General features: G+C 38.7%; 1 pseudogene; it reads left to right on the top strand.

Annotated features, from left to right (window-relative positions):
- Window positions 1–124,854: 124,854 nt before the first annotated feature.
- On the top strand, window positions 124,855–125,776 carry LOC785693 (PRELI domain containing protein 3B-like; annotated as a pseudogene).
- Window positions 125,777–144,179: the final 18,403 nt, after the last annotated feature.

The following is a 144,179-nucleotide window of genomic DNA, read 5'->3' on the forward strand; positions in this document are numbered from 1 at the left end:
GGCTTCAGTAATACATGAACTATGAGCTTCAGGATGTTCAAGCTGGTTTTAGAAAAGGCAGAGGAACCAGAGATCAAAATGCCAACATCCGCTGGATCATGGAAAAAGCAAGAGAGTTCCAGAAAAACATCTATTTCTGCTTTATTGACTATGCCAAAGCCTTTGACTGTGTGGATCACAATAAACTGTGGAAAATTCTGAAAGAGATGAGAATACCAGACCACCTGACTTGCCTCTTGAGAAATCTGTATGCAGGTCAGGAAGCAACAGTTAGAACTGGACATGGAACAACAGACTGGTTCCAAATAGGAAAAGGAGTATGTCAAGGCTGTATATTGTCACCCTGCTTATTTAACTTATATGCAGAGTACATCATGAGAAATGCTGGGCTGGAGGAAGCACAAGCTGGAATCAAGATTGGCTGGAGAAATATCAATAACCTCAGATATGCAGATGACACCACCCTTATGGCAAAAATGAAGAAGAACTAAAGAGCCTCTTGATGAAAGTGAAAGAAAGAAAGTGAAGTCGCACAGTCCTGTCCAACTCTTTGCGACCCCATGGACTGAAGCCTACCAGGCATCTCCATCCGCAGAATTTTCCAGGCAAGAGTACTGGAGTGGATTGCCATTTCCTTCTCCAGAGGATCTTCCCAACCCAGGGATCGAAAGTGAAAGAGGAGAGTGAAAAAGTTGGCTTAAAGCTCAACATTCAGAAAACTAAGATCATGGCATCTGGTCCCATCACTTCATGGCAAATAGATGGGGAAACAGTGGCAGATTTAATTTTGGGGGGCTCCAAAATCACTGCAGATGATGACTGCAGCCATGAAATCAAAAGATGCTTACTCCTTGGAGGGAAAGTTATGACCAACCTAGACAGCATATTAAAAAGCAGAGACGGGTCAGTGCGGCGGGGTGCGCGAGTAGCGTGGGCGCAGGGCGGGCTGAGAAGAGAGAAGCCGAGGGGGCGACGGGGGCGACTCCCGCGCGTGTACTCCGCTCCTCACGCTGCAGCCGGGGCCGCCTTCTTCCTCCCTCCCTCCCTCGCTCCCTCCCTTCCGCCCCATATTTAAAAAAAAAAAAAGCAGAGACATTACTTTGCCAACATAGATCTGATTAGTCAAGGCTATGGTTTTTCCAGTAGTCATGTATGGATGTGAGAGTTGGACTATAAAGAAAGCTGAGCACTGAAGAATTGATGCTTCTGAACTGTGTTGGAGAAAACTCTTGAGAGTCCCCTGGACTGGGAGGAGATCCAATCAGTCCATCCTGAAAGAAATCAATCCTGAATATTCATTGGAAGGACTGATGCTGAAGCTGAAACTCTAATACTTTGGCCACCTGATGTGAAGAACTGACTCATTTGAAAAGAAACTGATGCTGGGAAAGATTGAAGGCAGGAGGAGAAGGGGACGACAGAGGATGAGATGGCTGGATGGCATCACTGACTGGATGGACATGAGTTTGAGTAAACTCCAGGAGTTGGTGATGGACAGGGAGGCCTGGTGTGTTGTAGTCCATGGGGTTGCAAAGAGTCAGACACAACTCAATGACTGAACTGAACTGAACTAAGCCACACAATAAAAATTTTATAATAGATATTGAATAAGCTTTTAGGAAATTTGGGATGAGACAACCTTATTAGTAAGACACAGAATTCACAAGCTATGATAAAAAAAAAACTTGAATAAATTTAGGTATATCACAATGAAACAACTTTTTGACAAAAGTGCATGATTAATAAAGCTAAAAAAATAAGACAAATAAGAGAAAATAAAAAGAAAGCAAGAAAAAACTACACACATTTTAACTCCCTAAAATCCTGGATAATGTAATTTTTTTAAAAATACTAATTCTTACTCATGTTTCTTTAAAAAAAAGAAGTTCGACTTTATAAGACTGAGTGTAGGTATGGGGAAAAGAGGATTCTCATGCATTGTTTTAAGGATAGATTAAAGTTTGAAATTCATGTACTACATGTCTTAAGTATTTTCAGTTTTTATTTGTCTTCCATACAGCTTCCTGAGAATGTTAATGAAGTCTGAATGCTTATTAATATTCACTTAATCATTTAAATAAACATTTACCTTACTTTCCATTACTAGTCAATGTTAGACATCACTTTCTTCCTTGAAACGTTTGTTGTTACCACTGTTAAAGATAATGTGTTTAGGTGAAATACTGAATTCAGTTATTTGATTATTATCCCATCTCACCTAGTAACTTTCTTTGATCCACTCACTGTCTCAAGTATATCCAGTACCTTAGCTTATTTTTTTGTTTGTTTATTTGCTTTTCATCTCACTGAGATCCACAGTCCACTGACTCCTTGATTTCTCTCTGTGTTCAGCCTCCTCTTATGTTCCCTATTCAGCTTAGAAGAAATGAGCGATTTTCATATTATCAGCCTAATCCTACCTAGCATCACTGTCCCTGATAGAAGGTCAAATGTTGAATGAATAATAGATCATAGCTGAAGAGAAGTCTGTAACTTGGTAGATCAAGGTCACTATAAATTTGGGATCTATAACCTCAAATTAGTTCTCAGTATTCCCCAAGTGCCACAAATTTCCCCAGGTTGCTTTCTGACTTTAAACATTATAGTAATTCCTGAGACTGGAAGCTTGCTAAGTTGCTTCAGTCATGTCTGACTCTTTGCAACTTTATGGACTATAGCCCACCAGGCTCCTCTGTCCATGAGATTCTCCAGGCAAGAATACTGAAGTGGGTTGCTATGCCCTCTTCCAGGGAATCCTTCCAACCCAGAGATGCAACCGGAGTCTCTTACTCTCCTGCATTGGCAGATGGGTTCTTTACCATTAGCACCACCCTAATTTCTGAAAACTCTGCTCAGATCTTTGAGCCCTTTCCCTAATCCTATACTATCCACTGACTATGTTCCAGCAAAACACTGTAAGTTCAAAGTAATAAATAGAAGCCGTTAGACTGCAATGCTGTTCCTTTCCCACCTGCCTAGTTCATAGACTTTCCCATGCCCCCCTTTCTCCTTCCCTCTGTCAGTGGTGCTCTGAGTCCACCTTTGTTTCAGGGGTTCCCAAGCCCACTCCAGGAATGATAACTAATGAGAATGATGCAAAGAAGTCAGAAATAAATCTATGGTGATCACTTACGGTTTATTACAGCAAAAGCATACCAATTAGGCTCAGCAAAGGAAAAAGTTGAAATCACAAGCAAACTTTCAGGTGTCCTATCCCAATGGACTAGTACAGACCGCACTTAATTTTCCAACAACGATGTGTGATAATATATGTGAACAATCAGGGAAGCCCATCTGAATTCAGTGTCCAGGGTTTTTATAGGGGGTCTACCACATAGGCATGTAGCACCCACAGGACTGACCTCAGCTACTCAGACTCCAGCCTCCCAGAAGACACCCTGATACAGTGTAACTCAAAGCATCCAGCATACACAACAGATGTTCACCACAAGTAACATGGTAGGCATAAAGTATCCAGTTTTGTCCAACCCTTCAGTTCAGTTCAGTTCAGTCGCTCAGTCCTGTCCAACTCTTTGCGACCCCATGAATCGCAGCACTCCAGGCCTCCCTGTCCATCACCAACTCCCGGAGTTCACTCAGACTCATGTCCATCGAGTCAGCGATGCCATCCAGCCATCTCATCCTCTGTCATCCCCTTCTCCTCCTGCCCCCAATCCCTCCCAGCATCAGAGTCTTTTCCAATGAGTCAATTCTTCGCATGAGGTGGCCAAAGTACTGGAGTTTCAGCTTTAGCATCATTCCTTCCAAAGAAATCCCAGGGCTGATCTCCAGACCTTGGGTATACACAAACACTCTAATCAGGAAGGATACTCCAAGGGTTCATAGGTGATTTCCCAGGAAGTGAATTAAGGGTTCATTCCAGAGACCCCAGAACAAGCAGAATGTGAGAAGCCCAGGTCCACTCAGTTAACCTTTTCTGCACAGCCCCTTCCCACTGTTTTGGACATTTGATCCAATTAAATTATCCCTATTATCTCTCCTCTATTTTCAGTCTCTCCTGACCAAGCACTCAATTTTCAGGTCTGCCCTCATATCTGAGGACTTTTCCCTTCTTCCCTACACCTATAATTACCTTGTCCCCTTTCTATGTGAGTCCATATCTTAACTTACTCTAATCTAATTGCTTCTTTGCCTGTATTTCCTAATAAGGGTACAAGATCCTCAAGGGAAGAAATCTTGCTCTATTTTATTTTCTAATTAGTCATGCTTGGCTCAAAGTACAAAGTTAAATATATTTATTTTAAAAAGTCATTGAATAAAAATATGCATAATGATGAATTGGGTTGGACGGACAATTGCTCTGATTCAAATATATTTCTGTTGTGAACTTTCCCTGTGCTCCAGTTTCCATTAAAAACCACTGTTCTTTGTGCCCAACAGTTCTGCCTCCACTCTGTGTGGAGCTGAAGAAACCACTAATTACTACATTGAAAGAACTTCTTAGGATCCATGCTGTTAGATCATTGCTGCTAAGTCGTTTCAGTCGTGTCCGACTCTGTGCGACCCCATAGACGGAAGCCCACCAGGCTCCCCGGTCCCTGGATTCTCTAGGCAAGAACACTGGAGTGGGCCACCATTTCCTTCTCCAATGCGTGAAAGGGAAAAGTGAAAGTGAAGTCACTTAGTCGTGTCCGATTCTTAGCGACCCCATGGACTGCAGCCTACCAGGCTCCGCCGTCCATAGGATTTTCCAAGCAAGAGTACTGGAGTGGGGTGCCATTGCCTTCTCCAAATTAGATCATTAACACTGAGCATATTTCTACCCCACAGGAATCCATCTGGAACATGTAAATTCCCTTCTTCAGTAAGACTTTCCCAGTTATCTGATATTTTCATTGAAGATGAAAAAATATATGTAGTGAAAATCATGGAAACAATTATCTTTCTTACTTGTAAATAAATGTTTGTATTTCTGATTTACACTTTACTTCTTTTTTAAATAATTACCTATTAACTGGCTCCTGCCATTTCTTCTCTTTAACTATCTCTATTTTTTTATTCTTTTTCCCTCACCCACAGTCTCCTGACAGCATTTATCAAATTTGCTCTCCATTTTCAAATTCCAACCTGAAAATAAGTAACACTGCATGAGAGAAGATCCAAAATAACTTGCCTAGAGTTAAGATTTTATTAAAGTGGTTTTTTTTTCTTTAAAAGTGTTAGTTGTGACTCAATACTGTTTCTTTATTGGATTTTAGCACAGTCATCATAAACAGTGCACTTTAGAAGGAACTTTTAGAATTAAAAACTTTTTCTTCAAAGATGAGTTCTATGTAAATATATGATCCAGAGGTCCATGAGGCCTTTACCTTTAAAGGATGATCATTTACATGCCATCATATGGGTGAATCTCAAGTACAGTATGCTAAGTAAAAGTGGAATAAAAAAAATGAAAACTCCATTCTATATGTTTTCATGTATATAACATTCTTTTAGAAGTAAAACAATAAGGGAGAGAAAGAAACAGTGGCTGTCAAGTGCTGGAACTAGAGGTGGGCTACTGTGAAAATTTGGGGACGTGTTAGAACAAGTCTATATTTTAATTAAGAGGTGAATTCCTAACTGTCTATGTGTGTCAAGACTCAGAGAACTGTGCACTAAGAAAGGTGAATGTTCTGCATATGAATTATTCTTGATATTTAAAAAAATTGAAACAACATCAAGGATGAAAAGGTGGGAGCTCATGCATTTCTTGAGTGCCTTTCATATGCCAAAAATTATCCTCAGTTCTGGTAATACAGCATTTAGAAAATAGACAAGAAATACTGCTCTTTCTAGTAGATTGATGGAGAGATCATGTGATAGCAACCAATCACATTCATCAGGACTTAAGTGAGAGCCTACACAGTGAAAAATGTCCCAAGAGGCCACAGAAAAGCAAAGTCAAGCTCTACTGGTCATAGAGATTCAGGTCATTCATCAGTCCAACTCTGCCCAGACAACATTACTACTTACTGAAGAAAGAAACATTCAAAGAGGACCCACCACCAGCAAAACTGGTGTAAAATTTTCTTACTCACCTGACATATAGTTATTATATAGAAAAACATTAACTTTAAAGAAGGACTTTCTGCCCAAATATTAACACCAATAAAATGACAATGTATCCATTTATTTTTCAAAGTTTTCCAACTGTTAAGAAACACAGTCACTGTTTTAAATCCTGTGATCTAGAAATCTAGGTTATAATGTCAGCAGTTTTGTGAAGAAAATTATAATATCCACTGCAAAGATAGAGGTTACTTTTTAGGTGAACAAGATAAAAATATGGTAATAGAATCTCATATTTACAAGCCTCGGACTTCATAAAATAAACTGAAACCTACAAGGGATAATAAAAACAGAAACATGAGAAATATAAATATGGTGAAAAGAACATTATCCTCTTAGAACTGAGTCCTTCTGCCTCTGATAATGTTTCTGAGCAATTTGTTTTTTGCTTTATGGAAAAACACATACTTTATATATCTGAAAAGCTCTTGCCTTTCAATATGCTCCAGTTATTTTCTGTTGTAGCTAGCTATCACGGAAAGATTTTTGTTGCTAATATAAAAAAAAATCACCAATTTGTCCTACTGTTGGAGCAGATTTACATTAGATTTATCTTTCCTGCTCGATATTCAAGTGTTTGATTTATTTTAAACAACAAAAATTATCCTCACATTGCATTTCAAAGGCCTATCCAAAGAGACTACAGGGAGTCACATGGGGGAACAAAATTGGCATTTCCAACACAGAGAACAAAGGATTTATATATTGAAAATGTACTATAATCAGGGAGACATACAATAATTATTGCATATCTTTGATTGACATAAATTAAAATTTCTGTTTTGCATTAGTCTTTAATAATTTCTATTGAACTAATGTGTCAAGTAGGCATAGGTAATGTTTGATATTTATTGGGAAATTACCAGGATTGGTATTATATATATGGCAAAGATAAATCTGTCTCATGGACTCCAGTTCAGAGACAAATGTGATAATAACTCATAAAACTGAAGTTGTAGATACTTGTTCTAGTACTGGTTTTATCACTATTTTGTTTTGTGTCTTCAAGTTACTTAGGTTTTCTTGCTTTTTGTTTTTACCACTGCAGATTGGAAGAATTGCATTAGATGATTCCTAAGGTTGCTCTCTTTCTTAATGTGGATTCCCTTAAATACTTTTAAGGCTTGAAACAGGCTTAAGTGCCCATCATTTCTTTGTCATTCAAAGAAGCAGGAATAGGGAGCAGGAAGAGTAAGACCAGAAGAAGAAAGGCTAACCAAAAGTATATAATCAACCCCAGAGGAACTTCTGAATAGTTCATAAGTACTTCTAAGACATAACCGTGCCGGAAGACAATCATTCTATTGCCCCCTGTTGGGTGAGATTATCCCTGAAGGAGAGCACCCTCCCTACTCTGGGCTGCTCTTGGGCTTAGATTGGAGCGGGGTTCCACAGTTTCAGAGAAAACAGACAGGAAAGCAGAAGTATGCACGGTGGGTAGTTTCTATGGAGCTTCAGTGAGTGAAGAACAAAACTGTTAGCAACAGCACTGGCCAAAATTACAAGTCAGTGTCCCTCAGGAACTTATTCCAGAACCTGCTGTGGATACCAAAATTAACTGATGCTCAAGTTCCATAGTAGACCCTCTGTATTTGTGGGTCTGCCTCCACGGATTCAACCAATCACAGACCATGTAGTACTTATTTTTAAAATCCACATATAAGTAGGCCTCTTGAGAAATCTGTATGCAGGTCAGGAAGCAACAGTTAGAACTGGACATGGAACAACAGACTGGTTCCAAATAGGAAAAGGAGTGCATCAAGGCTGTATATTGTCACCCTGCTTATTTAACTTATATGCAGAGTACATCATGAGAAACGCTGGGCTGGAAGAAGCACAAGCTGGAATCAAGATTGCCAGAAGAAATATCAATAACCTCAGATATGCAGATGACACCACCCTTATGGCAGAAAGTGAAGAGGAACTCAAAAGCCTGTTGATGAAAGTGAAAGAGGAGAGTGAAAAAGTTGGCTTAAAGCTCAACATTCAGAAAACGAAGATCATGGCATCCAGTCCCATCACTTTGTGGGAAATAGATGGGGGGGCTCCAAAATCACTGCAGATGGTGACTGCAGCCATGAAATTAAAAGACGCTTACTCCTTGGAAGGAAAGTTATGACCAACCTAGATAGCATATTCAAAAGCAGAGACATTACTTTGCCAACAAAGGTCCGTCTAGTCAAGGCTATGGTTTTTCCTGTGGTCATGTATGGATGTGAGAGTTGGACTGTGAAGAAGGCTGAGTGCCAAAGAATTGATGCTTTTGAACTGCGGTGTTGGAGAAGACTCTTGAGAGTCCCTTGGACTGCAAGGAGATCCAACCAGTCCGTTCTGAAGGAGATCAGCCCTGGGATTTCTTTGGAAGGAATGATGCTAAAGCTGAAACTCCAATACTTTGGCCACCTGATTCGAAGAGTTGACTCATTAGAAAAGACTCTGATGCTGGGAGGGATTGGGGGCGAGAAGAGAAGGGGACGACAGAGGATGAGATGGCTGGATGGCATCACTGACTCGATGGACGTGAGTCTGAGTGAACTCTGGGAGTTGGTGATGGATAGGGAGGCCTGGTGTGCTGCAATTCATGGGGTCGCAAAGAGTCGGACATGACTGAGTGACTGAACTGAACTGAACTGATAAGTAGACCTGCCAGTTCAAACTCATGTTGTTCAAGGGTAAACTATTTTCTGAAAGACTGGGATGATGGCACCATGAGTATTCAATAATCTTTTGGATCTAAAGACCATGGTTCTAAATCTGTGTTTTCTGAATTGCATTGAATATGATGGTCATTGAGAAACAATTAAGAATGGGTAACAAGAACAAATAAAAATGATGGTGATCCTCATGATACTTATATACAGAGAATGGTGCAGTGTCAAGTAATTTGCCCACATACCTCAATGATTTCTGAAAAGAAGGAGACCCTAGCATTTGCACTTTCAACAACATGGTAGGTTGAGTTCTGTGGTAGGAGAAGGTGACTCACCAGACAAAAACAGTTTGATGAAAGATTCTTTAAGGACATCTGGCAACTAAGCAAAAAGTCCTTGCTCAGCTAGCAACTTTCCACTTAGTGATAAAGCTTTCCAAGTGCCAAGATACTGGAAAATGGATATCTTTGCAAGGATTTAGATTTATCTCCCATTGTGAATAATGAGTGGATTTGCTGATACATAAATCATTCTTTTTAGTTTGGTCATTGTAAAACCAACACATAAAAGGAGATAACATTTGAATGCAGGAGTTTTTAAACATGCAATCCTCAGAATTAAACCCGGCTTCATGATGCCCTAAAATCTAGAATACCTACAGGGTTTAGTGTTTATGTAAAGAGAGAGTGCGGGTGGGGGATGATGATATACACAGAGGTACACGTCAAACCAAGCATCACACAATTACCTTCCACAGTATGTTGGTCTGAGCCTACAGTATGTGTGTAAATGCTTTGTATCTGAGACAGGATACATGGGTGGGGCTTCCAACAGATTTCAAAGTGTTCTAGACATTTCTAGAGGGCTAAGAAGAAAAATCAATCTAACTTTCCCCACACCCCCAAAAAATATTGGCATGATTATGTGCTCAGTTGTTCAGTTGTGTCCTACTCTTTGAGGCCTCATGGACTGTGGCCTGCCCAGCTTCTCTGCCCATGGAATTTTCCAGACAAGAATATACTGGTGGGGGGTGCCATTTCCTACTCCAGGGGATCTTCCCAACCCAGGGCTAGAATCCCATTTCTTGTGTTTCCTGCATTGGAAAGTGGATTCTTTATCACTAGCACCACTAGGGAGCCCTGGCATGATTATAGATGTTTAAATTTACACTGACAGTTCTCTGAAGTTTTCTGAAATAAAGTTAAAAATTATGTGGGGCATCGTTGCAATAAGTTTATATACACAGTCAGTGAATATGAAAAATTAAATATTATCTATATTCCCATTACATTAATAAGTTAGGAGGGAAAGACTTAACATACTGTGCAGAGCACTGAAAGATTCCTGGAGAGAATTCTGAAAGCCATATGTCAACAATGCCAGCATAGAAATGCTAGAGTGACTTGGCAAGTTGAACTCTCTGAACTCTAAGTATGACACAAATGATTGTAACTACAACCAATCTACCTGAGATTACTACATGCGAAAATGATAGAAATATTGCTAGTAGTAGTAATTCAGAAGGTACCCACATTCTACCCATATGGTTTTCTTTGCCCAAGAAAATGAAAACTATTAGCTTTTGCACTTCAAATCTTATACAAGATATTTTTAGATATCTAATGTCAGTTTGTAATGGCCTTTTTCTTTTTTCTAGCTTTATTTACAGCACTCTATAACTTTAAAGTGATTAGCATAATGATTTGGTTTAATCATAATGAAGCAATTACCACAAGTTCACTGAATAGCCATCCTCTCATATAGATACAAAATAAAAGAAAAATTTTTTTAATATTTTTCCTTGAAAGGGAAGTTCAGGATGAAGGGGACATATGTATACCTATGACCGATTCATATTGATGTACGGTAAAAACTATCATAATATTGTAAAGTAATTATCCTCCAATTAAAATAAATTAATTTAAAAAATATTCTTCCTTGTGATGAGAACTCAGGATTTACTCTCTTAGCAATCTTCATGTATCAAGTACAGTAATATTAATTACATTAATGATGTAATCCCTAGTACTTATTTATCTTATAATTGTAAGTTTGTACATTTTGATCACCTTTCTCCAATTTCCCCCTCCTCCTGTCCTCTTCTCCAGTAACCATAAGTCTGATATCTTTTTCTGGAGTTTGTTTCTTTGTTTTTGAAGATAATTGCTCTACAACTCTATGTTAGTTCCTGGTGTACAGCACAGTGTTCCATATTGCTATACATTACAAAATGATCATGAAAAGTTTAGTTACCATCTGTCACCACAGAACTACATTACATTATTATTGATTATACTCCCACACTGTACATTTAATACAGTGACTCATTTTATAATCAGAAGTGTGTACATCTTAACTTCTCCTTTTTCTCTCATGCCCCAACCACCCGCCTCTCTGGTAACCATCCATGTGTTCCCTTATTTTCCACGCAATCAGAAGTCTCTTAAAATGAGAAAAAAAGTAAGGATCTTAGTCTTTTCGTTTGGGTATATAAAAAAAGGATTGCCGGTTATATGGTAGTTCTTTTTTAACTTTTTGAGAAACCTCCATACTTTTTTCCATAGTGGCTGTACCAATTTAAATTCCCACTAACAGCATACAAAGATTTGCTTTTCTCTACATCTGCATCAACAATTATTTACCTTTTTATGATAGCCATCAGAATAGGTGTGATACCACACTGTTATTTTGATTTGCATTTCCCTGATAATTGATGATGTGAAGCACCCTTTCATATACCTGTTGGTCATTTACATTCCTACTTTGGAAAACAACCTCTATTTGGGTTCCTTGCCCATTTTTAAACCAGGTTGTTTTTATATTCTTGAGTTATATGAGTCTTATATTTTGGATACTAATTTCTTATTAGATTTATGGTTTGAAGACATTTTCTCCCATTCCATAGAGTGCTTTTCTCATTCTGTTGATTATTTCCTTTGCTGGGCAGAATATTTTCAGTTTGACGTATCCCTGCTTGTTTATTTTTCCTTTCATTGCCTGAGCTTTTTATGTCATAAGGAAATATTATTGCCAAGGTCAAATCAATATGTCAAAGAGATATCTGCACTCCCATGTTCACTGCAGTATTTATTCATGATATTGAGATATGGAAACAACATAAATGTCCACTGACAGATGGACAGATGAAGATGTATCACACACACAGACACACACATACACACAGACACACACACACACACAGACACACACACACAGACACACACACACAGACACATACACACAGACACACACAGACACACACACACACACACAGACACATACACACAGACACACACATACACACAGACACACACACACATACTCAGACACACACACACAAACACACACAGACACACACGAATATTATTGGGTTGGCCAAAATGTTCATTTGGGTTTTCTATAACACAGAAAAACTGGAATGAACTTTTTGGACAACTCAATATGTTATTCATATTGCTACAGTATTTGCAACAGCATTAAGAAACCTGCGAAATATTATGTTAAGTGATATAAGCCATACCCAGAAAGAAAAAAAAAAACATGATCTCATTTATATGTGGAATCTAAAAAATTCAAATACACAGAAGCAGAGCATAGAGCAGTGGTTAGCAGGGGTAGAGAAGTAAAAGAAATGAGGAGATATTGTCAATGGGTAGAAAGTTAGTTACATAAGATAAATAAGTCTAGAGATGTAGCATACAGTATGATGACTATAGTTAGCAATATCATATGGAATACTGGAAATTTGCCAAGAAAGTAGATTTCTAGGTGTCCTTATCAAACACACACAGAATGTAACTATGTGAAAAGAAGATATATTAATTGGCTTGACTGTAATCATTTTGGGCTTCCCAAGTGGCGCAGTAGTAAAGAATTCGCCTGCCAGTGCAGAAGATGTAGGAGACGCAGGTTTGATCTCTGGGTCAGGAAAATCCCCTAGAGTAGGAAATGACACTCCACTCCCCTCCACTTGTATAGAAAACTCCAGGGACAGAGAAGCCTGGCAGGCTATAGTCCCTATGGTCACAAAGAGTCAGACACAACTGAGCATGCACACATGCAGTCATCATTTTACTATGTGTATGTATGTCCAGTCATGTTGTACACCTTAAATATACACAACTCTTATCAAAAAATAAATTAATGTAAGTAATCAACATAATAAAAATAGTAGAGGTCTTAGGTTTTATGTCTGAAACATGAATAAGTAACATCAGTGTCATATATGAAAAGAACTAAATTCAAGCACAGGAGTGTGGGTTCATTTTTATCTTAATCTCACATCTGTGTGTTCCTGAGAGAAGATATGAAATGGCTACATGTGAAAATAATATATGACTATACTCAATGGGAATGTTCCCTTAATATTCAGTTCAGTTCAGTTCAGTTGCTCAGTCGTGTCTGACTCTTTGAGACCCCATGAATCCCAGCACACCAGGCCTCCCTGTCCATCACCAACTCCTGGAGTTCAACCAAACTCATGTGCATCGAGTCGGTGATGCCATCCAGCCATCTCATCCTCTGTTGTCCCCTTCTCCTCCTGCCCCCAATCCCTCCCAGCATCAGGGTCTTTTCCAATGAGTCAACTCTTCGCATCAGGTGGACAAAGTATTAGAGTTTCAGCCTCAGCATCGGTCCTTCCAATGAACACCCAGGACTGGTCTCCTTTAGGATGGACTGGTTGGATCTCCTTGCAGTCCAAGGGACTCTCAAGAGTCTTCTCCAGCACCATAGTTCAAAAGCATCAGTTTTTCGGCACTCAGCTTTCTTCACAGTCCAACTCTCACATCCATACATGAGCACTGGAAAAACCATAGCCTTGACTAGACAGACCTTTGTTGGCAAAGTAGTGTCTCTGCTTTTGAATATGCTATCTAGGTTGGTCATAACTTTCCTTCCAAGGGTAAGCATCTTTTAATTTCATGGCTGCAGCCACCATCTGCAGTGATTTTGGAGCCCCCAAAAATAGTCTGAGACTGTTTCCACTGTTTCCCCATCTATTTCCCATGAAGTGATGGGACCAGATGCCATGATCTTCATTTTCTGAATGTTGAGCTTTAAGCCAACTTTTTCACTCTCCTCTTTCACTTTCATCAAGAGCCTTACTGGAAATACCAAGGTCTTTGTGATAATAAAAAGTGGAACCACAGTTAAAGACATAGAAGTTAAAAGAGGTTAAATAATTGTCTATAGTTGCACTTCAAAGGTAAAACTGACAGTTTTAAAGCCCTTATTTTCTTTTTTAATGTCTGGGGTTTTTGTTATGTGACAATTTTTTGTTACATAATTATATAAAAGAAAAATGCTTTCTCTTCTCTTATCAGGCTGCTCTTCTCAGGGTGTCTGCCACATCCAGCTTCCCACACCCCTACCCAGACATTGTGCATTCAACTATTACATTTCTTCCAGCGGGTTGCCCCCTCCCCTTTTTGACCTCATCTATCACCCATAATCGGAGAAGGCGATGGCACCCACTCCAGTACTCTTGCCTAGAAAATCCCATGGATGGAGGAGCCTGGTAGGCTGCAGTCCATGGGGTTGCTATGAGTTGGACACGACTGAGCGTCTTCACTTTCACTTTTCACTTTCATGCATTGGAGATGGAAATGGCACCCCACTCCAGTGTTCTTGCCTGGAGAATCCCAGGGACGGGGGAGCCTGGTGGGCTCCTGTCTATGGGGTCACACAGAGTCGGACACGACTGAATCGACTTAGCAGCAGCAGTAGCGGCAGCATCACCCATAATTCAAGGTCTAATTAAAGTTCTACTTTGTTTGTGTAACTTTGGCCACTCCAGTCTATAGTAATCATTACATTTATTATACTACTAATGAACATTTAAGCTATAACAGAATGATTTAATATATAGTTACTGTGATATTAAGCCATTTGATGGTTTGGTATCTCTAAACAGATGGAAAACTCCACCAGCAAGACTGGGACACATATATGCTATAGTAGCACACAGCAAAGAACAAAGTATAATACATATTGGAAACATAGTAAATAAAACCTTCTTATTGACTCAGTGATTCATTCATTTGTTCATGATAATTGCAAATGCATATTCTTTGTATGTTAAAAGTTGCAGAGGACTTCTGATTCTGGTACTGAATAAAAAAATGGGGCCAGACTTTCAACCTACTTTGCAAAAGTGTTGGTCGCTCAGTTGTGTCTGACTCTTTGCAACCCCATGGACTGTAGCCCACCAGGCTCCTCTGTTCATGGAATTCTCCAGGCAAGAATACCAGAGTGGGTAGCCATTCCCTTCTCCAGGGGATCTCCTCCTACTTTAAACAACTAGAAAACCAGGTAAAACGCATATAAAACGACATTTTCAGATATTGGACCAGAAGCAGTGTGAGATGATGACTTTCGAGAAAACAGGACTGAGGTACCTGAGTCCTATAATTATTTTGCTTTCTGGAGGCACTTTCCAGACCACAGTGAAGAGAAGGGAAGCAAAGAGAGTCAGGCAGTCTTGCTGAATCAAAAAGAGATTAGAGTTCAGGGATGTTAAGTTGCCTAAAACCGACGGGGCTGAATCTCTGAGGGTATAAAATTACAGAGAAAGAGAGCTACTCAGAGATGTTTAGAAGCCTGCCCTTGAGTCTCAGACTAAGCACTGCTTTATCCATGAATGCCACTGGCGAGCAGTAAGCTGAATGATTCCCTGAGTTTCTACATGGGTGGGAAGTTTATGTTTGTATCAGTCAAAAGGCCTCTTGACATATGGAGCTTCAAGCAGAGTTCCAAAAATCAAGTATATGTCAAAAAAAAAAAGAAAGAAATTATAAAATTGGCCAAACCAATCTATAATTTCAGAAAGACCAGACATTACTTGGGGTTGGTACAGAATTGGGCTGACTGCAGAGGAAGAGAGGAGATATTTTCAAGGAGATAAAAAAGTATTTAATTCATAAGTTGATAACAAAGGTATATTTGGCTGTCCAAGTTTATAAAATTCTACATTTAAATGGATATATTTAATTTTATGAAAAGGATACTCTTAAAATTAAATTTATCAGTAAAAAATAATTATGACAGAGCTCCTAGCAAGCAGCCACCATTTAAATTTACATTTTGACATTTTTGCTTCAAAGTTTAAACTTAAAGATGTTATAGGCATGCTTCCAGCACCTGAACCCATACAAAGTCACTTATGTACAGATGGTAATTGAAGTCATTGTTTGGATACAACCAGATGGAAAGAGTATATAGGATTATGTGACAATTTCCTTACCCATTTGGTTTGGTTCTTATCTTAAATTACCCTGAAATACAGTTTGCACTTAAAACTTTCCTATACAGATGAATGCAGAAAAGTTGGAACATTTATGGGATAATTTGAATAAAAAGAGAGAGAGAGCTTCAATAAAAAAGAGAGAGAAAACCTCAGTAGCATTGGAATAAATGAAAATTTTGAAACCCAAATAGATTTGCATTATTTAGAAGTTATCGGATTTCAAACTGAAAGCTTTAAAACTGGTTTTGGGAATGCAAAGAGGAACCTGCCCCTACAACCTGCACCACCCCCTCTGTTTCTGAAGGCTAAATTGGAAATGACAGCAGGAATTAAACTGTGGAGTTTCAGAGTAGTACATCAATGACAAATAACTATTTTTCTTCCTGTTATGCACTTTGTCAGAAATATTCTTGGGATTGGGTTTTTCCAAAGACTATAAAAACAAATCTAAAACACAAGAAAACACACAATAGCTTTCGGTTCACAAATGAGAGGATACCCTCCAAATACAAGTATCTCATCTTGTCAGACTGTTGCTTAGGATATTCCTGATAGCGCTAAGAAGTTGAAAGCTAGCCGTCAATAAGCATATTCACATGGCAAACGCACGTCAGTGGCTCTATTTTTGCACAGCACACTATTTTGTCAAACTTAATACAAACCAGATAGAAGACAGATAGTATTTTTATACAAAATGGAAACTAAGGTCTCCAAATAAAGGACTGTACTTGCAACTTCCTGATCAGACTCTCCCAGATTGTACACATGTATTATTTTAAAGGAAAGAACATTCACATATGATACAATAAAAATTAAAATTTATCTAACATTTTAAAAATAAAAACTGTTTAAACCACTTTAAAAAAAGGAGATAATCAATATGGAGAGACTAGCTACTTTTTGAAATCCATTTTTCAGGAAATGCTCTGATATTTCAGAGACTCCTGGGAAAAATAAGATGGAATGATAAAGAAGTTGATGAAATTTGCCTTTGTCATCCTTTTTCTTAATTTTTAGCATTATTTTCCAATTTCATTTACTGCCCACTCTAGTTTGCTATACCTGTCTATGAACACTTAGTCTTGTTTCTCTGCCCTTGCGACAGTTCAGTTGAGTTAAGAGACTGTCATTCTTTTTCTTCCAATAAGAATAAAACTAAGAAAATTTAGCCTTGGTTTAATATTCTCTTAAATGCAGACTTTCATTCATAAACTGGGAGAGAACATTTTCAAAGGATTTCTCAGTTTTCTTCCTGACTTGCTCTCTCTGCTCCTTTCTCTCCTTCCTTACCTCCTTCATTTTTATCTACAAATGAAAACAAACACATATTCTTGCCCATATTTCAAATAAGACTCAGGAAATATTTATGATTTCCTCCCCTGCCCAAGGTCACATAGGTCTGACTGGGAGGTTATAATCAAGAGCACTCACGCTCTGTTTATCCATTCATGATGTAAATACCAAATTTCCATAGGTACCTGGAACTCTTCAAAGCAATGGAAAGAGGTATTGAATGAGAAAGATCCAAGCTTTCCCTTCCAGTGGTCCATCCAGCAAGATAGATGGGCAATGAGCAAGTATCTGTGAAGGCAAAAAGGCGTGTGAAGGAAATTTAAAAGATGCATTGTAAGTGAATGGCAATGGGACACAACAGACTTTTGGGATCAAGGAAGTAATCTTCTGAGAAAATGGTGTTTCAATTGAGACCTGAAGAAAAAGTCAAAGTTAGATTAAAAAGTAAGTATGGAGAAGGGAGTGTTAAATTTAAGGGAGCAGAAGGCAATCCAAGTGCATGGAAAATCTGGAAAGTGAAGATGATCAGTATAAAGATAACTTACTTGGACGAGAGGTCCCTGAATTTTACACTTGTTTTCCTCTGTCTAAATGCTCTATCCCCAGATGGACTTATGGCTCATTGCTTCTCCTCATTCCAGTCTTGGCTCAAAGGCTAAAGTCTTCTTTGATTATGTAATTTAAAATTCAGTACTCCCAGCATTCATTATTTACCTCTATTCTGCATTATCTTTGGATATAAAGTATGCTTCTGTCTCGCTCCCTCATCTAGGATGTAAGTCCTGTAAGAGCAGGAGATCTGAACTGCCTTGTTCTCACTACCAAGAAGAACTAGGGCTTCCTACATGGAGAGTAAATATGTGTCAGATAAAAGATAAAGAGACAAGTAGAGAGAAATGAGCACACAGCCAGGAGCAGACATTTTAGGATGCCATATCCTATGAAAATAATTTTCTTCTTTAAAGACAATGAAAAAGATTGAGGAATAGATTTAAATAAGGAAATAACATGATTTTTGTTTTCAGAAAAAAATAAGAATACTTTTGTTTTTAATGTGGAGATCAGCTCCAAAGGGGAAGAGATGTATGTGGGGAGGATAGCAAGGAATTCATTGTGGTATCTGAAGTCACAGATGTTACAAAGAGGTTAAAAAGTTACAGAGCCACCAGGACTGGAAAACTGAAATGCAAGACCCTCATTGAAAAGGACTTTGTGTACCTAACTAAGAATTCAAACTTAGCTTTGCAAACAGCATGATGCTATTCTAGGCTACTCTAGGAAGGAGAAAGATATTTATTGTTTTGGAAGAATGACCCTGATAGCAGCATCTAGAAAGCTGAATCAGGGCTTGATATGAATGAATGTGCCAACTGGAGATAAATGACTTGCTTAAGATTATGCAATCAATAAATAGCAGAGTTGAAATTCTGACTTTAAACTTTATGTTACTACCACTAAGTTACCTATTTGTTATGATAATATTACATAACAGCAATAGCGGTGACATCACTTCTAGTTAGATAATTAATTACATCTGTACATGATGGCATGTATTCTTCACAGTAGTCTTGTAAGGTAACTACGATTATTACTTCATATGTGTGTGTGTCTGTGTCTCTGTGTGTGTGTGTGTATACACACATCCTCACGCAACCACACAAGTTGAGTGAGGCTGGAGGCATGGGTCTCCCAGGCTCCAAGTCTGGAAGACCCACACATTTCCAGTGGCCTTCTTCTATTTGTCCCAGGCTTTGTCTGTAGCTTGTGTAGAATCAGCAACACAAGAGACAACTCTACACACATTTCAGGCAAAGACTGGGACAAATAGGAGAAGTCAACAACACAAGAGACGACTCTCCTTGGACTTCAAGGAGATCCAATCAGTCAATCGAAAAAGAAATCAGTCCTGAGTATTCATTGGAAGGACTGATGGTGAAGCTGAAGCTTCAATTCTTTGGCCACCTGATGTGAAGAACTGACTCACTGGAAAAGACCCTGATGCTGGGAAAGATTGAAGGCAGGAGGAGAAGGGGATGACACAGGATGAGATGATTGGATGGCCTCACTGACTTGATGGACATGTGTTTCAGCAAGCTCTGGGAGTTGGTGATGGATAGGAAAGCCTGGCATGCTTCAGTCCAAGGGGATTGCAAAGAATTGGACACGACTGAGCAACTGAACTGAACTGAGCTTGCCTGAAGCTGGCAATGAAGTTGGTGCTTTCATTTCTTCCCTCTGTAATTAATGTCCTCTCATCTCTCTTGTTCAAGGAGACAATTCTTTTGGGCTTTCCCTTGTTCAAACAGTCTGAGTAAAGTACCCATTCCCTTGCAATTTGAGTCCTGGAGAATGCGTGGAGCTGATTAAACACACAGAGTTTGGTGATATTAATACTCTTACACAGGAGCAGAGATCACAAGAAATAGTGTGTGAGTCACACAAAGCCATTTCATGGAGGAGAAAATGGAAACTCAGAGAAAGAAAATAATTTAAGACAAACAAAACAGTCACCCTACCACCAAAACCAAACCAAAACAAAACAAAAACAAGTTCTTTTTGAGGACACAACCTATAATCTTTCTATTATATTATCTACTTTCATAATATCCTCTTATAAATTAGGTTCAAGTATAAATCTTCCCAACCCAAGGATCAAACCCACAGCTTCTGCCTCTCCTGTACTGGAGGGCAGATCGTTTACCATTGTGCCATCTGAGAAGCCATAACATACCGTAGAAAGGTTTTAAATTTCAGTTTTAAAATGAGAAGTTTCATTTATAAGGAAAATTCATTTATGCTCAATTCTTTATTCCCATTGGTGCTGGATTATTATAGAATAGGAAATGCTTATACCAACTACTCTTCTGTGAAATTAAATCTGTATCCACTTGTGTCAAAAGAAAGAAACCATACAAAACAACTCAATGAAAATGAAATGAGTATTAATCCTTGCTTACATAACTTGGCTCCTATGGGAAGGCCAGATTTTGATTGTTAGGCAAATCACATTTGCCCAGAAGCTATTTTAGAAAATATTTCTCTAACCAACGGGTGATGTACTTCTCTAATTCACACGCATTGGTGTTTTACAACGAGCGATTCTTACTTTTTACCGAGACACTTACTATGAAATTAGTTTTGGCTCCACAGAGTCATCATCGTTATTTAAGAAACACTGACTTCTGTTAGAGGTCAAAGCACAAAAACCATTTGGCTTCTGTGCTTGTGCCAAAATAATTAGTTATATATAGATTTCACCTTCTCTTTGTGAAGAGCAAACATAGCAGGGGTCTCCAAGCCTACGGCAGCCAAGTAACGTTGAACAGAGTTTGTTGTGTGCAAAGATGTCAGGTCTATAAAGAGTTTGGGGGCTGAAATGCAGCCAACATTCAACCTGTTAGCTTCAAGAAAGAGTAACTTCTTTTCCAATTTGTCCAGAGTCTTGCAGAGTTTGGCAGAGGCTGATGAATTATATGGCCGTGGGTGAACACTTTTAAGCACTTATAAGTCGGACAAGACTTAGTGACTGAACCTCAATTTCTTCAACTATTAAAATAATAATGATAATACTTAGACCATAAAATGCATATTATGCAATTACATTGTAAATGCTATACTCAGGCACATGTGTCATCATTCACAATTTTCATTTAATTGGTCCTTTTCCTAGATATATCCTCTCTCTCTTTCCTAGAGAAAATAGTATTTCCTGATAATTATTTCTGGTAAAATTTGTTACCTGATAATTATTCTCTAGCAAAACAAGTTCTACTCCCAATTTGTTAAAATTGGCTCCATCTTTAAAAATTTATTCTGGCAAATGCTGGTGTTATGAATAATTTATGGACAAGTTAGCATAAGAGCTAGAATACTTAGAAGAGAATCTGAAGTGGTTTCTAGCATATATATTTGATGTAGTTAGAAGCAAAAAAAATGTGATCAAAAAATCTGTGCAAATGCATATTGTAATAAAAGATGCAATGTAAATTTCTATCAACTCACTTCCGATGTAAAAATATACCTCTAAGCAGACACTCCTTTTCCCATTTCCCTCTAGTTTAACAGAGAATTCAGTACACATTTCATATTATCCAGAAATAATCCACTCAAATGAAAAGCTCAGGGAGCTATGCAAATTTCATTGAAAAGATTGTAGTAACTTTGTAAGATGTTTACATTACCCACACTACAGCAAATTTCTCAAAACAGGCATATCTAGCTTTAAAAATCTTCTAATCCCCAGAAGCCTGCTCACAGGATTAATCTTCTTCATTTTTATCCCATACAGCTCCTTTCTCCCCACCCTGCACCATTTTTCAGGCTTCTTCTCTCTCCCACTTCTGTAAACTGCAATTGGCTCCTTACATTAATACTCAAAACAATTCAGCAAATTGCACACCTACAGTTACACCACCACTATCCAAGCAAGGACCCTCCATTTATTGGGACCTATTTCACCTTAAAATAGCACAGGGGAGAAGGAGGAGGAGGAAGAGGATAAAATCTTGACACTTAGATACATGCATGAGCTTATTTTATTCATTGAACAAGATTTTATTGTGTTTCTTTCTACTTTTCTGAACTCTATCTGGCAACCCATAGAGGGGCATGTCCATTGCATTTTAAATGTATTTCTGCCTCTGAGACAGAATTCTTTCTTCAGCACACAATGGCTTTGTCCAGGTACTTCAAAGAGTCAGGCAATGTGACCTACTTTGTCTGCTTAGTCACTCAGTCATGACTTAGTCATTCAGCGACCCCATGGACTGTAGTCTGCCAGACTCCTCTGTCCATGGGATTCTCCAGGCAAGAAAACTGGAGTGGGTTGCCATTACATTCTCCAAGGGATCTCCCCGACCCAGGGATCGAACCTGTGTCTCCTGTGTCTCCTGCATTGCATGTGATTCTTTACCTACTTAGTCATGGAGAGGAACAGTCTGCTTGCAGTAATCTACAATTGTAGAAGGTGGGGTTGGGGGAGATTCTTCCCAAAGGCTCTTTGGAGGCTTTGGATTCATCCAAGAGACTCTTTGGAGCAGATGATTCCTAGCTGCCAGTCCCAATAATTCTCCTACAGTTGAGAGGTCAGGAGATGTGTGTGGATACAGAGGTGCTATAGGGCACACAAAGGCTCCAAAATCACTGTGGATGGTGACTGCAGCCACGAAGTTAAAAGACTCTTGCTAATTGGAAGTAAAACTATGACAAACCTAGACAGCGTATTAAAAAACAGAGACATCATTTTGCTGACAAAGGTCCATATGGTCAAAGCTATGGTTTCTTCAGTAGTCACGTGCAGATGTAAGAGTTGGACCTTAAAGGAGGCTGGAATGCTGAAGAACTGATGCTTTCAAACTGTGGTGCTGAAGAAGACTCTTGAGAGTCCCTTGGACAGCAAGGAGATGAAACCAGTCAATCCTAAAGGAAATCAACCCTGAATGTTCATTGGAAGGACTGATGCTAAAGTTGAAACTCCAGTACTGTGGCCACTTGACGTGAGAGTTGACCATTGGAAAAGACCCTGATGCTGGGAAAGATTGAGAGCAGGAACAGAAAGGGACGACAGAGGATGAAATGGTTGGATGGACTCAGCAGATGTGAGTTTGAACAAACCCTGGGAGATAGTGAAGAACAGGGCAGTCTGGCGTGCTGCAGTCCTTGGGGTCATAGAGTTGGACATGACTTACTGAACAACAACAACAGTAGGGCACGAAAGACCTTAAAATTTTGACACTATTCATTTGCTACATGCTTTTCCCCAAAACAGTGAAAAAAAATCACTTATGACACTTTGCAGGCATGAATGTTAAGCAGTAAATTTTTAGACTGGTTGAACTAGGGCACAGATGGCACTGGTGTAAAAGCTTTCTGCAAGTTAAATATACACAAAAGATGTGTTTGTATCCATATCTATGCACAGATATATTTGTTTTCAGAAAGGGAGAAAAGACAAGTTTTTTCTTATCCCAGTGATTCAAAAGAAAATTAAGGAGTAGGATATATTATTTGCATGTGGTTGGGTATGGGTATGAAATGTTTCCTTGGTATCTCTAATTTTCTTGAAGAGATGTCTAGATTTTCCCATTCATTGTTTTCCTCTATTTCTTTGCACTGATCACTGAGAATGGCTTTCTTATTTCTCCTTGCTATTCTTTGGAACTCTGCCTTCAAATGGATATATCTTTCCTTTTCTCCTTTGCCTTTTGTTTCTCTTCTATTCACAGCTACGTGTAAGGCCTCCTCAGACAACCATTTTGCCTTTTTGCATTTCTTTTCCTTAGGGATGGTCTTGATCACTGCCTCCTGTACAACGTCACAGACCTCTGTCCATAGTTCTTCAGGCACTCTGTCTATCAGATCTAATCCCTTGAATCCAACACTCTTGAGAGTCCCTTCGACTGCAAGGAGATCCAACCAGTCCATCGTAAAGGAAATCAGTCCTGAATATTCATTGGAAGGACTGATGCTGAAGCTGAAGCTCCAACACTTTGGCCACCTGATGCAAAGAACTGATTCATTTGAAAAGACCCTAATGTTGGGAAAGATTGAAGACACAAGGAGAAGGGGGTGACAGAAGATGAAATGGCTGGATGGCATCACTGATTCAATGGACATGAGTTTGAGTAAACTCTGGGAGTTGGCTATGGACAGGGAGGCCTGGCGTGCTGCAGTCCATGGGGTCACAAAGAGTCAGACACGACTGAGAGACTGAACTGAACTGAACTGATTGGGTATGGGCAAGTTATACAAACTTAGGAAAATTTGGATACAAAGAGAACTGCTATCTGGCCTATGAAAGAGTGTGGCAAAGACCTGGGGAGTGGACAGTTTTCACCTCTTGCATGCAATCCAGAACCCCCTTAACATGGTGAAGATGTGAGTCAAGAATATCAAAAGAAAGTACATGTAACATAAACAGAAGTGACTGTGACATGGATTCTTCAAAGAACTCTTTATTTAATGAAAAAAGAGAGTAATGGTTAATAATACTTCTCGACCTAAAGCCACAAGTGACTATTAAAGATATCAATACTCAGAATGTTTGTAGAGAATGTCAATGCCCCCAGGATTGGAAGTAGAAGACAATGGCAGAATGGGAGGAGGAGACTTGGTTTATGTTAATTTCCCTGGTAAGGACTTCAAGCCCCAAACTGCTCTCAGGTCAGTTCAGGTCAGTTCAGTCACTCAGCTGTGTCCAAATACTTGTGACCCCATGGACTGCAGCAAGTCAGGCTTCCTTGTCCATCATCAAGTCCTGGAGCTTGCTCAAACTCATATCCACTGAGTCAGTGATGCCATCCAACCATCTCATCCTCTGTCGTCCCCTTCTCCTCCTGCCTTTAATCTTGTCCAGCATCAGGGTCTTTTCCATCAAGTCAGGTATTGGAGCTTCAGCTTCAGCATCAGTCCTTCCAATGAATATTCAGGACTGATTTTCTTTAGGATTGACCAGTTGGAACTCTTTTCAATCCAAGGGACTCTCAAGAGTCTTCTTCAACACCACAGTTCAAAAGCAACAATTCTTCTGCGTTCAGCTTTCTTTATAGTCCAACTCTCACATCCATACATGACTACTGGAAAAAACCATAGCTTTGACTAGACAACCTTTGTTGTCAAAGTAATGTCTCTGCTTTTTAATATGCTGTCTAGGTTGGTCATAGCTTAACTACCAAGGAGCGAGTGTCTTTTAATTTCATGGCTGCAATGACCATCTGCAGTGATTTTGGAGTGCAAGAAAATAAAGTCTGTCACTGTTTCCATTGTTTCCCCATCTATTTGCCATGAAGTGATGGGACTGGATACAGTGATCTTAATTTTTTGAATATTGAGTTTTAAGCCAGTTTTTTCACTCTCCTCTTTCACTTTCACCAAAAGGCTCCTTAGTTCCTCTTCACTTTCTGCCATAAGGGTGGTGTCATCTGCATATCTGAAGTTATTGATATTTCTCCCAGCAATCTTGATCCAGCTTGTGCTTCATCTAACCCAGAATTTGCTTGATGTACTCTGCATATAAGTTAAATAAGCAGGGTGACAATATACAGCCTTGATGTACTCCTTTCCCAATTTGGAATAGGTCCATTGTTCCATGCCCAGGTCTAACTGTTGCTTTTTGACCTGCATACAGATTTCTCCGGAGGCAGGTCAAGTGGTCTGGTATCCCCATCTCTTTAAGAATTTTCCACAGTTTGTTGTGATCCACACAGTCAAAGGTTTTAGCATAGTCAATGAAGTAGAAATAGATATTTTCCTGGAATTCTCTTGCTTTTTCTATGATCCAACGGATGTTGGCAATTTGATCTCTGATTCCTCTGCCTTTTCTAAATTCAGCTTGAACATCTGGAAACTCACGGTTCACATACTGCTGAAGCCTAGCTTGGAGAATTTTGAGCATTACTTTGCTAGTGTGTATGATGAGTGCAATTGTGTGATAGTCTGATCATTGATTGGCACTACCTTTCTTTGGGATTGGAATAAAAACTGACTTTTTCCAGTCCTGTGGCCACTGCTGAGTTTTCCAAATTTGATGGCATGTTGAGTGCAGCACTTTCACAGCATCATCTTTTAGGATTTAAAATAGCTCATCTGGAATTCCATCATCTCCACTAGTTTTGTTTGTAGTGATGCTTCCTAAGGCCCACTTGACTTCACACTCCAGGATTCTGGCTCTAGGCAAGTGATCACACCATCGTGATTATCTGGGTCATGAAGATCTTTTTTGTATAGTTCTGTGTATTCTTGCCACTCTTCTTAATATCTTCTTCTTCTGTTAGGTCTATACCATTTCTGTCCTTTATTGAGCCCATCTTTGCATGAAATGTTCCCTTGGTATCTCTAATTCTCTTGAAGAGATCTCTAGTCTTTCCCATTCTGTTGTTTTCTTCTATTTCTTTGCATTGATCACTGAGGAAGGCTTTCTTATCTCTCCTTGCTCTTCTTTGGAACTCTGCATTCAGATGGGTATATCTTTCCTTTTCTTCTTTGCCTTTCACTTCTGTTCTTTTCTCAGCTATTTGTAAGGCCTCCTCAGACAAACATTTGGCCTTTTTGCATTTCTTTTTCTTGGGGATGGTTTTGATCATGGCTTCCTGTACAATATTACAAACCTCTGTCCACAGTTCTTCAGGCACTCTGTCTATCAGATCTAATCCCTTGAATCCATTTGTCACTTTCACTGTATGATCATAAGTGATTTGATTTAGGTCATACCTGAATGATCTAGTGGTTTTCCTTACTTTCAATTTAAGTCTGAATTTGGCAATAAGGAATTCATGATCTGAGCCACAGTCAGCCCCCAGTCTTGTTTTTGCTAATGGTAAAGAGCTTCTCCATCTTTGGCTGCAAAGAATATAATCTGTCTGATTTCAGTGTTGACCATCTGGTGATGTTCATGTGTAGAGTCGTCTCTTGTGTTGTTGGAAGAGGGTGTTTTCTGTGACTAGTGTGTTCTCTTGGCAAAACTCTATTAATTTGCCTTGCTTAATTTTGTACTCCAAGGCCAAACTTGCCTGTTACTCCAGGTATCTCTTGACTTTCTACTTTTGCATTCCAGTCCCCTATGACGAACAAGACATCTTTATTTGGTGTTAGTTCTAGAAGGTCTTGTAGGTCTTCATACAACCATTCAACTTCAGCTTCTTTGGCATTAGTGGTTGGGGCATAGACTTGGATTACTGTGGTATTGAATGGTTAGCATTGGAAATGAACAGAGATCATTCTGTCATTTACATCTAAAAATTATATTTCCTCAGGATGCAGTGGCCTGGAAAAAAATGTGTGCAACCTGGGTTTTAAATAAGAAATAAAACTAGAATTATGAACTGAAAGTTGGAAAATAATGATAGTCCATTAGGTAAATGCAACAAATATAATTCCTTTTCCTTGGAATCTCTGTTTCACCCACTGCTGATAATACACTTTGTGATTTCCAAATGAGAAATCACTTTAGAAGTAGAAATAATTTTGACTAAGATTGATGACTAAACTTTTGGTTGTTACAGCTGACAAACACTGAATTTGAACCCCAGGATTTCTCCAGGTTTTTCCTCTTTTTTCATAATAAAAGTTACCTTTCTTTGACATTTTTAGATTCATGTGAATATATTTATAGTTTGAGTTATAGTTGTTTCTCCAAAAAAATGGAAGGGAAACTTAGACATTTTAAAGGATACAGGTAAGAGACTAACTTATGAATTTAAATTTGTTAATGCACTAAAATGCTTTCTTCAAATGCCAATTTTAATTTCTCTCTTTCAGTTCAGTTCAGTTCAGTCACTCAGTCGTGTCCGACTCTTTGCAACCCCATGAATCACAGCACTCCAGGCCTCCCTGTCCATCACCAACTCCCGGAGTTCACTCAGACTCACGTCCACTGAGTCAGTGATGCCATCCAGCCATCTCATCCTCTGTCACCCCCTTTTCCTCCTGCCCCCAATCCCTCCCAGCATCAGAGTCTTTTCCAATGAGTCAACTCTTCGCATGAGGTGGCTAAAGTACTGGAGTTTCAGCTTCAGCATCATTCCTTCCAAAGAACACCCAGGACTGATCTCCTTCAGAATGGACTGGTTGGATCTCCTTGCAGTCCAAGGGACTCTCAAGAGTCTTCCCCAAAACCACAGTTCAAAAGCATCAATTCTTTGGTGCTCAGCTTTCTTCACAGTCCAACTCTCACATCCATACATGACTACTGGAAAAGCCATAGCCTTGACTAGACGGACCTTTGTTGGCAAAGTAATGTCTCTGCTTTTGAATATGCTGTCTAGGTTGGTCATAACTTTCTTTCCAAGGAGTAAGCATCTTTAATCATTGTTAAATAGAAAAGAATTTTTATCTGTGATATTCTGTATATGCAGGCATACATACACATATCTAAACCTCTCCCAACTTTCCAAGCTTACAAAAACCCTCAAAGTATTAATTTTTAAAGTGTCCAGAGTATTCTAGCCTGGAAAGTCTTATAAGCATGGTTAAAATTAATTTATAACCTGAAAATTGCATCTTATACAAGAGTGTCCCTTCAGGCCATCTTAGAGCACCTAATATTCTGTTCAAAGGTATTGGCTCAAATTTGGCTTATCAAGTTTGAAAACTTCCAAATTATTGTCCTAGGGGAATCACATAACTGAGATTAGTTACTTTGGAAAAAAAAAAAACAATTCTGGCTTAACTTACTTTGCTATTTTTAATGTACATTTTTGGCCCAATATCCAAACCATTGCTGGCATTTTGTAGGGAGGTGAAATATCCCTGGGCGCTAGCCAGTACAATACAATGAAAGAAATAGGCATTTTTAAAAAAACATTAAATTACTCCAAAATCTTTGTAACTGTTTTTCATAGTATAAGATGACTGCCAGGTACTGAAAAATGCTTGTTTTCTACCTTAATTATTGCTGATGCCCAAATTTCCACCATCAAAAATGTATAAATCTAGCTAGAAGCTTTGATCTGTATCTAATGCAAATTCCCCAGGGTTAGTTTTAATTCCTGTGGTTCATTTACTCTTCGTTCAAGCAACAGAAAGAAGACTGACAAGAAGCAGAGGGAGAGGTTGAGGTTACCAGCTCTGGAGCTGTCACTTCATGATTAAACTGGTGCACGACCCCAGTGTCCCAGAGGGTTCATTTTAAGTTCATTCTTAACAACATATATGGGGCGTCTTCTGTTTGAATGACATTATCTAAGCACCGGCAAGACATTTTATCACATCAGCCTTCAAGGAAATTGCCTTCTAGTTAGGAAGAACCCAGTTTAAAATATGAGAAAAAAATTCATGTACCAAATGAATCTTCATATTGAATTGACTTCACTTTCACTTAAATATTTAAAAATAGTCTGAACCAAAATATAATCATATCACACACCCAATTACTGGAAAAATTGCATTGTTTTCATTTGCATTTTAGACTTCAAAATAAAGCAGAGAGAATGTCTACAAAGGGAAGGTAAAAATTAAGTTCACGGAATACGTTGATTTACCTTAAATAGGAGGGAGGGGAACACTTTTAAAATATATGACTTGCTTCTGGATGTCAAATTATTTTCTACATCAAATGAGTCCTGTTTCCTGTTTCTACATCAAATATAGTCCAAACAGGGCTATATGACATCTATATGACATCTCCAGCTCAGGGGTTCTTCAAACCCCTCTAATTGAAGATGTAACATTCTTGGTCAGTCTGTACTTGTTAGGCAGTGACAGTGTCCTACACTGCCTTCAATGGCACCAAAGAACATCCTTTAAAAAGGCAGCATATTTTATTCTAGCTGTTGTGCTCTAGAAGAGATGAAGCCACTCTGGGAAATATTCAAAGATGTTAATAGTACAGGAAGTTAAACTTTCCTTTTTATAAGCATCTGTTTGGAGAACAGACATGTTTAACTTACAGAAAAAAAGGGGGAGTAAAACTCTTATTAAATATAGGTGCTAAAAAAATATATAGGTGCTATAGAAAAGATAGGATGCTCTTCTGGGGTGGGGAAGAGCAGAATTCATCTGGCTGGCCTGTGTGCTTGAATTAAGATGGAATGTAGATATTATAGCTAGTGACATTTTAACTGCACATTGAGAAACTTATTGAAGAACTGCAATGCCAGTATGAGCTACCTCAGTAAGAACTGAACTGCCATTGAGCATAAATGGTTTAAACAAGAAATTGCCAGTGCCTCTATAGACGATGTTTAAGTAGAGGGTGACTTTTAAGATGCAGATAACCTAGGACTTAAATAAATATTAAATCCAAATAATAGAACCCTTGTCTTCCAGTAGCTTACACGTGTCAGAGGTTAACAAACAAATAAAAATGAAGCGCCAAACTTATGTACACATCCACTGTGAGATTCCCATTCAACAGATTACAAAAAATTGTAGCCACGTTAAGCATAAATTTGATTGAAAAAGAAGCTCAGTGCACCAGCCCTGAGCACCTTGCCTCATGCACTGAACCTGGACTGGTGATCTATTTCACATATGATAATACACATGTTTCAGTGCTATTCTCTCAAATGGGGAGGGAGGTGGGAGGGAGGGTCAGGATGGGGAACACATGTACACCCATGGCTGATTCATGTGAATGTATGACAAAAACTGCCACAATATTATAAAGTAATTAGCCTCCAATTAAATTTTTTTTAATGCATGACAAAAAATAAATAAATAAAAAGAAGCTCATTTTAGTTTTCAAGGATCACAGGTAGGGTGCTACTGACAAAATACCCTGAGAGAAGATGCAGTGGTTCCTCCCTCTTTCCCAGTGTATCCGTCTGCTAGGGCTGCTTTGTGGTTTAAACACACAAATTTGATGGCTTAAAGTAACAAAAATTTGTCCTCACAATCTTGGAAGCTGGAAGTCTGAACTCAAGTTCTCAAGAAGGCCATGCTCCTTCTAAAGACTCTCAGAAGGAATCCTTTCTTGCATCTTCCTAGATTCAGGAGGCTCCAGGCAAGCCTTGATGTTCCTTGACTTAAAGCTGTATCACTCCAATCTCTGTCCTTATCTTCACCTCTAATTGAAGATCTGACATTCTTGGTCAGTCTATACTTGTTAGGCAGTGACAGTGTCCTACACTGTCCTACTCTGATCGGTGTTTCTGTTTCTAAACATTCCTCTCCTTTCTCTTATGAAGTCATCAGTCATTGGATTCAAGATCCACTCTAATTCTATGGAGATTTCCTCACCTAATTACTTCTTCAGTGGCTGACTTTATTTTTTGGGGCTCCAAAATCACTGCAGATGGTGATTGCAGCCACGAAGTTAAAAGACACTTACTCCTTAAGGAAAGTTATGACCAACCTAGACAGCATATGAAAAAGCAGAGGCATTACTTTGTCAACAAAGGTCCATCTAGTCAAAGCTATGGTTTTTCCAGTGGTCATGTATGGATGTGAGAGTTGGACTATAAAGAAAGCTGAGTGCCGAAGAACTGATGCTTTTGAATTGTGGTGTTGGAGAAGACTCTTGAGAGTCCCTTGGACTGCAAAGAGATCCAAAAAGTCCATGCTAAAGGAGATCAGTCCTGGATGTTCATTGGAAGGACTGATGAAGATGAAACTCCAATACTTTGCTCACCTGATGCAAAGGGCTGACTCATTTGAAAAGACCCTGATGCTGGGAAAGATTGAGGGCAGGAGGAGAAGGGGACGACAGAGGATGAGATGGCTGGATGGCATCACCAACTCAGTGGACATGGGTTTGGGTGGACTCTGGGAGTTGATGATGGACAGGGAGGCCTGGCGTGCTGCAGCTCATGGGGTCACAAAGAGTCAGACACGACTGAGCAACTGAACTGAACTGAATTACTTCTTCAAAGACTGTTTCTAAATAATGTCACATTCTGAGTTACCAGATAAACATGGATTCTGAGGGAATACTACACCTAAGAAAAAAAACACTGAAAAGGAGGTGAAGCTGTGACTGTATTTAGTATATTTCTACAACCGTGATTCTGCTCTTAAGGTTTTGATTGTACTGTAAATGGTGGAACCACTTTGGAGCAATCAAAAAAGACTGAGGTGGTAAATTAAATTGTGTCAAAATTTGGATCTCACAGCAGTCTGTTAATGCTGTGGATGCTGTGTTAGGAAATCCTTTGATCAGAAGAGGAGGTAAAATGCACATATATGGAATCTAGAAAAATCGAACTGATGAACCTATTTGCAGGGCAGGAACAAAGTTGCAGACATAGAAAATGGACTTGTGGACACAGCGGGGGACAGAGAGGGGGGATCAACTGAGAAAGTAGCATTGACATACATACACAACCATGTTTCAAATAGCTAGCTAGTGGGAAGCTGCTGTCTAACACTGGGAGCCCAGTCTGGCGCTCTGTGACATCTTAGAGAGGTTCATGTTTTGATACAAATCTCACATACGCAGAGCTGGAGGAGGGGCTTGGCTCAACATCTAACGCTATGCTGCACAGTTATTTCTCCTTTGCTGCCTTGAGATCATAAGAGGAAGAAACTAATTTAAAAGACCAACATGGGGTAGACACACATTTATTGCAAACATCTTAAAGCATACGTGACATATAAGAGGGGACCTCAATCATGGGTAAAATTCTAAATGTTGACAGATTGAAGGATAAGTACCTCGGATCTAAATCTAAGGTAGTAGATTGAAAGATAAGCAGCTGAAAAGAAACTGGCCTAAGATACCTACAGCCACCTGATGGCCATCCTGTGGAGGGCAAGAAGGATGCTCAGGGAGCAAAAAGCAGCACCAAAATCATCATCAGCATCATCACTGTGATAACAATAGAACAGTGATTACAATATCCTCTCAACAATCCACGCACGGTTGTCAGATAACCACCTTCCCTGTCTGAAGGAAGCCTTTCTTCTCATTCTTTCTCCTTGACTTTTTCAGTGTAGCATCTCATCTTTCAAAGACAAACTGCACAGATGAGCAAAGTTTGCCCTCTTGGTCTCCATGTTTACTTTGGTCCCAAGAGAGAAGCTGTTTTTGGTTATGCACTGGCTACAACAGAATAAGTTTGGAGATCTACACTTTTAACGATGTGTTATATACACAATGGGATATTGCTCAGCCTTTAAAAATAATGAAATAATGCCATTTGCAGCAACATGAATAGACTTGTAAATTATTACACTAACTGAAGCAGGTTAGTCTGAGAAAGACAAGTATTATATACCACTCACATGTGGAATCTAAAAAAGTGATATAAATGAACTTAATTACAAAACGGACACAGACTCACAGACATAGAAAATAAACTTATGATTATCAAAGAGGAAAGAAGGGTGGGGATATTTTAGTTTTGGATTAACAGATGTGTACTGCCATAATTAAATAGACAAACGACAAACGACTGTAGAGCACAAGGAACTATATTCAGTATCTTCTTATAAACTATAATGGAAAAGAATAAAAAAGAATATATACATACATAAACTTGAATCACTATTGTACACCTGAAACTAACACAATACTGTAAATCAACTATAAATTAATGTAGACACAGACCTTACATCTTTCATAAAATTTAACTCAAAATAGATTACAAGCCTAAATGTAAAACACAAAAAACAATATCAAGAGAACAAGAAGACAAGCCACAGACTGGGAGAAAGTATTTGCAAAATATTTATCTGATAAGGATGTATTATCTAAAATATATTTTTTAAAAAACTCTTGCAATTCAACAATAAGAAAACAACCCAATTTAAAAATGGGCCAACACCTGAACAGACACTGGTCCAGATGGCAAATAAATACATGAAAACAAAATGGTCCATGTCATATGTCATCAGAAAAATACAAATTAAAATGATAACAATATTCCAAAATACACCTGTTAGAGAAGCCCAAACCCAGAACACTGACAACACCAGAAGCTGGTGAGGATGTGGAGTAGCAGAAACTCTCACTCTGCCTGGGGGGATACAAAATGGCATGGTCACTTGGGAAGACCATTTGGAAGTTTCTTATAAAACTAACATACTCTGACTATTTGATTCATCAACCATTGTTATTGTTGTTCAGTCGCTAGGTCATGTCCGACTCTTTGTGACCCCATGGACTTCAGCATGCCAGGCTTCCCTGTCCTTCACTATCTCCCTGAGTTTGCTCAAACCCATGTCCATTGAGTCAGTGATGCTGTCAAACCAATTCATCTTCTGCCACCCCCTTCTCCCGACTTCAGTCTTTCCCAGCATCAGGGTCTTTTTCAATGAGTTGGCTCTTCACATCAGGTGGCCAAAGTACCGAAGCTTCAGCTTCAGCATCACTCCTTCAGCAATCATGATCCTTGCTATTTACCCACAGGAGCAGAACACTTCTCTCTACACAAAACACTGTACACAGATATGTATGGCAGTTTTATTCATAATTGCCAAAACTTGAAAATAACCAACATGGTGTTCAGTAGGTTAATGGATAAGTGAACTGTCATAAATCTAAAGAAGCAACTATTATTCAGAGCTAAAAAGAAATGAGCTATCAAGCCAGAAAAAGATATGGAAAAATCTTAAATGCATGTTACTAAATGAAAGAGCCCAATATGAAAGGGCTGTGTACAGTACAATTCCAACTATACAACATTCTGGGAAAGGCAAAACTATGGAAACAGTGAAAAGTGTACCACTCTGGTAAGGAATGACAATAGCGGAAGAGCTATGCACATGTTGGGGCAAATGGTCTATGGGAAATATCTGTACCTTGCCCTCAATTTTTTTTGTGAACTAAAGCTGCTTTAAAAAAAAAAATAGGTCTTGAAAAAAGACACAAATGATTGCACACAAAAACATGTGAGGACTTTGTTGCTATAACATTTTATAAATTCTTTTCTCTAGATGGTTTAGCCTATAAAAGAAAACTCCTAAGATTCAATCTATTGATAGCTAGGAGTGTTAAGAGTAGCTGGAAAGTTGGTTTATTTATTAAAAGTGTACTATCATGCAAGACACCTTACCTAAAATATCAAAGACAATCTTCACATGGACTCATGAGTTAAATGATTCATTGGCCTATTTTACAGGTGAAAGAACTGTAGCTCAGATAAATGAAGAAACCAGCCTATGGATTTTAAGCTGGCAGGTGATGAAGACAGGATTTAAGCCCAGACTGTATGACTCCAGAGGCCTTTTCTTTATTGACTGTGCTGAAAATTTCCTGGGATAAGGAGTGGAGATGGCAGGGTAAAAAATAATGATAATAATGTTATCATAATAACAATAAGGCAATGGCAACCCACTCCAGTACTCTTGCCTGGAAAATCCCATGGATGATGGAGCCTAGTGGGCTGCAGTCCATGGGGTCTCGAAGAGTTGGACACGACTGAGCGACTTCACTTTCACTTTTCACTTTCATGCATTGGAGAAGGAAATGGCAACCCACTCCACTGTTCTTGCCTGGAGAATCCCAGGGACGGGGGAGCCTGGTGGGCTGCCATCTATGGGGTCACACAGAGTCAGACACGACTGAAGCGACTTAGCAGCAGCAGCAGCAATAACAGTAAAATAATTTTTAGAGCTAAAAATTCTGGGTTTTGTTTTTTCATTTTTTCACTGTTCTAGACTAGTTATACATATATGAAGTAAGTAATATATTTGTCCCATTTTACTGAAGGAAATGAGGCCCAGAGGGATTAATAACTTCTTCAAAGCCAAACAGCTGAGAGGTGGCAGAACCTCGATCAAACTAGCACAGTTTGACTCTAAAGTTGTGGAATCAAGTCTCATTCATTAAAACTACTTATATGTACCATTTTCTACATTCCACGTATGGTGCGTTAATATATAGTATTTGTTTTTCTCCTTCTGGCTTACTTCACTCTGTAAGACAGACTCTAGGCTCATCTACATCTCTACAAATGACCCAGTTTTGTTCCTTTTAATGGCTGAGTAATATTCCACTGTGTGTGTGTGTGTGTGTGTGTGTGTGTGTGTGTATGCCACATCTTTATCCATTTCTCTGTCAATGAACACTTATGTTCCTTCTCTGAAAAGATGGTTCAGAATTTAAGACATGTCTGAAGGAACCATATATGAAATTATTGAATGTCTTACTTTATGACTTCTCTGTGTGTGTGGTTAGCCTGTAGTCAAAATTCTAACCACCTTGTCTACAAATCATTTCAGAAAAAAATGAGGCAATATCAAATGACACCAAGAAAGATTCTGGAGCTTTTGTGTCCATCGATATCTCTTCTTCCTCTTCTTCCTTATTCATTAGTCTAAGTTAATTTTTTATTCTCAGAAATAGATTCTTAAGGTTGTGATTTTGCAGATATAAATTGCTTTAGGCCTGTTTAAAAACGCATGTAGCTCTCAGTCTGGAGCTGACACCCTCGGGAGCTGGTTGCAAGGCTCTTTGGCAGCATTTTTCCTAAAAGAGGATTCCCTTCACGTCCTGCCTGTCTGCTCTTCTCTCTTTGTGCTGGGTCACTTCCTCCTCCCTCCTCTGATACATATTCAGATGACATAGAATTTTATTCTCTGCCAGCCTCTGCCAGGCTGGCCTGACATCAGGGCTTCCCCCTCTTCACTCCTCTTTATGTTTTGTTCAATTTTGCTTCAATATTTCAAGAGGAACAGCATTCGTGTAGTGTTGCCATTCAATGAGCTATTTGTTTATGTGTCCTGAGTAAGAAGAATCCACTTGCAAGAAAACTTTCAGTTAAAACTTAAAGCAAAACTTTCTCTTCAAACTGGCTTGCATACTTAGAGATAAAAAAAGACATTTACCCAAATGGGGGCTGGTCTCAGGATTCATACCAGCAAGATGCTCATCAAGCCTGCATTAATGTGGAATGGCTTGAAACAATAATCAAATGCCTTGAAGTGAGAGCCACTGACTTCCCCACATTTGATCACTGTGAAATGTAACATTTTAAATGACTCTTTTGCAGAAAAGAAGTACATTTTAATTATTCTTTGCCAAATGCAACAACATAAAATATTTAAATGCTGCTAAATGAGACTGGAACTTTTATTATGTAAAATATGGTTCCAATATTATATGCATAAGAACCCAAAGCAAAGCTTTTCTGGCAAAGCTATTCCTCTAAGTCAAAACAGTCATCTTTATCTCCTTCATTTGCCACAGATGTAATTGCTTCGTAATGAACTAGGAAGAGAAACAATATTTCTAAGTGAACTGCTAACAAGTTAAGTGGATCTATTTAATTGGCATTTGGGGAGATATTTTCTCCCTGTTCACTGAAGGGTATGTTCAAATATGGAGTAAAAACTTCCTTATATTTGAGTAGGACTAAATAGCTATGTTCAGAGAGTGGAAAATGCATGAACTGTGGAGTAAGATAAAAATGTAGCAAGTTATTTAATCAACCTTACCTTCAGGTCTGTCATTTTTAAAATAGGAATAATTGAATTTACCTTCAAGCATTGCTGCTAGTATCAGTTATAAGACAATAAATTTTCTACAACATTGGTTGATACATGGTAGATGGTCAATAAATAGTAATATTAAAATGAAAACTTCTTTGAAAAACAAGGCATAAGTGATGCCTTTCCACTAAAACCTACTTGGGACCTTTAACAGATCTGATTGCTCAGTTGTGTCTGACTCTTTGCAACCCCATGGACTGTAGCCTGACAGGCTCCTCTGTCTATGGAATTCTCCAGACAAGAATACTGGAGTGGATTGCCATTCCCTTCTCCAGAGAATCTCCCTGACCCAGGGATCAAACCCATGTCTCCTGAATTGTAGGCAGATTCTTTAACATCTGAGCCACCAGGGAAGGCTGGGATTTTTAAACGTCCATATAAATAGAGATTGAAAGAGGCCAAGAGAAATTTTGTTCCCTTACTCCTACTGTGTCTCTTTTGCTGGCCAAAAGTATGTTGCAATAATTTGTGAAATTAACTATTAGGTCAAACCCAGTAAAATCACTAGTATTACAGATAAAACACTAATTTTACATAGTTTTAAAACTTTACACTAATGTTTATATGTTAAATGTTACTGGAATTTAGAAAGATGGTAACAATAACCCTGTGTACGAGATAGCAAAAGAGACACTGATGTATAGAACAGTCTTATGGACTCTGTGGGAGAGGGAGAGGGTGGGGAGATTTGGGAGAATAACATTGAAACATGTATAATATCATGTATGAAACGAGTCGCCAGTCCAGGTTCGATGCACGATACTGGATGCTTGGGGCTGGTGCACTGGGACGACCCAGAGGGATGGTATGGGGAGGGAGGAGGGAGGAGGGTTCAGGATGGGGAACACAGGTATACCTGTGGCGGATTCATTTCAATATTTGGCAAAACTAACACAATATTGTAAAGTTTAAAAATAAAATAAAATTTAAAAAAAGTTAAAAAAAATGTTACTAATGCTTATAAAACTATGTGAATTTTGTCCTACACTCTCTATTCCTAGTGTCATTTACTTTGGAAAAATCTGATAGACTAGTGGAAACTGAGTCACCAATCTGTTCTTGCAGTACACAAGGTTTCTGGACCTTTGGTTAGTGCTTCCAAAAGGTCCCTAGAATTTCATACAAATTCAGTCACTGCATTTTCATTCACAGGTCATTAGGGAAAAAATGATATTTGGTGTAACAGCATTAAACAAAAATATCAGTGAACCCAAGCAAACCACAAATATTATTAAGAAGTATACATCGCTAGTGGGCTCAGTCACTTCAATCGTGCCCAGCTCTTTGCGAACCTATGGACTATAGATCTTCAGGCTTCTCTGTCCATGGGATTCTCAAGAATACTAGAATGAGTTGCCATGCCCTCCTCCAAAGGAATCTTTCCAACCCCGGACTGAATCTTCATCTCCTGTGTCTCTTGCATTGCAGGCAGATTCTTTACCCACTGGGCTACATGGGAAAATATATACTTCTCAAGAAGTATATCTTAAGGCTCAACAAATGGGAAATTGAAAGGAAGGCCAGCACAGTGGATGAGTTGTCATTTTTGGTTTTTTATGAGCTAGTCTTAAAGTTTAATTTGGAAAAAAAAAATCAAATTAAGGAGTTAGGTAATCAACCAAGACTGAACTTTTAAAAAAATTACATGTATATGTAATGTTTTATTCTTCAGCTTCATTTAAAGTCAGGTCAGAAAACATTCTTAAAAGTCATTTCTGGAGATAGGAAAACCACCTTAATTTACACTAATTTAAATGAAGCATCCATAGGCAAACACCTAGAAAAGCAAAGTAGCATTCATGGGTTTTGAACTGTTAAGAGTCAGACAAGCTTCTGGCAACAGAGTCCAAGCTCTACAGGTTAGATCAGTTTCCAATTATCAAGGACTGCTTGTTCTCTCTCACACTGAATAAAATTTAGATATAGAAAGCAATCCATCACTGATATTACTTAACTATGATATTGTGATTTTATATATATATATATATGTGTGTGTGATTTATATAAATGTGATTGTATATATGGCAACTCACTCCTTATACACTTGCCTGGAGAATCTCATGAACAGAGGAGCCTGGCGAGCTACAGTCCGTAGCATTGCAAAGAGTTGGTCATGACTGAAGTGACTTAGCAGAACACAGCACAGCATACATATATATACATATAAATTTTCTGTACCTCGATTGAAGGCTTTGAACATTAAGTCCTAAAGCAAATAAAAAAGACTTTAACTTAAATCACTTTAACTGTTGTTTGAAATTTTCTTTCATTTTTTTGGCATAGTGACAAATTAACTTTAGTATATGGCTTTACATGATGGTAATTTATCTTGGATGATGCTTTTTTTCCCATCTAAGTCTAGATTTTCTTGTCTTCTAGTTTTGATTTTATTATTGACAAATTGTACTGTGTGGACCACAACAAACTCTGGAAAAAAAATTTTTTTTTTCATTTGTGATGTGTTTTCTTTTTTTTTTTTTTAATTTTATTTTTAAACTTTACAATATTGTATTGGTTTTGCCAAATATCAAAATGAATCCACCATAGGTATACATGTGTTCCCCATCCTGAAGCCTCCTCCCTCCTCCCTCCCCATACCATCCCTCTGGGTCGTCCCAGTGCACCAGCCCCCAGCATCCAGTATCGTGCATCGAACCTGGACTGGTGACTCATTTCATATATGATATTATACATATTTCAATGCCATTCTCCCATATCATCCCACCCTCTTCCTCTCCCACAGAGTCCAAAAGACTGTTCTATACATCAGTGTCTCTTTTGCTGTCTCTTATACAGGGTTATTGTTACCATCTTTCTAAATTCCATATATATGCGTTAGTATACTGTATTGGTGTTTTTCTTTCTGGCTTACTTCACTCTGTATAATAGGCTCCAGTTTCATCCACCTCATTAGTACTGGTTCAAATGTATTCTTTTTAATGGCTGAGTAATACTCCATTGTGTATATGTACCACAGCTTTCTTATCCATTCATCTGCTGATGGACATCTAGGCACCTGACCTGCCTCTTGAGATATCTGTATGCAGGTCAGGAAGCAACAGTTAGAACTAAACATGGAACAACAGACTGGTTCCAAATAGGAAATGGTTCCAAATAGGAAAAGGAGTAACATCAAGGCTGTATATTGTCACCCTGCTTATTTAACTTATAAGCAGAGTACATCATGAGAAACACTGGGCTGGATGAAGTACAAGCTGGAATCAAGATTGCCAGGAGAAATATCAATAACCTCAGATATGCAGATGATACCACCCTTATGGCAGAAAGTGAAGAAGAACTAAAGAGCCTCTTGATGAAAGTGAAAGAGGAGAGTGAAAACATTGGCTTAAAGCTCAACTTTAAACTAAGATCATGGCATCCAGTCCCATCGCTTCATGGCAAATAGATGGGGAAACAGTGGAAATAGTGAAAGACTTTTTTTGGGCTCCAAAATCACTGCAGATGGTGATTGCAGCCATGAAATTAAAAGATACTTACTCCTTGGGAGGAAAGTTGTGACCAACCTAGACAGCATATTAAAAAGCAGACACATTACTTTGCCAACAAAGGTCTGTCTAGTCAACGCTATGGTTTTTCCAGTAGACATGTATGGATGTGAGAGTTGGACTATAAAGAAAGCTGAGCACCAAAGAACTGATGCTTTTGAACTGTGGTGTTGGAGAAGACTCTTGAGAGTCCCTTGGACTGCAAGGAGATCCAACCTGTCCATCCTAAAGGAAATCATTCCTGGGTGTTCTTTGGAGGGACTGATGCTGAAGCTGTAGCTCCAATACTTTGGCCACCTGATGCGAAAAACTGACTCATTGGAAAAGACCCTGATGCTGGGAAAGATTGAAGGTAGGAGGAGAAGGGGACGACAGAGGATGAGATGGTTGGATGGCATCACCAACTCAATGGACACGAGTTTGGGTAAACTCCAGGAACTGGTGATGGACAGGGAGGCCTGGAGTGCTGCAATTCATGCGTCAACTGAGCAACTGAAATGAACTGAACTGAACTGAACTGAACTGAAGTCGCTCAGTCGTGTCCGACTCTTTGTGACCCCATGGACTGTAGCCTACCAGGCTCCTCTGTCCATGGGATTTTCCAGGCAAGAGTACTGGAGTGGATTGCTATTTCCTTCTCCAGGGGATCTTCCTGACCCAGGGATCAAACCCGCATCTCCCACATTGTAGACAGACAGTTAACCGTCTGAGCCACCAGGGAAGTCCTGAACTGATTGACAAATGCACTTCTAGTTTCTTCAATGACTCATTCATTTGCTAGTATAGTTTCTTCCTTATTAAGAATAGAAATAGATTTTTAAAAAATAATTTTATTTATTTTTGACTGTGCTGGGTTTTCCTTGCTGTGCAGGCTTTTCTCTAGTTGCAGCCAGCGGTGGCTACTCTGTAGTAGCGATGAGCAGGCTTCAGTAGTTGCAGCTCAGCAGTTCTGGTTCCTGGGCTCTAGAGCAAAGGCTCAGTGGTTGTGGCACACGGGCTTAGTTGCTCCTCAGCGTGTGGGATCTTCCTGAACCAGGATGGAGCCTGCATCTCCTTCATTGGCAGGTGGATTCTTAACCACTGAGCCACCAGGGAAGCCCCCACCAGAAATAGTTATTCTTTCCAGACTTCTCCTGACATTCTCTCTGAATCCAGGGGCACTTCTTCCTGTTGCAGCATCATTATCCAAGTGATTTGTTTATAGAATATTTTTATTTTATAGCTGCCATTTTACCCCCTTGGGCTTGAATCTATTCAAACAAATTTTTCTTTTACAAAGATTTTCTGATAAGGAAACAAAAAAATAGTCTATCTTCCATGTACACAATATTTGCACAAAGAAATAATGAGAAGCATGAAAAATCAATACCTTCCACACCATCTCAAGTGACTCAGAAGATGGCGGAATCAGGTCAAGAAGCTGCTGCTGCAACCCCACCCGCAGAGGAAGCCAGATCTCTTGGGACCTTGGGAGCTCTATAGAGGCCAGTGGGAGAGCCTTGGGATGAGGATATATAGGCAGCTCAGTACTGGAGGCCCCTTGTCCCAGACTCATCACTAACGAGTATGGCTCATACCACTTATTAAGCAAACCTCAGTTTTCATCCATGTATCCTCCACCCCCTAGTCAGGTCACAGTGCTGTGGCAGCAGCCCCAGGGACTCAGCCAGCTCTTGAAGACCAGGCTCTGGCCCAGTGACTCTGCAGGGGTGTCACCATGAGTCAAGAACTGGGAGTGAACTGCACATGCTCAGGCAGCAAGTATGACCTCCAGGCACAGAGAAGCAACTCAGTTTTCTGGTGTGGGCCCCTGAGTTTCCAGTTCCATGGCTGCCAAAGTCCAAGACTGCAGCAACCCAAACACACCTTTCACGGCACATCCTTGGGGCCGAGTGTTCCTCCAGGCAGGGACCAACAGCAATGAGCAGCTTAGAAGTCATCCCAGGAGACCACAGCTGCCTGTTCTCCAGACTTTCCCGTGAAGAATAGCCTCAGGCCATTGCTCTCCTTTCAGGAATGTAAGTTGTTTCAGTCACTTGGAAAACAGTATGAAAGTTTCTCAGAAAATTAAAAATAGGACTATCATAGGATCCAACAATTCCGCTTCTGAGTATATATCCAAAAGAAATGAAAAGATGATATCAAAGAGATATTCACACTCCCATGTTTACTGCAGTTTTATTCACAACAGTGGGACAACCTAAGTGTTTATCAATGGATGAACTGATATAGAGGATGTGAGATTTATATACAAACACATGCACACACATATACACATTATTCAGAAACAAGGAAACCCTGCGATTTGCAATAAGATGGATAGACTTTCAAAGCATTACGCTAAGTGAGGTAACAAATAGTATTAATATATAATATCATTAATATGTGGAATCTAAAAATAACCAAAATGGTAGAAACAGAGAGTAGAAAGCAGAGGCTGAGGAGCAGGAGACTTGGGAACGTGTTGTTTAAGGGGACAAAGTTGGAACTGGTATGTAAATGAGCCCTGAAGATCTTACTCACTGCATAGCAATTATAGATAATAATACTGTATTATAAACGTCCAAGTTGCTAAGAGACTAGATCTTAACTGTTCCCACCGCACAAAAGAAACAATTACGTGAAATGAAAGAGATGTGAGCTAACGCTGCCATGGTAATCACATTGCACTGTATACTTGTATCAAATCAACATGTTTTACATGGTAAACTCATACAATGTGCTATGTCAATTATAGCTCAATAAGAATACATTTTAAAAATAGAACCTATGGCACATTGCAGTGTGTCTGACTCTCCAGCACTTTCTGTGCTTCCGTGTTAGTTGTTCACCACAAAGGAACATGACACCTGAAATCCTAAGTTTAGAACACAGGCGAGTCCTTACGAGTTGTACTCATTAGACGTACTGATACATAGATGATGCATCTGGCATCTCACACAGTTACAAACACCTTGCAAAAGCAGGAGGGACCCTCAACCCACATTTGGTTCATACAGCAAGACATCATGCCACACATACAAACCAAAAGGCTAGGAAAATGATTTATGACTCTCATAATTGAGGTCTCTGAGTTGAGCAGTCTCAAGCCAGTCCAAAATGGCTTGAGACAGCAAGGCAAGGAGACTGGTCTAAGTTTTTATTGAGGTGAGGAGATAGGGCCAGACTGAGAGTTCCTGCATACAGCCTGGGCTTATGTGGTTTGAATCTCCCTTTGGCATGGAAGAAGGGAGTTTCTATCAGTTATAGCCCAGTTATAGGGCAAAGGAGAAAGAAACAGGATAAGCTTAAAAGTTGGCAGCAGTCAAACAGCAAAATATGGAGATAAAATTGTCATTAAACAGACCAAGTGATAGACCATGTGACCACATGAAATGAAACTTTCATAATTATTTTCAAAAATATAAAAGTTATCATTAATATCATATTCTTTGATCTATCATATCTCCATTTTCATACTTTATCTGAAATAATATTTTGCCTTCACCTTGATTATTCCAGTGAAGTTCAGTTCAGTCACTCAGTTGTGTCGATCCTTTGCAACCCCATGGATTGCAGCATGCCAGGCTTCCCAGTCATCAACTCCTGAAGCTTGCTCAAACTCATGTCCATTGAGTCGGTGATGTCATCCGGCCATCTCATCCTCTGTCGTCCCCTTCTTCTCCTGCCTCCAATCCCGCCCAGCATCAGGGTCTTTTCCAATGAGTCAGCTCTTCGCATGAGGTGGCCAAAGTACTGGAGTTTCAGCTTCAGCATAATTCCCTCCAAAGAAATCCTAGGACTGATCTCTTTCAGAATGGACTGGTTGGATCCCCTTGCAGTCCAAGGGACTCTCAAGAGTCTTCTCCAACACCAGAGTTCAAAAGCATCAATTCTTTGGCGCTCAGCTTTCTTTATAGTCAAGTCAATAAAATATAACACATGCTTAAGAAAAAAATATATTATTGGCATGGAATAGTTTATTCATTCACTTAACTATTTATTGGTCTCTTTTTCTATTTCTCAAACTAAGCTAGATATGTTGTGAAATGAGAGAGGAACCAAAGTTTAAAATGAAGGATTAGACATGATTTTCATACTGGTCATGGGGTTTTCATGGCAAGAATACTGAAGTGATTTGCCATTCCCTCCTCCAGTACAATTGTGCTCACTTCACATGCTAGTAAGGTTATGCTCAAAGTCCTTCAAGCTAGGCTCCAGCAGTACGTGAACAAGAATTCCCAGATGTACAAGCTGGGTTTCCAAAAGGCAGAGGAACCTGAAAGTGAATTGCCAACATTCATCGGATCATAGAGAAAGCAAGGAAATTCCAGAAAAATATCTACTTCTGCTTCACTGACTATGCTAAAGCCTTGGACTGCTGTGAATCACAACAAATTATGGAGAAATTCTTAAAGATATGGAAATATCAGACTGCCTTACCTGTCTTCCTGAGAAACCTGTATGCAGATCAAGAAGCACTAGTTAGAAACTTACATGCAACTGACTATTTCAAAACTGGGAAAGGAGCACACAAGGCTATATATTATCATCCTGCTTATTTAACTTATATGCAGAGTACATCATGTGAAATGCCAGGCTGGATTAAGCAGAAGCTGGAATCAAGATTGCCAGGAAAAATATAAACAACCTTAGATATGCAGATGACACCACCCTAATGGCAGAAAGCAAAGAGGAACTAAAGAGCCTCTTGTTAAGGATGAAAGAGAAGAGTAGAAAAGCTGGCTTAAAACTCAACATTCAAAAAACTTAGATCATGGCATCCAGTCCTATCACTTCATGGCAAATAGATGGGGAAACAATGGAAACAGTGACAGACTATTTTCTTGGGCTCCAAAATCACTGCAGATGGTGACTGCAGCCATGAAATTAACAGATGCTCATTCCTTGAAAGAAAAGCTATGACAAACTTAGATAACGTATTAAAAAGAAAAGACATCACTTTGCCTATAAAGGTCCGTCTAGTCAAAACTATGGTTTTTCCAGTAGCCATGTACAGATGTGAGAGTTGGACCACAAAGAATGCTGAGCACTGAAGAATCAATGCTTTTGAGTTGTGATGCTGGAGAAGACCCTCAAGAGTCCATTGAACAGCAAGGAAATCAAACGAGTCAATCCTAAAGAAAATCAACCCTGAATATTCATTGGAAGGACTGATGCTGAAGCTGAAACTCCAATACTTTGGCCACCTGATGTGAAGATCTAACTCATTGGAAAAGACCCTGATGCTGAAAAAGACTGAAGGCAAAAGAAGAGGGCAACAGAGGATGAGATAGTGGATGGCATCATTGCCTCAGTGGCGATACAAACTTTGGGAGATAGTGAAGAACAGGGAAGCCTGGTATGCTCAGTCCGTTGGGTCACAAGGAGTCAGACATGACTCAGCAACTTAAAAACAACAACTGTTACTTAATTCAGCTGTTTTCTGCTTAACTATGCACGACTTGTTAGATATGGAGGAAAATCAGGTTTTGGTGAGCTTATTGTCCTTGGATAAAGGCATTAATAAAGCAGACTTTTCTCTGTTTGAGAGAGTTGAATTAAGGACATTGAGGATCATCTTACTACACCATTTGTTTTTTTTCTTTGCAAGCTGTGACTTTCACGTTGCATATTGTCAGTTCTCAGAGCTTATTTGAGTCACTAATACTCATTAATTAAATGCAAAATCTTAAGTAATCATTATGCAAATTAGTAATCATGTGAGTCTCTATTGGTTTGCATTTTCCATGAATCAAATAGAACTAATTTAGTAGCATTATCTATCAGCATCCTCAACCACACAGACCAACACATATACAAATTATCTCTATCAATTATAATTGGTGCTCAGTTATAAAAATAATAACTCATTTATCAGAGCCTCCCATAAGGTTACTGCAGTTTCCTTGATAGTTGAATTCCATGCCTTAAGCTGAAAAATAATCATGGAGAATTCCATTTCACACAATGACCACATCTCTAAGCCCTATTTTAGACTGTAACAGACCAGCAATCCTTAACATAGAGTTTATAGATCTACTAGGTTGGATGCCAAGTTATCATGAAGCCCCTAATATGGCCACACATTGCCCACATTGTTGTTGCTCATTTTATATAAAGTCTATAACTTCCACAAGGTTTTCAGAAAATCCCATTATTCAGGGTATTCACAAATATGACCCATTCCTAGGCCTGTGTCATTGTACCATGCAAGCAAAGTAGAGTGTTCTAAATAAGATCCAGACCTCAATCTCCTTTCCCTTTTAGTGTACTCTATTTTACCCATTTCCACTGAACCTCTCACCTGCAGGTGCTAAAAGAGCCCTTGTTTTGTAACAAACAAGGTCCTGATGCTCACGGCTCTCTTTTTAGACATAATATGATTACTGATAAAATTCAACAAGTATATGTAAAATCCATGCAGCCCACCAACACCCTGCTAGTTCCTACAAGCATACATGGCAAAGTAGAAGCCAAGCTGCACATCTTGGTAAGGTGAGTTGGCAAACACCTATGTAGTAGGGTTTTCAATACATCTAAAACATTGCAGTGCTCTAAAATATAATTTGTAATCTCACATAAATTTTAAAAGCAAGGTTCAGGACTTTTTAAAAGTGAAAACAAAGTAACCCAGGAAACATTTTTATTCATTTCATACAATAAGTTTTTTTTTTTCTCTATACAGCATAATGAGATCAGTTAACTCTGGGTAAATTGAGCCAGTAGTCATTCATATGAAGTATGTGGCATGAATAAGAATTGGCAAATTTCAGCAGGATAAAAATTAGGAGTCAAAGAGGGCAGATCTCATCAACCACAAGCTGTAGGGAATTTCCAGGCATTCAAAAATAAAGAAGTTGCCAGAAAGGAAGAGATGTAGCCAGAAAGAGAAGAAAGCAAATTATCTTGTCCTCCTTTCATAATTTTTCAAAGACCTACACAGAGAATAAATCAATAATAGATTTCCTGATTACAGAAATGACTCTGGGTGGTAGTTTTCAAGCTGAGCACAATGTTACTTTTCCATTGTCTTTCTGGAAAGCAAGGAAGTCAGAGAAGCAAGATATAAAGGTACAGCTATAAAACAGAGATGTTGAGGCTCTGTCTTAAGAAAAGAGCAGTTTTACTTTGATCTGTTTAACATTTTGTTCCTTACCTTCTTTATTTTGAATAAGATTCCACTATATAGATGACTGTGAAAGCACTGATAAGCAGATAATGAATGAATGGATGGATGGATGGATAATGTATACGTACAATGAATATGCTTGGTTCCTGTGGGTGAAGAGGGTACACAATGATCTAATTATTATGCTTTGAATCAATCTTGTCTTCTTTTTCTCTTTCCTCAGATATGGATCTATAGTCTCTTCTTTGAGCAATAAAGTATTATTTCAGAGTGATCTCTGAAAAAATGCTCTGTATGATCACAATAGATTGTTGTTGTTGTTGTTCAGTCACTCAGTCATGTGACCCCCATGGACTGCAGAAGACCAGGCTTCCCTGTCCTTCACCATCTCCCAGAGCTTACTCAAACTCATGTCCATTGAGTCAGTAAATCCATCCAACCATCTTATCCTCTGTCATCCCCTTCTCCTCCTGCCTTCTATCTTTCCCAGAATCAGGGTCTTTTCCAATGAGTCAAATCTTCGTATCAGGTGGCCAAAGTATTAGAGCTTCAGCTTCAGCATCAGTTCTTCCAATGAGTATTCAAGTAAAGATTGATTTATAAGGTTAATCAAATAAAGGCTGATTTCCTTTAGGATTGACTGGTTTGATCTCTTTGCTGTCCAAGAGACTCACAAGAGTCTTCTCCAACACCACAGCTCAAAAGCATCAATTCTTCGGCACTCAGCCTTCTTTACAGTCCAACTCTCACATCCATACAAGACTACTGGAAAAACCATAGCTTTGACTATATGGACCTTTGTCAGTAGAGAACAGTCTCTAATTCTAGCCCTTGCCATATCATTCTATTTTCTTCTTTATTTACCCTGGAAAATCCAGCCATAACTCTGTTCTAATTTTCTTTTGCAAATTCAACAACCCTTTTTAATAAGAATCTAAACCCTTTAAAATGTGTAAGTTATAGTAAAAAATAATAGTATCACATTGTATTCATTTATGGAAGGAACTAATAGAAAATATCAAAAAGGAGAGCAAATACACAGGGTAAGAACCAAAGTTCCCAATCAATAAGATGCTTTATTCCTCTTCTGGGATCATCTAGATATCCATTTAGATAGAGACTTCCATGTTGAACAAACCTTAATAGCTAACTACTTAATCTCTTGTGCTTTCCTTCTCTAAAATATACGCTTCTGAATACCCTTATACAGAAGTCACAGATGAATTTCAGACACACTTTGTGAAAAGACTGTTAACTGACCTCAATATGAATGAATTTTCTAGATTTTCTGATTATCTGCCTTACCTGCTAGGGAAATTCCTGGAATGAGGTATAAAAATAGATATTCAGGGACCTGTGTGGTTATTTGATTCCTCACCTTGTCGCCAGAGGAAAATTCACATAATTTAATTCCCCACCCTGTTGCCTCTGTGTCTTCTCTGCTGTCTGTCACAGGAGGGCAATGCAGATGCATTATAATGAGATCAGGCTAGGCAGCTACCCAAGGCACTTTCCTCAGTCTGGAAAAAGAGTCTTAATGATATTTACAAAAGTCTCTGAAAGGACAGATGCATAAGCACTAGTCAACTTTCTTAAGAAAGTTTAGGAGACAAAAGAAAATAGAGGCACGTGAGATAAAGAAAGAAAGTGGTTCTAAATACCATGACAAACAGTCTTTATATTTTTTCTCAGAACAAAGTCATATAAAATGATGTAAGCTTTTCAATATTAATTTTTTAAGGAAATGTCCTTGATCCAGACAGAGTTTCATTCCAACTGTATCTGAATATCAACAACAGAGAAAAATTAAAGATATTTATTCAGAACTTGAAGAAAAGTCTATTTGCGGACCACTTTCCACAAAAGACTATGTCATTAACAGAGACAAATGTAGAAGCATGCAACTCTCATCACTCTTATTCAACAAAATATTGGATGTCATAGTGAGAGTAATTAGGCAAGAAAAAGAAATAAAGGCATTGAAATTGAAAAGGAGAAGTAAACTGTCAGTTTGCCTGATTACATGATTTTATATAAAGAAAAACATAAAGACTCGACCAAAACCCTATTTGAAATAATAAGTACAGTAAGGTGATAGGGTATAAAATCAACAGACAAAAATGTATTACATTTCTATATGCTAACAATGAGCTAGCAGAAAAATTAAGACAGCAGTCCTCTTTACAACTGAGACAAAAAATAAAATACCTAGGAATAAATTTAATCAAGGACGTGAAAGACCTGTATGATGAAAACTATGACATTGTTGAAAAAAACTGAAGATGTACTAGAAAATGTAAATATATTTCATCCTCATGGATTGAAAGAATTAACTAATAAATGTCCACATTCTCTAAAGCAATCTACAGATTCAATGAAAAACCCTACCAAAATTCCAAGGACATTTTTCATGAAAATAGGATTTATATATACTTTAAAAATACATGTATATGATAAATTCAGCTGGTTAAATCTACTAGGATGAAAACTAACAAGGGTATCATGATAGTAATAGAAGGATGGGACTATTGAAGCTTCACACTTCTCTTATTGAGTGACACATCCTGACACCTAAATAAATGGAATTGGCCGGGCCTAAGAAATTGACCTGGTTCAATCTAATCCAGGTTCAATCCCTGGGTTGGGAAGACTCCCTACGGGAGGAAATGGCAACCCACTCCAGTATTCTTGTCTGGAGAATTCCATGGACAGAGGAGCCTGGTGGGCTACAGTCCATGGGGTCGTAAAGAGTCAAGCACGACTGAGCAATTAACACTCTTCACTTTTCTAGAAATTGTGAGAAAGAACCTTTCAAGCAAAATGAAAAGCAAGTGCAAAATCCCCAGGGCAGAACGGGACAAGTGTGTCTAAACAATAAAATGTGTCCAAAGTATATTAAACCAGGTTCCTTTTTTTCTTTCTTTCCTCTTTTTCCAAATTTGCTATCTAATCCTGCTTTATGGTTACTGGTTTACTCAGTCGTGCTCTATGGTTCTTATATTTGAAGCAAAGAAATAATTCTGCATTCCTTGGTGGGCACTGTATGAACTTCCTTCTGACAGAACACATAAATAAACAGTAACAATAAGAACACAATGGTCTTCCTAAATTGGGTATGTCCTCCATGTGGTTTGTTTCTTGTACCTCATGTCTCAACACATAGAACCTTATCTATCTCTGCTCTATAAATGGCTCCCAAAGGAGGGTCCCTTATTTCGCTTCAGAATATCACTTTGCTGGGCTTTTCTATCTGCAACTTGAATCATTACCTCAAGCATACTACATCCAAACCACTGGCATTATATCCTCCAAATAAATTTTTTGTCTTAGCATCTTAGTTTCTATCAGGGATGCTGTCATTTTTCCCACATCCCAGCATAGTTCTAGAATTACCTTTGATTTTTCCAATCTTGAATCCTCTATGTGGTTAGTCCTTCATTCCTTTGGAAATCTCTCAGATGACTCTCTTCCTAGAACTTCAGCTACATTCACTTACTTTCACACTCTCCTTACTTCTCAAAGGATTAAGTAAATTGACACCTTGATCTTTTCTTTCTCTAACGCGTCCTGCACTTCACGGTCAGTTTAGTTAACTTCTGAACCTATGTTCATTTCCTAGGGCTTCTGCAATAAACTTACCACTTTGGGTAGCTGAAAAAATGTCAGAAATTTTCTCTCACATCCTAACATCTGACATTCAAAATTTAATCATTGAGAGAGGCAGACAAAGAAAAACTAAAAAACTTCGGTGTAAGAGTGCATGTGCGTGTGTGTGGGTGTTTACAACTATATGAATGTAAGATGCTCTGAGTTGTATCAGTCACTTTGTAAACACAACATATTTCTGAGAAGAAAGGTCCAGCAGACTGAGGTAACCCCAGTTGAAAGAAGAACAGACGTTGGATTTTTGATTATTTAAGTCACTATATTCTCCAGTGGCTCAGCAATAATAAATCTGCCTACAATGCAAGAGATACAGGAAACGCAGGTTCAATCCCTGGGTTGGAAAGATCCCCTGGAGGAGGAAATGGGAACCCATTCTTGCCTGGAAAATTCCATGGACAGATGAGCCTGATGGGTTACAGTCCATGGGTTTACAAAGAGTCAGACATGACTGAGCAGGAGCATGGTATGGCATTCATCCTGGGGGCTTTCCTGATGACTGAGATGGTAAAGAATCTGCTTGCAGTGCAGGTAACTCGGGTTCCATCCTTGGGTCAGGAAGATCCCCTGGAGAAGGGAATGGCAACCCACTCAGGTATTCTTGCCTGCAGAAGCTTCATGCTTTCAAATCTCAAGTGAAAAGATACATTCTCATACTGTTTCAGGCAGTAATTTGTTATTTGCTGGCAACAGCATCCTAACTAATGTTCCCCCAACAATTTCCTTCTCCAGGCACAGACTACATGTCTACCATTTTCACAAATTGATCATAATCATATTGCTCTTTATATTATATTTTTATTAGCTGATAGAGCAGTCAATACTCATTCATTTTGTGAAACAAAGAAATAAAATCTTAGGACACTAAAGAAACATCATCCAGGTTATACGACAATATGCCTAACTGAATTTCACATACCCATGATTGGAAGTAAACAAGATTATAATAAAAAGACACACTTTAAGTAAGAAAAAAATAAAAGCTGATATAAAAATTTAAAGTATGCTCTCAAGCAGAATTTTGCAATATATGCTTTGTAGATTGGAAAACAAACTTTCATAGCTTCATATCCAATTGTGCTAACTCCACAGATTTTCTCTAATCTATATTTTTCCCATCCTGACATCTTGTACTTGCCAGGTCAACACTATCTAATGTAAGGAAATTCTGACCCATAGTAAACTTAAATTCAGTATCACTGGTCTAACAAGCTCAGGAAGACTCAGATTTATGGGTAATAATTTCTGGGTGATGTGGCCTTAGACAATCTCAGTTTTATTATTAGAATCTATGTTACCTAAATCACTTGATCACAAGGGTTTCAAAAACTGTTTTTCAGACTGTGATCATGATATAAATTGCATCAAATAAATTTTACCAGGTGAGCAATCAGGAGTGCTGAACTATCGCTTTCCAATTCTCTCCTAGCCAGCAATTTTGCTCTCAGCAAGGAGACACAATGATTCCTGAATGACTGATGAATTCTCTCCTCAAGTGATTGCAGGATGTTGGACGCACTGCTGGCAGGAAGGCCACTGATTGTTTAGTGGCTAAACTGGTTTTATGACTCATGGAATTGATTAGCGGCCTAGCGGTTGTCCATAGCAGCTGGCCATGCTGAAGTCAGCCAGTTTTTGGTCACAGCTGGAGATGCTGGAAGCCATCTTCCAGATGTCGGAGCAGAGAAGCCTTCTTCAAGAGCTCCAGCTGAAGTGGCAAGTGGAACTGCCCAGGTACCTGCAGCATGAGCCTTCCCTCTTTCCACTTAGATTCAGCGAGATCATCACTTAGGTCAGCAGTTCATAATTATCCACACGTTCCTTGAAATGCTATTGTATTTCAGAGGCTCTGTTGCATCTCTTTAATAGAAACATTCTCAATTTCATTTGTGCATAAAAATCACCCTTGGCGCTTTTTGAAATGCAGATTGCTAGAGTTGATTCAGTCTCAGAATTTCAACAGCCTGAGGTACAATTTTTAAGTCATTTCAGATGATTCCTTAGAGGTGGTCCAGATCTCCCTTTGAAGGGCATACTTGAGTAACTATGAGGTAGAGTGAACAGAAAAATCAATGTAATGAAAAAAGAGCTGTCATTAACAACTTAGGGCTATACAGTAGATTTACAATACATATTAAAGTTTAACCTAAATTATATCCTTGGAAGGAAAGTTATGACCAACCTAGATAGCATATTCAAAATCAGAGACATTTGCCAACAAAGGTCTGTCTAGTCAAGGCTATGGTTTTTCCTGTGGTCATGTATGGATGTGAGAGTTGGACTGTGAAGAAGGCTGAGCGCTGAAGAATTGATGCTTTTGAACTGTGGTGTTGGAGAAGACTCTTGAGAGTCCCTTGGACTGTAAGGAGATCCAACCAGTACATCCTAAAGGAGATCAGTCATGGGTGTTCATTGGTAGGACTGATGTTGAAGCTGAAACTCCAGTACTTTGGCCACCTGATGCAAAGAGTTGACTCATTGGAAAAGACTCTGATGCTGGGAGGAATTGGGGGCAGGATAAGAAGGGGATGATAGAGGATGAGATGGCTGGATGGCATCACTGACTCGATGGACGTGAGTCTCAGTGAACTCCAGGAGTTGGTGATGGACAGTAAGGCCTGGCGTGCTGTGATTCATGGGGTCGCAAAGAGTCAGACACGACTGAGCGACTGAACTGAACTGAACTGAAACAAAAAGTTCTAGGCATCAATTATAAGATTTAACAAATAAAGTACAGGATACCCAGTTAAACTTGAATTTTGAAAAACAATGACATTTTAAGGTATAATATAATTATTTTCTATGTAATATGGGGGGCATATTTATATTTAAAATATTATTTCTTGTTTATCTAAATTTCAGATATAACTGGGGGTTACTGTATTTTATCCAGCAAACTTCTATAGGCAGGAAAACCCAACAATGGTTTAAAATTAATTTGGGGCATCACTTGGTCTCTAAGAATAAAGTTATGTAAGTTTATTGCTAAGATTCCTTAATGATTCAGGGATCTATGTATGATGATGCTGTGGTTTCATATATCTTTGAATTTATTCTATTTGGATTCACTCAGCTTCCTGAATTTCTTGGTTTATATATTTTGCCAAATCTGGGTGAGTTTCAGCTATTATTTTCTTTTTTGAGTTGTAATTAACACACGGTATCATATTAGTTTCAGGTGTACAACATAGTAATTCAAGATTTTTAAACATTATGAAATGATCACCGAAATACAACAAATTACCATCCACCACCATACAAAGTTGTTGCAGCATTACTGACTATATTCTGTATGTGTATATTGCATCCTGATGATTTATTTATTTTACAGTTGGAAACCTGTATCTGTTAATCCTCTTTACCAATTTTGTTCATACCGTGACCACCAGTTTGTTCTCTGTATCTATGAATCTCTTTTTAATTTGTTCACTTGCTTTGCTTTTTAGATTCCACATATAAATGATGTCATATGGTATTTGTCTTTCTCTGTCTGACTTATTTCATTTAGCATAATGCCCTCCAAGCCCATCCACATTGCCATAAGCAGCGAGGCACACAGTGGAACATTACTCAGCCATAGCTCTAATTTTTTTTTTTTTTTTTTTTGAGCCCATTTTCAGTTCTACTCTCTCTCTTCTCTGGGACTCTGATTACACAAATGTCAGATCATGCTGCATGTCCTACTCTATACAACACAATTCATCAGTAAGTTAATAATGTAAAATATATCATATGCAGTAACTGTTGATTGTAAAGAAACTCAGAAACAACTGATAAACAAAAAGAAGGAACTAGAAATCATACCCACCATACTTCCCACCCCACTCCACAGACACCATGATTAATTTTTTCATCTCTACTCTTCTCCCTGGAAATACAATACTTTATCTTTATGAATAAATATGTCCAGGAGTATACATATATAATCAGATAAAATGAGTTTATAGAATGAACATCATGTTTTGCAATCTGCTTTTCGCATTTGATAACAGACCTTAAACTACTTCTCTGGTAAATGTCACAGTTATGTTAAACTCTTTGTAAGTTATGAGACAGCATTTGGATGGATTCCCCAACTTTTTTTGCCCTGTAACAAGCTTCATGTCTCCTGATTCAAACCTGTCTGGGAAAACTCACTGCAGAATTCTAAGCCCTGCTTTTGCCAAATTTCGAGGCCTGCATTGCTCCCCACAGTCAGCAGCTGACTAACAAATTTTCTTCCTACAATGCTGAATATGACTCTTGACATCTGCTGCATTGCTGTGTCCCTGCCAGAAGAGTAAAATGAAGGGCAAAGTTTTCTTTTAGTTCTTATTTTCTTTGCAGCACTTAAATATAGGGGGAAAGAAGCCTCTTATCTATCTCTATAGAGGAAAAATTCCATTAGATTTTTACCAGTAATTCATACATAATGCAGACAATGCCCTTAACTTTTTTCAACTCAAAATCTTCAGAAAAGGAGGGGGTTTATAGAACAAGTAAGTGAAAACATGGCTATAAAAGGCCAGTTTAATTCCGTTGTAAAGAAAATAGTTTCAAGTTCTTTACAGATGCCATTTATATGAAAATTGATAGTCAAGAACATGCATGTATTTTTATGAAGTCAAGTTCTTTACTACTTTTTACTGGATATCATTTTTTTAATGTGGACCCAATAGTCTAAACAAAACAGTTCAAATCCAAGCTTCTTCTTCATTTCCATGCATACACACAGAAACACACACATATCCTGAAACAAGTCACTTAATTTCTCTGAGCATTAACTTCTTTTTTTAATTGGTGCATAATTTATTTGCAATATTATATGAGTACCAGGTGCACAGCATAGTAATTCAGTATTTTTACAGATTATACTCCATTTAAGGTTATTTCAACATAATGGCTATGAATTCCCTGCGCTATATAGTATACCCTTGGTGCTTATCTATTTTATATATAGCAGTGTGTTTTTCTTCAGTCCATACCTTTATCTTGCCCTTCCCTCCTTCTTTCTCCCCACTGGCATCCATTAGTTTGTTTTCTTTGTCTGTGAGTCTGTTTACATTTTGCTAGGTACCTTCATTTGTATTATACTTTAGATTCCAGATATGTGATAATATACAGTATTTGTCATTTTCTGTCTGATGTATTCCAGTAAACACAATCCTCTCTAGGTCCATCCACATGTTGCAAAAGGCAGAATTTCATTCTTTTATGCAGAGTAATGTTCCATCGTGTAACACACCACATCTTCTTTAACCATTTGTCTAACCTACAAAAGTACAGTTAAGAAAACAGCATGGTACTGGCACAAAAACAGACCCATAGCTCAAAAGAACAGATTAGAGGACCCAGAAATAAATCCACACAGTTATGTTCAATTAATCTATGGCAAAGAAGGTAAGGATATACAATTGAGAAAAGATAGTCTCCTCAATAAGTAGTGCTGGCAAAACTGCACAACTCCATGTACAACAATGAGAATGCTTCCTGATACTATGCACAAAAAATACACTCAAAATGGATTAAAGACCTAAATGTTAGACCTAAAACTTTAAAACTCCTAGAAGAAAACAGGCAGAAGGCTCTTTGACATAAATTGTAGCAATATTTTTTGTCTTTGTTTCCTAACACAAAAGAATAAAAGTAAAAATAAACAAATGGAACCTGATTAAACTTAAAAGCTTTTGAACAGCAGAGGAAACAGTCAACAAAACAAAAAGACAACCTAAACGATGAGGGGAAGATATCAGCAAATTTAAGACTGACAGGGGTTAATATTCAAAAAATATAAACAGCTCATACAACTCAATATCAAAAAACTCCATTTGCCCAAAAATGGGCAGAAGACATTGCTCAACATCATTAATCATCAGAGAAATGTAAATCAAAACTACAATGAGATATCACCTCACACCTGTCAGAAAGGCTATCATCAAAATTCTACAGATAAATGTCTGTAAGGATGTGGAGAAAGGAAATACTTGTACACTATTGGTGGGAATGTAAACTGGTACAGCCACTACGGAAAACATCACAGACTTTTCTCAAGAGACTAAAAATGGGACTACCATATGATCCAGCAGTTCCACTTCTAGGTATATATCCAAAAGATAAAAGCACTAATTTAAAAAGATACATGCAGCCCAATTTTTGTAGCCACACTATATACAATAGTCAAGATATGGACGCAACCCAAGTGTCCGTTAACAGATCCTTAAATTCTTTATCTAGAAATAAAAGAACAAAAATAATTTCAATTTACCAAAATTTGAAAATCACAAATTATTATGTATTTAATAAGTTCTTTAAATGTATGAATCTTTATACAAGTAGAAGTTTTACTGGTATTTTAAAGTAGTTCCAGTTACTCTATACACAAAATAAACATAGTTGATTTACAGCTTTACACAGCTTAAATGTTCCCTGAATTTTGAAAGAAGTTTGACATTGGAGAAGGAAATGGCAACCCAATACAATAGTCTTGCCTGGAGAATTCCTTGGACAGAGGTGGAATTTTCTTGGCAGGCTACAGTCCATGGGGTCGCAAAGAATTGGATACGACTGAGTGACTGTTGATGTTGACTTGACATTGGAAAAAATTAGCAAAGTTGTACTTATTTTTAACAATATAGCTATATGTGTTCCTCTAGCATTTCTTCTTCGGAAAAGGCAATGGCACCCACTCCAGTACTCTTGCCTGGCAAATCCCATGGACGGAGGAGCCTGGTAGGCTGCAGTCCATGGGGTTGCTATGAGTTGGACATGACTGAGCGACTTCACTTTCACTTTTCACTTTCATGCATTGGAGAAGGAAATGGCAACCTACTCCTGTGTTCTTGCCTGGAGAATCCCAGGGACGGGGGAGCCTGGTGGGCTGCTGTCTATGGTGTCGCACAAAGTTGGACAAGACTGAAGCGACTTAGCAGCAACAGCAGCAGCAGCAGCAGCATTTCTTCTTAATAAGTGTCTTCCACAGCATAAAACATCTCTAGTCTTCCTGAGTATATCACAGACAAATTAAGGCAGGAATAGCTGAGTAATTGGGGAAGAGACAGTGAAGGCCAAACTTTTAACTCTCTCTCTTGCTTTCAATTATTTCTTACATAAAAAGGGCTACAGAAATGACTTACTGTTTAAATCAGTAGTGTCCTCAGGGGAATACCATTTTCCTGGTGCTTCTGGTCCCAGATATCTCTAATATTGCTTCTTATACAGATCCTGTATATGGTTTAGGACTATTTTGCCTCCCTGAGAATGTCTGTAAATATCTAGAGACATTTTGATTGCCACAATTTGGGAGACTTCTCCTGGCGTCTAATAAGCAGAGGCTAGAGATACTACTAAACATTCGGCAATGCACCGGACAGCTCCCAAAATGAAGAATAATCCAGTCCAAAATTGTAGTGCTGAGGTAGAGAAACCCTGGACTGGTAAATCACATATATTTGTGGTTGGTTCTGAATTAGAATTAAAAGAATTCTTCTCTCAAGGGCGGGCAATGCTAGCGATCAACTCAAGACAGTAGCGAGGGAGGCAGAGCTGTTCTCCTGAAGTCCAAACACAAGTGAGCCAATGGGGCCTTTATCTATACGTACAGAGCTATTACCTTTCTATCACCCTGAACTCTGTTTCCCATAATGAATCTAGAGCTCAGCAACTTCTTACCATGTTGCCTCCTCAGTTTGATGCAGCCAGTACTCTCCTAATATTTTCAAAATCATTATTAAATTTTAGCTAAAACTTTATTTGAACAGTGGTTTCAATAATATTTTGTAATTTATTGTTTCTTTTTTTTAAAGTAAACAAATAAGAGTATTTCTTCCTCAAATGCCTTTCATTAAACTTCAGGCTCAGATCACTGCTGTATGCGGACATGTGCTAAATTCCTTCAGTCATATCCGACTCTTTGTGACTCTGTTGGTTGTAGCCTGCCAGGCTCCTTTATCCATGGGATTCTCCAGGCAGGACTACTGGAGTGGATTGCCATGCCCTCCACCAGGGGATCTTCCCGATCCAGGGATTGAACCTGCGTCTCTCATGTCTCTTGCACTGGCAGGTGGGTTCTTTACCACTAGGGAAGCCTGGGAAGCCTGGGAAGCATCTGGACAGAATATGCTAATAGAAGGTTCTGTTTTGAGTTTTGAATGTTGATTTCCAAACTGAAAAATCTAAAGCAGAGACAAATTTTTAATAGGCATAAAAGGTGGTTAAATATGGACTAGATTCTTTCTGTAGCCAGTTGTAAAGGAAAAGAATTTGGCCAAAGTTCAGATTTTGGGAAAAGTTGAGGTAACCAACAGGCCCAGTCTTCTGAAGAGAAGTCCAAAGTGCTCTGAGCACTTTGCATATGCCATTGTGTTCGCCTGCAACGCTGTTTCCTCCCCACTTTCACCTGGTAAACTTGCAAACTTCCAAAAGATCTCAGTTAATATCACACTTCTTCCAGAAGCATTTCTTGACCTTTGCAGCTGGGGTTAAACCCCACTATTAGCATTTCTTACAAAATCAAGCTCTTCTACTTCCAACTTTATCAGAATAATTCATTCATGCAGTTGTTTGATTAAATCTGTCTCTCTCACCTTGTTGGCATTATCTAGAATTTACCTGGCACACAATATGTGCTTAATAAATATCTGTTGAATGAATGGAGCCATGAGCCACTATTAGCATTAAAGCTTTTCTGACACACTTTTATTTCACAAAATTTTAATTGTGAGGTATTTTTTAATATTTAGAATAATTAAAATTATGATGGAGAGATATAAATTACATGCTTATTTTATAAAAGTTGAAATCCACTAAAATAATTCCCCATGATTCATACCATCACATTCAATGACTGTTAACATTTATTTAATTTTATGTATTACTTAATGGTGGTGATTTTACATAATATACTTATTTTATACATAGCCAAGGAAAATCCATATTAACTGAATGTCACATATAATCCTAATATATACAATGTCAGTCATTGGTAAGGAAATACTATATATTATATATTATTTATAGCAATACAAGGGGCTTCCCAGGTGGCGCCAGTAGTAAAGAGCCTGCCTGCCAATGCAAGAGATGTAAGAGATGTGGGTTCAATTCCTGGATTGGTAAGATCCCCTAGAGGAGGGCATGGCAACCCACTTCAGTATTTTTGCCTGGAGAATCCCTTGGACAGAGGAGCCTGACAGGCTACAGTCCATACACACAGAGTCAGACCAACTGAGCAACTTAGCATGCATGCAAAGCAATATAATATATATTCATAATATGTAATACAACTATATAATATACGTATATATATTTCTCACTTGTCCTAGGTTATACCTGTATGTTATTTCAAGAAACCTGTACATCACTACTAGATATGATAAACAATTTTTCCTTTCTTTCTTAATTTGTTCTTTAAAAAAGGACACTGTAATAAAATTAAGTAATATAAGATAGCCAACACACAACAACAAAGTTACCTATTGACATTATTGATTTAGGAGATGGTAATAACTTACTTCAATATTCATACTTACTTCAAAGTAGCAAAACATTTTTTCACATTGATAGTGCTGTGACTTTTACCACATTTCTGTTTGCTAGGGTCTACTCTATGAAGACATGTATATCCACTTTGCCAACTGTGACATTTGATACATCAACTTAATTCTCCTTCCTTTCATTTCTTTATCTGCTAAATGAGAAATGCAGTGACTTATGAGATCAGTCTAGATCTCACACTTAACGTCACAGTGAATTGCTATTTAAGACTGACATGATATATAGAGGAAAAAGAATAGTTTTCTTTATTAGCCTGAACCAACGTTTTCCAAATAATTATTTGAGGAAGATCAATAAAGGGAATTGAGGAAGACTGTTGACATGTTTTTCCTATGAGGCACAAAGCCAATAGTTAGAGCTAATGTTCCCAGAGGTCCTTGCAAGTAAACAGTCTCTTTAACTTTGTTGAAACCAATGTTTTGTGCAAGTAATATTCCTCTGACCCCACATAATGTACCATGACACATATTACATAATCTGACATATTAATAAACATGACACATTTTATATAACATGTAGTACTAGTTGGACAACTTTGTTTTGGAACTGAAGCCCTTTGGTCTTCAAACAGTTGGATTATGTATAACTTTCCTCACACCTTCATAAGCCTGGTTGTTTCAACAAGTCTAATGTGTGTTTGTGGGGCCGAGTGTAAGCAGTTTCACAGTGTGGCCATCTGTTCCACATTCTTGATATAAAAATTTCTATTCATCTAACTCAGACACATTCTCCTCATAGCAAATTAACAGACTGGAAGTTCATGGTGAGTGAATTCAGGGTCACTGTGCCCCACAGAAAAGCCTTCTCTCCAGAGACACAGAGAGGGCTCTACTCGGGTCCCTCGGTCATTTCTACCTTAACTCCCACCCTGAGATGCCTGGAGGTCAAAGACTAATATCATCACTATTGTTGCTTGCAGTTACAAACTTGCAGTCCTAAGTGTGATTTTGATTCCTAGAAACTGCTTCTGCACAGCTCAGAGACCAATACTGAAATAAAAGCCACAAGGAAAATAAAACCTCTCCTTCTATGTCTTATAGAGCTAGTAGTAATTCCTCAACTTTTATTGGGTATTGTATGCATTATAACTTGGATTTTAATATACTTGGAGAAGTTTAAAATGTTCCTTAGCATTTTTATTCAAAATAAATTCTGTACGTGCAAATATTGAATATCTGCAGGTACAGATACTTTAGTTACACAGACAGACTATAAAAGTACAGCATTTAAAATCAGTGCTACCAATCTCTTCTAATGAATTTTATCTTTCAGAACTATAATTGCACCTTCTGCTTCTCAAAGGGCAGTGTCAACCTTCAGAATTTTGTGGTGCCACTTGTTAATTTTCTTCCCAGTGTTTTGCCGGCCCACAGAGGATGGTGCCATCACTGCCATAAATGCGTTCACCTCTCCATCGTCTCCAGATATTAACTTTCCCTTACTCTCCATATTAAATAATTTTATTCTGGGTTTTATTCAATAAGCACACGCTGAGATACCTAACAGATGCTCAAAACCTCTTGATGAGACTTTTGGCAACAAATTTTGCTACATGATCTAGTACAAGACAAAATGGCAGACTCATGCAGGAGAAAATGGCAGAAAGAATTATGAGAACATTCCATTTTTTAACAATTAAGGAAGCCAGAATCTTAAGAGTTGAGTGTATTATATTGTAAATTTCTCTAGTGAACTATGAGCTACTCAAAAGCTTTCTTATATTTCCATTTTCTGTCACTATGTCTAATAGTTTCTAGATTTAAATTAATGTACATGGAAGGAAGGAAGGGAGGTGGGTCATGGCTACATATGCTACAGGAAGATCTTCCAAGTTTTGAAATCTTATGAAATACTTTCAAGGTAAATGAACATTTTGATAGTAATAAATAGGCACTTGAAACCCTGGATGAAGAATTAGGGGCAGGTGTCATGGTCCAAGACTAAAATTAAAAACCTAAAACCCAAGTCCCTGAGTTAAAAGCTCAAAACCAGCATGAAACATTAAGAAAGTACACTTAGGGTCAGAATCAGTATATGTGTGGGTGCCAGCGTCCAATTTTCCCCTGATGCCTCTTTCATTAATGCCAGCCAAGAAAGAAAATCAAACTCCTTTCTATTGACCAATGCAATTTCATGTCAAGATCTTTCATATCATTTCTTAAATATATTCATTCTGTAGTCTTAATTATAAGTATTCTCTCATTCTCTCATTAATTTATATGTTTTAACCTCTTCCAGTAAACCTAGAAGTCACAGAGCCCACAGATGATTTTTAGGTTTCTTGCCCCATAAACACTTCAAAAAATCCTTAGAACACATATACTTTCAGTACATACATTTTGTGTTTAATTGAATTACCCGTACAGTATCAGACTGTAAACTGAGAAGAGTCAGATTTGAAAATGTTTATGAAATCTAAAGAAATTATTGAGTAGTTGATCATTATCAACAATCAGTAACCATTTTCCAAGAAAATATGAGTAGTAGGTAATTACTTTTCCTATAAAGTATGAAATAAGAAAGAAAAGAGGATCCCAGTTGGACATAATGCAAATTAAAAGGAATCCTGTAAGGCGAAGCATAGTGATTTGGCCAGTGTTGAAGAGCAAGGTCTTTGGGATGTTTCCCCTTTGTTCAGAGAATCATCTTGTGGGAACTGGCCATGTTCATTTGGGATCCATGGAGGTTTACCAGGGTATCCTACCCTCAGAGACTCAGGTATCCAGACTCATCAGTTTTCTATTGGTGTACTCTGCTGCTGCTGCTGCTAAGTTGCTTCAGTCGTGTCTGACTCTGTGCGACCCCATAGATGGCAGCCCACCAGGCTCCCCCGTCCCTGGGATTCTCCAGGCAAGAACACTGCAGTGGGTTGCCATTTCCTTCTCCAATGCATGAAAGTGAAAAGTGAAAGTGAAGTCGCTCAGTCATGTCCAACTCTTAGCGACCCCATGGACTGCAGCCCACCAGGCTCCTCCATCCATGGGATTTGCCAGGCAAGAGTACTGGAGTGGTTTGCCATTGCCTTCTCTGATTGGTGTACTCTAATTGGCTTGAAATATAACATTATAACAAATTATTTTCCTGAAGTGGTAAATTACACAACCATAAAGAATAAGAGTTTAGCAGTGCTCTAAGAGCTAAAGCTCATAAAACATACACAAAACCATATCCAAATCAAGGAAAACATAATTCAAACTAATGATTAAAAATAAAGGAAGTGAAAGACAAGAAAATCTTGAAAAAAAAAAACAGCAATTACAGAGATGAGACTGAAAGAACAAGTCAGAAGAATCTGTACTGAGAAAAACAAAAACACAGTTTTTGAAACTGAATTGAGCTAAACTTAAATAAATAAGCTATTAGGCTAAGGTCTTAACTATGTCATGGCTTTGCCCCTCCTGCCTGTTTCATTGTTTCCTTCTGTATATCATTAGCTGTGGAAAATCTTTTCTGTTATTCTCCAAGTCATTCTCATGTATAGTCTCTCTGAAAATGGTTGCAATTTCGGTGTGCCCATTCTAGGAGATGAGATCACGGTTTTTCTACTTCACCATTTGGCCAGCTGGGGGTCTCTCTGGTGGCTCAGATGGTAAAGCGCCTGTCTGCAACGCAAGAGACTCAGGTTTGATCCCTGGATTGGGAAGACCCCCTGGAGAAGGAAATGGCAGCCCACTCCAGTAGTCTTACCTGGGAAATCCCATGGACGGAGGAGCCTGGCAGGCTACAGTCCATGGGGTCACAAAGAGTCCGACACAACAGCGACTTCACTTTCACTTGCTTACTATGCCTTCCAATAAATGTTTAGTTTTTAGCTTATTATACTGGAACACAGACTTTTATTGGTAAACTTTCCACCACTTAGAAAATGTGGTTATTTAGTGTTATTCAGTGTTTAATAACATTGAAGAAAATTTTTGCACATACAAATAGAACTTGTTCTTATCTACCTGTCTGATATTTGGAGATTACAAAAAAAAAAAAAATCATTTGACACTCTGGTCTGTCTGGCTTCCTGCCCTTAGCTGCCATAGCCTCTAGCCAATATTCCCCAAACACAACTATTCAAGCATTTACATCATTAATGACAGAACAGATTCCCAGAGCATTTGAGATCCAGATGGTTGACTAGATGTGCATTTAGATAGACCAAAGAATTAGCTGAAGATGCTGTTTTGAGAAAAAGGATGGAAAAGAAGTCAGCCATGAATCATTTAAAAAGCCTCATCAAAATGCTCCTTCATCTTTTTGATTTTGTTGTAAATACGCCTCAGGCGTCTACCAGGAGGCACTGACATTTTATGTAACATTACACAACAATTTATTCACTGGAAAATTTATTCTATACCACTGCATGCCTCCAAACATGAAAAGCACTAAGGAATTCCACTTAGAGTCTGAGGTTTTGTAGATAGGAAGGGTTTTGCTGAATATCTTATAATAAATCTGACTTCCTAAAACATCGATTGGATCTATGCTATTTGTAAAACAAAGATACTCAGGCATATATGATCATATTGGAAACATCTTTTCAAAAACTAATATTCATAGTTAAATATATTTGTTATAATGTTTTCTCATTCATTGAATACACACATACACATACCTTTCTAGAACACATACATTTAGCATTGTCTTGTAGGAAGTATTCTGCAAAATAACGCATAGACAACTTTTCTGGTTTATACACAAATAAAACATTCACAGTTGCTTGAACTAATCATTCTGCAAGAAGGTATTCAAGACCTATACTATTTAAGACATGAGTCATTGTCTATAATATAAAAATTTGTTATGATACAGAAGTTTTGCATTTGATGGTTCTATCAGATAGGACTGATGATCTACTGCATGAATTAAAATGTTTTTAGAATATCTTAGCCAAATATTAATTTCCCTTTGGTGATAACATAAATATGCAAATATACATATTTATATATGTATAATGTACCCACATTTTTCCAGGCTTATGAGGTATTATTGTCAAATAAGAGTTGTATGATTTGATAAGAGTTGGTGATTTGATAAGCTTAAATGTCTGTCAGTAGATGAGTGGTTAAAGAAAATATGGTTAAAATATATAAAACATAAATAAATGATATTCCACTCTTAAAAAAGAAAAACCTTGCCATTTGCAAATATATGGATGAACTTGAAGGACATTATGCTGGGTGAAATAAGCTAGACACAGAAAGACAAACACTTCATGATATCACTTAAGATACAGACTGAAATAGCCAACCTCATGGAAACATAGAGTAGAATAGTAGTTGTCAGGAGCTAGGGTGAGGGGGAGATGGATGAGCTTATTTGCATGGAACTTCTAATTGAAAAAGATTGTATGACAACATGGTGGTCCTACAAATGCACTCAAGAGTAAGATGTAATAATCAATTCACAGATAACTTCTATACCATGGAGACAAAATAGTACTTTCCTGCACCTGAAATGTATTCTTGTGAAAACCCTTCATCTATGGTGTTGTCATTTATCTAAGAAATTATTATCTTCCTTCAGTCTTCATCAAAACAGATATGGGACAATGAATCTTCAGCTCTACGGTCTGTTCATCCAACTTATTCTCTAGTTACATGTTCACAAAACTTACTTACACTGTAATCATGGATTTCTATTTAATAACTCCTGGAAAAATAAAAAAGAAAAGGAGATAGATGTGTCTCCTATAAAGATAGGATGAATTGCCATAATTTTTGTAATGAGGAGAGACAGGGAAACACCTGCAATGCCTATGATAGTCTCACTTAGGGAAATGCCCCAGCATCACATGTTTTAAGGCAGTATGAGCTAAGTACATTATTAAGATACTTTATGGATCCACCATATATTTTATGTTAAGTCTAGCATTAATATAGAAAGCAAATTCCCGCTAAAATGCAAAGCAGCTCTAATAGACCTCCTATTTCTAATTATTGCTAAAAATAGCACTTTACACTGCAATGTAAAAAAATCATACATATTTAATGTTTATTGCCAAAACTCTGTGAAAATGTCCTTCTTTCTCAAATGCAAACATGCACACATAAAAAATAATGGTGTTAGAATTTTGTCAATAAGATTCATACCCCAAGTCTGTCTTGAAATTTCTAGTAAAATCAACATGGACTGGATAAGGAATTGATGTAATAATTATCTTCCATTATGAATTTTTTAAATGTTGCAGCAGGAAATATTAAATGTTCTACCTTAGAAAAAAGCTTTAATAGTAGAGTTAATAGCCACCCCTCCTCCCAAATATCCCTGTAAGGGGAGAAAAAGTGAGTCATGTACGTGTGCATGCTAAGTCACTTCAGTTGTGTTAACTCTTTGCAACCCTAAGGACTGTAGCCTGCCAGGCTCCTCTGTCCATGGGACTCTCCAGGACAGAATACTGGAGTGGAGTGCCATTTCCTTCTCCAGAGGATCTTCCCAACCCAGGAATCGAACTTGTATCTCCTGTATTGGCAGGCATGTTCTTTACTATTAGCACCACTTGGGAAGCCAGTCATGTACACTTCTATTCAAATACAGTTTTCCAGTTCCATAATAGGAATGTATGGCTATTCCTATTATTATGCAATAGATTAACTGGACTGTTTTTATAATACCTCGACACTTTTAATCTTCAAAAATAATCATCCCCCATTAGCGTGTAAGAAAAGTTCTCCTCAAAGTATTTCCTCCATTTCTCAAAAGTAGAAGTCGCTCAGTCTTGTCTGACTATTTACGACCCCATGGATTGTAGCCCACCAAGCTCCTCTGTCCATGGGATTCTCCAGGCAAGAATACTAGAGTAGGTTGCCATTCCCTTCTCCAGGGGATCTTCCTGATCCAGAGATCAAACCTGTGTTTTCCTGTATCGCAGGCAGATTCTTTACTTTTTGAGCCACCAGGGAAGTCCATTCATTTCTCAATAAGAACGCTTTAAGGGAAACTGCCAAGTATTTAAATTATTAGGCGATGGAGGGTAAATTATGGTTAGAAGGGGTCAGGGTAGGAAGGAGAAATAAAAGAGCAGCCATGAGACACCACTTCACTCCTGATAAACTAAGAGGAGATTTTATGAGGAAAGTAAGTCACGAGAGATTTGCAATGTACCTAGAATATTTTTCTTGATGATTTCAGATGCCTGGGCTGAACTGAACAATTGCCCTTTCTCAAGTGTCTGGCACAGATACAGAGACAGCAAAGAAATTTGAAAGGATTTTTAGAACTATCTCTTTCTTGGAAAGTAAGTATGCCTTCTTGATCTAGAAAACATCAACTTGATGCATATAACTCTAGGCAGAAAACTATTGGGGATGTCACCTCTCTCCCAGGGAGGCCAGAACTTTTACTTTTTAGTTGAAACCTGAGCTTGTTGTATGTTTAAGACAGAGGCATTCAAATAGGTGAAGGCACTAAGGAGAAGAACCAGCACGTGTTAGTATTTAATCACTTAAGTTTAAAAATAGTGGCTCTCCTTTACTATTAAAATTGTATTTTATATTAAACCATATGTGTTTTATACAACTTATGGATTTGCATTCTCCATCCTTCAAAATAGGGCTTTTGGTGTTGTAAACATACAAAATTCAGTTTGGTCATTTATATTAAGAAATGTGTATATGTTCCGATATAACATTCCCTATGATGAGGAAAGCAAGTCACAAATGCAGGTGTGTATACAGAATTTTTGTGTAAAGTGATCCTAAAATAGTCTCAACCTGTTTTGCAAACAGTGCAATCTCAGTCATCTATCCTTCTAGGTACTGGGACAATCTTCTTGCATGAAAGATGTATTAAAGCCAATACAGGACACTCGAGGGTCGGGATCCAGTTAGATATCAAAATCCTCTGCAAGCTGCTGAATAGAGGACCAGTCAGGATTCTGAACCTTTTCAAACTATACAGGCTATTAAGAGCACTAGTTCTGAGACTTTATGTAAGATTGGGAATGTGTACTTGTGTGCTGCATTCTAATTCATTTCAGTCATATACAACTCTTTGCGACCCTACAGACTGTAGTCTGTAAGGCTCCTCTGCCCATGGGATTCTCCAGGCAAGAATACTGGAGTGGACTGCTGTATCCTCTTCCAGGGGATCTTCCCAACCCAGGGTTGGAACCCATGTCTTGTGAAGTTCCTGCATTGCAGGTAGATTCTTTACTGCTGATCCAGCAGGGAATCCCATGTGTACTATACTTTTAGCCAAAAAGAAAACCAATTTCTCCATCTAGTATGTTAATTAATAAACCCACTGGGCATTGACTGAAGATAAGCAAAATCGAAAATTTTGGCTAACAGCCCCTTCTGAATTGTTGAACTTTGAATAGCATCTAACACTTTACCTCAGATTTTATACTCTAAATTAGAAAATCTCAAGAGTTAACCAACTGCTCCTAGAGTATAAATTAAATTTAACACGTTAAAATATGTAAAATAATTACAGGCCAACTAGCAAGAACTTAGAGTGCAAATATATTCACATTATTATGAAAGTTAATGTTTTGAGTCAAGAATAGTGATTCAAACTCCATAATGTTGGATAAATGGTTTTCTTAAATAAATGCCTAAGGCACATTCATTAATAGCTTCAGTTTATAATTCATATATATGAATAATGATTTGTTTCCTTCTATCCTCAGAATTCCTGTAATTTTAGTTTATTAAAAAAAAGAAACGATAGGGAGAAAAGATGGCAGAAGAGGAGGTGGGTGTAAATACATTTCTCTCATTAGGAATACACCTTCAGACACAGAAGTGCATGCAGAACATCAGCTGAGAGCCGACAGGAGTTCTTGACCAATGGAAAAGAATACGTAGAACCACGTAAAACTTGATAGGACGCAGGAACTAGGGGGAAAGCAAAAGTGTTAGCAGGACTGGACCTGCCCTCAACGGGTGGGGGAACTGAAGCAGCGTCTAATTCCCACATCGGGGCAACCGTCTGAGTCAGAGGAAAAACATTTAAGACTGAGAGTGAAACAGCTGATCTGTGGCAGCTTAAATGGAATGAGAATCAGACAGTCCTTACCACAGCCATACATACCCCGGACAGGGACACAGGTCCCCTAGAAGGCGCAGCACCTGGGAGCTGGGATTTAGGGATTTTGGAGCAATCCCAGGGCGAGGGCTGCTATTGACTATGGAGAGATGGATCGAGGGGATGGGAAGGAGACTGTGGTGGGAAATACCTGTGGAAGAAAGCCAGGCAACCATGGAAGCAAGGCAATACTGCCAAGTCACATGTAGGGGTGGAGCCATCACCATAGCCTCTCTTTCCCCACATGCCAGCATTGGAAGCTGGACCATAGAGAGACTGGCCCATCAAATGCCTGACACACTGACCTATAGAGCAGGACCCCACTCAGGGTAATCCTTTAAGTGCCTGATGCGCCAATCTACAGAGTAGGACCCCAGCCAGAGGGGCTCCTCTATATGCCTGACAAGAAGAAAAACAAAGAAGGACCCCAGGCAAGGGAGCCCTCTAAGTGCCTGAATGGACAGAGCTACAGAAAAAGACTGTCCAAAGAGGCCTTCTCATCACCAGCTAAGACTCTGATAGGGCCATAATTCCTGCAATGGAGGCAGTCTGTGTCCCTGCACACTTGGCGCTGCCAAGATTCTGCACACAAGCCAAGATTCTGCACCACCTTCATGCTCAAAACTTACTGAATCAGAGCTGCCACAGGCAAAAAAATCTTGCATCTATGCATATAGGGTCACTTCGTTCATGTCCAACTCTTTGCGACCCTGTGGAATGTGGCCTGCCAGGCTTCTTTGTCAGGGCATTTTACCAGGCAAGAATACTGGAGTGTACTGGCCAGTTTGGTTGCCATATCCTTCTAGAGCACTGCATTTCCTGCTGCCCCAGGTGCCAACTCCCCTGAGTACCTGGTGTTGCCAGAACCCCTGCAGCCCAAGCAGCTGCACCACCTCCACACCTGCTCCTCACTGGACCAGACCCAAGTCCTCCAGGGAAGCCTGAAGAACAAACTCCAGTGGATGACCCACGTGCAGAGATGGAAATAAAACCACAATTGAAACCCAGGGGCAGTGTGGCTAAGGAAGAAGACCCAAAACCTTTCCACCAGCTGTAGAAGCTGCAGATTAAATCCACACAATCAACTAGGCAGACTCTGTGTCTATGGAATATATAAAAGGACATTAAGAGCTCCCACAAAATAAAATGCACTAGTTCTGATAGCCATGGACATTGGAGGCAAGAACACACAAGAGTAGGACCAGATTAGAATCTGAGCTGCCCCCACAGCAGGTGGGGAGGGCACAGTGATGGAGGGCATCCTAGGGAGGTGAGGTGGACTGTGACTCTCAGCGAGGAAAAGGACTCTGATAGCAGTTGACTCAAGAAAAATATTTACTATTCTTATGTTTTGATTTGTTCTGTAGATTCTTTTGGATTTTTTTTTTTTTTTTACTCTTTTCTTTTTCTTTTTTTTTCTTTTTTCTTCCCCCCTCTGTTGCAGTTGTTGATTTTATTTGCACTATGAAGTCTAATTAAGCATTTGAAATTTTTTTTCTCTCAGTCACATTTTTATTGTTATAAATCTCTGCCTCCATGCAGGGCTTTTGCAGTTCTGTGGAGTTTTCCTTTTTTTCTCTCTCTCTCTTTTTTTAATTTTAGTTTTCTTAAACCTATTAGTATTTTTTCTACATTTATTCCTTTGTTTGCTTTTCCTACTGTTCTTTTCCCCTTACTGTTATCTTTAATGTATATAAATCTTCTTTATCTACCTCTTTTTAACTTCACATATCTATTCTTTCTCTCTTTTCTTTCTTTCCTTTCCTCTCAGCATATTGTTAGTTTTGTTTTCATTCCTTTATTCCCCACGTGGCACCTTGCTTTAGTTTTGTTTTCCAGTTTGTACTTTAGTTAGTTTGTTCTTAACTGGCAGATATAATTTTTTATTTCCTTTGTTCACTGGGTCAATCTACTGCAATTTATTTTTGTTGGACTGTTTTGATTTTGCTTATGGGTGTATATGTGTATATTCCATTATTTTAATTATTATTTGTCTGATTTTGTAACTGCCATTTGTCTGGGGTTCATCTTTGGTTCCTCGTTTTGGGTATTTGTTTTAATCTCGCTTAATGCCTGCTTATTTAACTTAAATGCAGGTGTTCCAGAAAAAGAGAAAGAGAAAGGGTATGAGAAAATTTTTGAAGAGATTATAGTTGAAAATTTCCCCAACATGGAAAAGGAAATAGTCAATCAAGTCCAAGAGGTGCAAAGAGCCCCATACAGGATAAACCCAAGGAGAAACACACCAAGACACATACTAATCAAACTAACAAAGACTAAACACTAAGAAAGAATAAGACTAAGAAAGAATACTAAAAGCAGCAAGGGGAAAGCAACAAGTAACATACAAGGGGAACCCCATACGTTTAACAGCTGATCTTTCAGCAGAAACTCTGCAGGCCAGAAAGGAATGGCAGGATATATATAAAGTACTGAAAGGGAAAAATCTACAACCAAGATTACTGTACCCTGCAAGGATCTCATTCAAAATTGACAGGGAAAAATAAAAAGCTTTTCAGAGAAGCAAAAGTTAACAGAATTCAGTACCACCAAACCAGCTTTACAACAAATGTTAAAGAAATACAAGAGATACAAGAAATACAAGAGAAGGTAAGATCTACAAGATCAACCCCAAACAATTAAGAATATGGCAATAGAAACATATATATCGATAATCACTTTAAATGTAAATGGATTAAATGCTCCAACCAAAAGACACCTACTAACTGAATGGATACAAAAACAAGACCCATATATATGCTGTCTACAAGAAACCCACTTCAAACCTAAAGACACATATAGACTGAAAATGAGAGGGTGGAAAAATATATTCCAGGCAAATGGGAAGCAAAAGACAGCTGGAGTTGCAATCCTCATAACACACAAAATAAACCTTAAAATAAAGAAGATTATAAGAGATAAGGAAGCACACTACATAATGATCAACGGATCAATCCAAGAGGAAGACATAACAATTGTAAATATCTATGCACCCAACATACGGGAACCTCAATACACTAACAGACATAAAAGGAGAAATTGACAGTAACACAATAATAGTAGGAGAGTTTAACACCCCATTCACACCAATGAATAGATCATCAAAACAGAAAATGAATAAGGAAACTCAAGTCTTAAATGATACATTAGATGAGATGGATCTCATTGATATCTTCAGGACATTTCATCCAAATGCAGAAGAATACACCTTCTTCTCAAGCACACATGGAACATTCTCCAAGATCAACCACATCTTGGGTCACAAATCAAACGCCAGTAAATTTAAGAAAATTGAAAATGTATCAAGCATCTTCTCCAACCACAGAGAAGAGATATCAATTTCAAGGGAAAAAAAACTGGAAAAAAAAAAAACACACACAAACACATGGAGATTAAACAATACATTTCTAAATAACCAATAGGTTACTGGAGAAATCAAAGGGGTAATCAAAATTTTCTAGAACAAATGACAATGAAAATATGACATTTCAAAACCTATTGGATGCAGCAAAAGCAGTTCTAAGAGAGACGCTCATAGCAATACAATCCTACCTCAAGAAAAACATCGAATAGACAACCTAATTTTACACCTAAAACAACTGGAAAAAGAAGAACAAAAAAAAAATTAGTAGAAGGAAAGAAATCATAAAGATCTGAGCAGAAATAATTGAAAAAAATGAAAGAAACAGTAAAATTAATAAAAATAAAAGCTGGTTCTTCAAGAAGATAAACAAACTTGACAATCTTTTAGCCAGACTCATCAAGACAAAAGAAAGAAGAATCAAATCAACAAAATTAGAAATGAAAAAGGAGAGGTTATAACAGACAATGCAGAAATACAAAGGATTATAAGTGACTATTATGAACAACTATATGGCAATAAAATGGATAACCTGGAAGAAATGGACAGATCCTTAGAAAAGTTCGGTCTTCCAAGGCTGAACCAGGAAGAAATAGAAATTATGAACAACCCAATTACAAGCACTGAAATTGAAGCTGTGATCTAAAATCTCCCAAAAAACAAAAGCCCAGGACCAGATGGCTTCATAGGAGAATTCTATCAAATATTTAGAGAAGAGCTAATGCCTATCCTTCTAAAACTTTTTCAAAAATTGCAGAGGAAGTAACACTTCCAAACTCATTCTACGAGGCCACCATCACAGTGATACCAAAACCAAAGACAACAGAAAAAAAAAAAAAAAAAGGAAGCTACAGGCCAATATCACTGATGAACATAGATGTAAAAATCCTCAACAAAATTTTAGCAAACAGAATTCAGCAACACATCAAAAACCTCATACACCATGATCAAGTTGGGTTTATTCCAGGGATACAAGGATTCTTCAACATACACAAATCAATCAAGATGATACACCGTATTAACAAATTGAAAGATAAAAACCATATGATAATCTCAATAGATGCAGAAAAAGCCTTTGACAAAATTCAGCACCCATTTATGATTAAAACTCTTCAAAAAATGGGCATAGAAGGAACCTTCCTCAACATAGTAAAGGCCATATATAATAAGCCTACAGCAAATATTATACTCAATGGTGAAAAACTGAAAGCATTCCCCATAAGATCAGGAAGAAGACAAGAGTGTCCATTTTCAAAATTATTCAACATAGTTCTGGAAGTCCTTGCTACAACAATCAGAGAAGAAAAAGAAATAAAAGGAATGCAGATCAGAAAAGAAGTAAAGCTCTCACTGTTTGCAGATAACATGATACTATACATCGAAAACCCTAAAGACAGTATCAGAAAATTACTAGAGCTAATCAGTGAAATTAGCAGTTGCAGGATACAAAATCAATACACAGAAATCACTTGCACTTCTATATACTAACAATGAAAAATCAGAAAGAGAAATTAAGGGATCAATCCCATTCACCATTGCAACAAAAAGAATAAAATATCTAGGAATAAATCTACCTAGGGAGACAAAAGAACTGTACACAGAAAATTATAAGACACTGATGAAATAAATCAAAGATGACATAAACAGATGGAGAGATATTCCATGTTCCTCAGTAAGAAGAATCAATATTGTGAAAATGACTATACTACCAAATGCAATCTACAGATTCAATGCAATCCCTATCAAATTATCTATGGCATTCTTCACAGGACTAGAACAAAAAATTTCACAATTCATATGGAAACACAAAAGACTGAATAGCCAAAGCATTCTTGAGAAAGAAGAATGGAGCTGAAAGAATCAACCTTCCTGACTTCAGATTATACTACAAAGCTGCAGTCATCAAGACAGTATGGTACTGGCACAAAAACAGAAATATAGACCAATGGAACAAGATAGAAAGCCCAGAAATAAACCCATGCACCTATGGGTACCTTATTTTTGACAGAGGAGGCAAGAATATACAATGGGGAAAAAACAGACTCTTCAATAAATGGTGCTGGGAAAACTGGACAGCTACATGTAAAAGAATGAAACTAGAACACTTCCTAACACCATACACAAAGATAAACTCAAAGAGTATTAAAGACCTAAATGTAAGACCAGAAACTATAAAACTCTTAATAGAAAAACATAGGCAGAACACTCGATGACATAAATCAAAGCAAAATCCTCTATGACCCACCCCCTAGAGTAATGGAAATAAAAGCAAAAGTAAGCAAGTGGGACCTAATTAAACTTAAAAGTTTTTGCACACCAAAGGAAACTACAAGCAAGGTGAAAAGACAACCCTTAGAAAGGGAAAGAATAATAGCAAATGAAACAACTGACAAAGGATCAATTTCCAAAATATACAAGCATCTCATACAACTCAATACCAGAAAAACAAACAACCCAATCGAACAGTGGAAAAAAGACCTAAACAGGCATTTCTCCAAAGAAGATATACAGATGGCTAACAAACACATGAAAAGATGCTCAACATCGCTCATTATTAGAGAAATGCAAATCAAAAATACAGTGAGATATCACTTCACACTGGTCAGAATGGCCCTCATCAAAAGGTCTACAAACAATAAATGCTTGAGAGGATGTGGAGAAAAGGGAATGCTCTTGCACTGTTGGTGGGAATGTAAATTGATATAGCCACTATGGAAGACAGTATGGAGATTCCTTAAAAAGCTAGAAATAAAACCACCATATGACCCAACAATCCTATGCCTAGGCATAAACCCTGAGGAAACCAAAGTTGAAAAAGATACATGTATCCCATTGTGCATTGCAGAAATATCCATAATAGCTAGAAAATGGAATCAACCTTGATGTCCACTGACAGAAGAATGGATAAAGAAGCTGTGATAAAAAAAAAAAAAAGAAGTTGTGATACATATACAAAGTGGACTATTACTCAGCCATAAACAGGAACACATTTGAGTCAGTTCTAATGAGGTGGATGAACCTAGAACCTATTATACAGAGTGAAATAAGTCAGAAAGAGAAAGATAAATACCATATTCTAACACATATGAGAAATGCTGGACTGGAAGAAACACAAGCTGGAATCAAGATTTCCAGGAGAAATATCAATAACCTCAGATATGCAGATGACACCACCCTTATGGCAGAAAGTGAAGAGGAACTCAAAAGTCTCTTGATGAAAGTGAAAGTGGAAAGTGAAAAAGTTGGCATAAAGCTCAACATTCAGAAAACAAAGATCATGGCATCCAGTCCCATCACTTCATGGCAAATAGATGCGGAAACAGTGGAAACAGTGTCAGACTTTATTTTTCTGGGCTCCAAAATCACTCCAGATGGTGACTGCAGAAATGAAATTAAAATATGCTTACTCCTTGGAAGGAAAGTTATGACCAACCCAGATAGCATATTGAAAAGCAGAGACATTACTTTGCCAACAAGGGTCCATCTAGTCAAGGCTATGGTTTCCCAGTGGTCATATATGGATGTGAGAGTTGGACTGTGAAGAAAGCTGAGCACTGAAGAATTGATGCTTTTGAACTGTGGTGTTGGAGAAGACTCTTGAGAGTCCCTTGGACTGCAAGGAGATCCAACCAGTCCATTTTGAAGGAGATCAGTCCTGGGATTTCTTTGGAGGGAATGATGCTGAAACTGAAACTCCAGTACTTTGGCCACCTGATGCAAAGAGTTGACTCATTGGAAAAAACTCTGATGCTGGGAGGGATTGTGGGCAGGAGGAGAAGGGGACGACAGAGGATGAGATGGCTGGATGGCATCACTGACTCGATGGATGTGAGTCTGAGTGAACTCCAGGAGTTGGTGATGGACAGGGAGGCCTGGCGTGCTGTGATTCATGGGGTTGCAAAGATTTGGATATGACTGAGCAACTGAACTGAACTGAACTGAACACACAACAGCGGAGAAACCGACATAGAGAATAGACATATGAACACAGCGAGAGGGGAGGAGAGGGTGAGATGTATGGAAAGGGTAACATAGAAACTTATATTACCATATGTAAAATAGATAGCCAATAGGAATTTGCTGTATGTCTCAGGAAACTCAAACAGAGGCTCTGCATCAACCTAGAAGGAGATGGGAGGGAGGTTCAAAAGGGAGGAGATATATGTATACCTATGGCTGATTCAGAATTTTCCACAATTTATTGTGATCCACACAGTCAAAGGCTTTGGCATAGTCAAGAAAGCAGAAATAGATGTTTTTTTGGAACTCTCTTGCTTTTTCTATGATCCAGCGGATGTTGGCAATTTGATCTCTGGTTCCTCTGCCTTTTCTAAAACCAGCTTGAACATCGGGAAGTTCACAGTTCACGTATTGCTGAAGCCTGGCTTGGAGAATTTTGAGCATTACTTTACTATCATGTGAGATGAGTACAATTGTGTGGTAGTTTGAGCATTCTTTGGCATTGCCTTTCTTTGGGACTGGAATGAAAACTGACCTTTTCCAGTTCCGTGGCAACTGCTGAGTTTTCCAAATTTGCTGGCATATTGAGTGCAGCACTTTCACAGCATCATCTTTCAGGATTTAGAATAGCTCAACTGGAATTCCATCACCTCCACCAACTTTGTTCATAGTGATGCTTTCTAAAGCCCACTGGACTTCACATTCCAGGATGTCTGGCTCTAGGTGAGTGATCACACCATCGTGATTATCTGGGTCGTGAAGATCTTTTTTGTACAGTTCTTCTGTGTATTCTTGCCATCTCTTCTTAATATCTTCTGCTTCTGTTAGCTCCATACCATTTCTGTCCTTTATCTAGCTCATCTTTGCATGAAATGTTCCTTTGGTATCTCTGATTTTCTTGAAGAGATCTCTAGTCTTTCCCATTCTGTTGTTTTCCTCTATTTCTTTGCATTGATCGCTGAAGAAGGCTTTCTTATCTCTTCTTGCTATTCTTTGGAACTCTGCATTCAGATGTTTATATCTTTCCTTTTCTCCTTTGCTTTTCGCTTTTCTTCTTTTCACAGCTATTTGTAAGGCCTCCCCAGACAGCCATTTTGCTTTTTTGCATTTCTTTTCCATGGGAGTGGTCTTGATCCCTGTCTCCTGTACAATGTCATGAACGTCATTTCGTAGAGAAATTTGTATGCAGGTCAGGAAGCAACAGTTAGAACTGGACATGGAACAACAGACTCGTTCCAAATAGGAAAAGGAGTTCGTCAAGGCTGTATATTGTCACCCTGTTTATTTAACTTATATGCAGAGTACATCATGAGAAACGCTGGACTGGAAGAAACACAAACTGGAATCAAGATTGCCGGGAGAAATATCAATAATCTCAGATATGCAGATGACACCACCCTTATGGCAGAAAGGGAAGAGGAACTCAAAAGCCTCTTGATGAAACTGAAAGTGGAGAGTGAAAAAGTTGGCTTAAAGCTCAACATTCAGAAAACGAGGATCATGGCATCCGGTCCCATCACTTCATGGCAAATAGATGGAGAAACAGTGGAAACAGTGTCAGAGTTTATTTTTCTGGGCTCCAAAATCACTGTAGATGGTGATTGCAGCCATGAAATTAAAAGACGCTTACTCCTTGGAAGGAAAGTGATGACCAACCTAGATAGCATATTGAAAAGCAGAGACATTACTTTGCCAACAAAGGTCCGTCTAGTCAAGGCTATGGTTTTTCCTGTGGTCATGTATGGATGTGAGAGTTGGACTGTGAAGAAGGCTGAGCACCGAAGAATTGATGCCTTTGAACTGTGGTTTTGGGGAAGACTCTTGAGAGTCCCTTGGACTGCAAGGAGATCCAACCAGTCCATTCTGAAGGAGATCAGCCCTGGGATTTCTTTGGAAGGAATGATGCTAAAGCTGAAATTCCAGTACTTTGGCCACCTCATGCGAAGAGTTGACTCATTGGAAAAGACTCTGATGCTGGGAGGGATTGGGGGCAGGAGGAGAAGGGGACGACAGAGGATGAGATGGCTGGATGGCATCACTGACTCGATGTACGTGAGTCTCAGTGAACTCCGGGAGTTGGTGATGGACAGTGAGGCCTGGCGTGCTGCAATTCATGGGGTCGCAAAGAGTCAGACATGACTGAGCGACTGATCTGATCTGATCTGATGGCTGATTCGTGTTGAGGTTTGACAGAAAACAACAAAAGTCTGTAAAGCAATTATTCTTCAATTTAAAAATAAATAATTTTTTCTAAAGAAAAAAGCTGGAGGTGATATTACATGGTTGCTGCAAATAAGGCAAGAAGAAAAGTTAGGAGACTGGTTTAAATAACTTGAAAAAATATATACTATCTAGTTGAAAAAAGAGGCTTCATTTGAAATGCAGACAGTTACTCGGCAATCAAGCTATTTCAGTCTGAGTCACCATCTTCGTGCAGTTGGCACTATGAAAATTAAGTGCCTAACTGTTTCAGAGTCCTGAGGATGGTATGACTACATTGAAATGTGTCAGTAGAGTTAGGTAGAGCACAATGGTACAGAGAGAATAGCTCCTCAGCCTCTGTAACTGAATTTAAAATCTTAAAATATTTATGGTGTTAAAGTTTGCATTTTGTTTTTAATGAAAGCCATGAATATAACAACACTGGTAATACAGAAGGAAGAAAAATATTTTCAACTGATACAGTATATCATTACTGAATATCATTCAGACCTAAGAGGTCATTTATAAGGGAAAACTGGCAAATTAAAATATGTACCCCAAAGCCTGATGTAACTAGATATAGATTTTGTTAATAGCTTACTATTCTATGGTTATATATTATTGCTCAATTATTAGATCATCTGGGCAAATGAAATATTAATGTATTAATGTAGATTATTCATTCATTCTGCATTCAATTAATATCTAATAATGCAAACCACTTCTCTAAAACAACTCACTGATCTTTGGCCCTTTCCTAATGACTCCAGATGATTATTGATAAGTTTCTTTTGAATCCCAAATATTAAATAGAGGTGCTTCAGGCTAAAAAGAAGACAAAAAAGGTGATACTCCTGTCTCTGATTCTATGCTTCTATTTATGCCTACATTAAGCACAAATCTTTCTACTTTTTATTTGTTTTATGTAAAGGAATTCCCCCTAATATTCATTCATTTATCAAAAGTTTTGTGTCACTACTATGGTGTCAGATCTTGTCTTATCCCTTGGTTTTGTTCAAAAACCACTGACTACACTAACATTTCCCAGGATGCTATTTAAATGTTCTCTCACCATACATTCATTCATTCATCCATGTATTCATTTGTTTAAAATGTATTGAGCTCCAGCACCAAAGAATTGATGCTTTTGAACTGTGGTGTTGGAGAAGACTCTTGAGAGTCCCTTGGACTGCAAGGAGGTCCAACCAGTCCATCCTAAAGGAGATCAGTCCTGGGTGTTCATTGGAAGGACTGATGCTGAAGCTGAAACTTCAATACTTTGGCCACCTCATGTGAAGAGTTGACTCAGTGGGAAAGACCCTGATGCTGGGAGGGATTGGGGGCAGGAGGAGAAGGGGACAACAGAGGATGAGATAGCTGGATGGCATCACCAACTTGGACATGAGTTTGAGTGAACTCTGGGAGTTGGTGATGGACAGGAAGGTCTGGCATGCTGCGGTTCATGGGGTTGCAAAGAGTCAGACACGGCTGAGTGACTGAACTGAACTGATAGAGACAAAAGTGTTCATTGGAGCCTAATCACTCCCTCTCTTCCCTAATAAATGCTTTTTATTTTACTCTTCTACTACTACAGTTAGGGTTTCCTGGGTGGCTCAGATGGTAAAGAATATACATGCAGTGTGGGAGATGTGGGTTCAATCCCTTGGGTCAGGAAGATCCCCTGGAGAAGGGACTCCATCCACTCCAGTAATCTTGCCTGGGAAATCCCATGGACAGAGAAAGAAGCCTGGTGGGCTATTGCCCTTGGGGTCACAAAGAGTCAGACACAACTGAAGTGACTTAGCATGCACGCACTCTCTCTCTCTCAGTCTCTATAGTATCTGCTTTGTTTCTGTCTCTCTCTAAGAATTCAGATCACACAAACTCTATTCCATATGTAGAAACCCAACACAGTCACCACCTTTTAGCTACAATTCAAATCAAAGTCAATGCACTACAACCTTTCTTAAAGTCATTCTGGACTAGCTTGTGCAGGTCCCTCACTCCCCAGAGGTCACTTTGTGTAAATGACTGACTTCTTTTCAGATGTTTTTGGTATGTGAAGTGTCATTAGTATCAACACACAAACTACTGACTGAGGGACTCTGATCCCTTCACAGGGCAGCCACAAGAGTCGAGGAACTTGTGTTAAACTGGAGAGGGAGTGTTTGGGTGCAGACTAAACATATATCCAGCTCACAGCTCCACATCATGGCAGTATCTGCTTTCTTAGCATCCATACAAGTGCATAACTTCAGTTGTAACAAAGAGCTATTTGTACTTAATTTTCCATTTCAGAAGTTTCTCTGTGTAAACAAGGTGTAATGTAATTTCACAGCAAATGAAAGTAGAAGAAATGCAGGAGAATGTATATTAGACAAAATACGGCAAGAAATTTAGAGAAACAAGAAGCTAAGCATATGGGAATGTCAAGATAAGTAAGATTAAAAGTCTCTTGAACAAGGAAATGTTACATATGCCAGTGCAATCAAAAGCATGAACCCCAGGCCACCATCAACTGGGAATTTGTTACAAGTACAAATCCATAGGCCCCACCAGCTCCACCAAATCCGGATTCTGGTAGTGGAGCCCAGCAATCTGTGTTTTAACAAGTTCTCCTGATGATTCTGAGGCAAGCTGAAGATTAAGAAATACTGCTTCAAGTGACACAAAAAGCAATTGATTGACCCAGGGCTGCCAGGGATAAAGCTTTTGCAGACAAGAGGTTTATGAGCAGTCTCCATAGGCATCCTTTCAAAAGAAGATAGATCTAATAAATGCTGTCAAAGAAAATAAATTATGAAAATGAGACATTAAGAAGAAAGACTGTCTTCAGTAAAAGAAATTTAATACTTGCATATTAAAGGTCAGAGGAAGTAAAGAAGGGATGTGCTAAGGATATTTATGTGCACTTCCTCTGGGAATGGGAGTGGAAGTTTCTAAACAGAGATTTGTGAAAGTGAATTAAAGTGACTATTAAGAGGAGGAAAGGGGTTATATAGAATAATCAGCATGAAAGTAGAATTTTTAAAATTAAAACACTAAATATTTTTGAACGAATCTATTTCTTACTATAAATACTGAATCCAAAATTATACTTTTTTTCTATCTCCACTATTTTTTTCTATTTTTATTTGTATTTTTCTCTATTTATCACTATCATCATCAAGTCAACATCTCTCCCACTTGGCTTCTGGAAACAGTATCCTAACCGGGCCTATTGATTGTACTTGCTCCGCTCCAATCTAAATATAGCAATCAGTGTGAATTCAGTTCAGTTCAGCTCAGTCGCTCAGTTGTATCCGACCATTTGCGACCCCATGAATCACAGCATGCCAGGCCTCCCTGTCCATCACCAACTCCCGGAGTTCACTCAGACTCACGTCCATCGAGTCAGTGATGCCATCCAGCCATCTCATCCTCGGTCGTCCCCTTCTCCTCCTGCCCCCAATCCCTCCCAGCATCAGAGTCTTTTCCAACAAGTCAACTCTTCGCATGAGGTGGCCAAAGTACTGGAGTTTCAGTTTCAGCATCATTCCCTCCAAAGAAATCCCAGGACTGATCTCCTTCAGAATGGACTGGTTGGATCTCCTTGCAGTCCAAGGGACTCTCAAGAGTCTTCTCCAACACCACAGTTCAAAAGCATCAATTCTTCGGCACTCAGCTTTCTTCACAGTCCAACTCTCACATCCATACATGACCACTGGAAAAACCATAGCCTTGACTAGACGGACTTTTGTTGGCAAAGTAATGTCTCTGCTTTTCAATATGCTATCTAGGTTTGGTCATAACTTTTCTTATATTATGCTAATTCCTAGCTTATCACAATCTCAATTTCACCATTATATATAAAGTAAAAATTTCTTACCATAGGATGAGCTAGAGCCTGCCTACCTTTCTGATATCTCAAGTATCGCAAGACTTACCTCTTTCCTTTGCTCATGTTATGCCATCAGCAATGGCCATCAGTGTGTTACTCCAACAGGGCGAACTAGTCAGCAGCCTCCTTCCTTGGTTTAACATATACTGGGCCCTGCTCATCATTCAACTCTCAGTTTCATTAGGGAATCACTGACCAAATCTGCTCGTCCTGCCAGGCATGATAATAACCATTTACTTGACAGGACTCACAACAGGAGGTCCCAATAAGGAACACAATACTGACAAACTGCTGCCAAAACCAACTGGAAGAATTCAGGTGAGGCCAAAATGAAGGAGGAGATGCCAGCCCATAAAATGTCTTACCAGCCTCCCAGAAATCCTCACACTGGAGTCAAACTTGACTGAGACGCGCACACCACCAGGAAGGGCCCTGAGTTGGGCCAAACATATTTTGCCACGTAACCACCCGCTCCTCCCACCAAGAAATGCAAAGTAGGAAGAAAGAAACCTCATCTCTCCATACAGAGGTTAGCTATAGGCACACAGAGTTGTTTAGAGGTCTGTGAGGTATGAAACAGTCAGTTTATTAAACCCTCAGGACGTGTGGACATATCTTCCCTCAAAGAGGTCAGATTATTTCTAAAAACAAGCAGACTATGAGCCAGAATTCACAAGAATTTACTTCTCCAAACAGACTTTGGATCACAGAGCTGTGAAATAAAGTGAAGAAGGATTTCCTGATTTCTTCAACATCACACATCTAATAATTACACGGCTCTGGACCTGGTCTCTGGTGTCAGGAAAACAAAGAATCTATCTGGCTTGAGTACCTTTAGTATTTATGGTTTTTTGAAATAGTTGAGACAAGAGACTATGCACTTAACTGCAGGGTGGGGACTGGCCAGGCTGAAAGTCCCGAAAGACTCAAAATCTCCCACTATTAACTTCATACTGTGAATAAAAAGTGTTGCCTGCCATGTCAGTAAAAAAAGTATGTGGCAGTTATCCATCTACTATAGCCAACCCAATGGTGAGCCCCGAGGGAATCCAGAATGGAGACAAAAGGACTGCCAGAAACCCTCAGCCACTGCTGCTAAGCTGCTGCTAAGTCGCTTCAGTCGTGTCTGACTCTGTGTGACCCCATAGACGGCAGCCCACCAGGCTCCCCCGTCCCTGGGATTCTCCAGGCAAGAACACTGGAGTGGGTTGCCATTTCCTTCTCCAATGCATGAAAGTGAAAGTGAAGTCTCTCAGTCATGTCCGACTCTTAGCGACCCCATGGACTGCAACCTACCAGGATCCTCCGTCCATGGGATTTTCCAGGCAAGAGTACTGGAGTGGGGTGCCATTGCCTTCTCCGGAAGTGGCCTTCAGCCACTGCAGCCACCCCCAACGGCTCACCCTGAGGAGACTCTGGTTGGGACAGAACAGGATACTGGCCCCAGATAGCTGAGGTACACATCAAAAGAGTAGTTTCAAGGTGCCCAGATTCTAGAATAGTCCCATAGATAGAAAAGTGCTAAATTCAGCTGGTTTTCTTTATTTAATAGTAGCCTTGCTTATAGTCATGTCCACTGAGTATGTGATGCCATTCAACCATCTCATCCTCTGTCATCCCCTTCTCCTCCTGCCTTCAATCTTTCCCAGCATCAGGGAATGACTCTTTTTCAATGTCATTTCTTTGTATCCGGTGACCAAAGTATTGGAGCTTCAGTTTCAGCATCAGTCATTCCAATGAATATTCAAGATTGATTTCCTTTAAGATTGACTGGTTTGATCTCCTTGCAGTCTCTCAAGTGTCTTCTCCCACACCACAGTTCATAAGTATCAATTCTTTGGTGCTCAGCTTTCTTTATGATCCAATTCTTACATCCGTACACATGACTACTGGAAAAACAACAGCTTTGACTAGATGGATCTTTGTCAGCAAAGTAATAACTCTGCTTTTTAATATGCTGTCTAGGTTGGTCATAACTTTTCTTCCAAGGAGCAAGTGTCTTTTAATTTCATGGCTGTAGTCACTATCTGCAGTGATTTTGGAGCCCAAGAAAATAAAGTCTGCCACTGTTTCCATTGATTCCCCATCTATTTGCCATGAAATGATGGGACCGGATGTCAAGATCTTAATGTTTTAAATGTTGAGTTTTAAGCCAGCTTTTTCACTCTCCTCTTTCACTTTCATCAACAGGCTTTTTAGTTCCTCTTCACTTTCTGCCATAAGGGTGGTGTCATCTGCATATCTGAAATAATTGATATTTTTCTGAGCAATCTTGATTCCAACTTGTTCTTCATACAGCCCAGCATTTCGTATTATGTACTCTGCATGTAATTAAATAAGCAGGGTGGCAATATACACCCTTGACCACTCCTTTCCCAATTCGGAACCATTCTGTCACACTATTATATGTGCTTTTTTTTTTTTTTAACCTGTTAAGCTGGGTTACAAACGAAAAGCCCCACAGAGTCAAAGGGAAAAAGAACTTACCTGTCTGTTAAGTCTAGCACTTTCCCCTGACTTAATTTTGATTTGAGAGAAGATTGAGATTGATTTTCTTTAATGTTTTCATTGTGCTTTTTGTATGTTTTTTTTTTCTGCCCCTTAGAATGATCTCTTTATTTTCCTAATATCTATTTAGGAAACAGAATTATCATTGGATAAAAGCCTACTTCTTCCTCTTGCTTAATTTAGGATCTTGGACGTGTTACCTTTCTTATTTAAGGTTAATTTTCCTCATCTACAAAATATGCAAGAGGATATCTCAAAGATTTTAGATGAAAAGAAATATGAGTAGATCAATGGAAGACATATGTCAATACTAAATAAGTATACTAATCATGATGATGACAATTGAGAAGGCAAAAAGGAAGAATGCACAGCAGATAGATACTGAGAACATATAAGGTGCCTTCTGTTCTGTTCTTTTATTTTTATCATGACATTTCTAGAGTTGCCTGCTTCAAAGTGACCTTCAGCTAAAGCTGGAATGCTCATTCTCTCATTCAGATTAGGAAGTCAAGATCTCATTTGGGAGTCAATAGAAGTCATGAATGGCATTAAAAAATTATAGAAAGAAGATGTAAATACAAATATATCAGCTAAAAATATATTAACTCTTCTTCAATCCACGAAATGGCTCTGTCAATGCAAACTTATTTATGAGTGAATATAATTTCTCAAAAGTTAACAGGATTGTTATTGTCCATTCATTTTGGCCAATGGTTTTTAAATGTCTTGCATAAAATCAAATGAATTTGAATAGGAGTTAAATTGCTAATGAAATCTGTTGACTGGGAATTTTTTAAAAAGTTAATTATAGCCAATGGAGTATTTTAAAAACTCATTTGTTCTCCTCTATTGGAGTAAGAGGATTTTGCTCCACTCCATAATCTAAATATCCCACAAATACATTTCTTTTTTTTTTAATGTTCAGAACAATAAAAAGGTAAAATATATTACAGATTATCATAGAGATTCCAAATTCTGGGGTCAATAAATGAAAAAAAAAGAATAAGTGACTACATGTGGTAAAGGGACATCTAAGATAGCTCTTAATGATCCCACCTTCTCACTAGTAATCTTTGTTATGAAATAGCGACTGTCTCTTTCACAACAGAATGTTTTTCAAAGTATTTGTTATATATACAATAAGATAAACTAATTTTGAAATTGTATTTTGGGGAATAAGTGTCATAATTCACTATAAAAAGAAATGAAGGGTCAAGTTAAAGGTCATATCCCATTTAAAACACTAATATGTAATAGACAAGAACATGTAGATTTATTTCAATTGAATGGAAAGCAAACAATGGGATCTCAATTCTAGCTTGATAATCTAGTTTTCTTTCAAGGGCTATTTAAATTGGCCTGAAATTTCTCCAAACAAGTGATTCAGAATTCATTTTAAATTAGCATAAGCCAAAAAAAATATTTCAGTTCAGTTCAGTTCCATTACTCAGTCGTGTCCAAATCTTTGCGACCCCATGAACCGCAGCACACCAGGCCTCCCTGTCCATCACCAATTCCCGGAGTTTACCCAGACTTATGTCCATTGAGTCAGTGATGCCATTCAACCATCTCATTTTCTGTCATCCCCTTCTCCTCCTGCCCTCAATCTTTCCCAGCATCAGGGTCTTTTCAGATGAGTCAACTCTTCGCATCAGGTGGCCAAAGTATTGGAGTTTCAGCTTCAACATCAGTCCTTCCAAAGAACACCCAGGACTGATGTCTTGTAGGATGGACTGGTGGGATCCCCTTGCAGTCCAAGGGACTCTCAAGAGTCTTCTCCAACACCACAGTTCAAAAGCATCAATTCTTTGGCACTCAGCTTTCTTTATAGCTGACATCCATACATGACCACTGGAAAAACCATAGCCTTGACTAGACAGACCTTTGTTGACAAAGTAATGTCTCTGCTTTTTAATATGCTGTCTAGGTTGGTCATAACTTTCCTTCCAAGGAGTAAGCATCTTTTAATTTCATGGCTGCAATCACCATCTGCAATGATTTTGGAGCCCCAAAAAATAAAATCTTACACTGTTTCCACTTCTCCCCATCTATTTCCCATGAAGTGATGGGACTGGATGCCATGATCTTCATTTTCTGAATGTTGAGCTTTAAGCCAACTTTTTCACTCTCCTCTTTCACTTTCATCAAGAGGCTTTTTAGTTCCTCTTCACTTTCTGCCATAAGGGTGGTGTCATACTTTCCTTAGGTTTTCATTAATGAATGAATGTGTTGTCTAAATGACGACATGCTTTATAGTTGCATTGAAATTATGATAAGGCTGCTTTTTAAAAGAAATATGATTTCAAAATTGCTGGATAACAGAGAAGGAAGAACTAGTCCAGGAAAGCACAAAATATAGTCAGTCTTCACTATTAGTGACTTTATGATGTGCGCTTCAGATTGAAGCCACTGCAGATTGATGTAGGGGCACATCATCTACTCTTACAATGCCAGAAGATCAATTAACTTGAGTTCATAAAAAAAAAAGTCTTTGTTAATCAGGAGTATTTAAGGCTGTTTTATTTCACTCTCTCTGATTTAAAGATATGACAGATTGCAATCTTGAAAGGTTTCCAATAATGAAAAATATTCATTAAAAATGAGTTGGTACCCATTGATAAAAGTTGAGGCCATGAAAGTTAGAAAAACTGACTTCTTTTAGGTTCTAGACAGTAATTAATAAGACTGAGCAATGTTATAAGGGATAAAAATTCATTTAGACTCAGTTCTGTGGCAAAACTCTAATTGAGGATATGACCTTTCTACTTATTAGTTATCATGGCTCATAGTAGCCTGTGAAAAAGAAAAGTACAGCAGAGAGGAAGTAAAGAACTAATGAGATCTGAAAAATCTATACAAGGATGACCTTTAATACGTACTGGCTCATAGAACTATGTGGAGAGAAACAGATCAAAAGCCAAGTAAGTACTTGAGGCAATTTTATTGACAGTGAAACCACACACTGGATTCTCTGTGAAACCACCACAAAATGTGATGATTGTTGGAGCCTTACAAATTCTTTATACCCACTGCCATGTTCCGAATTAACGTGGGCCAGACACATGTTGTAAGCACTGTATAGCCGGCTAAAAAGGTTTCTTCCCCTTCAGATATTAACATCATATCTCAGATACTGATCACCCTTAAAAGTTGACATAAGGAGTGGTCAGGCCTTTTCCTTATAATTTATAGAGTAAAGGACCAGAAGGAAGTACCTCCTAGTCTTAAAGAGAGAACTCCACATTTATCATGAGACATTGGCCCACAATTGGGATGCGCTAACTACATGGGAATTTGGAAGATAATCCTTCCAGAGAAGGTGAGTGTGTTTATGTCTGGGAAGAAGATAAATTAGATACCAAAAATGTGGGCTGAGGAAGAGATTGGCCAGTTGAACACAAAATAATTTCCATTATCTCCTGGGCACAGTATTAGACCACGTTTCTCACTCTGTCTTTCAGTGGGATGTACCTGGAATGAGTTCTGTCCACTGGACATGGGCCAAAGTGAAGTATACCATTGCCGCCTCTGGCCTCCATGCTCTAACGTTTCTCACTCTCCTGGTAGATGTTGATGACTAGGTGACCTCAAAAGCCAAGTGTGGAAGATGCCAGAAACTCTGTATCAGTTTGTGTCCCTAAAGGATTGTACAGAACAGAGATTCCCCTACCCTTATCTTGACCATGAACTGGATTTTGTGTGAATCAGAAATTTAACGGTGTTACACCACTGAAATGTTGTGGGTTGATTTTTTCACTTAGCAGCAGCTATGTTTACTTGAATTAATATAAAAGCAAGTCATTTGCAAATATATAGTTCCCAAATATTTCACCTCCATGACTTATTTTTTCTGTACAGCCAGGACATTTTTTGATTAGCAACAGTTCTTAATTGTGACATGGTTGAATTTGTAAAGTTTTCCCTGTAGAGTTAGTTCTGTCTGGCCTGCAGAGAAGAAACATCACTGAGCATTTTGGTGATGCTGGTGCCCCTCTCATCAGTACATCCCTAATATCTTTGGTAAATAGTTTGGCCTCTGGGCCCTCCTGTGGAACATAATCTTCTGATGGGGCTCTTGGCCTCGCATAATTTATCTGCTTCAGAATGCCCACTTCTTGGGGCTCTTGAATCCTTCCCCTCTATCTACAATGATATTTAAGGCAGTTCCCTTTCACCAACCACAAGTTATCATTTTCTCCAGGCTCCCATAGATGGCCGTAGGAGTAAACATCATATCCCAAGATATATATTTAAAACTAAACATCATATTATAAATTATCTTTAGTTTAAAGGACATGGATAGCACATCCAGGCTTAGAGGACAGGAATCCTTTGTGCACTCCATATTTACTTGGGGTGAGGCGGGGAGGGATAGAGACTAGAGATTAGAATAGCTTCATACCACTAGTGAGTCATGGGCTCCCCAGTGGCACTAGTGGTAAAGAACCTGCCTGCCAATGCAGGAGACATAAGAGAAGTGGGTTCAATCCCTGGTTCTGGAAGATCTCCTGGTGAAGGGCATGGCAATCCACTCCAGTATTCTTGTCTGGAGAATCCCATGGACAGAGGAGCCTGGCAGGCTACAGTCCATAGGGCTGCAAAGAGTCGGACATGACTGAAGCAACTTTTCCTTGCATGCATTAGTGAGTCATATATATTTAATGGAATTTAATAAAAGTTGAGTTCATAAGAAATTGATAAGGCTATAATAGAAAACCTTCACTATACCATGGAGGCTTATGTGCTCGATGTTTGTTTTAACTAACTGAACATTGATGGGTTCACTGATATTAGCTATACTTGCTTAAAAATTTTGAGTTATGATTTGTGATATTTATGACTGTATATTAAATCATTAGTCCATAATTTTCTCATTCCATATAATTTTACTTTTGATAAAACTTATTTTTATTCTAAGAGTTTGTCTACTGAAGAAATTATCTGAGAATATGAAAATGAGAGAGGACATACCAGTCCAGGACTCAAGGTCTAATCCTGGTAATTCATATGATGTCAATAATCTTCATACTTTTCAAAATAACTTTTTAAAGATTTTTAAAAATCTTATGCTGCCAATTAAAATGCCATCCCTGGAGATGTTGTTTTTAATTTATGAGATGTCTAATAATGTTTTTAAAAATATTAAACATGTGCTTCATCAGAACCTATTTGTAATGAGATTAAAGCAATTAAGTAATTGCAAAAGCATGTCTGAACATGCTGAAAAACTCTTCTGAAAGAAATAATAATTTATTTTAATATTAATATATTAAAATATGAACATGTAGCTAATTTTTGTCAACTTCACTGTTTTTGCTTACTTGGCAACACAAACTTATCCAAACACATGCACTAACTACATGGGAATTTGGGAGATAATCTTTCCAGAGAAGGTGAATGTGCTTTATCCAAAATTAAGCTTGGTTCCACCATTCTAATCTGTTTTTCTCACTCCAAGTGCTCTCCTTTTTAGCCACTAAGAAAACAATATATAAAAGGAAATAAGTTATTGGCACAAATCCTCAGTGCTAGTATTTCAAGTCCTTTCCTCTGGGCTTATAACTGCCAATGCAATGAACCATTCATCCTTCTGCTTGTTAGTAATGAAGACATCCAGCTTTTAACCATTTGCCTGCAGTGAAGGGGAAAGGTGGAGCAGTATTACCATGTTGGAAACAGCAACATTGCTTACAGAGAGAAGCATAGTGAGAATCTACAAAGTACAAAAGTGGTTTTTTATTCTCTTTTGCTTTTTCTGATACCCTGAAATGGCCCTTGAGCCCACATCAGAGACCACCAAGTCCTATTAGCAACAGTCCAGTTCTTCAGTACTCCCACCTGAACCCATTCAAGTGCATAAAATATATTTTTTAATGATTCATGTTTAAGACATTAAGTTTATACTTCCAGGAATGACTAAAAGCATACTGAGAAGGTATATATTATGGTAATAAAATGTGAGATAAGAGCATTTTAATGTAAGCATCTTAATGTAGTACCCCTCAATAAACAAAATTTTCCGGGAACTTCTACAAAGAGAAAAATGGGTAACTCATTTTTATAGTTCATTGAGACTCTCTATAAATCCTAATGAAGAAATACCTAAGCTTATTGAACTTTAGAGAGTGATTATATGTCCCTGAAGAATAGTGTGGACATGGCTGCTTCAGGCAGTGGTCCCATCTGATGTTCATTCACCACCCCACCCCTTACCCTGAGTCCCACAGTGGGATCTGCGCCAATCCTGACAAAGGCAGGAGTCATCCGTGTGTCAATCTTAGCTTCTGGCGGGGTTTCATCAACTTACCCATTTGGATCTTGTGCCTGCTGACTGATATATTTATTTTGGTCTTTGCTTGTTTACTTCATAAAGGTAATATTACTTTAGAAAATACAAGGAAATTCCTGAAAGAAAAACTGTGACCACGTTACAACTAGAATAGTATTACTTTTACTATACCTCTTTATTTCAGCTCATTGTTGTTGTTCAGTGACCCCGTGGACTGCAGCATGCCAGGCCTCCCTGTCCCTCACCACCTCCTGAAGTTTGCCCAAGTTCATATCCAGTGATGTCATCCAGCCATCTCATCCTCTGACACCCTTTTCTACTTCTGCCTTCAGTCCTTCCCAGCATCAGAGACTTTTCTAATGAGACGGCTGTTTACATCAGATAACCAAAATACTGGAGTTTCAGCTTCAGCATCTGTCCTTCCAGTGAGTATTCAGTGTTGATTTCCCTTAGGACTGACTGGTTTGATCTTGCTGTCCAAGGGACTTTCAACTTATATTTGTACATAAATAATTCTTTAAATTGTATAGTAATTTAATTGTAGGTAAAGTAGAGTAAACTTCTGCATTTTATACCTTTGGACTCCATAAGATTTTTCTTCTACCTCACTCCCATTTGAGGGATTTTGTAGAACTGTGAGGGGAGTGAAATATTAATATATTTTAGAAGATCAAAGTGTATGATATATTACTCTAGCATTTTATGTACAAATATAAGTTAAAATATTTATGTACAAATGTAAGTCGAAAGTTGAACGGACTCATTGGAAAAGACCCTGATGCTGGAAAAGACTGAAGGCAGGAAGAGAAGGAGATGACAGAGGGTGAGATGGTTGGATGGCCTCACCGACTCGATGGACATGAGTTTGAGCAAGCTCCAGGAGTTGGTGATGGACTGGGAAGCCTGGCGTGCTGCAGTCCATGGGGTCACAAAGAGTCAGACACGACTGGATGACTGAACTGAACTGGTAAGTTGAAATAAAGAATAGAATTTTGAACAGTTTATATCTCATTCAGTCTATTTAACACTCTTAAGATATATGGTAGGCTTTATTTTCCAAAAAGCTCACAATTATCTCTATCTCATAGGAGAAGGAAATGGCAACACACTCCAGTGTTCTTGCCTGGAGAATCCCAGGGATGGGGGAGCCTGGTGGGCTGCCATCTATGGGGTCACACAGAGTTGGACACGACTGAAGCTACCCAGCAGCAGCAGCATAGGTTCCTTTACCATATGACCTTGACTTGGCCACATCAAGATGGAGAGTTTAGCCCTATCCTCTTGAAACTGAGCAGGCTTGTAACTACTTTGAGCAGGGTGAAAATTAAACAGTATGTTTCTGAGACTAGTTCATAAAGGGTAAAACAGCTTCCTATTTGTCTGCTGGAACATTATTTTGGAACCTTGGCTGCTGCGGCTTATCCTCAGGCCACCATATTGTGGGGACATCACAAGGAAATCTTGTCTTGGTGTTCTGATCAGCATGACTAGCCTTTGGATCATTCTAACCTAAGTGCTAGACATGGAGAAGAATGAACCTTAGGATGAGACCATCCTTTAGCTGTCAATTAATTCCCACTTTCAAGTCTTAGAAATGGCGCTCCTAGTCATGGCAGAGCACAAACAAGCAGGCCTTGGTTTGCTGTGCTTGATTCTCACAACTTCAGAATCTTCTACCCTGATAACCATGGCTGTCTTAAGTTGTTAATTTTTGGTTACTTGGTTATGCAGCAAGAGCAGCTGGAACAGGATATTTAAGCAACCTAATATTCTTCTAATGAATGTAATACAAATATAATACTGAAGTTATTAATAGAACAAAAATGTCTTTTGCATTGGCAAGAGCTAGGTCAGAAATAAATGATAAACTTACTCACTGGGTTGTAAGTTATTAAAACAAATTAGGAAAAGTGATTCTGAAATAATCAAACAAGACACATTTGAAGAATCAGATTTAAGTGGTCTCTCTGGATGGATTCAAAGAATATCTTATTAGTTAGAGGATAAATTAGGTTAACTCTAAAAATTCCTCCCAAACCTGTGCTGCTCTAACTGTTACAGGGAGTATATCAAGGATCTATGGTATTCACCAAGCTTTGTTTGGTGGATTAAGAAGTATAGGGAGATATTTAAAAGTGTCATTTATGCTGTATCCTTGGGTGTCTCAGCATTGGGCCTGCAGGATAATATATAGAGGGGATTTCCTTAAGTATATATTCTTCTCCTCTAGACAGGAATTGAGCTACAACTCAGACATTTCAGTAGGTCAGGACAAACTATAAAACAAGTCTGTGGAGTTGCAAAGAGTCAGACACAACTTAACAACTGAAAAACAACAAATACAGAAAACATTCCACAACGTTCACAAGGGAATTGGAAACTTGATTTGATTTTGAAACGAATAAAACAACTATATCTGATCCACAGCACAGAAGAAAATTGCTTTAGATGGTGTGTATGTATTCTTTTATTCAATATTTGCCCTTATTGTTCCTTTCTTCTGATGTGACATTCCTAAAGTTGTTTTTTTATTGAGCCTTTACTTTATTTCTACTGTTGTATTATAAATCATGTTGTAAAAAATAATATCATCTGAATTGTTCACTTAGTATAATCATTGGGAAAGGAGTACAAGGTCAAAGCTTAAAGCCTATTTTTTAGTCTATCAATTTAAAAATTGTTCTACGATGCTTGCAAATGAATTCTGATTTCTTTTTAGGGTTCAAAAGCTAAACACAAATTGGAAATACACAGATTTCCCTCCACTCTGTAGACATTAATGACTATTTCTTTTGTTAGGTCCTAGAAGATTTGGGCTTCATGAGTATTCTATGAAATAAAAACCTAAAGTTCCTATAGTCCAACCCAAAATATTATGATTCCTCTTTCTCTGCTCTGATGAAAGATTATATCATCCAGACAATTCTAAAATACTCATTTCTACAAACTGAATCACAGGCACAGTAAAAATCTGCATAGCTCTTCAATCTTGAGTGTTTGCAACTTTAACTAAGAGTTTAGTGATTTTTAAATTACACAAAAGTGAAGAATTTGTATACATTATGTATTAGTGAGTACTAAACCCAAAAGATTGGGTTTGTTTCTTTATTAGTTGCAGTATTAAATGTAAAGAGAAATGGTTTTCATTAACCAAAATTATCTATGTTAAGAAATAAAATAGAAAAATGTTTCCATGTTATGAAGAAATAAAATAGAAATAAAAATATTTAATAATATGTATGCCAACAACATCTCAATAGCAGCAATTTTCTTTCTTACCATGTGCCAAGAACTTTCCTAATGATATACTCATTTCTTCCTCACAACAGCCCTATGGGATAAATTACTACCCATATTTCACATATTGAGGAAACTGAGTCAGAGAGAAGTTAACCTGCACAAAGTCACCCAATTAGTAAGTTGTGTGGCCTGATGTGATGTCAAGGAGTCAAGTTTCTGAGATTACATACCATGTGGCACTAACTCTGAAGAAAAATATCAACTGACGGATCTGGACAGTTTAAAAAAAAAAAAAAAACAGTTACTAAGGGACCATGCAGGATTGCTCAGTTGAAATTGGTATTTGTTGAGTGAATTAAACCTTAAGCACTAAGCCATTCATTGATGCAATGAATTAACTTCTCTCCTATTCATTTAGAATGATACTAATTAGGTATCATCTTTGGAATAAATTGAGAGAATAGTCCCTGCAATTACTTCTTGTGTTCTGGGACTCAGACAAAGAATCCTCATTGAGAAAGGTGGCAGGATCTTTTGAATTAGTCTATAATTCCAGTTCATCTTCTTGATTGATATATGTCAAGCATCTTTTAGATACAAGTGACAAAAAACCCAAAGGAGATTATGCAAAGCAAGTAATTATTTGGTTCATATACCAGGCATGAATACAGTAATTGCTCACAGAATTAAATGAAGAAATACAACATCAAAGATTTGAAAGTCTGAAACGAGGAATTCAATTAAGGAAGGTAAGTCTCTCCCACCATTTCTCATTTGCAGTTGCATCCATTTCTCTTTAAATATGCTTCTACAATTTATTGTACTAAATGTCCATGACAATCTGTTGATCAGGATAGACATTTACAGTTTAATACAGAGTTTCAGAATGCTCACATTTTTGCAGAATATATTCATGCTTAATTTAATCTTTCTTTATATAATAAAACAACTATTTTTCCTTCTGGGGAAAAAAATCTAAGGAACAAAAAGCAGATGGAAGAAGTTGGTTGGGTATATTCTGTTTGTCATAAAATCAGGTCACCTTCATGAGGCCAGTACTGCTCCAATTAATAATAATGCTTTTAATATGACTTCAGTACTTCCTTGCTGCCAGGTTCCAAAGAACATTACTTACACTGATAATTGCTTGCTAAAATTCACTGTAAAAGTATATATTTTCTGGACTTCTCTAGTGGTCCAATAGTTAAGAATCCATCTGCCAATACAGGGGACACAGGCCTGATCCCTGGTCTGGGAGGATTCCACACACCACAGGGCAATTAAGCCTATGAGCCACAACTGCTGAGCCCGCACACCCTAGAGCCAGAGCTCTGCAACAAGAGAAGCCATCACATGAGAAACTCACACACTGCAACTAGAGAGGATCCCCCACTTGCAACTAGAGAATGCCCACATGCAGCAATGAAGATCTAGCGCAGCCAAAAATAAATAAATAGAATAATTTATAAAAAAAAGAATATATTTTCCTACAAACCTATAAAAGTCTTTCACCTTAGCAAGTTTAATATGCAGAAGTTCATATTTGGGACTGTGGCAAACATTAATTGGCTAAATGTTTTAGAACCTGAGAACCATTTGACATTAAATCATTCCCAAAGACCTAATCTGATTAGTACCTAAACAGATGTAATTGCATGGATTTGAAGCTGAATAAAAAGAAGAAAATCAATGTTTGTCAAACCATCTATTTACAATTCTAAGGAGGGTATGAGCAAAAACAGCAACAACAAAAACGAATCAGAATAAAGCAGAACAGATATAAGTTTATGCTGCTAAAACAGCACTGTGCCATTAGAAATTAGGAAGAATCCTGGACCTGAAAAATAAGTTGCTTTGTCTCATCCAGACCACACCTTAATAGTGTTTACACACAGCTCCAAAAATTGCCTATAATAAGTTTAGCATTAGTCCTCTGTGTTTGCTCCTTTTAATTCATATTAATGGAATCTAGGGGAAGCAATTCAGCATTTTAAATTTTTGTAAATACATCATTCATAGAGGAACAGTTTAGGAAAATAATTAGGAATTACTAATGCTCATGAAAATAAAACACAATAGATTTTTCCAGATAACTAAGATTAAGAATCTAAAAAAATTTGGAGCATTCTTCTGGATTTTGTGATTTTTATGACAATGTAGTCTATTTAAAAACAATAATTTCTGTTCTGTCTGCATTCTTATATTATCTATTCAAGTTTGTATGTAAACAAAAGAAACCTTTTTAAAAGGTCTGAGCTAATAATTAATATTCAGATTGGAAAGTGTTTCTTCAGATGTCTGTATTTATCTGGCAATGCTTCCATGGAGGTTTAAGCATTTCTAGAACAGAAGAATAGGGGGAGAGACTAGTATTTCTATAATAATCTCTGAAACAGAAGAACATTTTGGATGTATTACAGTGCTGCAACTTAAAAAAATACATAAAAGGCAATACATAAGAAAATATCAGAATGACTGGAGGCTGAGCATTTTGTAGATATTCAACAAAAGAATACTTTTTTCTATTCTTATTTAGTATGGTGGAAAGTATACAAGATTTTCTTGTGTTGAAAGTATTAGAATTAGAATATGAGTTCTAATTAGAATTAGAATATGATTCCTGGTTGAAGCAAATATCCACATGAATTAGAATCACCCAAATTCTGAGGTCATTCATTTTCAAATAATTTAAGAATAATTGTATTCACCTACAATTAATTCTAGAATTCTTATGTGTCCACTTTATACTCAGGGGTAAAACATGCACTGATGGAAACGATGTCAATGCTACTATTTCTGCCTGAAGAAATTTCAGGGTACTTGAGTTGAGCTTAGAGAAATCTCATTAAAATTCTGACCTGCCTTGATCTTGATTAGCTTAAAACATTTTAAAAGATCATTATATATGATGGCATGTCTGATTAGAAAATCAAGAAGACAGGCATTTGTCAAATTGTCAAAAGCTGAATTTCTCTGTAGATTTTCAGCTCCTTTACTGCTGTGAGGGCTTTGGTAAGCACAGCAGCTGTAAAGTGCGATGCATCTCACCCATCTAAATCTTAGCTATCTCTGAAAAATAACTTTGAAACTATCACAATAAGCTTCGAGATTCATATGGTCAAGTATTTATCTCCTGTTAAGAACTGAATTGTGACCTACCAGAATAGGCTGAAATTCTAATCTCCAGTACCTGTGAATGTGACCTTATTTTGAAAAAAAATCTTTGCTGATGACAGAGTTAATGTAAGTTCCTTACGGTGAACCTCATCCAACATGACTGTGTCCTGATAAACAGAGGAAATTTGGACCCAGATGGAGAATGTGAAGAAGAAAAGCAAAAACTGGAGCGATAGATCTATTAATAAAAGCCGAAGCCCAAGGCTGCCTGCAAACCACCATTGCCAATTTGTAGGAAATACAGTAAATCTCTTCCCCAGTGGCTCCTGCAATGCAGAGACACAAGAGATGTGGGTTCAATCTCTGGCTCAGGAAGATCTCCTAGAGATGGGCATGGCAACCACTCCAGTATTCTTGCTGGGAAAATCCCATGGACAGAGGAGTCTGGTGGGCTATGGTCCATGGGGTTGCAAGGAGTCAGACACGACTAAAGCAACTGAGCACGTACAGTAAACATAAGAACAGGGTACAGCGCACCACAACCATGTGATCAAAAATAGAGAGACTATAGGAAACTCTAAAGGCTCAGTTTTTCAACAGATAAATAACAAGAAAAAGAACAGGGATGGAGGGAAAGCCTGCACATTGACTTAAAAGACATATCAAATCCCCAAATGGGCAAAACCAAACCACAATGTCCAGGGATAGAGATTTCTGTGAGAAAACTTTCAAGAAACAAATGGAACTACTTCTTATATAGATAGGCATTGTAATTACCTTGGGAGAATAAAAGGAAAGATATGATTAAGGTGGGGCATGAATTCCTACTGAGGTGGCTGGTAGATGTATATTTCTTGACCTGCTGCTGCTGCTGCTAAGTCACTTCAGTCATGTCCAACTCTGTGCAACCCCATAGATGGCAGCCCACCAGGCTCCCCTGTCCCTGGGATTCTCCAGGCAAGAACACTGGAATGGGTTGCCATTTCCTTCTCCAATGCATGAAAGTGAAAAGTGAAAGTGAAGTCGCTCAGTCGTGCCTGACTCTTAGCGACCACATGGACTGGAGCCTACCAGGCTCCTCCGTCCATGGGATTTTCCAAGTAAGAGTACTGGAGTGGGGTGCCATTATAGGTAGTAATTATTAAAATTTATTTTAAAATAGGTGATACACCAAGGGAGGGAGTGGAAGGAGAGAGATGGACTGGGAATTTGGGATTGGTAGAGGTAAACTATTACATTTAACTGGATAAACAACAAGGTCCTACTCAACAGCACAGAGAACTATAGCTAATCTCCTGGCATAAACTAATGGAAAAGAATATTTCAAAAAGAAGGTATATATGTATAAAACTGAGTCACTTTGCTGAACAACAGAGATTGGCACAACATTGTAAATCAACTATATATTTTAATTTAAAAAATAGGCAATACATTTTTGATGTGTGGTCTTCCAGATCTGTTTTATTTTACAGTAACAAATTTTTAAATTAAATTTAATTCATAATACTCTTTTACATTTTGGTAAATAACATTAAATTTATAGAAACGATGGGCTATTTCATGGTCCCGCCCAACTCTGAAATTTAGAGAAGTGAAGTAACACATGAGAAGATACATGCAGGGTCATATAGATGCATAAGAATGGATATAGTCCTCATTTCCACTTCTCATTTCATTGCTTCCCCTCCTACCCTACACTCTTCCCATGATCCCCTTCCCTGCATGAGTAGGGAAGTCTTTTCTTCTGGCTAAAATGTGAAAACTAAAGTTTAGGAAGTAGCCACACACTGAGGCTGTCACCTGCCACTGATCACAATGGTGTACTGGGAAACCTAAGGCATATTCTAAGAGTTCTAAAGTCCAGCTCCATTTCACAGACCAATAGAAAATCAACAGCTGTTTTAACCTATGTAATCCCTGAAGCAGGACCACGCTATTTGGGTACCATGGCAACGCTCCTGAGAAAGCTGTTTCCACAGGTCAGAAGGGGAAAGAAAACATTTAAAGTCATTATTAGGGAAAACACGAGCATGAAATCCAGGAATGTTAGCCAAAGGTAGATAGTTTCAGTTTAGCAGCAGTAAAACTTTTATTCGTTACTAAGGTTTTGGTAAAAGAAGAATACCAACCCCCTACTTCAACTAATTATTTGAATTAGTACTTATATTTTCCATATTAACATACAGATGCTTAATTTGCATCCACCTTTTCTGAATACCTGCCGTATAGACCAACTTTCCTATACCTACTCTGTTTGAATATCAAGGACAGAATATGATGCTGCTAGGCAAATAATAATAGAAAACAATAAACACAAGAATAGCAAAAAGAACAAAACCTGGGAAAGAAGGAGAGTCTGATTTCTAGTACCTCTCTAAGAATGGACACCAATGGAATATGGACATGGGATGCAACAGTCTTTTCTTGTTGGAGTCATTTCATCCTGGGGAGTCAGTAAACTCTACGAAAGAGTTTCACGGCCCACTCCCGGAAGAGTTCCTCTGGCTGCAGATGTTAGAGGCTCTAAGGACAAGTGGCCATATATTTGTGGATCACATACAGTCACCCCTGGGAATCTTCAGTGGATTAACTCTAGAACCCCTTACAGATACCAAAATCCAAGGATGTTCAATTCACTTTTATAAAGATGTAGTATTTGCATATAACCTACCCACATCCTCCTATATACTTTAAATCATCTCTAGATTACTCATAGTACCTAATACAATGCAAATGCTATATAAACAGTTATAAATACAACATAAATACCATGTAAGTAGTTGCTTACAGCAGCACATTTAACTTTCGCTTTCTGGAATATTCTTCAAATATTTTCAATCCATATTTGGTTGAATCTGCAGATTTGGAACCCATGGATACAGAGGGTTGACTGAATTTAAGAGAAGCATAAGAGGTATAAACAGCAACTTTCTCCTTAGAAGAAATATTCTGAAGAAACTAGAACATGAAACAGACCCAGAAGTGTGAGCATATAATTCAGTAACTACAATTGAAGGGTTATTTTCTCATTTAAAAAAAGTGGCAGGTTGATCTAGAATGGTTGTTCTTAATTTTGAGGGGATAGAGGATAACTAAGAATCTACTGGAAACTAGGGGGTTTTCTGCCCAGGAAATAGTATGTCTTCACATATATACCATTTACATATGATTTGCCTGTAATTTCAGGGAATTCTGGAATTAGCCTAAGTTGTCTTCCTTCTCTGACAATTTTTTATTCTGCCATCTCATGATCAGTGATGGTATTTCCAGGTAATTCATGATAACAAGAGATATATTCACTAACAATACAGATTAAATAGGATTGAGAGCCACTCAATTTGCAATATTTAGCTAAAACAAAAGCAATTAGATCCTAAAAAATTGACCTGTATACTCTACTTCTCTTTCCCACCATGTTCAAAGATTCACCATTTCAGTAGTAACCAGAAACAGCAGTACAAAGTATGTGGGAAACTTTGAAGAAAAGGAAACAAAACAGAATGTAATCTGAATACAATTACTGAATAGATTAATAACCATGTTTTCCTTGCAAAGTAATGAGATTTGATGTTTACTCATTTGGATAATCCAGCACTACAGACACAAACCCACAGGCAGTATGAAAGCAAATGTCACTGTTGAAGGTCAGAAAGAAAAATAGATTATATTACCCAAAGTCAAGTATCTATTTTTTTTAAATAAACAACAACAGCTGTTCTTGATGTTTTGGGAGATAAAATAAATATACAGGGAGATAGATCCCTTACTAATTCTGACAATAAAAGAATGTAAAAAGACATAAAAATGCAAATGTAAATCATCTGTCTAAGGGAAAGATAGCTTAATGTGTAGACAAAATCCCAGTGTCAGTCGGTTATATTTTATAGAAGACATATATGGCAATAATCTAAATTAATGATTCTTGTTACAAAAATAACCTTAAAGGAGGATTGAGAAAGAAGATATGTTAGTGATTAAATGTAAATTATCACAAGTGAAACGAATCACCAGTCCAGGTTCGATGAATGATACAGGGTGCTCGGGGCTGGTGCACTGGGATGACCCAGAGGGATGGGATGGGGAGGGAGGTGGAAGGGGGGTTCAGGATGGAGAACACATGTACACCCATGGAGGATCCATGTCAATGTATGGCAAAACCACTATAATATTGTAAAGTAAATAAATAAATAAAACTAAAAAAAAGAAAAAAAACTCAAAAAAAAAAAAAAAAGACTCAGGATGTAATACAAGAATCTCTGAAGAAAGCCAATGAATGAAAATGATGTTAAGCCCTTCATCACTCATTCTAAAAATTTTCTTGGTAATGAGTAAAGATCAGGAAACCTATTTATGAGCTCAAATTCTGCAAGCCAGGCAGAAGTACCTTTAAATGTATCTTTAAAAAACACAGAATAGATATGTAAACACTGATAACTTAACATTATCAATGAATATTTGCAGAACAAAGGGAGGGAGGGAAAATGAAAGAGAATTCAGTTTAGTAAAAGATTATTAAAAGCTACCTTGTTTTCAACCCTGCACTAAGCAGGGTATCAAAGTTTGTTCACCATGATCTCCATGCTTAGTGTAGCGTTGGGCTGTAGTGTGTCCCCAATAATTCAGTGAATGAATGTACAACTCAAAGAGCTGCAGAGGTGAAGACCTGTGTCCTGCTCTAAGGAGCTCACAGGCGTAGGAACAATTGACTCCAACACGTGGATGGCTTCATTTACAGTCATTCCCATCATTGGCATCTTCCAATCCTGTGTGTTTATTTGGGAGAATCACAACCCTGAACAGTTCAATTTTGGCTTTTTTGGTTTTACATAAATTATAATTTTTCTACTCAACTCTCTTACATTCACACATACGATCACTAGTGAAAATATTTATTGTTAAATGGTCTTGCTTTACAGACCTTATATAATAAATGCCATGTGATCCTAAGCAGCTGTCTACTCAGGTATCTGGAGACATTCCATATTCCAGGCAGAAGCAGCACCCGTCTCAGTTACTTGAAATATTTTGAGCTATGACTAGTATTCTGAAAATGTTTTTTTTGCTGTACATTCAATAAATGTACAGGAATAGGGATGCCCTGCTAGTCCCTTGTCCCCTGTCCAGAAGCAGGACCATCTATGTGATTCTGATACCTACCTTCCCACACTAAAAATCTCTGGCTTAGATAATGTCTAAAGTCCCCTTCCATGAAACCTGGGTTAAAAAGGCTAAAACTTAGTTTAACTTGCTTTTGATAATAACAAAGTTGCAAAGTTTCCCAACACGGCAGACTTCCTAAATTAATAAAATTTCATAGAAAAAAAATCTTTATGTTATATCCAAAACACCTGCAAGAACATTTAGGAAATGCTCTCTTCTAGGAAAAGTGAAAGTTGCTCAGTCATGTCTGACTCTTTGTGACCCCATGTACTATACACTCCGTGGAATTCTCCAGGCCAGAAAACTGGAATGGGTAGCCTTTCCCTTCTCCAGGGGATCTTCCTGACCCAGGAATCGAACCAGGGTCTCCTGCATTGAAGGTGGATTCTTATTCACAGCTGATCATGATTAGCTTTAGAGCCCACACGTGCATCCATGCGTGCTAAGTCACTTCAGTCGTGTCCAACTCCTTGCGACCCTATTGACTGCACCCTGAATGCTGTTGTGGGTTGCCTGCATCTCTTACATCTACCTACATTGGCAGGCAGGTTTTTTAACCACTAGCTCCACTAGGAAGCCCATAGCGGGATGCAAACATCTCTAAAGGAATCACTAGGAACAGATTAGAGTGAGAATAGAATTTAAAGCTCTAACTCCTTGTTCAGCGTTCACAAGCCTACCTGCATCAACCAGCAGAGCCTAGAAAGAGAGGAAAAATGGAGTTCTGGTCCTATGCCAAATACAAATCTTTCACACATAAAACCCAGAAAGAATTGTAAAACCTAATGCAAAGAGAAGTCTGTTTCCTGTGGAAAAAACTCTCTCTTCATTTCCAACAGAAACTAACGTGAGTAGAATTCATTCTGCATGCTTGCTAAGTTGCTTCAGTCGTGTCCGATTCTTTGTGACCCCACAGACTGTAGCCCGCCAGGCTCTTCCGTCCGTGTAATTCTCCAGGCAAGAATACTGGAGGTTTGCCATTCCCTTCTCCAGGGGAATCTTCACAACCCAGGGATCAAACCTGAGTCTCCTGGATTGCAGGCAGATTCTTTACTCTCTGAGCTACCGAGGAAGCCCTAAAGACTCAGAAGTGAGATGAGAACCCATGTTTCCACCCGGTTTCAAACCGGGGACCTTTCATGTGTTAGGTGAATGTGATAACCACTACACTATCTTCAAACCTTTGGATAACCAATGCATCAGTTTACCTGACAGTCCCAGACTTGCATAAAATGGAGTGAGATTGAAACACAGGACAGATATTATTCTCTTGCTAGACAACTTAAGCATCAGAAAACACTGATGATGTTGCAGTGTGGTGGCAACCTGCAATTGTTTTATTTCTGTAGCAAACGGACACTTGACATGTCAGATCTATTATTGGAGATCCCTAAATAAAACAAATCGCAAAGTCCTGTAAGTACAGTCTGACAAGAAGGGAAGACAAAACACAGTTTTAAGCTTATGATGCTCTGCTTTGAAATATTCATTCCTGTATAAAAATTTGATTTCATCTACCACTTAGACAGAGTAAAGTTTCTAGGAATCAGGATGTTTTCCAACAATGTATAGTATTGGAGATCTTTCCTCTTTCCTTCCTCTGTTCTAATTTTCCTAGGTTTTCACATTTTACCCTCCCTCCAGTCATCTTTCCTTTCTTCTTTTCCATTTTTTTTCTCTCTTGTTCCAGAACAAACACAGAAAAAAATATGCACAAGATGACCAGATTGCTTAATTGAAATGGCTCATAAAGAGAAAGAAGGGAAATAGATTAGGGTCTGGCTCTGGGTAAGAAGAAGTAAATATACCCACTGAATGTAGCTATAAACCTGGAGAGAAGGTTTGGAGCAGCAGCGTGAGGACTCCAGAAAGTGAATATGGCAGGTGGCTGGGGGAGGAGGACAGAATTCTAAATAGCACTGGGCCAGTGGTGTGTTATATTTTTGTATTTGTTTTTTTCTTTACCCTCCAGTAACCTGAAGCTTCCACTCAACACATGCTAAAACCTAAAAGTAAGCACCGGTGTCCACAGAGAGCTCAAAGAGCAGCAGTTTAGTTCTGGCTTTAGAGTGGGAACGGGTCCTTTAACATGTAGAAAGTGGAAAAACGTCTCCTGGGTTTCTCTTATTTGCATTCTCTATTGCCCCAGCTCCCAAGCAAACTTTTGGCAGCAGCAAGAGTGACAGCAACAGCAGCAAGAACTCATAGGAACCCAGAACACTGAAAGAGGCAGATCTCTGATCACAGTCACTATGGTCCCAGGAGGATGAGGAAAAACCATCCTGCATTTCTCCTCTTTCCAACAAATGCTTACCCCCCTCACCTCCACCCTCACCCAAGGAAAAGGCATTTGACATGGACAAGTTCTGAGTTAGTCAAACACAGCAGCCTTGCAAATGGGCTTCCAGGGACTCACAAGAGAGATCAAATAATAATTCTCTGAAATCAAGGCTTTGAACAAGTTGGAGTTGAGTTCTACCCCCCTGCAGTGCTTCCAGGCTGCTAGTTTTCACCATAGTTGTTGCCAATTAGTTTTTGAGGCTCCTATTAAAACTGAAAGCAAGAGATGGAACTTGAGGTACTGAAAGCATGACCGATGCTCACTGGTTTTATCCTGCTGCCATCATTTTTCTTGATTAAATACTCTCTAGATTGCTGCAAGACTTTAGTTAACTTCTAAAGTTCTGATAAAAATCGATTCTGATCATTTTTTGCAAGATTTATTTTGTTGCTTTTATGGAGGAACTTTTAGACGTCCTTACCCTTTCAGAGACATTACTTTGCCGACAAAAGTCCATCTAGTCAAGGCTATGGTTTATCCAGTAGTCATGTATGGATATGAGAGTTGGACCTTAAAGAAGGCTGAACACCAAAACTGATGCTTTTAAACCATGGTGTTGGAGAAGACTCTTGAGAGTCCCTTGGACTGCAAGGAGATCCAAAGAGTCCATCCTAAAGGAAATCAACCCTGAATATTCATTGGAAGGACTGATGCTGAAGCTGAAACTCCAATACTTTGGCCATCTGATGCAAAGAGCTGACTCATTGGAAAATATCCTGATGATGGCAAAGATTGAAGGCAGGAGAAGAAGGGGATGACAGAGGATGAGATGGTTGGATGGCATCACTGACTCGATGGACATGGGTTTGAGCAAACTCCGGGAGTTGGTGATGGACAGGGAAGCCTGGCATACTGTAGTCCATGGGGTTGCAAAGAATCGGACATGACTAAGCAATTGAACAACAGCAACTCTTTCATAGTCACTTCAGTTCAGTTCAGTTCAGTCGCTCAGTCATGTCCGACTCTTTGCAACCCCATGAATCACAGCACGCCAGGCCTCCCTGTCCATCACCAACTCCTGGAGTCCACCCAAACTCATGTCCATCGAGTCGGTGATGCCATCCAGCCATCTCATCCTCTGCCATCCCCTTCTCCTCCTGCCCTCAATCTTTCCCAGCATCAGGGTCTTTTCCAATGAGTCAGCTCTTTGTATCAGGTGGCCAAAGTATTAGAGTTTCAGCCTCAGCATCAGTCCTTCCAATGAATATTCAGGGTTGATTTCCTTTAGGGTGGACTGGTTGGATCTCCTTGCAGTCCAAGGGACTCTCAAGAGTCTTCTCCAACACCACAGTTCAAAGGCATCAATTATTTGGCGCTCAGCTTTCTTCACAGTCCAACTGTCACATCCATACATGACCACTGCAAAAACCATAGCCTTGACTAGACGGACCTTTGTTGGCAAACTGATGTCTCTGCTTTTGAATATGCTATCTAGGTTGGTCATAACTTTCCTTCCAAGGAGTAAGCGTCTTTTAATTTCATTACTGCAATCACCATCTGCAGTGATTTTTGGAACCCAGAAAAATAAAGTCAGACACTGTTTCCACTGTTTTCCTATCTATCTGCCATGAAGTGATGGGACCAGATGCCATGATCTTAGTTTTCTGAATGTTGAGCTTTAAGCCAACTTTCACTCTCCTCTTTCATTTTCAAGAGGCTCTTTAGTTCTTCACTTTCTGTCATAAGGGTTGTATCATCTGCATATCTGAAGTTATTGATATTTCTCCCAGCAATCTTGGTTCCATCTTGTGATTCATCCAGCCCAGCATTTCTTATGATGTACTCTGCCTGTAAGTTAAATAAGCAGGGTGACAATATACAGCTTTGACGTACTCCTTTTCCTGTTTGGAACCAGTCTGTTGTTCCATGTCCAGTTCCAACTGTTGCTTCCTGACCTGCATATAGGTTTCTCAAGAGGCAGGTCAGGTAGTCTGGTATTCCCATTTCTTGAAGAATTTTCCACAGTTTGTTGTGATCCACACAGTCAAAGGCTTTGGCATAGTCAATAAAGCAGAAATAGATGTTTTTCTGGAACTCTCTTGCTTTTTCCATGATCCACCGGATGTTGGCAATTTGATCTCTGGTTCCTCTGCCTTTTCTAAAACCAGCTTGAACATCTGGAAGTTCACAGTTCACATATTGCTAATGCCTGGCATGGTGAATTTTAAGCATTACTTTACTAGCATGTGAGATGAGTGCAATTGTGCAGTATTTTGAGCATTCTTTGGCATTGCCTCTCTTTGGGATTGGAATGAAAACGGACCTTTTCCAGTCCTGTGGCCACTGCTGAGTTTTCCAAATTTGCTGGCAGATTGAGTGCAGCACTTTCACAGCATCATCTTTCAGGATTTGAAAGAGCTCAACTGGAATTCCATCACCTCCACTAGCTTTGTTCGTAGTGATGCTTCCTAAGGCCCACTTGACTTCGCATTCCAGGATGTCTGGCTCTAGGTGAGTGATCACACCATCGTGATTACCTGGGTTGTGAAGATCTTTTTTCTACAGTTATTCTGTGTATTCTTGCCACCTCTTTTAATATCTTCTACTTCTGTTAGGTCCATACCATTTCTGTCCTTTATTGAGCCCATCTTTGCATGAAATGTTCCCTTGGTATCTCTAATTTTCTTGAAGAGATATCTAGTGTTTCCCATTCTATAGTTTTCCTCTATTTCTTTGCATTGATCGCTGGGGAAGGCTTTCTTATCTCTCCTTGCTATTCATGGTCACTAACATCACATATATAAAGATTTATATCTTCCACAGAATTTAATATTTTTGCTATAATTTAGGTCTTCTTTCTCCCACGCTACCTCCTCTTTTTCTTTCCTAACTTCCATTTCTTCAATTGAAATCTCTTCTACCAGCTTTAAAGTTACATATGATTTTGTGTTTCTTCCAGAGGATACCCCTAACTTACCAAAGATCCACAATAGGACTTTTTTCTGCTCTTTTTCTGAAGTTTTATTTTCTAATTTATTTATTTATCTATTTTGCCTTGTGGCTTACAGGATCTTAGTTCCCCAATCAGGGATTAAACCTGTGCCCTGGGCAATGAATGCATGGAGCCCTAACCACTGGACCTCCAGGAAGTTCCTTTCTGAAATTTTAAATGTTCATTTCTTTCTCACAAAGATGACAAATTAATACAACTGTATTAAACTTTTGTCAGGGGACTAGAGCGTGATTGGCCTGAGCTGCTTCCATGTTCTTCTTCTCACCTGGTGAAACCCGGTCACCGTCACCTAATGAGTGCATTACCCTGTGGATCTCCATGAGTGCCAGCCTCTGCCAACCTCTCTGATGCTATTTCCCACAGCTCTCTTTTTATTTTTTTCACTCAAGGCACCGGATCACATTTACTTTCCAATTTGATGGCCAAATAATCTAGCTCTTTGCTCCTCCACAGCCTGTAGTCTATTCTCTCTGCTTGAATGTTTTTCTTCTTCCCACTTCTACCTTATCAATGATTCTGTGGGCTGATTCAACACTGAAATCTGATAGTAGTCCTCAGATGGAAGACATTTCCCTGCTCATTACACTTAGAAAATAGTACCATTGAAACCATACAATGTTCCTGCAGATGAGACCCAATTCTCTGGTTTGCTTAGTTATATTCTATACCAAATAGTCTATTTCATGGTTACCTGACTTTGGGGATTATTGTCATCAGCTTCACATTTTAATTAAACTTTTTCTTTAATGAAAATCATCTCTTTCATTTGCTCTGTTACCAAGATCAATGTCCAGTCATAGACTACATCTGATGTATTAGCCTCCTGCAGTTGAAATAAGCATTTTAAGACCTTTCTCCTTAGAATTCTATGAAAAACTGAGGTATATATCTGTTAGGTTACTCCTCAGTTTGAAATCCCCTAGCTTCTTTTCCTCTATTTCTTTTCTAAAACTTGATTCTGGAACTAGAAAAATAAAATGCAACTACCTGATACATTTCTTCTCGTGGTGAGTTCACACAATAATTAACCTGGACAGGAGATATATAGCGACATCTAGAGAATATAACTCTTTCTATCAGGGGAAATATAAATCCTTCATTATTTAAAATTGTCTCTCTATTTTCTTAGCAGCCTGAAAACATTAATTTTAAATGCTAATAGGAATTACTAGAATGCTCCTAGATAGAGAATAGATTCCAAATTTAGTCTTAGCAGCTGTAGGCAGTCATCAAACTGAACTACCTGGAGAGATCTAGGAAGAGGGCAGATGCTGGTCAATTACTATAACCTAATTGTAGCAGGGCACATGGTTTAGATAGGATAATAAAATTTTTATTAGACTGGAAAAGAACTATCGTATGGAGGATTTCGAGCAGCTTCTGCTTATGAGGGAAGAAACCAAAATTTGCATTTGGGGAAGACTCCCTGTTCTGAGAGAATCCTTATGGTAATGCAAGGAAGTATCCACTTATTATTGGGGGAATCTTCGTGTATAGTGAAGTGAAGTGAAGTGAAGTGAAAGTCGCTCAGTCGTGTCAAACTCTTTGCAACCTCATAGACTGTACAGTTCATGAAATACTCCAGGCCGAAATACTGGAATTGGTAGCCTTTCCCTTCTCCAGGGGATCTTCCCAACCCAGGGATCGAACCCAGGTCTCCCACATTGCAGGTGGATTCTTGGAGAAACCCAAATACAGATGCTTCAGAATGAGATTAATAATATGAGCTGAAGAGCTCTGCCAGAACTGTAATGCATGAGAGTTACAGATTTGTTTTTCCAAATCTGGATTGTAGCTTCTCGTGGCCTTAAAATGTTTTTCTTCTTCTTGGTAAGTTCTGTGATTCTTATTCAAGATGATTACTCACTAGCTATCAGAAATAAGGATATTGAAAAAAGAATGTAAAAAGGAATTTACTTTTTTTTGACCCTGAAGACTCTAATTGCATTGTTGTCATGGAAGGCTGAATAACCTAGATTTGTAAAATGTACCACAGTGATTATTCTGTCTAAGTCACTGGGAAATACCTCACAGAGGGGATCAGGTTTGAGTTTCTCTGAGAAAGGATAGATGTTTTTATTGTCGATCATGCTCAGACAAGTTTAATTATGAAACAGAAAATAAAGTGAACATTGGACTAAGGAAAAGAATAAGTCCCTTTATCCATCACTGGTTGGAGACAATTGAGCCTGTGCTCTCAGGTGTAGAGATGTTAGAAGCTCTCTTGATTGTGGGGTGTGCTGACCTTTGGCTGAAAGCAAATCAAGGGCAGTAAAAGAGATGAATTCCTAAAGGATTCCAAGGTCAAGGTCCCTCTCAGCTTGACTCAACTTTAGACAGGCTTCTCCCAGATTCTAGGTCCTTCCTCTCCGTACTTGAGAGTATTTGCTTTAGAAAACATGTAATTGTATATTCTTTCTCTGTCTTTTTGAAATTTAAATATTTTAAAAGCCCAAGACTGTCTTTCTCAAAGACCTGGGAGCCATCCATTTGAATGGTAATCATCAAAGAAAATGTCGCCTCTTTCTTTCAGTTTGTGGGAGAGTAAGAGCTCAACTTCCACACAAGTCTTCCTGAAGTTTGTTTGTTTGTTTTACATTTCATTTATTTACTCATTTTTGGCTATAATGGGTCTTTGATGCTTTGCATGGGCTTTCTCTAGTTGCGTGAGCAGGGGCTGCCCTTCATTGCAGTGTATGGGCTTCTCATTGCAGAGTATGGGCTTCTCATTGCAGACCACAGGTGGCTTCTCTTGTTGCAGAGGACAGGCTTTAGGTACCTGGGCTTCAGTAGTTGTAGCTCGCAGGCCCTAGAGCCCATGGGCTTCAGTAGGTAGCAACACACAGCCTCAACAGTGGTGGATCTCAGACTCAGTAGCTGTGGTTGCACAGGTTTAGTTGACCCATATCATTTGGAATCTTCCCGGATTAGGGATCAAACCTGTGTCCCCTGGATTGGCAGGTAGATTCTTATCCCCTGTGCCACCAAGGAAGTCCTTTCCTCCAAGTCTTAAAACTACCTTCTGTCAAGAAGATAGGAGAAAGTTTGCTTTTCCTTTCAACAAGGCCACTAGGTAAACACAGATGGCCTATGACACACCCCTCCACCCCACCCCAGCTCTAAAAACCTGTCCTGTCCTGCCGTCTGTTTCTGTGGACTTGAGCTCAGATTGAGTTCTGATCTCTCTCCCCTACAGCAACTGCTTTGATAAAGGCTTCCTTACCTATTGAGCTTTGTCCAGGGCAATTCTGCTTTGATCAGATTGATCCTTTCGAATGTTAGGATCATACTACGTAGCAGCGTGTGCAATTCACTAGTAATGTTTAGTAGACAGTGGATCTTATTTTACAGCAAAAGAATGGTGATGTGGCCACGTGCATTTAATCTGTGTTTGTATCCAGGGTACTGCTGACACTAGCAGACTCAGAGCCATCATGTGCTTGGTTTTGTTAAAATATTTAGGAATTTTTTATAAGAGGAACTTTGGGCACTGTCAAACACATTCTTTCTATAGTTATTCAAATAACTGCTTACTTAGCAAATATGAAATCATCATCCTCTCTCAATATGTGTGGCCCTTGTATGAAAGTTTTTAGGCTGATGAAAATATTGGGTATCTTGATAATATTGTCACATAGATGTTTATGTTCCTCAAACTCACTGAACTATACAATTAAAATAGGTGAATTTTATGGTATTAAATTGTACTTTTTAAAATTGTATTAAATTTGTACTTAGAAAGAAATCAAAATCCACTCCAGTATTCTTGCCTGGAGAATCCCATGGACAGAGGATCCTGGTGGGCTATAGTCCACAGGGTCACAAAGAGTCAGACACGACTGAGCGACTTCACCTTCACTCACTGAAGTATACAAATTTTAATAAAGTAGAAAATATATATATTTTTTAACTAACAAAAATCTATAAAAAAACAACAAAAGAAAACGTTTTGGCCTTTGTTGCATTTCTTTGGCTTCTCTTTCCTCATCTATTTCATTGAAGCAATCAGAACAAAATCAGTTGTCACTTTTTTCTGAAACTACTTTAGCAAGTAAGAAGTTAATTTATAAGAACTAATTTCCAATTTTTTAATCCATTATAGTTCTGTGAAATATAAATTGCTGTCAGAGAAGATTCTACTTAATTAATTTGAAAATATGCAGTTCTCATTTTTATTTTGTTCTTTGGTAATATTATGCTGCTTCTAATATTCAGCAGCTTCTTTAGAAAAACTATGGTAGGTCTTCATCAATTTTTCAGTGTCTTCTAGTTTCATAGTTGGTAAATAACACAAATATTTGGAAAAGTAAGGATAAAAAAGTGCTTACTCGGTGCCTGAAGCACCTTTCCTTCAAAATTAATATATATTATTCCCATTTTTCAAGGATGTTCTTCCAGTGTCCCAGTTTTAGCAAACAACTTTGTCATTATTTTTCATCTTCTTTCTTTGTAACCTTTCATTTTGTAACTGAGAGAAGCATATTATTAAAGAAGTCCCTGTTTAAGAGCCTTAGTTGAATTTATGTATTTTGCTAATTTACCTGACATATGTCTAGGTGAATCATGACTAAAATTCTCTTATTTATGACCTTTACTTTTGAATATGGAAGTAGTTAAAAGCACGATCTATTCAATTTTTAATTCCACAAACTACTGTTATATGTCTATTTTAGAGACATATCCTCTGAGTTTCAAAAAATTAAAATACAAAAATTGTAATTATTTGGAGGTTGAATCAAATTGCATCATTAAAAATATTTGTATTTTAATAAAGAGCAAAAGAGGGCTGTATTTGTTATTTTGTTTGCAAATATATTATAGTAGAAGATAACCGCACAGCTATTTGTTTTGGACAAAATATCTCACAATAGGATTTCAGGTGTGGAGTCTGAGGATTTAAGTCTCCTATACTAATATATACATAACAAAACACATGTATTTGAGACCATAGCATAAGGTGCTAAATAAGATAATACAAGGTTCACAAAGGTAACCAGGATATTACAGGGAATACATAGCATGAAAAACATTTGACAAAATTTAAGAGAAGAAAAGACACAGGAAGAATAGACATGGCAAAGAGACACACGTGTTCTGTGTGGGCACAAATGGTAGATGAAAAGAGATGAATGTGAGTTATAGGGAGGCAGATGGCAGCTCAAAAGAAGAGGAAAATTTTAACAGAGTTTTCCAAGGAGGGAAATGGCCGCCTCAGATGCTGATACATTTTCATAAACTTCCTAATGCTAAAGGTATTCAAGTAAAATTTGTATTACTACTTATTGATGTTTTACAGAAGATTCAGACATTGAATTCTGTATAAAATACTGTTAAATGGACTCCCAGCATTCTAACAACCTCTCAGGCAGGGTAGCCAAGCTCATTAGTCCAAGTGCTTTGAGACTGTTTCCTACTGACCTGGAGACCATGATGAGAAGGACCTAAAGGCTCTGTGCTTCATCCAGGAAAGATGAAATGGACTCAGACATCTCAAATGGCAGCGGATTTACAAGTCTCTGCTCTGAGCTGCATAATTCTGTGTCTCTTGTGAAATCCCTCATCCTTTTTCTAATCAAGGCGTATCCTGCAAATGAACGGGTGCAGTAAACATAGCTTAGCAATGCTGAGATTCTATTATTTTTTTAATGTAACAGAAGTAGATGTCAATTCTCATATCAGCTGCTAACTGAACTTAGTTTGTCTAGAGATGACTATTGGTCATCTATAAGCCCTATAGATTTGAGTGTCAAGTTCACCCAAATAAGATAAAACGGCTTCTGCTCTTTTCCTCAATCATCTCTCTCCACTCCACTTTCTTCCTTTCTTTCCACCATCCCATTAGTCTTTTTTTCTCCAAAACAAGTTCACTCTTCAAACCAAAACGAGGAAAATAAGAACATTATCTCATCTTCCACAGCATTCCATCTGCAGCTCATTTTCTTCTTCTTTCCTATGGATGGTGTCTTCACATTTCCTTTTCATATAGTGGATCTAATTTCCTTCCTACCTTCCTTCTCTGAACACTTAATGCTTTTCAGGCACTTAAGAACACAAGGAGAGATAAAGAACGGCTTCCTTTCTCAAGGGGGTCACAGTATACCTTCCTTTCTCTATGCCCTTATGTGAGGGAACACTTTTAAAAGACTAGAGTGGGAAGAAATAAGCCCACAGGCAGCAAGGTGTGGGCTGACTTTTTAGTGCAAAAAGCGGTGAGACCCAGGGATGCCCTATAAAATAATCATTCTTCTTCAGGATATTCATCATTTTGTATTTCTTCAGAAAAGTAAGTGCCATGTTTAAGATGCATTTTGTGCCTAATTAAGTAAACCAACTTGGGATTATAACAGATAGTTCACTTCCTGCCCTGTTCTTAACTTTTGGAAGAGAAGCACAGAGCTCTTCAAGATGACTTACTTTCCTTAAAATCACTACTCAAGGAAATTGAACTATTTCTACCCAGTGCTAAAGAAATAAATAAGTTGCTAGATGCAGCCTTGAGCAAAAGGACAAGTGTTAAACTGCCCTGGTTCTCTGGCTATTTTCAGCGCCACAGAGAAGAGCAGGATAAATAAAAAAAAAAAAATCAGTAGGTGGTTAAAACTCATCAAGGAGAAACCTCCACTCTCACTAACTTTAATCTCTGTCTTTTTTTTTAAGTGGCAAAACACTTTGCCACTTAAAAAAACACATTCAATACTCACCAAGCTCCAATGTACTTCCTCTCCAATATTTCATGTCTTCATTGCCTTTCCTTTGCTCCTATTAATATACTATCTACATCTTTTATCTTCATCATCTCATTCTTTTATGTAACCTTTTGTAATAACCAACCAAGCTCTAGACCTAAAAGTGTTGAAATATTTCATTCTGAACACCAAACCTTTCATGACCAGTTGGCATATGAAGTTACATGTCAAAATCCCTTACAATATTTACATACTACAAGCTCAATACAGCTAATGAATATTGATTATTTTAATAACTATCGCCCATTGTGCTAGGCCAAGGCAATGCAACAGTGAGCAAAAATAGACACAATAGACTTGCAAGCAATATAAGGAACACATATTAATCAAATAAATGCAAAAATAAAAATTAATTAAGAGAAAGTACTATGGGAGTTTCTAATGGGGAAATTGGACCTAGGCAATTTTTTTCTTGCCTAGGTCCAATTCTTGAAGGGATGATGCTTGATCTAAGAGCTCAAGGGCATATGAGTTATTCAAGGGCAGGAGAGAAGGAAGGAATTTCCTGGCAGGAGGAGCCATCAGACTTCAATGCCTAAAGTCCCCAGCCCTCCCAGAGCTCTGGAGCAGAAACTGCTTGTTAGAGAAGTTTTTCAGGGGAAGAAATGATGAAGCTGTTACCATCTCCTTGCTTATCATTAGCAAGGAGCTGTCCCCCACCTCTCCCAAAAAGTGTGATCATGGTCCAAACTCTGAAGGAGACCTTAAAATTGTGAGCTGCTGGAGGCTCTCATATAACTATGTTCCTGGTAGGTGGACAGGGAGTCCTTTCCTCAAGATGGATTTGAACAGTGCTTCTCCATGTTGTTAAAAAAAAAAATCAACTGTGTAAATTTTAAAGATCTTATTAGCTTCATTCAATGATTTGCGAATTGAGCAGCATCCAACCTAGCAGATATTGTTATTGAACCAGATCCATTTGCCCAATGCATAGCAAGGCAAGTGCTGAGACGCAGAGGTTTACAGCCAAGAAAGAGTTTATTCACAAGGCAGCCAAGTGAGGATATAGGAGGAGTCTCAGAACTCTGTCTTCCTTGATGTGATGACTCTCAGATCCTTCAGATAGACATTCCTACTTGTAAAACTTGCAATGGAAACAAAGCAGGGCTCTTCAGGGCCTTCCTGGGGAAAAGCCTCTATGTCCCTTGTTTATAGAAAAGCTTTTGCTTCCTAGGCCTTCCTCTAGTTCCAAATAATGAGGTTAATCAGAGAAGCAAGAAAATACAGGAAAAAAAAAAAAGAAAGCAGTCAAGCAAGACAAAATAATAATAGCTTAGCCATAAAACAAACTCAAGGACCTTTAGTTCCTTTTCAAGGGCTATAGATAATATCCTGAGTCATATCTTTGAGTGGTTTTACAGATACTAAAAACCCCTACCAGGTGGAGAAGTTAACTGCCTGCGACCACCAGCATAAAGACGCCAGACCAGTTGGAACCAGAAGGTTGATGATTGAAATTCCCAAAACATCATCCAGTTACCTCACCATCAACCACTCAGAAAACTATGCATAAGCTGATCATGCACCATGTCTAACTCTCTTTCTCTGTCTTTAAAAATCCCTTCCTGAAAGCCATTGAGGAATTCGGGTCTTTTGAGCATGAAAGGCCCATTCTCCCTCCGTGGTGCCCTGCAGTGAATGCAGCACTTTCCTTTACCACAATCTGGATCAGTAGATTGGCATTGCTGAACATCTGGTAATGAACCCAAAGCTGGGTCAGTAGTACAGCAGGATCTTTTTAAAAAGATGTGCACACATCTCAAAGATGCAGAGAAACAATTTACAGGTTTACCAAAAGACAAAAAAATGTTCTGAGAAAAAGGAAGAAGGAACATCTCTTCCTTTATACATACCAGGAATTAAGTCTCTTCCTTTTTTTAATATAAATTTATTTATTTTAATTGGAGGCTAATTACTTTACAAGTCTCTTACTTTTAATAATTATATATCCTGACATTTGATTGGAGGGAATGAAGGAGACAAGGATTTCAAGGGAAAGCACAGGCCAGAGAATCCCGTTGACATAACCAGTGAACTATTGCTATGAAGGGGAGGCCAATGCAGCATTCAGTGACCCAGCCTGGATACTACAAACCTGATGAATGAAAAACAATAATCATTTTCTTTTGAAATCACAAAAATAAATAATTCTGCTACTCTAAAGACACAAAATAAATTTATATGAGGAATCAATCAAATTTAGTGTGTGCATTTATAAAAGTCAAGTCCACAAACAGAAATAAATTTTGTAATTATTGTCATCATCTTTCTTCATCTTATCTGAGTGTATGTTGCTGAAAACAGAAGTTGGCATGTGAGACTCCATGTTATTGACATGTTTAAAAGAAATAGACTAGTTCAGTTTGCAATGTTTAAATTCTTAGGAGATTTGACTTTATAAAATATTAGTGCTTATTAATTATATGATCAGTATTCAATATTTAGAGGAATAAGTTAGATATTTTAAAGTTAAATGCATTGACTATCAAAGTGAATGCAAAAATTCAAAAGCCCTTTGGATATTTAAGATTTCAGCAATACAGTTAAGCCAAAACTGGCACTCCCACCTGCTGAGGGTGTCAATTCTAAGACTTCAGTGCCTTCTTTGGGGACTGAAAGAAGTTACTTGGATTTCTCCAAGTACTAGCAGTATCAGAGCCACCTAGCATAAAACCTGGCACAAAGCAACTGCTCAAGTTGGCAGAATGGCTTGTTTTACTTCAGGTGTATTATGTAGCTGAGCTCTTATTCTGAAACAGAATAGGAATACAGTAGCTGGGAAAGATCCCATCACTAAGAATGGACACGTCACGACTAGACCACATTTGTGGTCTCCTATGTATTGGTGGGCTTCCCTGGTGGCTCAGAGGGTAAAGCATCTGCCTGCAATGCAGGAGACCTGGGTTCGATCCCTAGGTCAGGAAGATCCCCTGGAGAAGGGAATGGCAACCCACTCCAGTACTCTTGCCTGGAAAATCCCATGGACAGAGAAGTCTGGTAGACTACAGTCCATGGGATCTCAAAGAGTCGGACACAACTGAGCAACTTCACTTCTTTCTATGTGTTGGTGAGAGCAACAGTTGCTTCTGTGAAAAAAAATGTAAAAGAAGAAACACTTAGTTTGACTCTTTCTCTTCAGGTCCCAGGAGCTTTGGGATCTGGAGTCCCCCACCAGGGTGGAGAGGTGCGACCCAGCCCAGTGAGCCCCTAGCTCTGATTCTCCACTCTCATCCTCCAGGTGTAGACATGGCGAAGTCCAAGAACCACACACACACAACCAGTCCTGAAAATGACACAGAAACAGCATCAAAAAATCCCAGTCGGGATTTCCCTTGCAGTCCAGTGGCTGAGGCTCCACACTCCCAGGGCAAGGGGCCAGGGCTCGATCCCGCATGCCACAACTAAAGATCCCACGTGACACAACAAAGACTAAACAGCCTGCTTGCCACAACTAAGACCTGGCACAGCCAAATAAATAAATAAAAATTTTTAGAAGTTATGACCCTGATTGCGATGAAACGAGACTCTTAAGGGAATGGACTATAAGTTCTCAAGGAACGTGCTTTACCGAGAAGCACAAGAAGGGCTTGAAGAAGACACAGGCCAATAACGCCAAGGCCATGAATGCACGTGTTGAGGCTGCCAAGGTTCTTGTGAAGCCTAAGGAGCTCAAGCCCAAGATCCCAAAGGGTGGCAGCCATCAGCTAAGTACTTGCCTACACTGCTCACCCTAAGCACAGAAAACCTGCTCATGCCTGCATCACCAAGGATCTCAGGCTCTGCTAGCCAAAATCCCAGGCCAAGACTGAAACCAAGGCCAAGGTCATAACTGCAGGTGCAGCTGCAACTCCAACTCCAGCTCAGGCTCAGGCTCTCAAAGGTGCCCAGGTACCCACAAACCCTCCAGAGTACAGGCCCTCATCTGCCAATGTGAGGACAGAAGGACTGGTGTGACCCTTGGGCTGCTATCTGCAGGGGACTGGTGTCCTCCTGTGCTATGTGACAAATAAACCTGAGGCAGGATCTGTCAGTCAAAAAGAAAAAAAAAAGTTGATTCTGATATTGTCCAACTGAACTGCAATTCTGTGTATTGTCAACCTGATATGAGACAATTTACCTTCAGCAGGGACCACCTATGCTGGTAATTGGGCTTCCCTGGTGGCTCAGACAATAAAGAATCTGCCTGCAATGCAGGAGACCTCAGTTCGATTCCTGGGTCAGAAAGATCCTCTGGAGAAGGGAATGGCAACCCATTCCAGTATTCTTGCCTGGAGAATACCATGGACAGAGGAGCCTGGCCAGCTACAGTCTATGTGGTCTCAGAGTTGGACACAACTGAACGACTAATACACACACACAAGCCCGTTATATAGTTGTGCATGCTGCTGCTGCTGCTAAGTCACTTCAGTCGTGTCCGACTCTGTGTGACCCCATAGACGGCAGCCACCAGGCTCCCCTGTCCCTGGCATTTTCCAGGCAAGAACACTGGAGTGGGTTGCCATTTCCTTCTCCAATGCATGAAAGTGAAAAGTGAAAGTGAAGTCGCTCAGTCGTGTCCAACTCTTAGCGACCCCATGGACTGCAGCCCACCAGGCTCCTCCATCCATGGGATTTTCCAGGCAAGAGGACTGGAGTGGGGTGCCATTGCCTTCTCCATAGTTGTGCATAAGCATGGGCAATTCCAAGAAATGTACGCTAAACAAACTGCAGACACAGAGCATGGATCCTGTGCTAAACTAGGCTGGAGATAAGAATAAAAGCATCCAGAGAAAAGGCGTAAAAAAGGAAGTTTAAACCCGAGCCAAGTAAAGTAAGCAGCATAAGACTGTATCTTTATAACTTTGACTATCAACAGTTTGCTTCTTGATGCCCTCACGCTGGTCTAAAATTTAGATATGACCTGGAAAAGATCCCTAATGCCTCACGGAGGAGACAAAAATAAAACTACTGTGAATTTGTGCACATCTTAAATCTTAAATTGAAAGCGTTACCTGTTTTACACTTGGAGTTGTTCTAGGGGCAGAATCCTAAAAGCAAAGTGTTCTGAAGCCTTTAAACTCTTTGCCCTCTAAATTTGTATTCCCTGGCAAGGGCCAGCAAAAATTTACACGAAACAAATCCAGTGTAACCAGGAGGAGAAGCTTTCTGTCTCCTGGCAGCCCTAAGAGTGTCAGGAGATAATTTCCAGCTTATTTACCTTGCATTATGAGACAGTTACAGATGTATTACAGCTATCCCCAATCACTTAGTTACGAGCATATTAACCTTCCTAGAGGCTGGAGTAATAGCTCACTATTTGAGAAAGAGACGAGACGTGTTAGTGATTAAGTGACTTAATAAACAATCTGTCACTTTTCAAGTTTCATGAACCTGAGCACATTTATGAAGGACAAGGAGGTAGGCTCCTTTGTGTGTTTGATATAAAGCTTATGAGAGGTGAGGGAAGGATAATTTCAGGATCTCCTAGATTCCCTTTCTCATGTGAATGCATTCTCTGACAAAGCAGATAAAAATGAAATCTGTTTAGAAAATAGTTTCCATATTTGTTATTGAGCAAATAAGGGAAATAAGAAATTCTATACATGCTTATATTCATATCACACACACATATCACTGGTGTTAGGGGTGAGGCAATAATCATTTTTAGCTAAGAAGAATCTGCCTGCTCTAGACTGCTCAATTCCAGCTCCGTTTTATTTGCTGCCTGTGTGACCCTAGGCAGGACATATATAAGTCCTGTAATTCTGTCTCCTTCTCCATATAATGAGGGTAACTTTCCCCTTATGGTTTTAGAAAGATTAAAAGGACTTTTAAAAAAACTCAGAACATTGTCTGGCAAATAAGAAAGCATGCAATAAGTGGTGACAATTTTTATTTATCAAAAGTAGCCCTCAAATTAACTTTGTTAGGCAAGTCAGACTTTAAGTAAATTTACCATTATTCACGTCTATGGGAGAGTAGAGGGTATTTATTTGCAATGGCCTTGATGCTACGTTGCTATCTCTCTTCAGCGAGATGAATTGGGGATGGATCTGCTTTTTTTAATAACAAATTAGCATGGGATCTCCAGAATCTTATCTACATTCTTGCCCCATAAGATCCTAATGGCGTGAAGTCAGGAGAAAACATAATTTTCTACTTTTTCATACTCTAGGTAAACCAGAGTTCCTTGCAGATCTCATAACTTGCCTGTGACATCTTTAACAGTAGAAGAGAGGGGAAAAATCTTACTTCATGAGTGGGATGTCACTGTTTCTTTCTTCCACAGCTGAACACTGCTAGTTAAAACAGAATAGCTGGAAGAATGAGTCCTTAAATTACACACCACTGTGTGATTGAAGGACATTTTCCAATAAGCAGCAACAGCCAGGATAGTAATTTTAAATCTGGCTTTAGCGAACATATCACAAAATCTCAATAGCCTAAACTAAGCTGATTGTTCATCTGAATAAGAAAAAATACAATAGCATTAATCATACACATTATTTCCTGAGAAATTTGCAACTGAGTTCCGGAAGCTCTGCTGGATTTCCTTATATGGCTCTGATTTTTCTCCCAGAGTGTGGTCAGGGCATTGCTTGAGGCACAAAATTCCTCACTGTGTTCATTGCAGAGCCTGTGACACGCATGTCAATGAAGAAAAAGGGATCCAAATAACATTGCAAAGTGTCATGTGCACAAAATCTTGAGAGTGTGATTGTAAGAGAAGCTACTCAACTTCAAATCGTCATTTTTTTGCATTCACCTACATTTGACAGACTTCCTGATAAATCTCTTTTACACATCTCTATGGATCGCTTAGTTGTTATTTTTAAAGATCCAGCTTATTTTATGAGACACAAATCTCAGATTCCCTTGGTGCCAGCAGTCTCCTGGATACTGGCTCACTTGCACAGCTGCCGTACTAAATGGAGTTTTGGGGTCTTTCAATCCCCTGCCTGAGGCCAACCAGTCACTTGTCCTGAGAATGCCAAGCTCTGAACCCTTGATTGTGCACAGCCAGGCCAATCTGCAGCCTGGTCAGAGTTTCTGCCTCCTTCTTCATCTAAATTTAGATGAAGCATCATATCATAGGAAAAAACAGTAAGAGCCAAATGATGCCTCCCAGAATATGAAGTAGTTGACTCTCACAAAGAGTAAACTCTTACTTATGGGAAGCAAAAATTAGAGCATGTGTGCTCGGTCACATCCAGCTCTTTGCGACAATAGCCGACCAGGCTCCTCTGTCCATGGGATCCTTTAGGCAAGAAAACTGGTGTCAGCTGCCGTGCCTTCCTCGAGAGGATCTTCCCAACCCAGGCGTCGAACTTGTACTTCCTGCATTTCAGGCAGACTCTTTACAGCTGAGACACTGGGGAAGCTCAAAAATGAGAGAGCTACGTAAATAAGTTCCTGCTCCTTCCTCCTTCCTTTCGGTGCCCAGAGTCACAATCTGTTACTCACTGTCACCCTTCAGAACTGGTCTGTGGCCAGCAATGTCCTTGCTAAGCTGGTACGCCTAGATGCAGCGTGCCAAGAAGCAGTCCCCAGCCTGGCCATGCACTCCTGCTGCTTCACCCCTACCATTACCTCACTTCGCTCTCCTCACCCATGCTGGGCTGGGCTGGGTTTCACCTTCGAAACTGCTGTGTTATCACTTTTATCTTTGCCCCAGGCTCTCCTTTCTAGAGAAACTGGGCAATGACAGTTCCATTTTTCTTGTATTTTGAGATACTGAGACATCTTATCACTTTATATTTTTTGTCTTCCTGAATAGAATTGTGACTTTGAGGGATTAAGAACACTAGTACAATAAATTAAAGTGAGCTAAAATATTGCTATGAGCAATAAGAACAAATACCAGGGGCTGGGAAAAAAAAAAAAAAAACACATAAATGTCTACTTTCACCTTGTTGGGAGATCAAGATAATTCAGAGCAAGAGCAATATATGTATTTATAAATGTCCTTAGGAAGAAAGAAAAATAAAATTTGTTTAACAAGACTCACACCTTTGACTTTTCAAGAAACATGGGAAGAGGCCAGCACCTGGAGGTCAGAGGAAGGATGGTAATGGAAGCACAGATGATCACTTGTAGCACACAAAATACACTCGGCAAAGGCAGGAATAAAATGCTATTCTGCTGCTGCTGCTAAGTCGCTTCAGTCGTGTCCGACTCTATGCGACACCATAGACGACAGCCCATCAGGCTCCCCTGTCCCTGGGATTCTCCAGGCCAGAACACTGGAGTGGGTTGCCATTTCCTTATCCAATGCATGAAAGTGAAAAGTGAAAGTGAAGTCGCTCAGTCGTGTCTGACTCTTTGCGACCCCATGGACTACAGCTTACCAGGCTCCTCCATCCACGGGAATCTCCAGGCAAAAGTACTGGAGTGGGGTGCCATTGCCTTCTCCGAAAATGCTATTCTAGACAACAGTAAATAATTATGTACAAAAGACAATAAATACAATTTTCTGACTCTACAGCAAGATAAGAGACTGGGTCGTAAACCTGCTGAAGTCGTTAGCTTGTTTGTTTTCGTTCGCCTCTGGTTTATTTCTTGAGAAAGGAATGTAATCTAGTTTGAAACCCTCCACCTCCTCCAAGTCCACTCCTTGAAAAAATCATGAGACTCACTGCATGGTCTTTTAGTTCCCACCGTTCCGCCCAACAGAGAGAACCAATAAGATGGTAGCCCAACAACTACCTTTTAAATTTTCTCAAACGCAGGACTTTTTATTCCAGGTGATTCTCTATTTTGATCTTTCTGATTAAATGTTAGTCACTCAGTCATGTACGACTCTTTGCAACCCTACGGACTGTAGCCCACCAGGCTCCTCTCTCCATGGAGTTAGGAAGCCATTCCCTTCTCCAGAGGATCTTGCTGACCCAGGGATCAAACCTGGGTATCCCACATTGCAGGCAGATTAGTATTTACAACATTCTTCAGCCATAACAGTATCATACCTGATATTATAGGATACACTACAAACACATCCATACATTTTCCTCAGAATTTTTATAATGCGAACAAAGGTAAATTTAACAATTTTTTCCAGTCTTTCACCCTGGATTACATAATTTTAAAGTGTTTAAGAGTATAGACTATTAGAGAGAAGGTGTATAAATACAAGATTTAAAATGAAATAACTAAATATAGCTCTTTGCCTCATTTGTGCCCTAGCGCCGCCCAGACATCGTGCTGGCCGCCGACACCATGAAGATCTGGACTTCGGAGCACGTCTTTGACCATCCATGGGAAACCGTTACAACAGCTGCAATGCAGAAATACCCAAATCCTATGAATCCGAGTGTGGTTGGAGTTGATGTACTGGACAGACACATAGATCCCTCTGGAAAGTTGCACAGCCATAGACTTCTCAGCACAGAGTGGGGACTGCCTTCCATTGTGAAGTCTATTATTGATGTGGCAAGAACCAAAACATATGAGCAAGAACATTCTGTAGTGGATCCCGTAGAGAAAACAATGGAACTTAAATCTACAAATATTTCATTTACAAATATGGTTTCAGTAGATGGTTTCACATCCTCAAGACCCAGAAAAAACTATTTTGACTCAAGAAGCCGTAATTACTGTGAAAGGAGTCAGTCTCGGCAGTTACCTTGAAGGGCTGATGGCAAGTACGATATCATCAAATGCTAATAAAGGCGGAGAAGCAATGGAGTGGGTAATACATAAATTAAATGCTGAAATTGAGGAACTGACAGCTTCAGCAAGAGGAAGCACACAGACACCAATGGCGGCAGCAGCATTTGTGGGGAAATGATAATGGAGGTTGATAGATGGCACCCAGTTCCCCAGCTCTCTACAAGCTGGCAGTATATTTATTTGTTATTTAAAAAATACAACTCTATTTTAGGTAGAATTTTTTTTTAAATAAGCTGAAGAAAAGCTATGTGACTTGATCAAACAGAGGTGCAGGGTTTCTAAATAAAAGGGATCAGCTGAAATTAGTATTGTCTGAAATGACTGATTTTGAGGATTCCAGTATTTATGCAAAATTTTAAGCTTTTTGAAAAGTATGCTTGGAAATTGGTATTGGCTGATGAAACCTCCTTAAGGTAGAATTTTAAAGCTTGTCATGCATTGGAACTCTACCTGGCTTTGGACCAACCCCAGAACCAAGCAGAGCCCCTTCTGCATATGCAAGACTGCCCTGCTGCGGTAAACTTGGAGAGCTTCCATGAGGGAACTCACTGTTAAAGGAGAAACTATCGTTTTAAAAAGACGTTAACTGTATGAAATAATTTGCTATAAACCACCATTAAAAATTACAATGCTTTAATTTCATACTCAACATTTTTTGGAGTAAAAATTATCACGAAAGTAATAAATGACTCCAGCAAAAGTACATTTTATTGTGTTATAAAGAGTACTGTACTGATTTGCCAAAGTTTTGTAACTTAGTAAAGGTATTACCTTCCTTGGATTTGTACTTTATGATTTAGTATGCTGTATCGTGGGCTGGTTATGTTAACTGAAGAAATAAAGTCATTACCAGAAAAATAAATAAATAAATAAAATGAAATAACTAAATATAGTGTTACTATCAACTCTCTTAACTGAATACAAACTATAATGAACCTCACAGAACAGCAAGAGGAAAACCCTCTTGGATTTTCAGGTTCACAGTTGTTCCTTATTTATTTCATAGGTGATGACTCTACTGAATGGGATGCAGCAGGGCAGAATGTGCTACCCTCAAATCTGTCACTTTGGCATAAGGATTATTTTGAGCTAAAGGAACAAAGCTAGTGGAGGTGATGGAATTCCAGTTGAGCTATTTCAAATTCTAAATGATGAGGCTGTGGAAGTGCTGCACTCAATATGCCAACAAACTTGGAAAACTCAGCAGTGGCCACAGGACTGGAAAAGGTCAGTTTTCATTCCAATCCCAAAGAGAGGCCACACCAAAGAATGCTCAAACTACCACACAATTGCACTCATCTCACACACTAGCAAAGTAATGCTCAAAATTCTCCAAGCCAGGTTTCAATAGTACCTGAACCGTGAACTTCCAGATGTTCAAGCTGGATTTAGAAGAGGCAGAGGAACCAGAGATCAAATTGCCAACATCTGTTGGATCATGGAAAAAGCAAGAGAGTTCTAGAAAAATTTCTATGTCTGCTTTATTGACTATGCGAAAGCCTCTGACTATGAGGATCACAACAAACTGGAAAATTCTTCTAGAGATGGGAATACCAGACCACCTTACCTGCCTCCTGAGAAATCTGCATGCAAGTCAGGAAGCAACAGTTAGAATGGGACATGGAACAACAGACTGGTTCCAAATAGGGAAAGGAGTACATCAAGGCTGTATATTGTCACCCTGCTTATTTAACTTATATGCAGAGTACATCATGAGAAATGCTGGCTGAATGAAGCACAAGCTGGAATCAAGATTGCCAGGAGAAATATCAATAACCTCAGATATGCAGATGACACCACCCTTATGGCAGAAAGTGAAGAAGAACTTAACAGCCTCTTGATAAAAGTAAAAGAGGAGAGTGAAAAAGTTGGCTTAAAGCTCAACATTCAGAAAACGAAGATCATGGCATCTGGTCCCATCACTTCAAGGCAAATAGATGGGAAAGCTATGTAAACAGTGACAGACTGTATTTGGTGGGGGGCGGGGGGGGGGCGCTCCAAAATCACTGCAGATGGTGACTGTAGTCATGAAATTAAAAGATACTTGGTCCTTGGAAGAAAAGTTATGACCAACCTAGATAGCATATTAAAAAGCAGAGACATTACTTTGCCAACAAAGGTCCGTCAAGTCAAAGCTATGGTTTCTCCAGTAGTCATGTATGGATGTTAGAGTTGGACTGTAAAGAAAGCTGAGTGCTGAAGAATTGATGGTTTTGAACTGTGGTGTTGGAGAAGACTCTTGAGAGTCCCTTGGACAGCAAGCAGATCCAATCAGTCCATTGTAAAGGAAATCAGTCCTGAATATTCATTGGAAGGACTGATGCTGAAGCTGAAACTCTAATACTTTCACCACCTGATGCACTGAACTCACTTGTTGGAAAAGACCCTTGAGAAAGTCATTTCCTAGGCAGGTTGATAAGAAGTCTAGGGGTCCCCAAGGAGAGAGGGGTCTGGAATTCTCAAGGAGGAAGAAACGACAAACTTTTCCTTCTGTACATTCCTTAGGATTATATAACAATAATGTATCCTGCCTGAGGATAGTCTCTCGATTAAACCTTCTGGCTAATTCTGTTATTTTAAAATGTAAATTATGGGAGTAGGTCTGGTGAGGTCTTTATAACCTCCAGACATTATTTGGATTCATTGGAGAGTATATAATTTCGTTGCTAACACTAGCAAGGGGGTACTCTTTCTGCCCCCTTCTGATGCCTGTGTCAGAAGCTTTCTCTATCTCCTTTATACTTTAATAAAACTTTATTACACAAAAGCTCTGAGCGATCAAGCCTCATCTCTGGCCCCAGATTGAATTCTTCTCCTCCGAGGGCCAAGAATCCCCATGTCTTCACGTGAAACAACAACAACCTTTCTCCCTGATGCTGGGAAAGTTTGAAGGCGGGAGGAGAAGGGGACGACAGAGGATGAGATGGTTGGAGGGTATCATGGACTCAATGGACATAAGTTCGAGCAAGTTCTGGGAGTTGGTAATAGACAGGGAGGCCTGGCCTGCTGCAGTCCACGGAGTCGCAAAGAGTCAGACACAATTGAGCAACTGAACTGAACTGAACTGAACTGAACTGAAAGGAACTGAAAGGAACTTAAAAAAATAACAGATAAGAGAAAGCCATTCTCATCTCCCCACTTCTTTCTAAAAACAGAAGATAAAACACGTTTGTGAAAGATGCCTTCTCTGTACCAAGAACTGACTCATTGAAAAAGACCCTGAGGCTTGGAAAGACTGAAGGCAGGAGAAGGGGACAACAGAGGATGAGATGACTGGATGGCATCACCGACCCGATGGACATGAGTTTGAGTAAGCTCTGGGAGTCGGTGATGGACAGGGAAGCCTGATATGCTGCAGTCCATGAAGCCACAAAGAGTCAGACACGACTGAACAACTGAACTGAATTGAACTGTACCAAGAGAACATTCTTCCATGGGAGTCAAAGTCAAGAGAATTCCGTACAAACAGACCTACTTAAAAGAAGTTTCGTCTTCCTTTAGCCTCCCCATATATTTTAATTACTTTTCCATAATTGTCTGTCTTTGTTCAACCTAGTGAAAAGAATATTTAGGTTTCATCATTTCTTTGGGTCCTTTTTGCCTTAAGAAATCTCATGCATCACATAAACCACATACATTTGTTAGCTTTCCTCATGTTAATCTGTATTATGTCAGTTTAGTTTTCAGGTCCAGGAAAAAAAAAAAAAAACCTTATGACAGTAGAGGTAAAAATTTGTCTCCCTTTCAAGTTCCATCTCCCTTCTCCTTCACCTCTGCAGCACAATCTGACTCCAGCTCACCTACTGCTTGGAGCAGAATCAATGACAACAGCTGCTCCTGTGAGCAACCAGCGTCCCCAGCAGCTGATCCACACAGGAGAAGCTAATCAGTTGACAAGGGATACAGCAATCAACGAAACATTCTTTTCCAATTCTGCATAGGCTGTTTAGCACTAAATATTATTTCATGGTTGCAGATTGACTAGGGGAACAACAGTGATAGGAATCAGCGGCTTATGTTTTCCCACAAAAGTGAAAAGTGTTTATGGTCACCCCAAATGATAACTACTTAATCTTCATCCTACTGCACCATTTGACACTCCTGCCTTTAAAAATCTTTATCTCTACTCCACTAAAAAAAAAGTTCCCTCTCTTGAGCTCTCCATAGCATATAAATGATCATAATTTATTTGCCACTAAAGCTAGAAAATGTTAATGTCCTCTTAGACTTTCTCATTTCTTCTGCCCTCTTTTTTCACTGCTACTGGCCTATTCCACTCCCCATAATTTCTCACCAGGACAATGGCTTCTAACACTTATACCTGCTTCTGGTCTCCCTCAAACCCAATGTATACCAGTGTATCAGAATATTTTTATAATCCATTCCTTAACATCCATCACACCTGCTCGGAAGTCACCTAGAGGTCCTTGTTGCCAGTCCCACTGGCTCTTTAGTTATTGTTCGAGGAACATCCATGTCACAGCACCATGGCTGATGCAATTTCTCCTACCTAAAATCCTGCGCCTCTGATTTGATCAAATCTGTGTCACCACTCAAGCCCTGATTCAAATGTCTTCTTTTCATTGAGACTTTCCAAGGCTTTCTGGCTCAGGCATGATTCACCACTGCTTTCCCTATATTCCTATAGTAAATCATCAAACCTTTTATAGATTTTAAGAAATGCACATTACTAATGACTGCATTTCAGTCTTTCTTCAGTTCCTCATCAGCTTAAGTTATTGCAGTTATAACCCTTCCTGAACTCTGTCACTGGCCTATGTGTGTGTGTGTGTGTGTGTGTGTGTGTGTGTCTCACTTTTGAGACATTATAATTAAGTGACCAAGAGGGATTATGAAAAAAAGTGAGGTGCTTATCCAAAGGCCCAAATTACCTAATTTGAATTGTTGTATAATATTACTTATTGAGAAACTATTACTACTCACCAGAGAAGGCAATGGCACCCCACTCCAGTACTCTTGCCTGGAAAATCCCATGGACAGAGGAGCCTGGTAGGCTGCAGTCCATGCGGTCGCTCAGAGTTGGACACGACTGAGCGACTTCCCTTTCACTTTTCACTTTCATGCATTGGAGAAGGACATGGCAACCCACTCCAGTGTTCTTGCCTGGAAAATCCCAGGGACGGGGGAGCCTGGTGGGCTTCCGTCTATGGGTCGCACAGAGTCGGACACGAAGGAAAAGACTTAGCAGCAGCATACTACTCACACTTGGAAACAGATCCTAGCCTTTAGAGACATAGGATTATCAACTGAATTTGATGAAAACCGAGGAAGAATACTAATTTAATTAATCATATAATTCTTTGTCTCAATTTGAAAATAAGCTAAAAATGCTTATTTTTTTTGTATTTTTTTATTTGATGGAGAATAAAATAAAAAATGAACAGTTAAAATATTACCTATTTGTTTACTTACTTAATTTTATTAATTTCCTTCAGTGTGCCAGATATGGCACCATGTTTCTTGTGTTGAGGGTTAAAGCATGCAGAGTCCAATAAGACACCACCACTGCCTCCAAGATATTTGCAGGTTGGCACAGTCCTGGATGGACTTCCCTGGTGGCTCAGTAGTAAAGAACCCACCTGCCAATGCAGGAGACACAGGTTTGATCCCTGGGTACAGAAGATCCCCTGAAGTAGGAAATGGCAACCCACTCCAGTTATCTTGCCTCGGAAATCCCATGGACAGAGGAGCCTGGCGGGCTATACTCCATAGGGTCACAAAAGAGTTGGAGGCAACTTAGTGACTAAATAACAACAGTCCAGACATACCAACAACTCAAATCCAAAGCCAAGGAATCGAATGATAAATAGGGACATGAGCAGTGATGGGAAAGGACAAAATGGGAGAAATTAGTTCAAGGTGAAAGACCAGAACGTTTTTTTGGAGGAGGTGACCATTTAGAAGATATTTCACCAAATCAGGCCCTGATGGTCAGTCTATTTGTAATGAGGATAATCTTACTTTGGATTCTATCATTGGAGATGTGTTCTTTTTTCCCACCTCAAACAGCAATTTTGTTTCCCTCTGTTTCATCCATTCTATCATTTCACAAGACAATAGAAACTTGGGTATCAGTTTTACTTGTTATTCACTGTTTAACTATTGTGGAAGACAATTATCTGAGAAGTTAGACATTATTAAGCATGACTTAACAGGAAGGGTAGATCTTTCATCAACTTAATTCCCTCCACAATGTTATTATACCTAGCATTTCTGAACTCAGGGTCATTTGCAACAGCTGTTTGGAGAAAAATCTCAAAGAAAAACTTCAGACTGCACTGACCATGTTTTATGAACAAATGTCAGTTTTTCTTATGAATTGCTCAAATGCTAACACTTTTTAAATTGTTTTGAGATTGTTAAATTCACTGTAAGAAAATAGTATAGTGTATCACTCTGGATGTAAAAATTCAGTTCAGTTCAGTTCAGTCGCTCAGTCGTGTCTGACTCTTTGCGACCCCATGAATCACAGCACGCCAGGCCTCCCTGTCCAGCACCAACTCCCAGAGTTCACTTATACTCACATCCATTGAGTCGGTGATGCCATCCAGCCATCTCATCCTCTGTCGTCCCCTTCTCCTCCTGCCCCCAATCCCTCCCAGCATCAGAGTCTTTTCCAATGAGTCAACTCTTCCCATGAGGTGGCCAAAGTACTGGAGTTTCAGCTTCAGCATCAGTCCTTCCAATGAACACCCGTGTAAAAATTAGTTGTACATAAATGACCATTCATTTATTGATTGGAATATTACTAGAATCACCACTCTTGTAGACTACCTAAAATTGCTATCTTTAAAGAAAAAAAAAGGATAGATGTTTTTGGGACCTTCCTAATAGTCCAGTGGCTAAGACTTCATGCTCCCAATGCAAAGGACCGGGTCCAATCCCTGAGTTCACATGCCACAGCTAAAAAGATTCCATATGCTGCAACTGATTGGTGCAGTCAAATACATAAAATACATATTTTTTAAAATGAGAACTTAAAAGTTTTTTTTAAAAACATATTTAAAAATGGATTTCTCTAATACTGATTTCTAAAAAAAAGTAATCACATTACTGAGTATTTTTATATTATCAGCAAAAGAATACTTAATGTTTTAAAATGTCTCAAATTACTTACAACTTCTTCCCTGCATCCCTAACAACCTCCCAATTACCAGAATATAATTTACAATACTTTCTGCTATAATCAACAGACATAGGGAATCTTGTTTATATTAAATTTATTCTTAGAGTAAATAAAAATCTAGAAATTGATCAATGCTTAAAGTTGCTAAATTAAAAAAGCAACTTACTTTTTTACTGGAGAGAGCAATTATTGTGATGGAAGAGGTAGAGAATTGAAAAATACGGTGTGCTCTCTAAATGTACTCAATCATAAACTTTATGACTAAACTTTCAAAATTTTAAAAATATTTGATGTATCATTAATGTATTTATGCCAAGGGAAGATAAACAATTAAAGAAACTTCCTAGACCACACTCCCCAGGCAAAATAAACTACATATCACTATTACTAAATAAAGCATTTGCTTCTCACTATAGGCAGTGTTGATTAACAGAAGTGTTATTGGAATCTCACTGAACAGCTCTGTCGTTGGGTAAAATCTGTTAAGTGTCTGCCTCAGTTTTCTTAAACATATATCATATATACAGTACGGCCAAAAAGCTTCAAGGAATAAGCACTGTGTGCAGGTATTTTTAGAAAGAAGCTATGATTCCTTATAGTAGTGATCATGCCACTTTACAACAGTACTCTATATAACATTTTACAATAACACTGTGGTATCACTCCTATGGAGAAAGCTTCTTGGTAGCTTCTACATGGAATTCAGAAAAGGAATAACCAGAAAATCAGTCTGTGATAGTTTTAACTTCAAAAGGGAAAGAAAATATAATCAAGTTTGTATCCTGATCCTAACACCTTCATGCCATCTATCCTAGATCACATTTTTCTAGGATAGTGGTAATATTAAGGACTTCAAAAAAGTCACAGCAAAAGTGATAAACACAGAGGGATAAAGATAAGAATACAATCCAGTAGGTATGACCTTTCATACTCCTCCAGCTGTAAGAAGATTCCAGAGACAGACAAAGAGCTCATTATCTGTAAATCATTCTTCTTATTATAATCCATATTTATAAGGCTGTGAGATTTTGCAAATGATCTGAATTGAGGTCATTAGTTATCATTTTTTAAATTAAATTTGAAGATGAATTAGGATAGCCAAAATTCCTGAGCTATCCTAAAGTTAAACAAAGGAAAATAAATTTTAAATGATTCAATCTCCTGGTCAAACCGTTTGTCTTAACCCTTGAGAGGAACCATGACCTAGAAAAGCAGAATCAACTTGTGACATTAGTTGAAAGGACAGAAAAGAAGTACCCTGCTTAAGTCTTAATAATTTTTTCATATTAATTTTAAGTCAACATCTGGAGATATTCTAGAATAGAGCTAATGCACAAAATTATCTGAATATAATTTTTCTCTTACTGCAGATGAAAAGAACTGTTGGGAGGGTACATGATTTGACCTTCCATATTCTTATATTCTTAAAAAATAACCTGATTGTATATGTGAGAAACAGCTGAAATATTACAGGACAACAGGAAGGACAAAAAGAAATAGCATTGACCAAGTAGTACAGACCGTCTAGGAAGCAGTGCAGATTCTAATCCTGAGTGAAGCTTATTCTCACCCCAATGTGAACCCAAAATTTTCTCTAATACTTCTCAGAATTACAACTTTTTCTAACTGTCTGCCTGTTTTCTCCTCTCAAAGTTAAGACCTTTATGAAGTCACCCACAGGGGAACCAAGGCAAGTTCAATTTATCCCCTTTTCTAGAAGGTGACCAAAAGCCCTCCCACACAATGAGAGAAAAGGAAAAGCTAATGTGGGCAACTGGATTTTTTTGGATTGCATACAAGTATACAGGTAACTTGTGTATTTGAAGATGACAGATTCCAATCACAGAAATTTTCTTTCCTGTAAGGAGAAAGAATGTAATAGTTTCATAGAAATGTCCTAGTTTATAGATTCATGGAATCACTGATTTTTAGAGCTGCATGGGACACCAGGAGCCATCTACTGTCAACCCTGAGTCTATGAATGAGTCAATCAGAGATGAGGAAATTGAAAGAACATGTGTAGGGTTGAAAACTTGGCAGATGGGGAGTAAAATTAAAATTTCCTGACTATAAGCAATGCTGCTTTCATTATATCATGTTCTTTAACTTATTTCTCTGGAGGACCATCCCTGAAATACCTTGCTCTAAGTACTTGAAACGGAGAAGGCAATGGCACCCTACTCCAGTACTCTTGCCTGGAAAATCCCATGGACAGAGGAGCCTGGTAGGCTGCAATCCATGGGGTCACTAGAGTCGGACATGACTGAGAGACTTCACTTTCACTTTTCATTTTCATGCGTTGGAGAAGGAAATGGCAACCCACTCCAGTGTTCTTGCCTGGAGAATCCCAGGGACGGGGGAGCCTGGTGGGCTGCCATCTATGGGGTCACACAGAGTTGGACACGATTAAAGCAATGCAGCAACAGCAGCAAGCGCTTGAAAACTACTTTGTTGAAATCTTAGAAATTTTCTTGGAAGAATGGACAGATTTAAAGTACTACTGCCATGTCCAGTGCAATCGAACTGTCACAATATTCTTTGTGTATTTGTGTGTGTGTGTGAATATAATCATTTTAATCAAATCAACGTATTAATGACATAGGATGAGAAAGGCAACTCAGTGCAACAGAATAGAGAATCCAAAAATAGATCTCAGTATATATGGTAATTTAATAAGTGACACTGATGGCATTTTAATTGAAGGGAAAGATAGATTTTAGCACAATTAACCATGTATCTATAGAAGAAAGCATATATTGGCCCCCGTATCCGAGAAGATTGTTTTCAGAGTTAAGTAACAAAAACCTCGTGATTCAGTATTAAACAAATGGAGGGTTGTTTTTACAAGTAGGTCTAGGGGAGGGAGTGTAATTTGGTCTATGTCAGCTGCTCAAGGACACAGTCTCCTCTCTTTCTGCTCCATCATCCTCAGTGTTTTGGCTTTCATTTTCACCACTGCAAGATGAAGGCAGAAACTGCAGGCACAATATCCACATTACAGACAAGAAAGTAGGGAAAATGGTTTTAAAGGTGGGCTTAAAGGATTTTTACTTGCTTTTAAACAGGTTTTTGCTTTTACTCAGAAAAGAATGCTTTCCTCCATGGCCTTGTGCTTGTAGCCCAGTCAGAGTCACATGACCCTGAAACTATAAAGGAACCTGAGATATCAACTCTTAGCTTCCAGCCTTCACAAAAGAGAAATGCCAGAAGGACAGGATTTAAGACATTGTTGGAGAATAAGCCAACCCACAGAGTCTGTTAAATGTAAGAGAAAAAAACTTTAAGCATGCTAAAGAATTAAATGTCAATTAAAACATATGCTTGTTAAAAGATAAACAACAACAACAAGGGAGACTGTATACAAATAACACATGCTGGAGAGAGTACAGAGAAAAGAGAACCCCCTACACTGTAGGTGGAAGTGTAAACTGATGCAGCCACGAGGGAGAACAGTATGAAGGTTCCTTAAAAATTAAAAACAGAGTTGCCATATGATCCAGCAATCTACTCCTGGGCTTATATTCAAAGAAAACCATAATTTGAAAAGATACATGCATCCCAATGTTCACAGCAGCACTATTTATAATAGCCAAGCCATGGAAGCCACCTAAATGTCCATGGACAGTTGAATGGATAAAGATATTCCATTATGTACACACATAATTCCATTGTGTATACATATACATACAATGGAATATTGTGTTCAGTCACTCAGCTGTGTCTGACTTTTCATGATCCCATGGACAGGCTCCTCTGTCCATGAGATTTTCTAGGCAAGAATACTGGAGTGGGTTTCTATTTCCTCCTCTGGGGGAATCTTCCTGACCCAGGGATCGAACCCAAGACTCCTGAGTCTCCTGTATTGGCAAGCAGATTCCTTACCACTGAGCTACATGGGGAGCCCACAATGGAACATGACTCAGGCATAAAAAAGAATGAAATAATGTTATTTGCAGCAACATAGATGCACCTAGAGATTATCATACTAAGTAAAGTAACTCAGAAAGAGAAAGACAAATATATGATATCACTTGTATGTGGAATCTAAAATATGACACAAATAAACTCATCTATGAGACACAAACAGACTCACAGACATAGAAAACAAACTCATTGTTACTAAAGGGGAAAGGAGATAAGGGAGGAATAAACTAGGCCTTTGGGATTAACAGATACCCACTACTATATATAAAATAGATAAACAAGGTCTTACTGTATATACAATATCGTGTAATAAACCATAATGGAAAGGATTATGAATAAAGCATATGCATATATGTATAACTGAATCACTGTGCCGTATACTAGAAACTAACAATGGAGACGAAAATGGCAACCCACTCCAGTATTCTTGCCTAGAGAATCCCGTGGACAGAGGAGCCTGGTGGGCTGCTGTCCATGGGGTCTCACAGAGTCGGACGTGACTGCAGCAACTTAGCATGCATGCATGCATTGGGGAAGGAAATGGCAACCCACTTCAGTATTCTTGCCTGGAGAATTCCAGGGATGGAGATGCCTGGTGGGCTGCCGTCTATTGGGTCACACAGAGTCGGACACAAGTGAAGCGACTTAGCAGCAGCAGCAGCAGCAGAAACTAATAAATCAACCCTGAACATTCATTGGAAGGACTGATGCTGAAGCTGAAGCTTCAGTGCTTTGGCCACTGGATACGAAGAGGCGACTCACTGGGAAAGACCTTGATGCTGGGAAAGATTGAGGGCAGGAGGCGAAGGGGAGATGGTTGGATGGCATCATCAACACAATGGACATGAGTTTGAGTAAGCTCCGGGAGATAGTGAAGGACAGGGAAGCCTGGTATGCCACAGTTCATGGGGTTACAAAGAGTTGGACATAATTTATTGACTGAACAACAACAAAACACATTATAAATCAACTATCCTTCAATATAAATAAATAAATAAAGACTACATATCCATCTAGGAGTGGGGGAGGCATTCTTAAACAACGTTGGAAAATTATACATCATAAGATGATTACTTACTTTTTTAATTTATAAAAACATACATAGGGTTAATAAACAAAACCTTCAGGAAATGTCAGTTATGTAGCTGTAAACACAGACACATACACACACACAAATCCACCACAAAGAATTCTTACAAATGTACAAGATAAAAAGCTCAAATAAAAAAAATGGGCAAAGGCTGTTGGTTAGGTAATTTGTAGATCAGTAAATTGAAAGAGCGAAATAACAAAAAGGTGTTCAACTTCCCGTCTTATTAGCAAAATGCAAATTTAATTAACAACTAAATATCACTTTATATTTATCAGACCCACAAACATTTTCTAAAGAGAGAGCTACCTCCTGTAGTGAGAATCCCAGCAAAAGGCTATTCTTTTCCCTGGTGGTGGAAATGTCAAGTTTTATATCCTTTTCAGAGGGCAATCTGGTAGCACCTTTAAAATCTGAAATAAATACACCCTTGACCTTAGAAATAACATTCTTAGGAACCTATCTCATAAAGTTAAAGGTGTTAAAACATAAGACTCTAACTGTAAGAAGATTAATCACAATACTGTTTATAGTGACAAAATACTGGGTGGGGGGAATTTAACATCAATCGATATGAAACTGGGTGGCTAAATTATGTTATATTCACATTCTGGAGTAATATGTAGCCCACTGTTAAAAAAACAAAGAAATTTTACCAAATTTATAAGACTTCTTGTACATCCTTAAACATCTTTTTTTATATAGAACAGATGAATAATATCCTAGCTTCTGGCTAAGGATAGGACTTTTGTGTCACAGCCTTTTTTTCTCAGCTGTCTACTGATTTATTCCACTATTTTAGATTCTGACATTGCAAATAAGATGCAATCTCTTCTGTGCAAAAACTTGTCACTTTTTCCTTAAAATGTATACAGTTTTCTTCATCTTTGAATTCGGGTCCAGATGTCCAGTTCATGTGTCAGGCTATATCCAGATTCGTGTAATTTTTTTTAATCACCCAGATTAGAACTCCTTGAGGCTTTCTAATTTTACACTCAGATCTCCTCTCAACTTAGGGAAGTTTCCCTCTGATTGTTTAAGGATTGCCTCTCCTGTACTCTTTTTTCCTAAGTCACCATCACCCCTTTAACTCATATAGAATCTTCTGAGTTTCTTTTCCAATTATTTTATCTTTTTATTTGTGATTTCTTTATCTTTTAACACTCTGCCAGGAGCTTTTCTTTTGCACATGAACTTCTCCTCTAATTCAGCTATTGAATTTTGCATTTAAAAAGTAATGATTTGGGGGGCTTTCCTCGTAGCTCAGTGGTAAGGAATCCACCCAGGAGACATGGGTTCCATTCCTGATCCAGAAAGATCCCCGATGCCTCAGAACAACTAAGCCCATGCGCTCCAACTACTGAGCCTGTGCTTTAGAGCCCAGGAGCAGCAACTACTGAAGTCCTGGTGCCCTGGAGCCTATGATCTGCAGCATGAGAAGTCCCTGCAATGAGAAGCCTGTGCATCACAGCTAGAGAGCAGCCCCCACTCAACTAGAGGAAAGCCTGTGCAGCAACAAAGACTCAGCATAGACAAAAACAAATAAATAAATAAAATTATTTTTTTTTAAATAATGATTTTTGAACTCCCACACTGACTTATGTTACATTTGTTTCTTTCTATATGATCTTATTTTCCTTTTTATTTTCATGTTCATCTCTTTCCTCTGGCAGATTTATTTGATTACTATTATAATTCAGTTGTTTAATCTGAAACCCTCTTTGAAAGATTTAGCAGTTTAGATAGATGCCAATTGGGTTTTTATATCTGATAGCAGGATACATTTAATACATAGAATAATGGGGGTGGAGAGAGGAAGCATGATCTCCAGTTTTGAGTAAATTAGCTCTGTCTGAGACTTGTCTAGTTTTGAGTATCCCACATTTCCTGAACCTGTAAGGTAGGGAAGATGCACTTCAAGGTACAGTTTCATTTGCGCATCAGGAAACACTGGCACTCCCCTCCTGGTCAGTATCAAACCACACAAAGATCCAAATAACAAGAATTTTCTATGATTAAACTTGCTGGTCCATGCCTTTACCTTTGCAACTATCTCTAACCAATTTCTCAGCACGTAAGAGGATGATCCCTAAACTAGTTCAATAAAGAAAAAGAAACTAGCAGCCTATAGATCTCTATAGGTCCTGGGCTCAGGAGACGTGAGTCACTTGACATCAAAGATGAAAAAGTAAAAAGAGACCCTGTTTACATTGCTATTCCAGTTACTGTTGACAATTCAAAAGCAAAAAGCCCAAAGCCCAAGATGTTTTTATTCTTTTAAAAGACACTGTAGGCTTCCTATGTGTTACATTACAGTTCATACCATTAGACAGAAATCACACCCACATTTCTTTCTAAGACGTGTCCTTCTGTATCTCAGGCTGTGTGCGTAGCTGTTGTGGAAAAATGCCCCTAGATTATCAAAAGTACTGTGAGCTATGCCCAGAATATTAACAGTGCCCCTACTGGTTTTCTGGAGGCCCAACCTCAAGTTTTCCTAAGGTCCTGTGTGTGTGTGCTCAGTTGTGTTTGAATCTTTGAGACCCCATGGACTGTAACCCGCCAGGCTGCTCTGTCCATGGAATCTTCCAGCCAACAATACTGGAGTGGGTTGCCATTTCCTGCTCTAGGGAATCTTCCCAACTCAAGAACTGAATCCCACATCTCTCGCATCTCCTGCATTGGCAGGCAGATTCTTTACCACTTCTCCACCTGGGAAGCTAACCAAGGGTATTACAGCCATACCTCATATTTTTATCTCTGCCTTGAGGTCACTTCTCTTTGAGAACATTTTGCTGCCTGGAAAACCATTTTGGTACCTCTGTAATTTCCTCTAAGTTCTGAAAACTAAACATTTCATTTTCAGTCCATCTGTCTCTCCTCAGGTTTATCATACCAGTTGGCAACTTTAACATCCTACCTGGAAACTTCTTTAGCAAAAACCTGAGATTAAATACTTTTCTCTATTTCTCATGTTATTGCAAGTAGGAGTTTCAGTGTTTTGCCGGTACATAATTTTTCACAGGACTAGAAAAGATCAGTTTTCATTCCAATCCCAAAGAAAGGCAATGCCAAAGAATGCTCAAACTACCGCACAATTGCACTCATCTCACACTTTTCACTTTCATGCATTGGAGAAGGAAATGGCAACCCACTCCAGTATTCTTGCCTGGAGAACCTCAGGGACAGGGGAGCCTAGTGGGCTGCCATCTGTGGGGTCGCACAGAGTAGGACATGACTGAATCGACCTAGCAGCAGCAGCAGCAGCACACGCTAGTAAAGCAATGCTCAAAATTCTCCAAGCCAGGCTTTAGCAATATGTGAACTGTGAACTTCCAGATGTTCAAGCTGGTTTTAGAAAAGGCAGAGGAACCAGAAATCAAACTGCCAACATCCGCTGGATCATGGAAAAAGCAAGAGAGTTCCAGAAAAATGTCTACTTCTGCTTTATAAAGCCTTTGACTGTGTGGATCACAATAAACTGGAAAATTCTGAAAGAGATGGGAACACCAGACCACTTGACCTGCCTCTTGAGAAACCTCTATGCAGGTCAGGAAGCAACAGTTGGAACTGGACATGGAACAACAGACTGGTTCCAAATAGGAAAAGGAGTACGTCAAGGCTGTATATTGTCACCCTCCTTATTTAACTTATATGCAGAGTACATCATGAGAAACGCTGGGCTGGATGAAGCACAAGCTGGAATCAAGATTGCCAAGAGAAATATCAATAACCTCAGATATGCAGATAACACCACCCTTATGGTAGAAAGTGAAGAGGAACTAAAGAGCCTCTAGATGAAAATGAAAGAGGAGAGTGAAAAAGTTGGCTCAAAGCTCAACATTCAGAAAATGAAGATCATGGCATCTGGCCCCATCACTTCATGGGAAATAGATGGGGAAACAGTGGAAACAGTGTCAGACTTTAATTTTGGGGGCTCCAAAATCACTGCAGATGGTGATTGCAGCTATAAAACCAAAACACACTTACTTCTTGGAAGGAAAGTTATGACCAACCTAGATAGCATATTCAAAAGCAGAGACATTACTTTGCCAACAAAGTAGTCAAGGCTATGGTTTTTCCAGTGGTCATGTATGGATGTGAGAATTGGACTGTGAAGAAAGCTGAGCACCAAAGAATTGATGCTTTTGAACTGTGGTGTTGGAGAAGACTCTTGAGAGTCCCTTGGACTGCAAGGAGATCCAACCAGTCCATTCTAAAGATCAGTCCTGGGTGTTCTTTGGAAGGAATGATGTTAAAGCTGAAACTCCAGTACTTTGGCCACCTCATGCAAAGAGTTGACTCATTGGGAAAGACCCTAATGCTGGGAGGGATTGGGGGCAGGAGGAGAAGGGGACAACAGAGGATGAGATGGCTGGATGGCATCACTGACTCGATGGACATGAGTCTGGGTGAACTCTGGGAGTTGGTGCTGGACAGGGAGGCCTGGCGTGCTGTGATTCATGGGGTCGCAAAGAGTCGGACACAACTGAATGACTGAACTGAACTGAACTGAATTTTTCTCCAGCCTAAAATGACATTTCTCTAACTGTCTTCCAGATTTTCAGCAACCTTCTCCTCAAGGCCCTTCCACTTTCTCTAATAATCAATCACCTTGAGGTGCTCCCAGGTTTTTCTGTCACTGACCCTGAAGCCAGTGCCACAGGCTTTAGTTTTGCATTCCTGCAGTGCTCCACGTTAATGGCAGCATCCCAAAGTCTGTACCGATTACCTATGGCTATACAACAAGCTACTCCAAAAACAGACTTAAATCAGAAGCAATCTTTCATTTTTTCTTGCAGATCTGCAACTTGGATAGAGCTCGTTGAGGAGGATTCATCCGGATGGCATGTAGTACAGGAGGGCAGACTTCAAATGGCTGGAGAGTAGGACCACTTGGGGTTTCGCAGAAATCTCTCCCTCTCTCTCAAGTCCTCTCCATACAGTCTCTCCACGTGATCTTTCCAGCCCACCACTTTGAGTAATCCATCTCCATGGTTATGTAGGGGCCCAAGAATAAGTATTATAAGAAACCAAGCAGAATGCTGCAAGTCTGTTTACAGAGTGTTCTTTGTTATTCAGTGGTGGTCCTGGTGATTTAGTTGCTCAGTCCTGTCTGACTCTTGCCATCTCATGGACTGTAGCCCACCAGGCTCCTTTATCCATGGGATTCTCCAGGCAAGAATACTGGAGTGGGGTGCCATTTCCTCCTCCATGGGATCTTCCTGACCCAGGGATCAAACCCATATCTCCTGCATTGCAGGCAGTTTTTTACCCATTGAGCCACCAGGGAAGCCCCTTCTTATACAGGCTCATCTCAAATTCAGTGAGAAAAGAGGACTACACAAGCACACGTACAAGGGGACAAGGATTATCAGCCGTCAAGGTCAACCTGGAGGCTAATTACCACAACCAGTTCTTCTCCTTCTTTACCCCAGCCACACATCTTTATTTATTTATCACATATTATTATAAACATTCACATTTTATTTCCTCCTTTATGCAACAACCAACCTTTCAAGACGTTGATCTTAAAGTCCCCCAAAATAACACATATGAATATTTTTCATTTTCAAAACCACTTCCACAAGATATTTAGTTTGTCTGTTTTTTCCCCAATGACCATTGTCAGAGCTTTCTGGTATTTTCTTCTTAGAGAACACAGGAACAAAGGTAAGGGTCAAGAACTCCCAATGACATATCTCCAATTCCTTTTTAATACACCCATACAAATGATTATTTTAAAAATAAACACTTCATAAATGAAACAGAAATGTCCTGATCAATTTTTGATTACATTTACTATTCTTAAACATTCCTTTAAAAAAAAAAAAATATATATATATATATATATATATATAAACTTTAAAGAGCAAAAGAAAGACACAAGGTCACTCTTGAGCTATTCCATCCTATCTATATCCCCAGGACCAGGAGTTTTCAATTTATATTTATTGTCTAAGTAAACATAAGTGTATAAATTTTAATGTATTTACAGTTATAATTCTTGCCACGGTGTCTTGTTAGTAGTCACGAATCAATGAATATTTGTTAAGCAATTATTTAATCTCACCTCTTTCATTGTACCAAAGGGCCAAATGAACTTTATCAATTCCTCATTATTCTCACTGTGTCCATCAATACCAACAATGATATTTCTTTGTAATAGGTTTGATATTCCTGACAGTGCTATAGCACAGGCAGAAATCCAAACAGTGAGGGTTTATAAATTACTTATTATAATGTTTATCATAGGGGTTTTAACACAAACAAGGAAATAATATCTACTTGATTTACTACTGTTTACTGCAATTCAAGGACTCTCCTGCCTTAAATAAGCCCTTTATGGCAGTATTTGGCCAAATGTATCATAGTACTTTCTCTGCCACAGCTCAATGTTAGTAAGACCTCACCACTGACAAGATCGTTTTCCTAACTATAGAAGCAATGCATAGACTGAGCAACCAAAGTACCAACTGGAGGTTCAGATTAAAAGATCAGTATTTTAATTCCAGCCAGGGTATAGAAAATGGCCAAACATCATTGTTTTTGCTGTAACAACCAAAAATCATCAGATAATTTTTTTAAAAACTTTACATTTTATTAATGTCATTGGAGAGAATGATAATGAGAAAACAGTGGCACTTTTATTCCTGGAA

The sequence above is a fragment of the Bos taurus genome, chromosome 23, assembly GCF_002263795.3.
Source record: "Bos taurus isolate L1 Dominette 01449 registration number 42190680 breed Hereford chromosome 23, ARS-UCD2.0, whole genome shotgun sequence".
Lineage (NCBI taxonomy): Eukaryota > Metazoa > Chordata > Mammalia > Artiodactyla > Bovidae > Bos > Bos taurus.